Source organism: Apium graveolens, chromosome 8 (genome assembly GCF_009905375.1).
Source record: "Apium graveolens cultivar Ventura chromosome 8, ASM990537v1, whole genome shotgun sequence".
NCBI lineage: Eukaryota > Viridiplantae > Streptophyta > Magnoliopsida > Apiales > Apiaceae > Apium > Apium graveolens.
In genome coordinates this window covers 263,869,319-264,013,497 of record NC_133654.1, presented here as the reverse complement: position 1 = coordinate 264,013,497, position 144,179 = coordinate 263,869,319, and the positions used below count along the sequence as shown (strand labels likewise).

At 33.4% G+C, this 144,179-nt stretch overlaps 8 protein-coding genes, 2 long non-coding RNA genes and 1 pseudogene across 11 annotated transcripts; 4 read left to right on the top strand and 7 right to left on the bottom strand.

Annotated features, from left to right (window-relative positions):
- The first annotated feature begins 5,962 nt into the window (after positions 1 to 5,962).
- Positions 5,963 to 9,853, top strand: LOC141676624 (uncharacterized). The gene is made up of 3 exons (XR_012557096.1): positions 5,963 to 6,098; positions 6,667 to 6,729; positions 9,580 to 9,853. It is a non-coding gene; the product is annotated as an uncharacterized LOC141676624 (long non-coding RNA).
- A 6,858-nt stretch (positions 9,854 to 16,711) lies between these two features.
- On the top strand, positions 16,712 to 21,085 carry LOC141676609 (cyclic nucleotide-gated ion channel 2-like). Its single transcript, XM_074482297.1, has 8 exons — positions 16,712 to 16,841; positions 16,981 to 17,371; positions 18,425 to 18,640; positions 18,798 to 19,099; positions 19,186 to 19,297; positions 19,421 to 19,657; positions 20,339 to 20,425; positions 20,503 to 21,085. The coding sequence occupies exons 1-8, from the start codon at positions 16,783 to 16,785 to the stop codon at positions 21,013 to 21,015; spliced, it is 1,917 nt and encodes a 638-aa protein (XP_074338398.1). The 5' UTR covers positions 16,712 to 16,782; the 3' UTR covers positions 21,016 to 21,085.
- A 1,780-nt stretch (positions 21,086 to 22,865) lies between these two features.
- Positions 22,866 to 26,857, bottom strand: LOC141677500 (selenium-binding protein 1-like). The gene is made up of 7 exons (XM_074483467.1): positions 26,524 to 26,857; positions 25,459 to 25,654; positions 24,671 to 24,898; positions 24,223 to 24,454; positions 23,979 to 24,086; positions 23,618 to 23,890; positions 22,866 to 23,275 (listed from the first exon to the last, which is right to left on the bottom strand). Exons 1-7 carry the CDS (start codon positions 26,633 to 26,635, stop codon positions 22,994 to 22,996), a joined length of 1,431 nt encoding a protein of 476 aa, XP_074339568.1. The 5' UTR covers positions 26,636 to 26,857; the 3' UTR covers positions 22,866 to 22,993.
- Positions 26,858 to 30,095: 3,238 nt separating this feature from the next.
- LOC141677463 (putative acyl-activating enzyme 16, chloroplastic) lies at positions 30,096 to 39,974 on the bottom strand. Of its 2 annotated transcripts, XM_074483408.1 has the most exons (18): positions 39,548 to 39,974; positions 38,419 to 38,607; positions 37,716 to 37,830; positions 37,400 to 37,487; positions 36,587 to 36,798; positions 36,045 to 36,163; positions 35,150 to 35,299; positions 34,706 to 34,773; positions 33,768 to 33,873; positions 33,039 to 33,197; positions 32,704 to 32,757; positions 32,549 to 32,629; positions 31,823 to 31,960; positions 31,480 to 31,639; positions 31,030 to 31,109; positions 30,634 to 30,773; positions 30,428 to 30,485; positions 30,096 to 30,280 (listed from the first exon to the last, which is right to left on the bottom strand). In XM_074483408.1, the coding sequence occupies exons 1-18, from the start codon at positions 39,749 to 39,751 to the stop codon at positions 30,188 to 30,190; spliced, it is 2,214 nt and encodes a 737-aa protein (XP_074339509.1). In that variant the 5' UTR covers positions 39,752 to 39,974; the 3' UTR covers positions 30,096 to 30,187. The 2 variants fall into 2 exon arrangements, with proteins under 2 accessions (XP_074339509.1, XP_074339510.1); XM_074483409.1 differs by lacking the exons at positions 38,419 to 38,607; positions 39,548 to 39,974 and adding an exon at positions 38,052 to 38,351.
- Positions 39,975 to 44,113: 4,139 nt separating this feature from the next.
- Positions 44,114 to 45,580, top strand: LOC141680889 (receptor-like kinase TMK4; annotated as a pseudogene).
- Positions 45,581 to 46,256: 676 nt separating this feature from the next.
- On the bottom strand, positions 46,257 to 48,821 carry LOC141677981 (small ribosomal subunit protein eS8-like). Its single transcript, XM_074484146.1, has 5 exons — positions 48,717 to 48,821; positions 48,565 to 48,637; positions 47,239 to 47,572; positions 46,758 to 46,927; positions 46,257 to 46,550 (listed from the first exon to the last, which is right to left on the bottom strand). Exons 1-5 carry the CDS (start codon positions 48,718 to 48,720, stop codon positions 46,472 to 46,474), a joined length of 660 nt encoding a protein of 219 aa, XP_074340247.1. The 5' UTR covers positions 48,721 to 48,821; the 3' UTR covers positions 46,257 to 46,471.
- Positions 48,822 to 51,529: 2,708 nt separating this feature from the next.
- On the bottom strand, positions 51,530 to 58,647 carry LOC141680991 (protein PUTATIVE RECOMBINATION INITIATION DEFECT 1). The gene is made up of 9 exons (XM_074487058.1): positions 58,126 to 58,647; positions 56,454 to 56,563; positions 56,200 to 56,375; positions 55,328 to 55,636; positions 54,018 to 54,978; positions 53,210 to 53,924; positions 52,849 to 53,129; positions 52,088 to 52,751; positions 51,530 to 51,845 (listed from the first exon to the last, which is right to left on the bottom strand). The coding sequence occupies exons 1-9, from the start codon at positions 58,576 to 58,578 to the stop codon at positions 51,609 to 51,611; spliced, it is 3,906 nt and encodes a 1,301-aa protein (XP_074343159.1). The 5' UTR covers positions 58,579 to 58,647; the 3' UTR covers positions 51,530 to 51,608.
- Positions 58,648 to 65,550: 6,903 nt separating this feature from the next.
- On the bottom strand, positions 65,551 to 68,410 carry LOC141677478 (uncharacterized). Its single transcript, XR_012557427.1, has 2 exons — positions 66,415 to 68,410; positions 65,551 to 66,305 (listed from the first exon to the last, which is right to left on the bottom strand). It is a non-coding gene; the product is annotated as an uncharacterized LOC141677478 (long non-coding RNA).
- Positions 68,411 to 69,361: 951 nt separating this feature from the next.
- LOC141676468 (uncharacterized) lies at positions 69,362 to 71,866 on the top strand. Its single transcript, XM_074482121.1, has 2 exons — positions 69,362 to 69,792; positions 71,516 to 71,866. The coding sequence occupies exons 1-2, from the start codon at positions 69,482 to 69,484 to the stop codon at positions 71,550 to 71,552; spliced, it is 348 nt and encodes a 115-aa protein (XP_074338222.1). The 5' UTR covers positions 69,362 to 69,481; the 3' UTR covers positions 71,553 to 71,866.
- An 11,567-nt stretch (positions 71,867 to 83,433) lies between these two features.
- Positions 83,434 to 92,882, bottom strand: LOC141677089 (protein transport protein SEC23 E-like). Its single transcript, XM_074482822.1, has 12 exons — positions 91,927 to 92,882; positions 91,187 to 91,360; positions 90,467 to 90,628; positions 88,921 to 89,063; positions 87,848 to 87,923; positions 87,561 to 87,733; positions 87,184 to 87,265; positions 86,436 to 86,513; positions 85,484 to 85,645; positions 85,110 to 85,373; positions 84,280 to 84,384; positions 83,434 to 84,149 (listed from the first exon to the last, which is right to left on the bottom strand). The coding sequence occupies exons 1-12, from the start codon at positions 92,710 to 92,712 to the stop codon at positions 84,000 to 84,002; spliced, it is 2,355 nt and encodes a 784-aa protein (XP_074338923.1). The 5' UTR covers positions 92,713 to 92,882; the 3' UTR covers positions 83,434 to 83,999.
- A 7,089-nt stretch (positions 92,883 to 99,971) lies between these two features.
- On the bottom strand, positions 99,972 to 107,481 carry LOC141678029 (nucleolar complex-associated protein 3). The gene is made up of 14 exons (XM_074484215.1): positions 107,329 to 107,481; positions 106,763 to 106,928; positions 106,286 to 106,455; positions 105,909 to 106,111; positions 105,552 to 105,760; positions 105,334 to 105,436; positions 104,040 to 104,203; positions 103,781 to 103,919; positions 102,796 to 102,975; positions 102,587 to 102,714; positions 102,054 to 102,383; positions 101,313 to 101,452; positions 101,127 to 101,224; positions 99,972 to 100,690 (listed from the first exon to the last, which is right to left on the bottom strand). The coding sequence occupies exons 2-14, from the start codon at positions 106,918 to 106,920 to the stop codon at positions 100,223 to 100,225; spliced, it is 2,490 nt and encodes an 829-aa protein (XP_074340316.1). The 5' UTR covers positions 106,921 to 106,928; positions 107,329 to 107,481; the 3' UTR covers positions 99,972 to 100,222.
- Positions 107,482 to 144,179: the final 36,698 nt, after the last annotated feature.

Here is a 144,179-nt window from a genome sequence, read left to right as displayed (position 1 = left end):
ATCGAGAAACATTAGTCGACGATTCTATTGTGGCACAAAATTTTAAATGTATTTCTATAGAATTTCCTTCCCGAAATGTTGGTATCGAGTATTTTTAAGCTCTTCAACTTGATTAGAGATTTATATTTTTTGAAAATATTGATTTTCATTTTCTAATATACCTCTATTTATGAATTTGTTGCAGCAAACAATGAAGAAATTACTCCAAAAAAGATCGAGTTGCACCTTCAATGACTTGCTTTTGTAGGTAATTTATTTTATATTTATAAAATTTAGATAATACTTGTGGACAATTTTTTAAAAGTCGATCATACTCAATCACGTCAATGTATCATGACTCATGAGTAAGTAGCTTTTAATTTGAAAAGAGTACTATGAAATTTTATCAAATATGTTGTAAATAATTTAGCATGTTTTCATAGTATTTAATATATTTTAATGATACTTAACTGAGTTATGTCTTTTTATCTTTAGTAAAATTAGGTTTCGGTTCAATAGTTTTCGTCTTAAATTATTTTAGATCTTTTCTTATTTGATGAGGATTTTGGTAAAATTAATAAAAAAAACTGAGTTTGGGAATCTTATAGTGCCTTAGATTTTATTTTCATCTGTGTTGGACTTGGATTGTATGTTAAACTTGAATGAATTTTGGTAAAACTTATTGAATGGATGTTAAATTTGAACACATTAAAAGTATATGGCAAATTGCAAATATATTTCTTTAGGAGAAAATATCTTCTATTTAAAATGTCTTCTTTTGTTTTTGTTCGGTTGATATCCATTTGTCAAATGCTATATATCGTATTTTCTGTTGGAGTTATAATCTTAAACTTATTTGTTTTTTATTATGAGTGATTTGGTAGAATAAGCAGTAGCAAGAATACAGGGATCATGGAGTCTGTTTAAGGAAAGTCATGGCATGTAGTCCTTGATTTTGTGGTAGCCAGTTGTTTAGCTTTCTATATGTAAAAAATTAGTGCTGCAGAATAAAAAATTATTGCATGGTCTTTTGACAAGCACAAACTTTGTTTCTATGTTCTTACTTCTAAACAGCTTATACATGTATCTATAACTGTTTGATCGTTTATAACATTTTCAGTATACTTTTTTAGGTTTTCTTATAGCTTGTAGTTTTTACATCATCCAAAAACAAATGTTGCAGTCAAAGATTGCAGCTACCTCTAGCGAGGAAATGCATATCCATCAAAAGTTAGTTGGCAGATAAGTATAGATGACTGTGGATGATTAATTGCTTTATCACTATGTACAGCTGTCAAAAAATCATGCATAGCTAGTAGTATATAATGTATTCGCAGAGTACATTGAAGATATATAACATTTGTAATCAAACTTGTAATATAGAAGAAATTAGAGCAAAAATGGTGCACCTGAGTTTTTCTTCCACTGCTAAAAAGTTAGCGATATGGATTGCACTAATTTTGCTCCTACCTTCTCCTGGTAATCAATTTTCATCGCGAGATTTATGTAATTCACACACTTCAGTATAGGCTTTGGTTTTTATCATGCTGCTTCATAATATGTGTACACTATTGTAATGATCTTTTTGGTTTCAGTGTCTGCAATCGGAGTTAATAAGCAATCTGCGGGCTGTTCTATCAAATGCAAAGGGTTGGACATGAACTGCAACGACGAGTGCAAAGACTCAGGATATGCTGCAGGAGTTTGCCTACCACCATTCAGGGACTGTTGTTGTTTGTTGAAGAATAGTTATCAGATGGTGTAGAAGAAACTTGCTAAATATTTGTAAAACGGTGTAGTTACAAGTTTACTGCTTTGTTCATACTATTGTATTCACTTTATATATAAAATTTTCAGAGGGTGTTCTCTATCATTGTACCAATGTACACACACAATGGATATTTATATATAAAATTTTCAGAGGGTGTTCTGATACTCATTTTCTTGTCATTTTGTGCAGTAATTTTTTTTTAACCTCTTTGGAACACTATCGAGGCGGGGAGTGGCAAAGGATGAGACGTTAAATGAAATTGCAGCTACTGAATTTAATAATGGATTTTTGAGGGGAACAGAGTTTTCTATTTTTTTACCGACAACAAATGCCACTTAAAGATATTTAATGTTTATAAATAATTTGTTTGTCGTCTCATGATGGAAAGAGGTGGAGTCAAGATGAAATGGTGGCTATTAAATTTAAAATAGTTTTGTACTGATTTTTAAGGAGAGAAACATAGTTTTCTAAATTCTCACCAACTATAGATGTAATTTAAAGATATTTAGTATTTATGAACAAATTGTTTGTCGTCTCGTGATCTGTGATTATCAGTGCTGCACTTGAAGTACTTGAAATTTTTGTAACCTCAGAGTACATGCATAATGATCAGCGTAATATGTCTATGACTGATAACTGTGTACATGATTTGTTCAAGAATAGTTGTCAGAGAATTAACATAAGTATGCAAAATAAAAAGAAGTTCAATCATAATAGCAAATTGTAGTTCAGCTCTGCATCAAGTATTGTTAAGTGATTATAGATGAATAGCTTCGATATTTACTATTTCTAATTTCATGCTTTCGAACACAAATAATCAGATATATACAATTTATTTAGTTAACTATAACACTAGTGATAGCCTATAATATCACAGGCCCGTCGGTAAGAGCCCAAGACCCAATAAGAAGGGCTCAGGGACCATTCAGCAATAACTCTGGCAGACCCCAGGACACGTGGCAGTATCACCACCGTCCAGGTAGCCCGGACCCAGAACGTTCCTACGGTCCGGATTCAGTAGAACACCAGCTCATCATGAACGTCCACACGTTCTACAGTCCAAAAATCACACCTACAGTCCAGATCAAAAGGTACAGACCCCTAAACCCTAATGGAAAGCCTATAAAAGGCTGAACAAAAGGGGTATAAAAGGGGTATAAGGGGTTACTTCATCTCTCATATACACACACACCACAATATACTCGTATAATTCCCGTTTTACCCCTTTCAAAACCCTTTCTAATTTTCACGCCGGAGGTGCCGCGGTGACGCCACCCCCTCCGGTTCTATTTTGTAGGTTCCCACCCTATAGCTACACCGCACGCCGCCGTCATTTCTGTCCAACCGGAGTTCGGGTCCGGGTTCAACAAGGAAGGGATCCCCGGGTGATTCGGGATTATCAACTAGTTTATATCTCAGTTGTGTATAATTTTATTTCTTTCGGTCGAGCTAAAACATGTGAAACTATTAACTATTCATGTTTGTGACCGGATAGAAACCTCATATTAGCTTCTTTTGTATTAAACATAAATGAGTGAGAAACATCCTGATAGTAATTAAACTCATGAAACCCCAAAATATACTATTTACTTATCATTGCTCACAGAAAGATAAAGTTTTTACGAAGATAATATTTAAGATGTCGGTGAATTCGGTATACCTGAACTATCTTAATGCCTTTTTAATGAAGGAAATATTTAAAAATATTAGTCTTTTTTTGAAAATGAATAATATACCACACAATAATATTATCAATGCGCCACCTTTATACTCAATACGCAAACATGTTGTTATAACTTATTTCGATTATCTGTAGTTGAGTAATTATAATTGAACAAGTAAGCTCACAAGCGGATCAGATAGAGATGAGGGATGGTGGTTTGTCCGTATGTATAGTGGTCAATACCTCATATTTCATTAGTTATCTGTAATTGAGTAATTATAATTCAACAAGTAAGTTCACAAGAGTATTTCTTTCATGGCCAAGGAACTTTTGTGACATGGATTACACTTATTTTGCTAATCGTCTTGCTTGGTATAGTTCATCACTGAGTTTACATGCATACGCTTGTGTGCCTTTTTTTCCGTATGTTGCATGTGCACAGAAGCGCAGACTTGGGGATTAGAGAGAAAGGAACAATTGGAGAATGTTTTGGAAAATGCGCAGACTTGGGGATTGATTGTGATGAGTTATGGAGAGACTCGGGGTTTCGTGGAGGAGGTTGCATTCCTATACAGAAAGATTGTTGCTGTGTTTATTCTTAATTAAACTATCATCCAAGAATATGTATGAAAGTCATTTCTCTGTACAAGTGTTAATGTGCTTTCAATGGCTAATTGAATAAAATTAATGTGTGGATGTTCTGATTTTTCGTCCGTAGTCACTCTGCAGTACTCGTTATGACAATTCACAAATGAAGCATTAAGTTTTACTACTAAAAACCAATTTTCTTTTTAATAATTTGTCATTCCTCTTCCTAATGGACAAAATATTCAAAGGGGATATGTATAGCTGTGAACACAATATACTATTAATACATGTAATATAAGTGTGTGCGAATTACAGAAACCAACTAAAAGGATATGAATGAGAAATTCTCGAGTTCACTCGGATAACTGTCTCCTTAAAACTATTACGGCCCTTATTGTATGTGCGAGTCGTTAGTCTCCCAGGATAAAACGAGAAGACGACGATATTACGCGAACAGCACCTTCGGTTAACTAGAAGAGCAACTGTGTGTTGTATATCAAATAAATCAATAACCCTAAGTCTGATACGATATTATATAAGCTCAAGGAAACGTGTGCGCTACTCCACGCATAATTAATTAAAATGCATTAATTATTCAGTCGGTTAATAAATCAAATATGTAATTGAATCTGATTATTATTACCTCAAATCAATTATAATAATCCGTAGTCAAAAGGAAATTAAAATTTTAAAAGCCCAAAACTAGTGGAAATTAAATTAGCAAAATTAGTCCGTGATTATTCAGGTCAATTTTTTACTACATTTGTGTCCGTACATCGCACACGCGGGAAAGCTCGAACGCTTCGCAAGCCTCAGATTGTTCCTCGAAAGCCCAAGATTTGCACCCCTTGCGCGCGCACAATAAATAAGTGTTTTGCTATATAAAGTTATGGATGCTCCTTTTGCAAAACCAATGGGGGGCTTTCTTTTCTTCCACAAATTTATCATTACTAAGAGACTAACTTTGAATGATCATATTTTATCCATCTCTGAGTCATTTTGAGTGATTCAAAATGTCTCAGAAAGCTCTCTCTGAGGAGAACGTATTCCAAGTGTCACTCGTTGCGCGCATGCAACATTTGTCCACTCAACTTATGACTCAAATTGACTTGATAATGTGGGACTACTACCCACATTTTCCAACAATAGCATCATTGTGTAGTTCAGTCCGTATAACACTTTAAATTTAGACTTTCAGCTTAAGATGTTAACAGAGCTTATGTGGGTTCTTACAATTGCTTCAAGTTAAATATGAAAGTGGTCGCTCAAGTGAACGGATATATGGTTGTGAATAGTATTCTTAATGGTATCATTTGAGTTGTCATAATAAAAATCAAAACATACTCTAATATATGCTCGAGAAGTAAAGTAATCTTTTATCGAGTTTTATACATTTTTCTTGAATGCTAATACAACCAAATTGAAGTTCGTGATTTCTAGTATTTTAGATAATAAATTTGGAATTTTATAATTTTAATAACTAATAATTTTAAACTTTGTAATTATTTAATTTTATATTAAATAAATTTCTTATAATCTAGATATAATATATAAAATACTAAAATTTATAATTTTTTCATTTGGTTGCGCTAGCATTCAAGAAAAATGTGTACAATTCAACAAACAGTTAATTTTACTTGTCGAGCACATATTATTAACTTTTACGTGTCAATATATATAATTAAGGAGTTGGACACCTGTCGCTATATTAAAAAGCCGTGTGTTTTAGCAATGCCACGAACATTAATTCTATGCCGCCACGTTTCTTAGTTCTTTTTTTTCTTTTTCCCCAATTTGCTATTAATTTCTATAAATCTTTTTCTTCTAGCTCATTTCCAAATGTCTTAAGTTTGTACAATTATTATTTCCCGATCTATTTCTCTATCCAAAACTCTCCTTTCACATTTTTTTACAAAATTAGATTTTGATTCACATATAACTTCAACTCTTCAACCACTTATCAATTTTATCGTCCCCAGAAATATCATATCGTGCTATGTTGTTTGCTATTTCTTCCTAAATTCTTAATTTTTTCTTTCGTCTTCGCCTTATTATTCTAATCATTTCAAGATGTGGATATTTTTTCAAGTCAAATCGGTAAGTTATTGCATACAATGGTTTTTAGAATATAAATTCTACAATTTTATTTAAATAGATGGATTCTTACTATTTTCAAGCCAACGAGATAGAATCGAAACCAATTTTTATGCTTTTCTTTTTCAAAACGTAAAATTTTCCCTTAAAATTATATTTATAGAGTGAAGAGAAATCTAATCCCGATCCAAATCATGTATGTATATATTAAAAAATTATGTTTGTTATTTATTTTAACTTCGAGTTTCGGTTTGGTTTAAAGTTTGAACAAAATTTTACTATTTTTTTTTTGCAAATTTCACAAAAGATCGGATCGAACTAAAATTTCATGGTTCATAACAGTTTTTAATTTACACTTCGTAGTAATAGATAGATCAGGTACAAACGATCTATAAACATTAGTCGATAATTCTACTGTGGCACAAAATTTTAAATATATTTCATAAGATTTTCCTTCCCGAAATGTTGGTATCCGGTATTTTTAAGCTCTTCAACTTGATTAAAGATTTATATTTTTTGAAAATATTGATTTTCATTTTCTAATATACCTCTATTTATGAATTTGTTGCAGCAAATAATGAAGAAATTGCTCCAAAAAAGATCGAGTTGCACCTTCAATGACTTGCTTTTGTAGGTAATTTATTTTATATTTATAAAATTTACATAATACTTGTGGACAATTTTTTAAAAGTCAATCATACTCAATCACGTCAATGCATCATGACTCATGAGTAAGTAGATTTTAATTTGAAAAGAGTACTATGAAATTTTATCAAATATGTTGTAAATAATTTATCATGCTTTCCTAGTATTTAATATATTTTAATGATACTTAACTGAGTTATATCTTTTTATCTTTAGTAAAATTAGGTTTCGGTTTAATAGTTTTCATCTTAAATTATTTTAGATCTTTTTTTATTTGATGAGGATTTTGGTAAAATTAATAAAAAAACTGAGTTTGGGAGTCCTATAGTGCCTTAGATTTTATTTTCATCTGTGTTGGACTTGGATTGTTTGTTAAACTTGAATGAATTTTGTGAAACTTATTGAATGGATGTTAAATTTGAACACATTAAAAGTATATGATAAATTGCAAATATATTTCTTTATGAGAAAATGTCTTCTATTTAAAATGGGTCTTTTTTTTTCTCTTTTGATAGTAGGTGGGCAAATTATTTTTCCAATGAACTTGAAAAAAAAGTGGATGGGTGACAAGAACCTGTAAATATGTTTCTCAGGAGAAAATTTCAGCTATTTGAAATGTGACTTTTTTTCTGTTTGGATAAGAGATTTTATATATACATATTAAGGAACTTTTTGATAAAATGGGGATGGGTTACTGGAACTTGATGATCATAAATAATGAAATGATTTCAGGACCTTCAAGCGAAACACTTCCGCAAGTGTGAGACTCAAATTACGCTTCAATCTTTGGGTTTCCGCTTTAACTTTTAATTATTAAATGTTTATTTTATATGAAAAAATTATATTTACTCGCATTTTATCATAATACATTTAATGTCAATAATTTATTATAAAATTACACCATTAATTAAATTAAATCGATTATTATAAGGAATACTGATTGGTAAATCGCTTTTTGATAATGCATATTCCCTAGATGCGTCTCCTCCCAAATAAATTTGTTTTTCTTCAGTTGATATTCATTTGTCAAATGCCAATATATCATATTTTCAGTATACTTTTTTAGGTTTTCTTATAGCTTGTAGTTTTTACATCATCCAAAAACAAATTTTGCAGTCAAAGATTGCAGCTACCTCTAGCGAGGAAATGCATATCCATCAAAAGTTAGTTAGCAGATAAGTATAGATGACTGTGGATGATTAATTGCTTTGTCACTATGTCCAGCTGTCCAAAAATCATGCATAGCTAGTAGTATATAACGTATTCGCAGAGTACATTGTAGATCACACTAGTAATCGAGAAGAAATTAGAGCAAAAATGATGCACCTGATGAGTTTTTCTTCCACAGCTAAAAAGTTAGCGATATGGATTGCACTAATTTTGCTACTAATTAGTGTACACAGCTAATTTCTCCTGGTAATCAATTTTCATCGCCAGATTTATGTAATTCACACACTTCAGTATAGGCTTTGGTTTTTATCATGCTGCTTCATAATATGTGTACACTATTGAAATGATCATTTTGGTTTCAGTGTCTGCAATCGGAGTTAATAAGCAATTTGCGGGCTGTTCTATGAAATGCAAAGAGTTGGACATGAACTGCAACGACGAGTGCAAAGACTCAGGATATGCTGCAGGAGTTTGCCTACCACCATTCAGGGACTGTTGTTGTTTCTTCTAGTAGTTAAAATCAGGGACTGTTTGTTGAAGAATAGTTATCAGAGATGGTGTAGAAGAAACTTGCTAAATATTTGTAAAACAGTGGTTACAAGCTTACTCCTTTGTTCATACTATTGTATTCACTTGACACATACGCTTGAACCTGGATGAAGTAATATTTGATAAAGTAATAACCTCGCTAAAATTATATTTTTCTCTGGTTCCAACATAATGAACACAGTGTATTTTTACTCCCGATAAATTAATAAACTCACTAAATTAATATTTTTCTTGATCACAACCATATTACTCCAAAGAAGTTTTAACTGCACTATGTCTGTGAAAAGAAAAGAAATAACAGGAGTATAGAACTGCAAAAAAAAGGTTCAATAATCATAGCTTTTTAGTTCAGCTGTACATCTAGCAATTTATGGATTTTCAAAAAACTGTGGTTAATTGTTTCTAGACGATGTAGATAGAGTTTGGCAGAATTGAAGCATAGTTTGATTCAGACCCATTATATTTCCTTGGATTTATGCTAGATTTTAAAAGTTATAAAACAGTAAATACACGAGTTTATGAAATCCTTCGAAATCAAATAAGTTTTTAAAATATGACAAAAATTTAGAATAATTATTAAATTTCAGATTATATATCCAACATTTTTGAAGATCTTTTGAAAGCTTGAATATTGTTGAAGTTATTAAAATCTTGATTTAATATTACCGGATTTTGGAGTAAAATCCTGTAATATATTGAGATTTAATGTTACAGGATTTTCTGCAGGATTTTGATTTGTCCATATAGTTGTCCATAGCTCTATATATTGAGATTTTGGAGAGTCTTTTGTTGATCACACTAGTATTTACAAGTAGATAAATAGAACTAAAATGAAGAACATGAGTTTTTCTTTCATTGCTAAGAAACTTGTGATATGGATTTCACTTGTTCTGCTAATCGTCTCGCTTGGTATGTATGTTCATCACGAATCAAATGTCTACAGCACATAAGGATGAACATATCTCAGTATATAAATAACAAACTTAATATCCAAGAATGTTTTTAAAATATCGTTTTGCAGATGATGATTTTAATGAATAATAATAATTGCGTACTAGACTACTAGTAGTATCTGTTAGCTTCTTAATCCTAATATTTGTAATTATCTTTTCGGTTTCAGTGTCTGCAATTAGAGAGAAAGGGCGTGCTGGGCAATGTTTTGGAAGATGCGCGAGCTTGGGGATTGATTGTGGCGAGTTATGCAGAGACTCAGGGTTTAGTGGAGGAGGTTGCATTCCACCATTCAAGGACTGTTGCTGTGTTAATTAAGGCTCAAACAACTTCTCATTTAAGAATGTGTATCGAAATTATGTGTTAATGTAATGGCTTTTAAATTAAATAGTAAGAGTGTGTTCAACCTCTCATTACTTCACTAGAAGTGTAGTTAAATTATTAATTACGACAATAAACTTTCTATGATCATTGCTGATATCAGTTCAGCGGTACATTTAGCAGTTTAAAGTAATTCTGGAAGTAAAGCTTTGGCTCAACATAATCTGCAAACCTTACAGTACAGTGAACTAAAACGTCGAGACGTTTACTATCTTTGCAGATTGTACAACTGATAGTTTTGGATGCTATTGAGAAAGAGTCTTAGCATTGTATGAGATGCTTCAACAGGAGGAATTAAGAATTCGAAAGACAAAAGATCTGTCACTTCATAGATGCTGCATTGATGATCTACACATTTTCCAGCAAATTTGGTGTCGAGATCATGGTGCTCGAATCTCTTTAAGTAATAAGCTACTAATATTGAATCTGAGTGCATAGACATGTTGTAAGGACTAATCAGCAAAGACTGCAATGGAGTATAACAAATATAACGCGATGACAACCAAGCTGTCACTCTCTTCGGATATTGACAGAGTACAACTGATAATATAACAGATCCACACAAGCAGCCAGCTAAGCAGCAACAAGAAGTTAGTTGTAGAAAGTAGTGGTGCTGATAGGTGTTGGATCATTATTTAAGAGTCTCTCTCACCCATTAGTTTGTTAGAGTTGTATATTTTCAGTTAACAAATACAATATCACAGTTTGTATAGTTTACTTACTTATTGAACAAGATTCCATTAATAAATTTCATCTTCTACATTTCAAGCATTCATATATGTGAAATCATGATTTCTCATATGGTATCAGACATCTTTATAGTAGAGAAAGGAAATATGTGTTCACAAAAATGAACATCTCTAGAGACAAAAACTTTTCTAGTTTCAAGGTTCATGACTTTGTATGCCTTTTGACCGAATGGATAACCAATAAACGAGCAGCAAATTTATCCTTATGTGGACTCGTATCAGTAGCATAACAAAGTGTTCCAAACACTCTCAAGTGATCATATGTAGGAGGTGTAGAGAACAGAACATGATAAGGAGACATACCATTCAGTAATTGTATTGGTGTTTTAGCAGTCAAAATGCAATCACCCCAAAAAGAGACAGGTAGTGAAGCTTGAAGTCTGAGAGCTCGAGCTGTGTTTAAAAGAGTTCGATGCTTTCTCTCCACAACACCATTTTGTTGTGGAGTGTAAATGCGGCTCTTTTGATGAATTATACCGAGGGTAGCTAGCTGAGTTTGCAGATTATTACTAAGGAACTCAGTTCCATTATCTGAGCGTATATTTTCACCGAACACTGAAACTGTTTGGACACGTAGGCAATGTAGTTCAACAAAAGTGTAGCTACTTGGCTTTTATCAGAAAAAAGATAAACCCATGTTGCACGAGATTTATCCTCAACAATTGTGAGAAAATAACTACAATTACCATGAGTTTTATATTTATACGGACCCCAAACATCAACATGTATAAGATTGAACAAATCAGCACTAGTTGTTATGCTATGGACAAAAGGCAATCGAGACTGTTTTGACAAATGACAAGTATCACAACTATTGAAAGAAACATTGTTTTGATACATTGTTTTGGGCAACAAAGCCATAGAAGAAGCAGATGGATGCCCTAATCAAGCATGCCATAACAGAGAATCAAGAGTACTGGTAGAATTATTACAAATGGCATTACAGCTAGACACAACTTTAGGAGACTTGGAGACAGATTGATTCAGAAGATAAAGACCGTCTTGAAGTTCACCAATCTCAATGGTCTTCTTCAAGATATGGTCCTGAACAAAACAAACATCTTTGGTGAAAAAGATATCACAGGAAGAGAGTTTAGTGAGTTTGGGAACTGATAACAAATTATAATTAAAACTGGGCACATAGAGTACATCAGTAAGAACTATATTTGAGTGAAGAGATACAGTGCCAGTATGAGTGACAGTTGTGGAGTGACCATTAGGAAGATGCAAGATAGAGTTAACAGATTGCACATTAGTCAATAAGTGCAAGTGTGGAGTGATATGATCAGTGGCTCCTGAATCAAGGATCCACTTATTACAGTCTAACAATTGGGTGTGATTTGTGTGACACACAAAATGTAAAACATTACCAGCTAGATGAGTTTGACCAATAGCAGAACAACCAACAGCAGTGCTCTGTCCTGAATTGCTTGCATTTGATGAGAGGTCCTTGAGGCTAGACTGAATCATGTGCATAAGCTGTTGACATTGAGCATTAGAGAAACCAGTTAGAGCACCGGTAGTTGTAGTAGAGTCATTAACTTCTGATCCTTCATTGACATCTGAGGTCACATTGAAAGCATGAGCATTCTTGATATTAGCAGCAGCCTTATAACCTTGAATCTTTGGCTTAGGTTTAGGTTTTTCATATAACATGTGCCATTCAGGGTATCCATGAACACAAAAGCACTTTTCCTTGTTGTGTCATGTCATATGACACACTTCACACATTTGATAGTTATCAGCACTTATTTTCTGCTTTGAGTTCTTAGAGAATCTGTTACCATAATTACCATTGGCGTGTTTCACAGCTAAAGCCATGGAATCAGCTGAAGAATTACCAGAAATACATTCTCTCTGGTTCTCTTCTTGCATCAAAATACTATAAGCAGCACTCAATGTAGGCACAGGAGTCATTAATAGGAGGTGACCTCTGATAGGAGTATATTGATCACTTAAACCCATCAGAAACTGACATAGCTTTGTACTTTTGCAAAATTTGTCAAGTTTTTCATTCACTGAACATGTACATTTTCCGCAACTACATCTACTCCTCTTCAGACTCCTATCACTCCTATTGTATCACACATACCTGCTAACACTAGACCGTCTCGAGTTAAAACTGTCCCAGCAAAGTTTAAAGACTATGTTGGTGTTCCCCATGTTAACTTGTGTCAGACTATTGATCGTTTTTCTCCTTCATATCAATCTTTTATAGCAAATGTCACTCATGTCCCTGAACCAACATCTTATAAGATTGCTTGTCAACATTCGTTTTGGTGTACAGCCATGGCCACAGAGTTGGCTGCTCTAGAAGCTAACAATACTTGGAAAATAGTACCACTTTCATATGGCAAGAAAGTTGTTAGTTGTAAATGGTTATATAAAGTCAAGTTTAATCAAGATGGAACCGTGGAAAGGTATAAAGCAAGACTTGTGGCTCGTGGGTTTACACAGACAGAAGGATTGGATTATTTTGACACTTTTGCACCGGTGGCAAAGATGACTACTGTGCGTGTTTTACTCTCTTTAGCAGCTGTTAGTAACTGGTCAGTCACTCAACTCAATGTCACTAATGCATTTTTATATGGTGACTTAGAGGAGGAGTTATATATGGCAATACCTCAAGGCTACACTATTCCTGCAAAGTTTGCACATTATCATTCTTCTATTCCTCTGGTATGCAGATTGATAAAATCCCTTTATGGTCTGAAACAATCTCCTCATAAATGGTTTATCAAGTTCAGATCAGTTCTCTTGAACTATGGTTTCAAACAAGCAGACTCTGATCATAGCCTATTTGTTCTTATGAAGTCTCAAAGTTTTCTAGCAATTCTGGTCTACGTGGATGACATATTGGTTGTTGGAAATCATCAACAACATATCAGTCTTATTAAATCTCATTTGGCCAGTCATTTTAAAATTAAAGATCTGGGTCCTATTAAATATTTTTTAGGCATTGAAGCAGCCCGATCTGACAAAGGAATTTATCTTAATCAGCGAAAGTATACATTGGATATTATTAAAGATGTTGGTTATGAAAATGTTCGTATTGCAACACTTCCCATGGAACAGAATCACACTCTTCTCAGTGATGTTACCTCACCATTCTTATTCAATCCTGCTCCTTATAGAAGACTAGTTGGTAGATTAATCTACCTTACTATCACACGACCAGATCTCTCATATTCTGTCCATGTGCTTTCTCAATTTATCGCTTCCCCACGACAGTGTCACATGGATGCTGCTTTGAAAGTTGTTAAATACTTGAAACACACTGTTGGACAAGGTGTTCTTCTGTCAGCAACCAGTCCTTTGCAGCTCAAAGCATATGCACATGCTGACTGGGGAGGCTGCCCTCTTACTCGACAGTCTTTAACAGGCTACTGTGTTACCTTAGGTGATTCTCTGATATCATGGAAATCTAAAAAGCAGCAAACAGTATCAAGATCCTCTGCAGAAGCAGAGTACAGGGCCCTTGCAGATGTCTGTTGTGAAGTAACTTGGTTACTTTCATTATTTTCTGAACTTGGAATCCAAGGCTTAAAGCATGTAGCTCTATATTGTGATAATCGTTCTGCACTTCACATAGCTGTCAATCCAGTCTTTCACGAAAGGACAAAACACATTGAGATAGATTGTCATATAGTTAGAGAAAAATTACAAAAGGGTATGATCGTTACTTCTCATGTGGCTTCCAAGGATCAGCCTGTAGATTTGTTCACTAAGGCAATTCTCTCTTGTTTAATGACATATCATTTGTCCAAGCTAGGAGTACTCAACTTGTTCACACTTCCTCACTTGAGGGGGGATGATAATATAACAGATCCACGCAAGCTGCCAGCTAAGTAACAAGCTTACATCAGTAACAAAAAGTTAGTTATGCCAGCTGTAGAAAGTAGTGGTGCTGATAGGTGTTAGATCATTATTTAAGAGTCTCTCTCACTCATTAGTTTGTTAGAGTTGTACATTTTTCAGTTAACAAATACAATATCACAGTTTGTATAGTTTACTTGCTTATTGAACAAGATTCCATTAATAAACTTCATCTTCTACATTTCAAGCTTTCATATATGTGAAATCATGATTTCTGATAACAACAAATATAACGCAATGACAACCAACCTGTCACTCTCTTCAGATATGTAAAGTAGCAACATGTTTAAAATCTCAATGTGGATTTGTGGTACAGATTATATTATATGAACAAGTGAGTTACGAGAAAATTCATGAATATATTAATAATCCTAACAACAAAAAATCAAACGGGGGACGTGATCTCCTGCATTCAAATGTTAAATCTCGAAAATTTTATGCATATAGACGAGACCAGCACCGATTAAACATACCCGGATAACCTTTTCTAATTATCATGTTAGAAGTTGCAAGTAGTATATCATTGACAAATATGATCTGAATCTAAGAGTTCTCAAATGTGTTTTGTATGTGTCACATTTGATTATGTTTCTCTAAATGAACACACATAAGTGTACAAGTACAATTACTTCCCCTCATTTGCCGGGTCATTTTTATTAATTTTATTTGAAAAATAGGTTAATCTTTTCCTTGACCCTTAAAACTTCCCCTCATTTGCCCGGTCATTTGTGCGAAATTTTGTAACCAGTTTTGTGGTGTACCACCACGTAGGGGTTCCAAAATCAGACATGACCTGAAACCCGACACGAACCCAACCCGCAAAATACGAATTAGGATTGAGGATTTTGACTTTCGGGTCGGGTTCGGGTTGGATAAAAATTTACCCAAAAAAATCGGGTCATTTTCGGGTTGACCCGAAATACCCGAACCCGACCTGTTTATTTAAATAATTAATATATATTATATATGTATATAAATGGTAGGTTATATTTTATAAATTATTTGTAATATTGTGTTTTATTAAATTTTTATTTTTTATATTAATTTGGCATAACATTTTAGTTTTGTAATGATGTAAATTAATTTTTTTAATTTTAATTTTATTAATTTTTTCTAAATTTTGGGTTATTTCGGGTCAAACAGGTCAATTTCGGGTTACTCGGGTACCTACCAGGTCGGGTTCGTGTCACAATTTTTGAACCCGTTTCGGGTCGGGTCGGGTTCGGGTCAGACTAAAAAAAATCAGGTACATCCAACCCGACCCAAAACCCGAAATTGTCACCCCAGCACCATCGATAACAAATTAGCGACTATGCTAGCCTAAAACAAAATTTGTCACTTTAAATTTTCGGCATTATTGGGATTTGTTGGCTTCTTTGTTTGTTTTTCCTGAATTTTTTATTTCAAATTTTCGGCATTATTTTGTCGGAGAAATAATTTTTACTACCTCCGTCTCTCTCATTTCTTTACAGTTTTTTTCACATGCTTTACACGCATTTTAAGACAACTATAAAGTATATCTCCGTAATTTATTTTTAAAATTTTTTTTTTGTATAAAAATTTAAACATTATATTATTATTTAGAAGAAAAAAATTAAAAAATAAAAATTATGCAACTACATGTAATAAGAGCATTAAAGTGTGTGTCGAACCCCCGTCCCCCAATATAAAGAATTGAGGGGGACGGAGGGAGTATATGTTTGTTTGATTTTTAAAAAATATTTTTTTAGAAGTTAAAATTTTCAGATATAAGTTATTTTCTGACGCATAAACGGAGCCTTAGTATTAGTATTTCTATATGATAATTGTTTAGTCTTTTACTCCCTGTCCCTCCCAATTGTCATCGTAGAAGAGTGTTCGACACGTATTTTAAGATGAATATAAAGTATAGTTCTTTAACTTTAAAAAAAAATCTGAATAAAAAATTAAACATTCTATTTTTATTCAAAAAAAGAAAATTTTGAAAAAAAAAATTATAAAACTATACTTTACATTCATCTTAAAATGCGTATCGACACTCTTTCAGAAACGATGCGTGTCGGACATTCTCAGAAACGATAACAATTGGATAGGACTGGGGAAGTATAATTTAAAAACACGACACTTGAAAAAAATCATAATTCGAAAATGTAACAAATTTTGTACCCGAACTCATTTTATGTCTATGTTCATAACTAAATAATGACATAAAAAGAAGATTCATACATCAGATAAATTGACGTGTAAAGTACCAAATTAGATATATACTATCTTAAAAGAATTTGTAAAAAACAAAATATTATGTCAAAATAGCATCTTAATTTATATAAAGCTATCAACCACATTCTCCATTCTACCCCTCATAAAAACATAACCAAATTTCATATATGTGTGTACATTTCTCAAAGCTTCATTTTCCTCTCCCCTTTGCAATGAACATGCACAGGTAAGATTCTCTTCTGTTCGGTTTCGAGTTCGAGTTTCAGTTTAAATTTCAGTAAAATATATTAGTACTCAATAATTTTCGAGATTTTTGAGATTTTCGATGAAATTAATTTAATTCGAGTTGTTACATTTTAATTCAGGTGCATTGCAATACCCGGTGCATCGAACCACGTCTACGATCCCCGAACCCGAAATATAAAATGGTTAAACCGATTTTTCGTGTTGTCTCGTGGCGCATCCTTAGCCATCGACCCTTTATTTTTGTTTGCCATAACATCTAGTCCCGGTCCCAACCCGTGCATATATATTGATGGCACTATGTTACTATTTGCCACCTTGTTGCGCACATGCGTCGATGCGTTTCATGTGATGAATCTCTGGTTAAAGTTCAGGCTTGCTTACGTGTCCAAGGAGTCATTGAATGTTGGTAACGGAGAGTTGGTGTGGGATGCACGCGCCGTCGTGAAGCACTATGTTGGGTCGGTTAAAGGCTTTTGGTTCGACTTGTATGTCATATTTCCGGTCCCGCAAGTAAGTTTTTTTTCGCTAATTGATAACACACGGACACTCTCAAAACTCTCAAAAGAGGTCAACTCTTAACCTCCCGCAAGGATACAAGAGAGACCAATAGTTGGTTGGCTTACATTTGGCATTTACGGTCTTTTTTGGATTTTGTATATCTAATTTCTTGATTTTGTCGCATTAAATTAAATAATTTTTGAAAATTTTTACCCCACTAAATGCTCGATCTATCCCGAATTCATTATATTAGATAGTCAAATTAATTAATTTTTGATCGAAAATTTTAAAATATATGTAATTTTTGAATAATATAAGTTTTTTAATTGATTTAATATATGTGATTTTATCAGAATTTAGTCAATTCGATTACAAGAAAAGTATATTGGCGAATTCGGTGGGACAGAGGAAATATATGATTTTAATAATACTTTTTTACAAAATTAGTTTATATTACTCCCTGCCTCCCTAAAAACGTTTCCTCTTTGTGTTGGACACGTTTGCGAATACACACTTTTGATCGTTAATATCTTTAAATTTGTATTAGTATTAAATATAAAAATTTCACTGTATTAAAGTACTAATAAATACGAATCCAACAAGATCACTCATAACTATGTTTGATATTATAGATTAGACGTAAATTAGTAGTCAATCGTTTACCGTAAACAGTACCGAAAGTTAAAAGAGGAAACATAGATTGGGACGGAGGGAGTAGTAAATAGGAGTAATAGTCAATTTTACAAACTGATTGTGGGGCCGAAGAAAATGGACTAAAATTAGCTAAATTTGGAATTTAGGTGACAAATTGTATTTTTCGAGTTACAAGCAGTGATGCAGATGATCCAAATTTTAAACCTTGATTCTTGCTTTATCTGTAGCATTAAAGACACTTTGCTTCTTATCTCTTAGACGTGTTTACGTGGAACGTTAGAGGAAGGCCCTTTTCAGGATTTAAATTATTTATTTCGGCAATTTTTTTTACGGAATAAAAATGTTTGGTGATACTTTTACAGAAAAGTTGAATTAACAAATGTAGTTACTGATTTTGTTTGTAAACTGCAGGCTCTGTACTGGTTAATGTTGCCAAAACTGCTAAGAGAGCAAAAGGTAGAAGATGTAATGACTGTAACTCAGATAATCTTCTTGCTGCAATTTTTTCCTAAGCTGTATCACAGCTTCTATCTAATGCGAGGAGTGAAGAAGGTTACAGGCTACATTTTCGGCACTGCTTGGTGGGGTTTAATCCTCAATCTCATTGCTTACTTCCTCGCCTCACATGTATGTAAATGCCTGCAGCTTCCTCTTTATGAAATTAATTTCATTTGTACTATTTGTTTAGTGTTTCTGCTAACTGTTGATTAAGTAAGTGTAAGGACTTGGAAGTTGGAACTAGATTCTTAAATGTTGTACAATGTGATGTATCATGAAAAATTAGGTGTCAGGGGGGTTCTGGTATATACTATCGATGCAACGTATAGCAGAGTGCTTAAAGAAACAATGTCATGAAAGCAAAGAATGCAGTGCACTTGCTTGGACTTGTCCAAGTGAGATTTGTTACAGCAGTTATAAAAATCCGTGTGTTGAGAACTCCGCGATGAAGGCCAATTTCACAACCTGCATGGACCAAGGTGGAGATTTTCCCTATGGAAACTATGCCTTTGCTCTGCCTCTCATTGTTAAGAATTCTAACATGGTAAAACTTCTCTATTCCAATCTCTGGGGACTCATGGCTCTCAGGTATATTAGAACATACATTATACATATGGTTTCGGGTAATTAGTTTTGTTTTCCTTCATTAACTCTGTATGGTTTTATGTTTATAGCACTATGGGAAGTAATTTGACACCTACGAGCCAGTCAATTGAAGTAATTTTCACCATAATCATGGTGTTGGCAGGCTTAGCACTTTTTACCTCTCTAATTGGGAATATACAGGTGATCGTATTCAAGATTAAAATAGACTACTCCTTTCTTTGTGTTGACAATGTAAAAGAAATTTATTACAGAATTTAAGTTGACTATATGGGACTGGACTACTAATTAGAGAATATTATCTAGGTGTTTTTTCATTCTGTGACGCCTAGACGGAGACAAATGCAATTCAGATATAGAGACATGGACTGGTGGATGAGACGAAGACAACTACCACCAGAGCTGAAGCGAAGAGTCCGTTATTATGAACACGAAAGATGGAAAACCATGGGAGGCCAAGATGAGATGAAACTCATTCAAGATTTTCCTGATGGATTGAGAAGAGATATCAAGCGTTTTCTCTGCTTGGACTTGGTGAGAAAGGTTAGGCCTGGTCTATGAGCTTTATAAGTAACAAATTCAGTAATCAAAATAACATTAAATTCTTTCTCTTTTTAGAGAATTCAAGGTAGTCTAAGGATGACAGAAATATAATCAGTTTAAGACCTAGAACAGTGATCATGCTAGTATCCTTTAATCATTCAGTATAATATCATCTTACGGAAGTTGAATGTGAAGACATTGTATTGGTCTGTTTTATTACTGACAGAAGACAAGTTCTTAAGAAATCTAACTGTATAAAAGAAGAAATGCTAGATATTACAAGTGCAAGATTGGTTGATCAATGGGCTTGTGCGCTTTTTTTACTTCACATGATTGCAACTGCGCAATGCGCAAGTCTTGTGAATTGAAATGATTCAATCTATCTTATGCATTATGTAACTGTACTATTTCTTTCTCTTTTTGCATAAAACGCATATTCATGACAATAACGTTAAAATGAACATATATGCAAATTTAATATGAGTGGCGCGTCTTAACAATTAGCCTTTCCTACTTAATCACACTTGTGATAGATGTCTCCAGGCCTTACAGTCCCTGATAGTTGGAGTTTGTTCATTTCTTATTTCTAACTATATACTTGTGAACTGTTACCTGGCACAATTCTGAGATGGATTTGTGTACCGTTATATATCAATAAAGGACTCCCTTTTGATATTGCAGGTACCGCTGTTTGACAACTTGGATGACCTGATCCTTGACCACATCTGTGACCGGGTTAAACCCATGGTCTACTCTAAAGATGAAAAGGTGATCCACTAAAAAAATATTTAACCAATATGATCAATCCAGTTTGTAATATCTTTATTAATGTATAACATTCACAGATTCTGAAAGAAGGTGAACCAGTACAGCGTATGGTGTTCATTGTAAGTGGTACTGTTATGAGAAGTCAAAATATCACAAAGGGCATGGTAACGACCACTTCAATTGAACCTGGTGGCTTCATAGGAGATGAACTTGTTCCCTGGTGCCTTCGTATGCCTTTTGTGGATCGTTTCCCGCCTTCATCGGCCACATTTTCTTGTGTGGAGCCTGTTGAGGCGTATGGTCTTGATTCTGATCAGCTTCAATATATAACAAATCATTTTCGTTACACATTCTTAAGAGGCAAACTTAAGTACAAAACAAGGTATTACTCATCTAATTGGAGGTCTTGGGCTGCTGTCAATATCCAATTTGCATGGAGGCGATACTTGCTGAGGACTAGAGGTGATCATGTGAATCGTATCGCAGTAAATGGTGGTGGCAGTGATGGTGCAAGCACCAGCAGTGACCAAAAACTCCGGCATTATGCTGCAATGTTCCTGTCTCTTAGGCCAAAGGACCACCTCGACTAATAATAATTATTGTCATCAGTTGTGTTGGGCCTGGATTATTATGTGAATGTAATAAAGGAATATTGTAGAATTTTTGTTCTTTAAAAAAATTTAAAATTACATAAAAATATTTATCAGTTCATATATACTTTCATTTCTGTTAAAATTCCTGTTGATTATCTCTTTAGCTATCCCAGTTAAGGACATAGAAATGTAGATATTTATGCACTTGTGCAGCTGTTTTAAATATCACAATGTAATATTATGTCATGTGTCTTCAAGTGCAGAACAGTTGATTTTATCATTCTATGGTTGTCAGGTAAACCCGATCCTGTGTATCTTATCGATCAATTCAAGAATATCTATATATGCTAAAACTGTATAACAATGTTTCTTTATTTCAGTGTCTGCAACTATAGAGAAATGGATTGGAACATGTTTCAGAAATTTTGCAGACTCCGAATTGTCTGTGATACGTTCTGCAAAGCCTAAAATGCTCGAGGAATTTGCCTTCCACAGCCAAAAACTATTGCTGCCTCTAGGTTAGTTAAGCTGTCGTCTGAGATTATGTATCAAGCCATTCCTATATATCATTCGTTACTCTAATAAAATGTTATTCCGTATTGACAGCCATTTATCTGCTAAACTCCTTATAATTACTACTAGTCTGCAATTAGTATTCTAGTATTTTAGTTGTAGTAGGTTTTCTTAAACTGAAGTTAATGATGAAAAAATAGAAAAATGAATCTATGGGACGTTATTATGCTTTACAACATTGCAGTTTGGTCGACTGTCACTCTGAATTACAGTTAAAGTGTAGATTCCAGCTGAGGAGAATGACTGGAAAATTAACCAAGATTAACTAAAATCAGAAATTAATGAATTTCTTAATGTTAGCAAAGATGTACTAGTAGAATAGTATGTTAACAGACCAACTCATTGTATAGTTGCCAATGATCTGAAATAGCTACATAGATTGCATTTCGAGTCTATTTGCAGGTCACACCAGTACTTGGAGAAGCACACAGACCAAAAATGGAGAACATGAGTGTTTCTGTCATTGCTAAGAAACAATGCAAGAACAATATTACAACAAAGTCAAGCTTATATATGGTGAAGATAATTGAAATAGGAAATCATGAATCACTACGACAACGATAGTATTTCGAGCAACCTCTGGTATAAGGATGAGACTGTGGAGGAAGACAACCATCACTTTTCGAGTAAGATTCACCTCTGCCACCACCATTGCAAACAGGCTGATCTCTCTTCAAAGCCCCTGGTGATATATATTTCTTTGTTTCAAGAAACCTCCTCAGGCTTATATCTTCCTCTATATTCAAACTCTCCAAGCTTCCGTTGAACTCCCTAGACGATTCGTCTAACGAAGAGTTTGCAGCAAAGATCATGCCTGAAAAAGGTTTGATTGAACACAGCAGAGTTGTAAGGACTAGAAAGAAGCACAGAGCAGTGTTGTTGGTATTTCTTCTCATATTTACTAGTTGATTTGGCTTTTGCAAACATAAAAAAAGAGAGTATTGCAATTTATTAACTTGTGTTTCATTTCAAATGTTACTTAGTGCTGTAGTGGAAGACCCACTAGAAGAGTCTTAACAACTAAAGGAACCGCACTCCACCTAACATTTCATAATGTTCAATAGAGTGAAGAACTTATTTTGTTTTAGTGATTGCATTCAGTAATTTCTCTAATTTCCACACAAATTCAAACATAGTTTCTGCTATAATTGTTGTAACATAGCATGGACCTCGAATTTTCGATGGTCAAACATCTACTGTAAGTATGATCAAGTGTTTACTTGCTATATGCTGAGACGGTGCCCAAGGTTTGGAAGATTATTTGCGAGAAGAAATAAATATGTAAAACAGATGTATTAAATGTAACATTCGAATTACATATTATGATCCACAGCCACTTATCAGTGATACATCAAGGATCAAACCAGAAGTTGAGTCTTATTAATGAAAAGAAACAAGAAACTTAAATCCAAATGTCTGAGGTGCAGTCACCACCAGGATATCTCATCTCATGTGCCAAGGAAGGACCGTCAGGTTCCTTTCCAAAGTCAACGAAAAAATCGGGGTTTATCTTCAGACCACCCTTCTCAGTGTCCACGTCGATCTGTAATATGTGGGATCCTTTTTCTATGACCTCCGGATAGAACTGCTTGTCCCATTGGCTGAAGAGCGAGTTTGTGGCATAAAGCCGCTTCCCATCTAAACTCAGCTGAATCATCTGAGGTCCGCCTCTCAATCGGTTTCCCTACATTATAAAGAGAGGAAAATTACTATTTAGTTTTACAAGGTTAAACAATGGCATGAGCTTCATTATAATGAATTGCCATATAGTTATGGCGGGGCTGGGAATTTTGGTGTTGCAACGCTTATGAGAAACAAAGTAACTAAAGAGCTTGTTACTATAAGATATACTGAAAGAGGACACAATGTGAGTGTCTGCGTCTGTGTGTGTGTGTTGCTCAGAAGCTGGTAATAAACAGCGGCATGAGCTCCATTGTAATGGATTGACATGTACTAATGGAAGCCCGTGTAAGACTTTAGTTAACTTATCTTCTGTTTCAACAAGATGAGACTGGAATGTGCATACCTTGACCTCTGGAACCTCAACTTGGTAAGTGCTACCATCTTCAGCCTCGACAACTACAGGGCTTCCTTTCTGAATAAGACCTCCGACCCAAACTTGGCCGGCCAGTACAGGATTCTTAGGATCCTCAATATTGTATTGCCTAATATCTCCATGAAGCCAATTCACAAAGTAGAGAAATCGATCATCAAGAGAAATCAGGAAGTCAGTTATTAGCCCAGGCATCTCAGGAAGAATCCAGTTCTGTACCTTCAGTGATTTCACTGATATTGCAACCTGAAAGGAGAATAAAATAATTTTAGTAAACTCGTGCATTCTATTTCTCAACGAAGAAGAAAAACGAATCTAAAGGAACTGAGCTTGCCTCATGGCCCCATGAACCATCTGCAGTCTTCGAAAAGCGTATCATGTTGCTTGTTAAAGCACATCCAACATACCCTGTATCCTTAGATGGGTCATGCAGGAACCTTATCTGTTAACCAATTCACAAGCAGTAGTGTTAGTCATTCGAGTAAATATAGGAGTTGGGAGATGGAGAATATGTACCTAATATAAAGGCAGGGTGAGTTATAATATGGGAAAATGAAGACAAAATTTAATACACCCACCTCCAAGGGAAGAAGCCCTTCAGACCCAAGATCAATTGTCTGCTTAATTTCACCCCCAGGCCAGCTATAAACGTGCAAATGGCGACCATATAAACCATCAGAAACATGTTGCAGGTTGAAGCCTTTGGTGAAAGCAGCCGGGGCTCCCCATGATGTGCTAATCATAGTCCCATGTCTCGGTTGGTACCAGAAATCATAACCAAAATTTGGGTTTTGTCCTTCCTTCTCCCACCTGATGAGCAAAATGAAAGTTGATACTTTCAGCATATGACGACATGTTGATTTAATCATACAATATGTGGTTTCTTAATATGAGATTGTTTTTTATGTTATTAAATAACATCACTACCTACATATGTTTAGTCTAAGAATAGCACAATGTACAGTTTAAACTTTACTGGAAGAGCCAAGTCAAAGAGGAAAAAAATTAGTTATTCAGTATGCTTACCTTCCTTTCACATTAAAATCTGAGTCGAGCAAAAGAAATCCAAGTCCATTGGCATTACCATCCTTATCTCCGAGGCATGATACCATTATATCACCATTAGCAAGGCAATGAGCTGTGTGGGGATAAGCTAATCCAGTTTTCACCAAGATGTCCTCTGGCTCAACTGCTTTATGCAAAGTTGGAGCCCGTGGATCTTTTGCTGTGTCAACGGCATATATGCGACCGGACCTGAAGAAATGACAGAAAATGCAATCATTTTCTGAGGCATGATTTACCCAAAAGTAAGTGTATATGTAGTCTAAAGCAAAGAAAAGCAAAAAAAGGGCTCAGACAATACTAAGGACAATCTAACCAGTAACCACTGAGTTCAGATACAGTATGAAAAATTGGGAGTATGCGTTAAATGCAAGACGCCTTAAAATTCTGTAGGAAATCGCAGTTAGTAAGCAATGTGAATAAATCGCAACCACATTTTCTATGAATTCAAAATTCTTCAAAATATTAAGTTTTAGAAAACTAATTCAACCTTCAGAAATACTGCTGCTGGTGGTAACAAAAGGCTCAATCAGTTGCTAGAAGGCTAATAAGTAACAGCAAAAACTAGTAAAAAAGTATAACTTTAAACTTATGGTAGACAAGAATACCTATGACTGACAACTTAATATTCATTCTCTATATCATCTGACACAGTTGATCTTTATTAAACATAACCAGATCATACTAACATCAGTAGCAACTAGGAAGGCTGAAACAGGAATGCAATTAGAGGCAAAAATCTAGTTTCTTACACAAGTGAAGGCAAGACAAGAAACCGTCTGGCAGCAGTCGGATCTCCAAAGCAAGAGCTGCATGAATTCCATCCAGAATGATGTAGTTCATCTCCTATATTAGGCATGGGGAGCCTGTGAATGACTTGGGAATAAGTTTTTGAGCTAGGATCCACATCTACTGTACCAAGGTAATCAGGCTTCTCTTTTCCTGTTCCTATAAAGTGAAACCAGGAAGACTTTTTGAACATGTTCAAATACATAATGCTGCCATAATACATTCACAATAGCACTCGAACTTCTACTTCTCATGTTTAAAGTGTTTAGTTCATGTATTGCTCATAAAGATTCAATTATTTCCCCTTATTTCCACCAAGAGGGAACAATATGCAATGAACTTAAGACTTGCTATGCAGGAATGTTCATAAAAAATTAAATCTCGCATACAAAAATTTCAGATAATCTGGGTATCAAAACCAGAGAAATACTATACATCCACTAGCCTAAGACCAGATACAACTAAGCCTACAAGAATATCATTAACTTTAAAACAGTCCTATTAAAAGTCAATCAGTTAGCATGAATACAAAAGAAATTATATTCCTCCTTAAAATATGAATTCCAAATTGAAATCTGATTTGGGTCAAACTAATACTACTAGTTAATTCATGTACTACTTAACAAGTGCAGTAGTCAAAAGATCAGTACTTGCTGCAAAAAACAAATCATTTTAAACGTTAATTTGTACAATTATACTCAAGCAAGAGATGACAAACATTCTTACCATCAGATCAGTACTCAACAGCACAAAATCAAATCAAAAGACACTTAAAAGTAATATTTTAAAATTTCTTGACACCCGGGAGAGGGGGGGAGAGAGAGGGAGGGAGGGAGGGAGATATATATATAGAGAGAGAGAGAGAGAGGGAGAGAGAGAGAGAGAGAGAGAGAGAGAGAGGGAGGGAGAGGGGGAGAGGGAGGGGACAGAGAGAGAGAGAGAGAGGCACAGAGAGACAGACAGAGAGAGAGAGAGAGAGAGAGATAGGCACACAGAGAGAGAGAGAGAGAGAGAGAGAGATTGTATACCAGTATAAATGCAAGTAACATAGATAAGAGATTCCTTAGGACCAGCCATGGCATCAAGCGGAGTTGCATATCCAGGTCCCTTCTTGCAGCATCCATTAATCTTCTCACTCATCTTTCCTCTTCCTCTCTCTCTCAATCTCTCCCTAATCTCTCTACCAAAGTAACAATCTTTACCTTCTCTTTTCTCCCTAGAATTCCAAATCCTCGTCCAACCCCTGCTTCTTAATACACATGAACAAACTTCTTGTGTACTTGACAAATCACGTGTAGTAAATGGCGTGATTTATATGACCACAAAAAATAGTTATGTTTATGTTCTTGTTTTTTTAATGTACTTGGACGGGTTTCTACACTCTATTCTGGTAATAAACAATTTATTGTGTACAGGTGGAATGAATGTTAAAATCTCATAAAATCTAATTAAAGTAGATATCATTTTTAAGGATTTGCATTAATGTTACTTATTTGATATGATCAAATACTTTTGTCAGAATATTACTAAAAAAATCCATTTTTTCCTTATCAGTTATTAATATTCAGTAATTTTAAATTCTATATATGTACTCCCGTCTCTTTCCCTTTCAATTATCGTTTCTCACTATTTGTCACGTATTTTAAGAGAAATAAAAAGTAAAAATTTATAATAAAAAATATTATAAAACTGTAATTTCAATAAAATAAAATAGAAAGTATAGTTATATAAAAAAATATTTTACAAAAAAGAATATTAAGAAAAATATTATTAAACAATAATTTCATTACCCTTCCGTAAAAAATAAAAATTGCGTAAGATAACGAGGATAATTACGAAGAAAACCTGCATAGGATAAGCATGGAATATTATTACAAAAATTTAAAAAAAAATTGGCTAAGCAAGTTGTGTAATGACAGGTATAAATTGTACATATACGGCTTCATATGTCGTGAAACTTGACTTTTACATTAAAACTATGAATTTTGAAGATATATATTTCAGATAAAATTTATATATCACATAATTCAGTTATTTAAAAAAAAAGAAAAGTTAAGAAAAAAAAATTGAAAAATTGAATTTCAAGTAGTATAGAACTATCTTAATACATGTCCTAAATTTTTTTTATTACATTTATTAGTTTTCTTAACAATAATTTTAAATTGAAAAAACAAGCCAAGGTAGACAGGTGGCAGTGGACTATTGCATGCAGCAATTCCAAGAAAGCTATCTTAATCAATGCCGAAATGTAAAATTCTCCCAGAGATAATATTATAATAATAATGTCTCGATCTCTATCTATAATATAGGGCCTGTTTGGCACGCTACTTATAAGCCACCCCCAACTTATAAGTCCAATTTACAACTTATAAGCTGATAAGTTAAAAGTTGGCAGTGACGTACTTTTTTCCAACTTATTTTCATTTTTTCACTTTTTTCTTAAGTTTTGATTTTAAAATATAAATTTTTAAATATTTTATAATTTAAGATTTATGAACTAAGATAATTATATTTAATAATTATTTGTTTTAATTCATTTAAGTAAAAAAAATTCTGACTTATAAGTAAATTTATCCAAACACTTATAGAACTTATAAGTATTTATCAACTTATCACTTATTTCGCACTTAATCATTTTAAGTTATAAATTACTTATTTTAAGATTTCCCAAACGGGCACGTAATATACAGTATCTTTTTTGAATCTTATCCTCGTGCCACAAATATTTTAAGGAAACTGCACTTTTATTCTTTCACAGGCATGTGGGCAGTAGGTTGTTTAAGGTAGTGCCGAGAATCAGAGTAAAACCGAAATCAAATCGAAATTGGATAAACTCGGATAAAATTGGTTTGAATAAAATCGAAACCGAAACAAAAATTGAATTGATTTAAAAGATTCTGTTTCGGTTATATGTTCCAAACGAAAAGATAAAAACCGAACTGAACCGAACCAGGTTACTAATATCGATAAATAGATCTATACTATATTATAATAGCCGGAATAGAGATAATTTGGTTCAACGGTTTGGTTCAACGATAATTCCCTAATTTTGATTATTACAAAAATAGATAAATAGTGTTATATATCTAATAAACTACTAAATTATTAAATTACTACTAAATATAGTATATTTATCCTACTAAACTACGAATACAACTTATCATATTATTAAAAGATATAAATAATAGTGTTACATATTTGCTAAACTACTAAATTGTTAAACTACTAGAAATAGTCTATTTATTCTACTAAATTACGACCACATGTGATTCTATTATTTTTATTAAAAAATTATAATCATTATATATTTATATAAATATTTTAAAAATATAATATAACTTGATAAATAAAAATTTAAAATATTAATGAAAACCCGTGCATCGCACGGGATTTATGCTAGTATTAATAATATCTATTTATCGATATTAGTAATCTGGTTCGGTTCAATTCGGTTTTTACATGTAAAATTTAAGGGGTCGTGTGCCATTCATGAAGTTATTCATTTGAGGAGGATTTTGCATATTCCGTTAAGACTTGAATCCTCGACCTCTTGTTGAACTTGAATTCTCGACCTTTAGTTGAACTAAGCATTCCAAGAAACTCATTTACCGTTCTTCGTTTATGTGCGTACTTGAAATTTTATAAATCATTTTGACACTCAAGAATATAATAATCGGTTCGGTTAAAATTGACGACTGCAGAAATATCGAAATATGTTTCTGCCTTCGTTTTAATCTCTTGTAACCGAGGGAAGAACGAATATGATACATGTATAGATTACAATAAGGGTTAATTATCAAGTAGGTCACTTATTACGTCCAAATATATCAAGTTAGTCACTGATTACAAAACGGACTCAAATGTGTCACTCATTTAAAATTTTGTATCAAAAATATCACTCTATCGTTAGTCGAAATTCTTAAAAGTATTATATATTGAGTTTCGCACATTTTTTATGAATGATATTACATCCAAATGAAAGGTTCCGAGTTCCACTATTTTAGATAATATTTTTAGATTTTTTAAATTTTATTAACTATTTATTTTTATTTTTTTGATTGTTTTATTTGATTTAAATAAAAATAAATAGTAGATAAATTTTTAAAAATCTAAAAATATTATTTAAAATAATAAAACTCAGAATCTTTTATTTAGATGTAATATCATTTATAAAAAATGTGTGAAACTCAATATATAATACTTTTAAGAATTTTTACTAACGAAAGAGTGATCTTTTTGATATAAAATTTTAAATGAGTGACTCATTTGAGTCCATTTTGTAATGAGTGACTCACTTGATACATTTGGACGGAGTAAGTGACCTAGTTGATAATTACCCCATTACAATAATATCCAATATATTCTTTTTCGAATTAGTCAATATTTATAGAGGCCACAGATTTCTTTGGATTCATGGAAAATAAAATCTGCAAAGACTTTTTTTTGACTAATTTGGCTTATATGCCTTAAATTGAGTATTTGTCCTAACAAATCTTGGGGGTGAACGAGAATCAAACCAGAACCTGGGACGACAAGAGATAAGCCCCTTAATGCAGAGAAGTTCAATTTTTATCAAAGGATGATTGCTATAACTTGCAGCTGACTTAACTTTTTATTTATTTATTTATTACAATTATAACTATTGTAAATTCAGAAGTTGTAAGAATACAAATTACATTGCCCAAAGGGAATTTATTTGTACATGTTTTCTATCTGCTGTTTGTACTGAGCTACTACTCTGTCCCTCCTGATTTTCATGGTTGGAGTCATTAAACCGCTATCAATCTGCAATTCGGAGCATTGTTAATAGATTGATCGAGTTAGATTTAAACACGATAGTTGCATTATATATGATCAAACTGTATAGTTGCATTTGTATACTTGTCGGTTAGTTCATACATGATGTCGAATGTAATGACACTGAAAACTTACTGTAAAAGGTTCGTCGATGACAAGTAATGGCCCTATTTGAAATGAGCACTCCGCAGTCCTGCAACAGAAAATTGAACTTGAACAAAATATACATAATAGCAAGGATGACCAGGAGAACTTAGAAACCATGCTTAATCAGTAGTTGCAAAAAACTACAGGTGCAATTGTAAGTACAAAACCGTAAGCAGAAATCAATCAAGTCTTACCACTTCTTTATCTCTGCATATATAAGACTAGTCATCTTGTCCTTACTAATTTCAGATGTGTCGCTTTCTGACAAAGTTTTTGCCGCGGCTGTAACCTCTTCCTTGTTTGGAACAACTATAGCTCCAAGGCGCCGCTGATCCTGTAAGTATAGTATATCAGCCAACAGATGGATACCGTTTTATATGGCCATGGTGGAGTTACAACAACAACGCATTGCTCGGAGAGCAAAATGGTAGATACGTTAATGGTTCAATTTCAAAATTTTGGAATTGCATGCGAGCACCAAAATAAGTTATTATCAATTAATGGTTTTCCAGATATTTTTTCTCCAGTTCAAATTGTTAAGCAAGGGTTTGGATGCCAAACATTATGCAAGTGACTAAACTATGTCTTACCTGGCCAATTACAACAATTTGTTGGATCAGGCTACTCCTCAGTGAAGCTTCCTCAAGCTCTGCTGGTTCCACATTTTCGCCTATTTCCAGAACACGTTAATTCAAATAGAAAATATTTAAAAAATGAAGGTAATAGCTTAAAGAATCTATTTCATTGAATAGAAAGGAAGCATAATTGTGTGAAAACTTATGAACCCAAGGGAACCGAACTGTGGGGTAAAAGTTTACAAAGAAGTGAAGGAACGGTCCACTCTTCATAAGTTTTCTAGTCAAATCCAAACGTGTAGCTGCGCGCACTCTTTCGAGTCAATCAAGAAGTTCGACAATAAATCATTTAGTTCATATCCAAATATAAATTGCGGATACATGATTGGTTACACGTGTACAGTGTACAATGAGATATTTACCAGAGATTCTTGCCTACTGACATATTATAGCACAGATTGATACCTGTAGAGAGAACTATGGTATCCTTGGCTCGTCCTTCAAGAACAACAATGCCTCCAGAATGACGACTTCGCCCTACTGAGTGGTAGGGCACAATATAACCAATGTCACCAGTATCTATCCAACCATCCTCATCTAGGACTTGTTTAGTTCCTGATGGGTTCTGATTAACAAAGTTAGTCAGCATCTTTTTGTTAGAGAAGCTAAACATCAATTAGAAATTAGCCATTACGAAAATTTTATATAAACTTTATGTGGAACTCTGCTCATATGTTAATATTTGTATCGGTCCTATCAATCTATAATTGATAAGCACGAGTTTATCAAATGAGATGATATAGCTAACCTTAAAGTAGCCCTTCATCACTTGTGGCCCTCTAGATTTTACAATGCCTTTTACTCCATGTGGAAGAACTTCATCCGTCAATGAATCTACAACTTTTATTTCTGTTTGTTTAAGCGGACGTCCAATGGAGCCAAGAACCTTCAAGGAATTTACTACATTATCATATGGACTGGCCAATACAGGTATACACAAGGTTTTTGGTTCGATACAGCAAAATTGAAAGACTAAAATCAACTGTAAACAATGAGACTTGAATGAGATTTGGTTCAATAAAAATAGAAAAATAATTTAGTTGTGTGCTTATACATGCCACATGACTTTGGTCAACATCATGGGATATAAAACATCAATGCCTTGCATCTCTCAACTAAACAAGAAATGCAGTATAAACCAGGGAAGCTGTAAGTACTGTAAGGTTTTTACATAAAAAATACTCACATTTTCCACTACAAACCGTCTCAAAAGTGTTTGAGTTAGAAGGCTAAATTCACCATATATAATTATGAGGATTCTTTATAAACATAGGAATTTGATGAAACAAACTCATGAAACTTAAGTATACTAGAAGGAATATGGACTGTTGATTTTATATGGTCTTAAAAGACAGATGGGGTCAACTTGGGTCTGCTTGTAGAGGGTCTACTGCCGTTTGAAGCCCTATAAAGGAATATGGAACGAGAGCCGTTGCTATCAAAAGAAATTTTAGGAAAAACGTCCATTACTTACATTGCAATTTAGATGTCGACAAGAAACGACTGGAGATGTTTCTGTGAGTCCATATCCATTTTGAATGTTGATTCCAATTGCCTGACATGAAACTAGTTTTAGAGTTGCTGCAGATTCAATATATTAGTTACAAATAATACGCAAAAGTTTGTAACCTCAAAGAAGCTGTCAACATGTGAAGGCAAACTACCGCCACCACTTATGCCAGCCTGCAGAAGAAAGTTAGCACATCATTATAGTCTACATGTTTTTTTTACCTAGATAGTAGACAAATACAGTAACAAATAGTCTGCACTTTGAAAAGAGGTAGGATAAATGACAAGTAAAAAATAAAGTTTAAACAGGGGTCAGAAAAAAAAATAACTTGTTAATGAAAGATTTATCAACATGAAAGGAAAGATATATTATAGAGAACTAATTGTAATATCACTTTACTTGGCAACACACAGGTATTCACAGAGTTAAATGAATATGGTTCTTCAGATCGAACCTTTGAAAGTCCAATAGCAGACAGAATTTTGCTATAGACAATCTTCTTTGCCAACATATGTATCGGCCACAATATAGAAGCAATAATCCTTGCCAGAAAAGTGTCCAAGACGGAAACAAGGTAAGAAGGCTGCTTCTGATTTTTCGTTAGACATTTTCCCTACAAAAAAGAATAAGACATTAAAACAGTATGTTGACATATCAGAATTCAACTTGTTCCACGCCAATTTGGTGCAAAGGACTACAATCAGGATTTTATAAAAGTTTTGACATGGACAAGTTAACTACTAATACTTAAAAAAAGAGTAGAGGCTCGAAATATTAGATTTTTGAGTGATGAAAATAGTAGCTACAGTCAGATGCATATATATGAATCTGATTAAAATTTGTTTTCCCTCAGTGCTCTGCAAGGATTAGTACAGTAGACCGAGATGAATGAGGATAAAAATAAAGCAATTAACACCTACCTAACATGCAATTTAGTTTATCAAAGTTTAACTAGCAACTTGCTTTTGAAGGCCATATATTAAGCACGCCAGAAGATAGTGGAATTTGAAATTATATATAAAGGGAAACCATTCACCAGAGTTACAATGCTATAGTTTATCTTTCATTAAAAGGAACTAAAGTTCCTTTTCATTAGGCTGAGCTTGTGCGTCAGACCTACGGCTACCAAAGTTAACAGATCTCTGAGCAAAATAAGAAGCAAATAACTGTGTTAAGGTTTAACCTCATAAATCCTTTTGAGCGCCATGTAAGCTAAACTGGTTCTTATAAATACGAGGGCTATAAATTTTCTAACAGCAGAGCTTGAAGAAATTTGCTTCTGAATCCCTCTGCAGTGTGTAATACGGAATTAGAGACAGCACACCATTATAAGTAAGAATTAGAGATTGTAAAAACTAATTCTACCAGAAATTATGAATGTCTGGATCATGTAAAACAGTCAGAAATTTATATAAGTTGAGGAGAGAATGGACCCTGATGAGAGGAATGATATCTGTTATGTCAAAAAAGTATGAATGCCATTATGGTCAAAGCAATAATAAACTGAAAAAAGAATAACACGCATAATTTAAAAAAAAATAGGAAATTTAACATCTGAGTATCCAAACATGTGTATTCTATTTTCGAACGAAGGAAAAAGTTATTAGACAAGCAATAGTGTTAATGCTGAAATAAAAGAAAGACAGTCGAGAATAAGTGAACCCCCCCCCCCCCGGTTATTATTTTCTCGCATATAAAGACCTAGATATTGTAATTAGTTTTGGTACGAGAGTTTAAACTTAATATACAGTAAATTTTGGGTACTATTGCTTGAATTCTTTATATGGTTCTGTGCTCATTCTACACATCTAACATGTCAACATGATTGACAATACATGTTCATGCTGCCAAACTAACTAATTAAAAAGATACTTTCGGTTGAATTACAATAGAAGGATGAAGAGATAATTACTCCATCTCATAGCATCACTATGTAGAACAGGACAAATAAAAATCAAATAGGAAAAGGCAGAATAATGGTGGTAGCCACATAGAACAGCCCTCAACCAGATTCTTTGTCTTTGCAAAAGAAAGCACATATCCTTGTAAGTGGTTACATACATGACAATATTTGTACACTACATTAAGCTACAACCAGTAAACTCGTGATGAATGGTTTACCTGTAAAGTGTGTCATATACCAAAGGAACAGATATCATATAATGAGGCTGATGTTGTCGCAAATCTTCCTACATAAGAATAGTATTGAAAGTAAAGAGTTGACGTGGACAAAAACACCAAGAAGCTCAGTAGTATACGTGCTATCAATGAAAAAAAAATTACAAATCTACATTTAGAAAATAGGACACCCTTTTAATATGCATTTTTCCCTCAATAGAAATGTGGATTGGCAAAATACTAGTCAAAACCCATATAAAGGAATCATTAATGTAAGTAACTGTACTAAATCATATGTAATTCCATTCTATACGTAGATTAAAATATTGGAAAAATATAATCATGCATATCAGCATCCACAAAAATCATGGGCTTCCATAGAAAAATGATTTAAACATTTCTTTCACATACAGTACCATTGCCAGAAATTTACGAACAAAACAATACCTTTAGAAATCTAACTGATGTGTATACTTGCTTAATCCCATGGGTGAAAGTGAAATATTCGCAAGAACGCTCATATGCATGCCAAGGTGGAAGCATGCTAAGAAATATATCTCCGGGTACAGCAGGTACGATGTCCCCCAAGTTATTTATCTGAAATTGAAGAGACCGAGTATTAATAAAAAATGTCAAACTTTGCTTTGGCATATTCAATAAATTTGTAAGCACAGAGACACAAAGGAGCAAATAATGATATAAAAGCTAGTCAATGCTTCAATTATAGAGTTCTAAACAATATACAGGTTGCTTTAATCATCAGATCATACGTGGTAGATTACTTAGAGTCTAGAATGTACTTGCACCATAGATATCAATATATCGGGATACATCTCACTCTCAGGGAATATCTGAAGTGGCACCCAAAGCTCTTATGCTATAGGAACCAACTCATCAATGAGACGCGATAACATTTCATTTAATGGTAAACTAAGTGTTAAAAGTCTGATCCTTGAATTGGAGGGGAGAGTCTGTGTGTTTACAGCAGCTGACTTGGAGGCTGGCTCTGCCATGCATGCGTGAGTGCATTGTGTGTGTGCGTGTGTGACAGGAAGAACTAGTTGTAGGCTTTTCAGAATAATGAGAACCTAGTAAAAAAAACTGTGCCCATGATACCGTGACAGAATACTTAATCAGAAACTCGTTCGTTCTTCCTAGTTAAAACCTAACTGAGAAATTCTTTTTGAATTAAAGTTTATTTGGTTTCCCATATTAGAAATTTCTTCTTAAAGGGCTGTTAAAAAGAAGGATAAAATCATATCCATAGATTAAATTTTCAAGTTCTAAATGGGAAAACTATGTGCATTTTTCTTTTTCTGAGCAAGAGACTGGCAAATCTTACCTGATGTAGAATATTTGCATGTGTGAGCATCACACCTTTGGGGTTGCCAGTGGTGCCACTTGTATACATAAATGTAGCAATATCATTGGAGCTTATGGGTTCATATGCATACTGTTTTCCTGAAATAAAGTATATAGTAAAAATGCATAGTAACAATGAGAGGAAACCTTTTTCTTAATAGTAACATTAATGGTGTGTGTGCTTTCTAAACTGAAAAGTCAGTATGAACATATTCAAGATATACAACATGAAAAAATTAGGGATAATGTAACTATAGAAATACAATAAGTGTTATTTTTATCAGTTTGTGATGCTTGCAAATGTGTGAGAGGTCCATGTTGAAACACAATGAATGCCAATATCTCTAAATATGTGTTCAAGTTTTACAAAAGCAACAACTTTTACTGATACAATTGACTATCAAAACTAAAATAAAAGCTAAAGATTAGAACTATCAGGAAAAAAAACTTTGGTGATTAAGAATTTAACAGTGGATCAGGACCTTTTATACCATGTCATGTGTTAAATACAAAGTAACTTACGAGCATCATGAGAGTCAAGCAAAATCATGCGACTTTCATGACCCAACTGTATGATTTCTTTATAATTGTAAACAGGTACTTCGTCAAAATAATTGCTATCCAGGCATGATTTATCCCCCCATAGTAAGATAACGAATCTCAGAGCTGCTTGAGAAGAGAAGGTTTCTGCAATCCGGTTAAATAATTCGGGATTGTCCACGGTCAGTGCAACACTGTCATAAGAGTGAGCAATAGAAAACAAACGCAGCTAAGAAATTTTACAAAGAGAATTCATGGGTCAGGTAGTAAGACTCACCATCGATAGAACTTCAAATAAGAATCCAGCAATTCTAAAGATGCACAGCTCAATTTAATTCATGTAATACAATACTATAATATCTTTGACGCCTGTAGATTCCTAATGAATTGCTTTGAGATTTTAGGAATTTTCTAAATACCTCTGAGGTTAACCACTAGTTAACTTTTTTCCAGAGCGGTCACCATGAAAAATGAAACTGCTAGTTTATCCAATTTTGTGTATGGTCAATGTAAATAATTATCTCTAAACGTAAGGGAAGACTTGTGGCCCACAAGTCAGTTGTGGCATACAGTTTAAAGAATTATGCTTAACAACAAGTTTAAATAAAGAAATTTTAACAAGGAAGCTATAGATGCCATCAAGATATGTTCAACTGTTGCTGTAGAGGAAGGGAAGCTTGAATTAATATTTAGAAAGGGCTTAGGGAAGATATTATTGACCTAGCACATCAACCAAAGATAAGAGCATAATCTGGAGAGGAAAAAGCGGAACCTATAGTCTACATCCCAAATAACCTTTCAGAATGGTTGTATATCTGCAACAACTCGTCGTCTGATGATCGCGACCCCCTCACAACATTAATTGCTCCGGTTGCCATTATACCTAGAGCCAAATATATACAAGAGAACTATTTAAAATTCAGAAATCACTAAAATTGTAAAAATTACAATATCTATCATAAGTAAACTCCTACACCACAAGATCACCAACATTACATTCCTAGTTTTAGATGATTATGACCTGTGATAATCTGAAACCAAGCAACAATATACTCTTATCGATGCATTTGTGATGTCAATTGTCAATGTCCATTTATTTAAAGCTGCATACCTTGATCTGCAACTAGCCACCTGCATGAATTTTCCGCAAAAAGAGCAAGCTTTTCGTAGGGATTTAATCCTATAACTCTGAGGCCTTCAGAAAAATCCAATATTTCCTCCTCCAGCTGCATTTTTCAATATGGAATATGTATTCAGTTAAAATTTGGTGTTTGCTTTTTCTGTAAAGCATTGCAGTAACAATCATGTGTTAGGTCAATTCAATTTCAAACAGGCAAATAGATAATGAAGTTTAAAAAGGAAAATCATTACTGGTTGCTGAAATACATGCAATAGACCTAATATCATTATAGTATTATATATCTAATACAATTCTTAAGACATGTACAAGTTGAAAACTTGGATGTAAATAGTAATCTTCATCATTCTGTATTATCCAGACCAAGTCAATGGCTCCACGAACGTCAACCCAGTCATACTACATAATTCCTCATGTGTGTGCTGCCAAAAACCATCCACAAAGTGATACAATAGGTAAATGATGTAAACATTCGGATACATTTGAAGAAACACCAAGTGAAAGATTTAATATCATGATTATAATTTCCGCCACACAGTAGTTATCAAAATAATTATTAAAAGTGATATGAAGATATACATATACAAATGGGTAACCTTGATAAAATTGAAAGGATAATTTTGGTATAGAAGCAATCAAGTGAATTATCTCTTGATGATTATTATGCAAATATGACCTGTTTATAAGTCATGTTCGTTGGAGGATCGTGATATGGGTCCACCAGTGCAACCCTATCACCATATTTCTGTGCTGAAGATCTCCATATGTCCGGGACGGCTTTCCATTCAGATGAGATTACATTATCTTCTGACAGTAATGCACTTTCTAGAAACGGCGAACACCTTCTAAGTTGAATTTCCTCTGCCTACAAAATAGAAAAATTAACTATTCAATAAATAATGAAAAATCTGTTGGCTGCTCAGAATTAGCATCATATCACTTAAGTATTTTTTCTAAATTGGATAACATGAGACAATATAATGTCTCGCTTTTAATTTATAAGACAACCGGGCATTGTGGGGGATGGGACCAAGAGACTTGCATAAACAAAACTTTACCAAACATTATGCTAAATTAGGAAAGTTGTACTCAAAAATCAGAAAGGCAAATGATAATAAAAGTAATTTAACAAGCCAAACATTCATGTCAATTCCACTCTAAGTACAGGATGAGAAATTACATCCTAATGCAGCCCTCTTTCCAAATTATGGTAATGACTCCGATTTTTCCCCACCCCTGCTCTAGAACAGAGTTACTTCCTTAAAGACTCCAACTTTAGTACTTTAGCTTTGCCATCCCCATCTCTCCTCTGGATGACTATAATCGTTAAAACTCGTCTTCACAAATATCCTTTCTCTACTTATCAGCATGAAAACTCTAGCTACAACCCCCCCCCCCAATTCATGCTCTGCGCTAGTGAGTTGTTTCCGTAAAGACTCCAACTTTATCCCTCCCCTATTTCAGAATTATCGTAAATACTTTAACTTAATATCATTCCGTAAAGACTCCAACTTTATCCCTCCCCTACTTTATAATCATGCTACACAGAACTTTTTCCGCAAAGACACTAACTTTAGCCCTTCCCTACCATTAAACACCTGTTTCTGTAAAAGACCCCGACTTCAATCCCCCCTACTCTACACAATTACACATACTCTATGGACTAAAATCCAAGATTCTAACTTCTAACAATCACTACACTAAAAATTACCAAACACATTGAACATAACAAAATTCTTGAATAAATCACAATTCACAACAACTAAAATACACAAATTCAACAAAAAGGGCAGTCAAGAAACAACCTGAACTTTGCAAGAAACTCTAAATCTTGAACTTAAACCTGCATCAAAACCATCATCACCACTAAACTTACAATTCTCACTCACAAAAAATGGTTTTTTTATTGCCAAGCTCCTAGAAAACAAGAATTGAAATGCATGTCTATCACAAGATTTAGACACAAAACACAAAGGACTTGTAATCAAAGCTCCAGAAACCATTGCCATTTTTCACTCAAAAAACAATGAAATCTTGGTGATTATGTTAGATAAGTATGATTTTTGTATGTATATGCAAGAAAAGAGAGATTTAAGTACATAGGAAAACGTGCAACTGAAATTCCAAGATTGAAATGGTAAGAAATAAGAATAATGTTAACGTGGGATAATCATAAATTAATGCTTCAAGTCATATCTATGTAACTAAGTAAGTATCAAATTCAAGGCTGTCAATTTAGGTGGCAATAATTTAGCTTGGACTTAATTAAGTGTAACTGCTACTTCTACTATTCAACTATCTTTGTTGTTTTGGTGGGCCATGTGATGGACTTATCAAAGCCTATTATACTATCCTTTTTATTATTACTATTTGTTAATTTATTCATTATTATCCTCTGTGTATATAAATATTCCCAATTCGGCTGATTAATCTTGTTTCACCGAGCACGAATAATTGATCGAATTGCGATAATTCGGGTTAAATCCCGAATATTTTTTAAAATCAGGGTCAAATTCTGATTCCGAGTGATGAAATCATCAAGGATTATTATTCTTTTTATTATTACCCGATTAATTTATTCATTATTATTCTATGTGATTGTGAATATTCCCGATTCGGTCGAGTGATGAAATTATCAAGAATTATTATTCTTTTTATTATTACCGGATTAATTTATTCATGCGATTATGAATATTCCTCATTCGGTGATTAATCCTGTTCGACCATAATCTATGAGCACGAATAATGGAGCGAATTGTGACTATCCGGGTCAAATCCCAAACATTTTTTAAAATACGGGTCAAAGTCCCGATTTCGAGTCCGAATAAGTCAAAGTTTATTGGCCCAAATGTAACCAACTTAGAGAAATAACAAGCCTAACACAAATCCAAAATGATCATTGATTTGTTGGTACACATAATAGTGAAACTTTGACAATTTGACTTATAAACTTAACAAAAGTCTCAAATCTTATCGATGTGGGACTGGAGTGTTACAAACTTCCCCAATTAAACTCCTAACTCGTAGGCCGGAACAAATAACCAATATATGTGGATCAATCCTCTCTACCCATTTTGGGATAATATCGGTTATATTCGTGTCCCCACCTCTGAAACTCTATCCATTGTGAGATTACCATGGGTCTTCCTGTCCCCACCTCCGACAATTTGACGCATCAAACATTCGATAGTCGGCTCTAATACCATATATGACAATCCGGGACTAAAATCATGTTTAGCTTGTACTTAACTAAGTGTAACCGCTACTTCTACTATTCAACTATCTTTGTTGTTTTGGTGGGCCATGTGATGGACTTATCAAGGCCTATTATCCTATCCTTTTTATTATTACTGTTTGTTAATTTATTTATTATTATTCTATGTGTATATAAATATTCCCAATTCGGTTGAATAATCCTGTTTCACCCTAATGTATGAGCACGAATAATCGAGCGAATTGTGATAATTCGGGTTAAATCCCGAATATTTTTTAAAATTAGGGTCAAATACTGTTTCTGAGTGATGAAATTATCAAGGCTTATTATTGTTTTTATTATTACCGGGTTAATTTATTCATTATTATTCTATGTGATTATGAATATTCCCGATTCGGTCGAGTGATGAAATCATCAAGGATTATTATTCTTTTTATTATTATCGGATTAATTTATTCATGCGATTATGAATATTCCCGATTCGGTCGATTAATCCTGCTCGACCATAATCTATGAGCACGAATAATGGAGCGAATTATGACTATCCGGGTCAAATCCCGAACATTTTTTAAAATACGGGTCAAGTCCCGATTTCAAGTCCGAATAAGTCAAAGTTTATTGGCCCAAATGTAGCCAACTTGGAGAAATAACAAGCCTATCACAAATCCCAAATGATCATTGATTTGTTGGTACACATAATAGTGAAACTTTGACAATTTGACTTATAAACTTAACAAAAGTCTCAAATCTTATCGATGTGGGACTGGAGTGTTACAAACTCCCCCAATTAAACTCCTAACTCGTAGGCCGGAACAAATAACCAATATATCTGGATCAATCCTCTCTACCCATCGTGGGATAATATCGGTTATATTCGTATCCCCACCTCTGGAACTCTATCCATTGTGAGATTACCATGGGTCTTCATGTCCCCACCTCCGACAATTTGACGCATCAAACATTCGATAGTCGGCTCTAATACCATATATGACAATCCGGGTCAAATTTGAAGCATTTTTCGAAAATTGGGTCAAGTTCCAATTTCAAGTTCGAATAAGTCAAAACCATTGGCCAAATGCAGCCAACTTAGGTCAACAATAAACCCACCACATGATCCCAAAATATCATGATTTGTTGGTACATATACTAATAATATTTTGTCTTTGTAAACTGAATAGAAATCCCAAATTTTATCGATGTGGAACTGGGACGTAACACGAATTCTCAGTTGAATTTTTATAATTCGATTAATTGGTATACATTTTTTTCTTTTAAAGTAAAAAAAAATATTTTAACTCGCTGCAAAAAAATATTGTTCATCATTATCGATGTTGTTCTTATGCAATTATTTTGCTAGTTTTTATATTTTGTTATAGTTAATATAAAGAGAGGGCAAAAAACTGAGAAGAATTCTAAGGAACCTTCAACACTGTATTTTCCACTTACTTTTTTCACAAATTAGAATTAACCACTATAACTGCTATGTTTTCTGGAAATTATTGGTTGGCATTCTGAAATGAGAATCATGGATATCAAAGACATATTGATATGGTGGTATCATACTTCTTACGGAATGTCGAAGATTCGAAACTTGTTAAAGTGAGCGTGTTTAACTAAAGAAAATATCAGAATCATAGATTATCAGACAAAAAAGCCTTCTGTGATGTTGCCATAACATTACATTCAATCAAAAAGGCCTCTTCTGATTCAGACAGACCCTTAACAGAGGATTTGTTCATCGAAACTTCCTTGTTTCCTTCAGCATTTACCCCTGTACATGCTGCAAATGGACATGGTTATTGACTAATTTCACAACTTTAATATAGTTAGCAACCTGAGAGACATTGCAATATTCAAGTCTTTTCTGCGGCACTTTTTTAGTACCTTAACGCTACAACAGCACCACTACCTTCAACGAATAACGATATATTAAGTATCATCGAATTTATTCAACTCCATGATAACGCAGAATAAGGATGTTAACCGTCTCTTGCTCAGCTTCATTTAAATACAATTCATGATATCTTTCTCCTCTTCGACCAGTAACAATGCCATTCAGAAATCGTCTTTCCATTCTCATTATTTCTCTCCTGTTTTCAGTATCATCTGCTGATGACACTGCTGTCATGATCAAACTATCCGCTGCCTTATCGTCTCTGTCTGACTGGACTGGCACATCCTACTGTGAATGGTCCGGTGTTAACTGCGATCACTGTGACAGAGTAACTGCTATTTACCTCTCCTCTAAATCTCTCTCTGGCACTCTACCATCTGAACTTTCTCAACTCTCTCAACTTAAAAAATTAACTCTCCAAAGAAACTCTCTCTCTCGGGTGCTTTACCTTCTTTTCCTAATCTATCCTCACTTCAAGAACTCTTTCTTGATTCTAATGATTTCACTTCAGTACCTCAAGATTTTCTTCTCGGTGCAACTAATCGGTTAACCTGTTTGATCTGCAGCTCAGGAATAATCGGTTAACTGGTGTACTTCCTCCATTGACTAAGCTTCCTAAATTGATCAATATTTCGCTGCAGTACAATAAGTTGCAGGGTCAGTTTCCGGAGTTTAAAAGTGGAGTAAAAGCTAGATTTGAGCAGACTATTAGCTTCTGCAGGAGCTCTCCTGGGCCTTGTGATTCTCAGGTCAATGTGCTTCTTGCTGTAGCGGGGGCTTTTGGGTATCCTATGTCGCTTGCAGAAGCTTGGACAGGAAATAATGTTTGTGCTAAATGGCCATTTGTTACTTGTGATCCTCAACGGAAGAATGTGACAGTGTTGAACTTAACATGCAGAATTTTTCGGGTAGGATTTCACCTGCCTTGGCAAATCTTACTTCACTGCGACATCTGTTGTTGAGTAACAATGATCTTACTGGTTCCATTCCTGAGGGCTTGAAATCATTGGATCAGCTAGTGGTTCTTGATGTGTCGTATAACAATTTGAGTGGTTCAGTACCTAATTTTACACCTACTGTCAAGTTTACTGCGATTGGCAATTTGTTTTTTTGGGCATATATAAATAGTATCGCAACAACCTGCAAACTTTAATCTATGAACCATATTATCACTTGTTGATTTCATAAACATGCTCCCTAATCTCTTTTTATATTCCTTTTGTGTAAAGCATATGCTCTCTCTCCCTTCTTCTGTCAGTAACAATGTCGTCCAGAAACCATCTTTCAGTCCTCATTATTTCTCTCCTCTTCTCTCAATCATTCTCGGATGACAGTGCCATCATGTCCAAAGTCTCCAGCGCCTTCACATCCCCTCCGACTGCCTGGACTGGTACATCTTACTGCAAATGGACTGGCATTAAGTGTGACAGCTCCAATAGAGTAACCGCCATCAACCTTCCTTCCAAATCTCTCTCCGGCACTCTCCCATCTGAGCTCTCCAACTTATCTCAACTCAAAACACTAGCTCTCAACAGAAACTCTCTCTCTGGTAATTTACCTTCTTTTGCTAATCTCACCTCACTTCAAGAAATCTTCCTTGACGATAACAACTTCACTTCACTCCCTCGTGATTTTCTTAAAAGACTCGCTAATTTACAAACTATAATTATTAGTGATAATCCAAATCTTTCCCCATGGCAAATCCCTGACTATTTGTCTGAGAGTACTAATTTGGTTACTTTTGCTGCTAGCAATTCAGGCATTTCCGGGACTATTCCTGATATCTTTGATGCTTTCACAAATTTTCAGAATCCGAGACTTTCATACAGTAATCTTACTGGAGAGTTACCCAAAACATTTAGGGGTTCTAAAATCCAGAATCTTTGGTTGAATAGTCAAGTTCATGGGTTATCTGGTTCTATTGATGTGCTATCTTCAATGGCCCAGTTGTCCCAAGTTTGGCTTTATGCAAATGCTTTTACGGGTTCTGTCCCAGACTTGTCGAGATGCTTAAACCTATTTGATCTGCAGCTCAGGGATAATCAGCTAACTGGGGTACTTCCTCCTTTGATTGAGCTTCCGAAATTGATCAACATTTCTCTGCAGAACAATAAGTTGCAGGGTCAGTTCCAGAGTTTTGAACTGGAGTGTCTTAGTGTCTACTACACTTGGAGACACATACACTAATAGCTTCTGTACGAGAATCCCTAGGCCTTGTGATAATCAGGTGAATGTGCTTCTTGATGTCGCCGGTGCTATGGGTTATCCTATCTTACTTGCAGAATATTGGACAGGGAATGATGCTTGTGCCAAGTGGACATTTGTTACTTGTGATTCTCATGGTAGGAATGTAAGAGTATTGAACTCTCCAGGCAGCATTTTTCGGGTACAAGTTCACCGGCCTTGTCAAATCTTACATCACTGCAAAATCTGTTTCTGAGTGAAAATAATCTCACTGGTTTTATTCCTGAGAGCTTGACAACACTGGTTCACCTAGTAGCTCTTGATGTGTCCAATAATAATTTGACTAGGCAAGTACCACCTAACGTCAAGGTTATCGTGAATGGCAATATGTATCTTGGACAAAATGTAAGCAGCGAGGACGAGGATGGTAAGAAATCCGGTCCGGGATCAGATTCAGGGACACCTACTAATAGTCCTAACATGGCTTCAGAAAGGAGCTCAACTTTGGGTGTGACTGCTACTGTCTCTGTTGCTGTTTATCTTTAACAGGGCTCTCATGTCTGGTATCTTCCCTGTTATTTTCTTCCTCTGTAACCACATATACAAGCTGAGTTTTACACTATCACTATTATCACAGCAAGTCATGATTGGCTGTTTATCAAGTCTAAAATCTAAATTTTTAAGCAATTCTTCTTTTGAAAAACATTATGGTTCCAGAAAAACTACTAATATAGGACTATTAGCAAGAGACTCCGGAGGGTGATGTTGCGTATTCCTAATCATAGATAATCGCTGCTGGAAACCGATATTTATGCTGCAATGAGAACCAAAAACACGTAGCAAAGACACATTGCCATTAAAATGCTGACAAGCTATTACCAAGGTATATGAACTATATGACTGAGGTAGTTTACCAATGCAACTCAATTCTCCTGTTTCCTCTCCCTTGGTTTTTACTATATCATAACAGCTTAACTTCAAGGAAAGAGCATTAGCATACACACCATAATTGAATATTAAAAAGAAATCAGTATAATTTGAACTGCAAAGCAGTTCTTCAATTAAAGAAATGTTACCTTCTCCAGAAATAACCACTAAAACTTGCAAATAACTAATGTTTCTTATTCATAATCAAAGATAATCTGTACTGGGATGTGTTACTAATGCTGCACAGGGAGCCAAAATAACCGAAAGATATATTATCAATGCATGGACGTAAACATGCAGTAAACAATTACCATAGTATTAGTATATCTAATAGATTCGACCATTTAGCTACCAATGCAACTCAATTCTCAAATATAAAACATCATATCACATCAAAAAGTAGTGTTTGCTGAGCAAACTCTGTAGATCCTTCAATTCACTGAGTTCACAAATAAAAGAGAAAGGAAAACAACTTCTTGAAATCAAACTCCATAAATGCAGTTGAATTATTTAAGCGGCAGCAGCCTTTCCTTTCTTCCTCTGGAGTTTCTTCATGTAGAATTCCAGCTCCTTGCCCTCCAAAATGTATCTGTCAAGAAAAGGAAATTAGCCACATGAGACACAACTGCTGTGAGGAACATCACACAGTTATAGTAAAAAGACAATGAAATTTGGTCTTCTTGGCTAGCTGCCACAAACTTGTGCTACTTGTGTACACTTTTTAGTAGGCATATAGTGGATTTGTTATAACATGCTTGAAAGTGAATTATATCATTGAAAAATAGAATTCACATACCCATCAGCACGGCCACACTGGCCAGGTCGTGACGAAATTGAAGCTAGAAGACGCCCACCTCCAAATTGTTCTTCAATATGTGCATCAATTTTACGATCCTCTTGTCGCTTTTCAATTTTTCTCTGGACATGGTTGCTCTTCTTCGCCTCCTCGGTCGCAGCATCACCATCCTATTCAAAAAACAATACTTACAGTTAGATAGTGATTAGTGAATGATATTTAGCCCAAACTGTTACATCAAAACAGTTAGGTGTGGAGCACCTTATGAAAAAAATAGTTCACCACTCACAATGGACAAGAGAGCATAACAAACGAGTTCTATCAAGTAATTCGACCAACTAGATCTTACAGTTGCATTTCACAATCAGAATAACAAGTATTTCTAACAAGTTTTCATTGCATTGTAAAATAAAAACAGGGAAATTGTAACCAAAATAGCCATAAAAAATAGAGGCATTGCGAGATAGAAAAAAACTTATACCTCTCCCTCTTTCTTAGCAGCAGCAGATGTTTTCTTCTTGCGACCAATCTCAACACCATAGTGTTGAAGGTACCACTGCTTAAATGGTGCAGCATCAACCTGAACAATTGCACTCTTCACAAGTGTCTGTGTCCTCACCAACTCATTGTTTGATGCATTATAAACCACATCTAGAATTCTGGTCTTCCGTGTCACAGCCTCACTACCCCACGAGTAGTTACCTGTATCCAACCTCAACGCCCTCCACTTGACATTACCACCTCGAACACGTACTCTTCGAACAGTCTTGTTGCTCGACAACTTTGTGTTTGCAGGCTGTCTTCCGAGCTCGTACCTAACAAACAGATGAGCAGACAAAAGTTGAATGTCAACAACTAATAACCACCACATGTTGGTGATATTACTGACCAACGGAATCTACAGATACCAATACAATTCACCAGGTGATCCATCAACCATTATAACTAGTAGTCCAAACATTAAAAATTTAACAGTATCCTTCCCAAGTATTTGCATAATATTCACTCACACATCTTCGCATATAATGCCAATTTCAAAAACATCAAAAACTTGAAATAACTAAGAAGGTAAAAACGATTTAAAAAAAAACTGCTCTATCAAATCTTAAACACAAACCTATACACATAAAGCACATTCTTCTGTCTTTCTGTTCATATCATTAAAAAAACTATCCCCAGCAAATAAGACTCACATATCAATCAGCACGGTAAGGCAGAAAAAAAAATTGCCATCAACATTTTAACAAAAGAATTAGAAGACTTTTTTCTGCCTGACTTAAAAATAAAATATAACTATCCAACATTTCGGTCTACACATTTCTAGGCACTTCAGTCATTACCCGTTGGTTTCTCAATAAAAAAAATCCACAACTTTCTAAACATTTCCCTAAACAACCATCACATTTCACTATTGTTAATTCACTACATTAACTGTCAACTGTAGTGGATCATATTCAACCACTAATGCTAAATCAATGAAATCTAAATCAAACAGTCATACTAACACCACAAACTAACAGGTAAAACTCTATAGAGCATCAATCAGCTATTCTAATAGATTACAAAGAACCAGCTAAGCAAGCATACAGTATAATCAATCAAATTACATATCATAGTTTACACACACTGAGAGAGGGAGAGGGAGAGAGAGAGAGAGAGAGACTTAGAGGGAGAGAGAGATGGGGGGAAGAGAGGGGGAGAGACAGAGGGAGAGGGGGAGAGAGAGAGGGAGAGGGGGAGAGAGGGAGAGAGGGAGGGAGAGAGAGAGAATTAGATAGAGATAGGGAGAGAGAGAGAGAGAGATTACTTTCGCTTCTTCCTCCAAGCTTTCTTTTTGCCTCCAGTGGCACGCCTCTTGTGCATAGAATCACGAGAAATACCTATACATACACATATACATACAATTCAATTTGGATCTACTATAGACAGATACATACGAAGAAATGTAGAAAACCGTACCCATGGCTGCCGACGACGATTGACCTCTCTCTCTCTCTCTTCTCTCTCCGCCTCCAAAGGGTTTAGGGTTTGTTTCAAATGCCCTAATTTATATTGGCATTACCCCTCCCTACGACGTCGTTTTATGACCTTTTTAGTTTTTATTTTAGAGATCTTATTTTTTAATTTTTTTCGAGAAAATGGTTTTCTTTTTTAAAAAAAAAAAAATAATTTAATAAAAAAAAAATTATGTGACATCTATACTTATAATCGAAATTGAATAAACAAATAATTATATCATTGTTGAATTATTTCTTTTTTACCTAGACAATCAAACGTAGATAATCAAACGATTTTTTAAAGAGACTTGTCCACATAATTCTATAATTTGATTTAAGCAAGTGATCATATAATGATTAGACATGTCTGTAATTCACCAATTATTATTTTGAGCACTTGACTACAGTGAATCATAATCAATATCATGAAATCCCATAAATTTGTAATTTCAAAAATGATGAACATCAAGAAAAATTAAAATCAAAATCAAATTCTTACAATAATAAGAAGAGAATAAATAAAACCCAAATTAATTGAAAATTTATTGAAGAAAAATGAAAACTTAATCAAGAAAAACAAATAAAAATGAGTGGGGCATTTTACCAAAGAAATATTAATGAAAGCCCCCTTACAAAATTTTTGAGACATGCAACTTAGAACATCTTCAATAAAGGGTTGTCAAAATAGTTGTCAACATTACCAAATTATCACAAATATTAATTTTTATATTAATTTTTTATGTTAACACACTCCATGTCAATTTAACAATGTTTCACTTCAATAATTAGTAACCTTCGAAAGTTGTTATGATTTCCTAAATTAAATTTGTAAACTACTCTTAAATTAAAAATAATATTGATGATATATATTTTTTATACTAATATATGTATTTTAACAAGTTGTCAAAATTCGACAACATTGGTCGGCAACCTCAATAATAGGAGTGCTTGCCCCCTTAACTTCGATAACCTTTTGCCAATCAAGTGGGAGATTATTGTCCGCAAGGGCCGACTCAATTGGTTAAATAGGGTATAACTATCCTCTTGGTCACATGATCGAATTCACGGGAGGAGAATTTATAATTATGGCTCTGTTTGTGATTGCTGTTAAAAATTGCTGTGCTGTTAGAAAAAGTGCTGCTGAAAAAAATGTTGTTGTAAAAATCAGATGACTGTTTGGTAATTTTTTTGATACGTATATGTGTTGATGTAAAAAATTAAAAATAATGATGCTTTTGGTAAGGTTTGATGGTGAAATAACATCTGCTTCCCGTAACAGCTGAAAAACAGCTTTTTCTAAAAGCATGGGGGACTTGCTTTCTCTAACAGCAGCTTTTAGGCCAAAAGTACTTTTTCGAAAAGCAGTTTTTAAATTTTACTAAACAGTTTTTAACTGTTTTTCAGCAAAAAGCTGCTGTTGTTGTCTGCAACAACAATACCAAACATACCCTATATTATCCTGAGTCAGAGCTTGTCGCTTAAATACGATTTATCTTGATTGGTTTGCAGGCCGGCTTAGGGTTACCTACGATAAAAAAAAATTAGAGATTGTTGCTTAAATGCGATTTATCTTGATTGGTTTGCAGGTCGGCTGAGGGTTACCTACGATAAAAAAAATCCCGTGGGAGATTCTCGATAATAATGTGATTTTTTCCATAATTTTCTTTGTTAATGCACACATGTGATAGTAATTAAAATAATTGATAAAAAAATATATTTTTTTTCAGATGAGTTTTTATGTATTTTAAAAAATTAAAAATTTTAGTTCAGTTAAAATGTAAAAAAATATAAATAAATCAACAAAAACGAACATAAGTTATTTTTTTAAAAAAATCTCTAATTTCTTTTTTATGAAATCAGTAATAACATTTCAAATAAACTAAGGAAATTGGTATTTTATGAATTAGTTTTCATGTTAAATTAAACTAGATATAAAGACAAAAAAAAAGATTTTTGCATAAATACCCAAGTTGCATAAAATATTTGTAAAAATACGGACCAGCCTCATATGCAATCATATATGCAACCGTTTCAACCTAATATCCGTATTTTTACAAATATTTTTATAAAAGGTGATATTTTTGGTAAATTCTCAAGAAAAAAAGGCTAACTAAGGGTCTGTTTGGGATCCTCTATTTAAGTTACTTATTAACTTATAAGCACGTAAGTACTTATCGACGAGTGTTTGTCGATTCAACTTATAAGTCATATTTACAACTTATAAGCTGACAAGTTAAATGTTAGCAACGATGTACTTTTTCTCAACTTATTTTCATTTTTCGCTTTTGTTAATTTACTTTAGCTTTAAAAATATATGTTTGTAAATATTATTCAAATTTAAAATTCATAAATTAAGATAATTATATTTGAAAAATTATTTATTTTAGTTCATTTAAGTAAAAAAATTCCGACTTTTAAGTAAAATTATCCAAACACTTACCGTAACTTATAAACATCCATTTACTTATCACTTATAAATCACTTATTCATTTTACTTATTTTAAAATTTTCCAAACGGGCACTAAATATTGATAATAGACACATCTCGAAAAATTGTGAAATGTTTTTTTACAAGGTGAAATGGTTTTAAATGTGACTCAATATTATACACTAAAATACACCTTAGGCCTAGCAAAAAATACTCAAAGAAAAATCTCTCAAGAAATGTCAGCCATTATCTCTAAACATTTGTCCGTTATAACTCTTCTGAACCACACAAGAATGATCTCAAGTTTTGACAGGTTATGATATATGACTACTTTCGATATTGATGCCTTGACTATAAATGTTGTAATATTACAGCAGATTTTACTTTAGTACCTGTGTACAAGTAAATTTACTAAACAAAGTGTCACTAGCAAACATCCTCTTCCATAATATCTTTAGAAAACATTTCTATCTCTTCTAACAGAACTTTGTTCCTAACTTGTACTTCTTTTGACCTGATGCTTGTAGGGGAATGAGAGGACATGAGGTTGATAACAAACTCACAAGCATTTCCTAGTCCATCTGAGGTAATATCCAGCTTCTCCGTGTGCTCCTCTTTGCTGTCCTCCTGACCATTCTGCGAGTAGATACGCTTCCTGCATTCCTGAATATATATGAACATGAATAGATTAGTACATAGAACCAGTCTTCCGAAACTGCATAGCCTGTAGAGTTTATTTAGAAAACTACATAGTTGCAGATGCATAATATGAAATTTGGATGAATATAACTCGTCAATTGTGAGTTGTAATATGCTACGGGTTGTAGATAGAATAAACTTGTGAAAATTCCTTTGACTTTGATATAGTAGATGCTTGAACAGAGAGCTAGCTTATAAATAATCACCTGGAACAGACGGTTAAGGGCAGCAACTTGCTCGGCCTTTAAGTAACCTGAGGTTAGAAGCACTCGAAATAAAAGCACCATTTCTGGGCTCAAATTACTTGCTGATAGGTTCTTAACAATACCCAATATGCTAGAATCATCAAATACTGAGGACATCCATTGAGGAACATTATTCAGTTTGAGCAACGCGACTGCTACATGAATTGCAGGCTTATGATGAATCGGCAATGACTTTGATGCTAAACATGGAACTGCCAAAGACATTACCAGTTCTTCTATGACTAACCTGCACCAGTTGTTTCTCCCAAAGACTTGGGCTGATATATCCTGTTTTTGCCAGCCCAGAATAGTTGATAAACATAGAGAGCAGTTCATGGCAACTCTTATATCACTGAAATGTAGCATGCCTTCTAATACAGCAATAACTGATTTTAAGTAGTTTAAATTGCAGTTAAATTTTCCAGGTTCCATCCTCTCCTCTTCAGAAATTCTAGTTAGTAGTTCCAAAAGGCAATATGAAGCAACCAATTTCACTGGAGGAGAACCAAAATGAATCAGTCTGCACAAATCTTGGCAAGGGATGCTTATAAAATATATCTCTTTCACAGTGCCACAATCAAACAAATCAAGCAAACAGAAATTCCCCGGTACCACAGCGTGCATACTGTTGGAAAAATAAATTTCATTTTCAACACAAGTTACTCAAAAAGGGTATTGGGATTAAGCACTGACCTATTTAGCAAAAAAAAGTAAGTACTGACCTTTTGAAAGCGAAGTAGTTGAGTAAAAGAAGAAATATCAAGCTCGCTCCTACGTTTGTTCCTTCATCAAGATCAGATAAAGCAGGTCCTTTTGAACAGGCTTCACGGATTGTTTTGTTAATTGTTTGCACCAAAGAAGAACTCAGAAGAATGGATTTTGATACTCCTACCAATGCTTGATTTGTAGAATGGTGCAAAATTAAACAAAGAATGCCAATAATCATGAGACCTTCATGATTCCACCCATCTGCAGTTGCTGTCGCAATCAGGTAGTCCACCATCTGAGATGTAAGACTAGAGGTTCAGTAAATCTTCAGGAGAAAAAGAAAGGGGGAAGGGCTATAATAGCAGAAATGCTTACCTTCATTGTAACTGCAAGCCATGACTCGTCTTCTGAGATCGACTTAGAGTGCACTGAACTAAAAATTCTAAAAATTAATTTCAACAAGTTCATGTAAGTATTTGGGTAAGAGGCATTCCTTGAATGATAATAAAGATTTTCGATTGCGATCCCTATTCCATGCAGGCATAATTGGTCTGAAGCACCTGGACGTGTGTCGATTATTGTTGCAATGAGATTCAACACAGAAACGGTGTCATCCTCTTGTCCGCCTTCTTCTACCAGTTCTCTCAGTAAATATACCAAGAGTGTCGCACCAAAGTTGTCTTCTGAAGCTACCAACTCAGCAAGGGTAAATACATCCAGCCTTTGACTTTTGTTGACATGCAGAATGATATGATTAGCAGCAGAACTGTTACATCTGCATAACTTGAGAATTTGGTTGGAAAGTAACTTGCACATCTTTTCTTGTTGAAATAACCATTTCAGTGATTTGAAGTGAATTTTTGTAGAAAGCAAATCCCAATCTTTTTCACCGGCAAGATGAAACAAGATCCTTTCAGCTTCTGGACTGTAAGGGATTTGGTAGCTCATCTTGGCAAGACTTCTATAGAGGCCATACAAGTTTACCAGAATTTCTATTGTTGCAGACTTAGCAGCTCCATATAAGAGCTCACCATTGTTAAGTAGGATATATTGCTCAACAGAAGCCAACACCAGCTTATCATCTGCAAGCCTACAAGAAGAAGAAACCAAAAGGAATGACATACAGGATGCATTACTTAAAGTTGATAGAGAAAGAAAATCTGGCATTAAAAAATTTGATTACCTATCATCATACAAAGAGCTGGTATAAAGTATCAGCAGAATCGCAGATTGACAAGATATAGATTCTAGATTATGGGAGCTCTTCTGCCCTAGTAAGTATAGCATCTCTATAGGATCAGATGGTAGATGAGAAGCAGCATCTCTGATGGGTTTCCCAGAATCATTTCCCAGAAGCACATCCACCAGTGAACTGGACATGAGATGAACTCTCCATTTCATTCTTTCTGCAGGGAATAAGCCGAGACACCCAAATGAAAAGCTGAACCAGGAGGAAGAAAGCAAAATGTATGCAAAGTCTTTGGGTTTAGTATCAATATCCTGTAGCAATATCGTATGGAAGCTTTCTAGCACTCCCAAGACCATATCTTCTTCCATGTCACTGATGGCTGTAACAAACCAAGGTAAAAGGTGTGTTTTGCACACCTCTAGAATGCAATTTCTTAGTTCCATGTAGCTGGTGTTGGTATTCCTCTCACAACCATATGCATATGCCTCTTTAAGTAGATATAGGGAGTGCAGAAATTGGCTGGGGTGCCTTCCGTACATTCTTAAACAATTTAAAATCGCATGCTTAGATGCATCTTGAAGTGTTAATGCGAAACTTGAAGCCTCATGACAAGATGGAGACTTTATAAGAGCTACCAAGAGCGAGCAAGCTAAAGTAAACGTTTCAGGAAGCATTCCTGTGTCGCCATCTATATGCTTTTTTAGCATTCCTGCCAAAACAAGGCTAATTTCTTCAATGTGGGAGTTGGACAATATTCCAGGACAATTTGAAACACAGTTCATTATGAGCTTTATCGTTTGAGGTTGCACAGGATGAAATGGAACATCTGCCACATAATGCAGAACAGGAAGCAGACTTGTAAAACCAATAGCAAGTCTTGGTTTAAACACTAGCTCAGCAGATGATAATAAATCAAGAACCTGCAGGCAAGTATTGACAAGTGTATCTTTGCATCCTACAATAGTAGAAGGTTGTCAGAAGGATTAGTAGATCATACATTGTAAAGTACAAATTTATCTAAATTACTAGGCAATTAATTTTGAGAATGTCAAATTTATGCATGAAGATACAAGCTCTCAGCAGCTACTTAGATCTAGCAAGAGATAAGAGTAATTGACCATATGACCAGATAAACAGAAACCTTGTTTACTGTTTCAACCAGGCTAAAATACATTTACAATTGGAAAAAGGTTTGGATTCAATATGCAAAAATTTAGGAATATTTGCAGAAACTCTTAATTATTAGTAAATGTTGTAGTTCTCATTAGAAGCCGTTTAAATATCTACTGTTTCCTGAATGATACCTGATAATCTCAGAATTTCAAACACGTAATCTGCTATATTCTCTTCCACCAACACATGGACTATTTTCTCTGAACTGTGTTCCCTTGACAAATACAGAAATGTTAGGTGTAAAGTAGCTGTTTGCACTTGGTCATCAGATGAAAGCAGTGGTGCTTTGATGGCTTCAGCAAATAAGCGAGTCATCACAGACCCATCTGCTAATTGATTTGTTTCCATAAAGTTGTCATCTTCATATATATCCCCACTACTGATATCAGTTCCATATGCACTCTCAAAGAAACCTCTCTGAGCCAGCACCGACAGAAGTGCTACAATGACACATTAAATTATTATTGAATGTGCAAGGTGACTACAAAAAAAATATTACAATGGTCAAAGATCTAGATCAGTAGATTCAGTATGAAGTAACTACTGCTAATTAATCAAGCAACAAAGCAATCAGGTACATCGTAATTATGCATATTAATTTTAAGTCACATATATCATCACAAAGGAAGCAATGAACAGTCATCTCCACAGTTTAAACTTTGATACCCTTGCACTGCCTTCTGGAAGATACATTTGATCCATCTACCTTGGAGGCTTGGACCATCACGTCCCAATATCAGGTTATGTGATAAAAGTTCAAACCATGCCACACAGATCACCAATATGTAACCTCACAAAATTAACAATATAATATTGGAAGCATAACTAAAATAGGAACTTGCCATTTGCAAACATGTAACAGTGTTACATGCTGGATTACTATCATTATGCAGTTTTAATTGTTTAATCATGCTTCCGCTTCATGAGGGGAAGAAAGAAGAAATGAAGAATAATCATAAATTTGTGAAAGATATATGCTATAGAGAAAGAGAAATTGACAGACCTATGCAATTCAAGCGAACGTCATCAGACTCAGTTTTCATGAGAGCTTCCAGAGATAAACGCAAGAGTTTGGGACCACAGGTAATGAAAGCATCAGTGCTATTATCATCCTTAAACGTGTTCTGAAGGATTAAGATCTTGTAGAGAACAAAGAGAATCTCCCCTCGAATCTCTTCACTGTATTGAAAAGGAAACTAAATCTTCGATATGATGAGAAATATTAAAAATAAAGGACTTGTGCAGCTAGATTGTTACCTAGGCAACTGAAGACCGGACACAAGATTTAAAGCAAGGGATTCTTTGTCTTTAATGTTGTTGCAGGGATTGCTCTTCTGATGATCCAAGAGCACACCTAAGCAATGAAGCTGGGGAAGAAAAATATCTAAGGTGAGAAAACACAATCATCTCTTCTTTTTTCCCACAAAAACCAACTAGATGAAACACCGAGATAGGAGCTAAAAGATACAGTAGGCCTTTTCTGCTTCAAACACAAGTAACATGCTACGTACATGTCAATGCATATGTGGTTAAACTATATCTAAATCCATATGTCATGCTGTGATGCACGCAAATGGCGCTAATTCGGTTGCTGTTGCTTATGGAAATTTATCACTATAAGCACATAACTGTATGTTTGTGCTCTAACCTCAGTTCTTTTTCGTAGCATTTCATTTAATTAATTCAAGTCATCAATAATTATAGCCTCACTGCTAATCCAAATCATAGTTTCAGGTGATTAAGGATGTACACTTAATCATTTGTTGCAATACAGCACTGATTTGAACACCTTATGAATTCGTCTTTTACACTTATTCATATAGGACTTTGATGCTTGTCCAGTAATTTCTCACAGTTTTAAAGCGAAAAATAGATATACAAAACTGCAACAAAGAACATCTCTATGTATACTAATCAATCAATGAAGCAATTTAATAACCAGTAAACACATTTAATCTCCAGACTTCTCTGTGATACATCATAGAAAGTCACCTAAAACACGTATCATTTGAAACCTCAAATATACACAATTAATCCAGAAACATTTCCACAAAGGCATAAACTAACATGTTCAACTAACCGTACCAGGACACTTATCCAGTAAGTTCCCGTGCTTTATAACCTGACAATAGCTACAAATGTACACCTCTACATATACTAATACTAACCAGTCAATCATAGACTTTTACTACCAGTAGAAACATATAACAAACTCGAAACATCTCCAAAATCCATAATACAATTTCACTTTAAAATACTCAACTAGCCTTTCAAACTGCACAATCAATCCATATCATTACTCTAAACACCTCACATCTACTCCAAGCTACAGCATCCGAAATCAATTACATTATGTCACCACAAACCACCGGTAAAAGCATATAACATTCTCGAAACTTATTTGAATAAAATGAATTATAACATATCACTAAGAAAAACACATAAATATAACTTCAAACAGTCTGAATCACGCAGTTGTTATAATAATCTCACCATAAAATTCACATAATAATCTCGAAACTTCTTCAAAACAAATTACTCAACATAACTTGAAAAAAACGATAACAGAATTTTCTATTTCAAAAGAGTAGATTTCGCAATTATTCCATAACAATGTACATAAACACCTTCTGTCTACTCCAAGCTAGATTCTCCGAAATCAATTACACAACGTCACCATAAAATTCACACAATAATCTCAAAACTTCTTCAAAACAAATTATTCAACATCACTTCAATTAAAACATATATAAAATTCTCCACTTCAAGTAGAGTAAATAACGCAATTAATCCATAACAATAAACACAAACACCTCGTGTCTACTCCAAGCTAGATCATCCGAAATCAATTACACAATCTCACCGTAAAATTCACACAATAATCTCGAAACAAATTATTTAAATTACGCAATTGATCCGAAAACATTACCATAAACACCTGGCGTCTACTCCAAGCCAAAGCTCCATCCGAAACCCTACCCGAAACTCTATTAACAAACTCTCCGTACACCGACTCATCTCCCACTCTACACATCTCCACAACAATCTCCACCACTTGTTTCGCGATCGCCTCATCATCAAACGACGCCAAACACGCCACAAGCGGAGAAACCAAAAAATGCGGATGATAAGTAAGCAAACACTTGAGAAATTGAGGTTGCGAGAGCGCGAGAGAGAGCTGAGAGAGAGCGTAAGAGACATGAAGTGTAGGAGAATTAGGCGCGGATATGAGATTCGAGAGGCATAAGAGGCAAATTGAGCCGCCTTCGAGAGTGGAGAGATTGAGAGAGGCGGTGTGGCCTTGGGAACAGTGTGGGGAGGGTGTGGAGAGGGCGGAGAAGTGGCGGTGGTGGTGATCGGAGACGACGAAAGAGGCGTGCATTTGAATTTGAATTTCGAAAAAAGAGGGGAGGGATCTTTTTGAATTTTTGAAATTGAGCGGTAATGTGCGGGAAAGACCGAAAAGGCTATGTGCATAAGGAAAAACGCAAGTCTGATAAATTTTAGGGCATTTTAAAAAATACGATTTTTTGTATTTTTTTAAGTTTTTATTTTAAAAAGTGATATTTTAATTTTTTTTTAGAAAACTACGATTTTACAACTCAATCCTGTTTTGAATGAAAATAAATGCGACCAAAAAGACTTAAAGTATATTTCAGAAATTGTAAAAAACATTGCATATCTAGTTTGATTTTGACTGCTGCCTGTAATTTTACAAATATTTGCGAAATATAGTAAAATCTCAAAAAAAAAAAAATAGTGATTTTGATAAAACCCAAAATCCAAATCATGTCTTTAAAGATCCAGAATTTCCAGATTTTGTCTATCAACTACTCAAGGCTCTCTAGTCTCTATGGATTAAAGTAAGCACCTAGAGTTAGGAATGACACATTGTCATAATTTTTGCTTAAACATGAACTCAAGAGGAACAATTGACAAGACTCTATTCTAGAAGCAACATGGAGGTGATATGATCCTAATTCAGATTTATGTGGATGATATCATTTTTTGTTTTACTAATAAAAAATTATGTCAAAGATTCTCAAAACTCATGCAGAGTGAATATGAAATGCACATAATGGGAGAATTAAGTTACTTTTTCGGATTTCAAGTCAGTCAAATAAGTGATGTAATCTTCTTCAGCCAAACCAAGTTTATTAAAGATTTATTGAAGAAATTTGGAATGTTTGATTGTTCACCTGCATCAACACCTATTTGCACACTGATACCCCTCAGCACTCACCAGCCTCTCTCCTTTTTCCAAATTATGTACAGTAGAAACTCGATAAATGAATAATTTCGACAAATAAATATTTATCTAGTACCAGCATAATAAAAATAATATATCTTTGACTTCAATAAATGAATAATTTCGATTAATGAATAAAATATTTTGATCCCGATGATATTTATTTATTGAGGTTTGTCTGTATTCGATTTAGAGCCTATTATCAGTGTTTTTGGTTGGGATAAGCCCCACTTTATTATTTTTCGCTTGATTTTTATTCTATTTAGTAAATCTCTCTCCTTGTTGAGAATATTTTTAGTCATTTATTAAATTTTACTTACCCCTTTATGGGTTTGCCGGTCTCTTCTTGTCGAAGTTTAATTATACTTTGTTTGTCTCTCTTTGTGAGAGTTTGCTCGTGTTTTAATGTCCGAGATCTTAAATCTGCAAGACGTTAATAATAATGATTCCTTAAGAAGAGTTTGTATGATATCGTGGTTATGGTCAATTTATGGGACATGTTTTGACAAATCAGGTATATACGGTTCTCACATATACACAAAATCATTAGATTGTCTTTTTAGGAAAGTGTAAATTTAAGCAATAACAGCGAGAGAGGTGCCACAATGAAAATTTTATCCGACGATGATAGTTTTAGGGAAGAAAATTTTAATTTGATCTTTGTAATATATTCTTTAAATATAGATTATTACTATATATGTGCTTATATTTAATGAATTATGTTACCCTTAAAAAGAGTTTAAAAAAAATCAAAGTTGATCGAATAAACTGATGTGGAGAGGAGGTAAAACCTTTCTAATAAAAAATATGGCTTAGTCAATCCTTTCGTACCGTATGTCATATTTTTTTTATTCCCAAGTCCTTGTGCCAAGAAATTGCAAGGATGATGAATGGTTAATTCTGGAAGTCTAACAACACCTACAATAAAGGTATAAGTTGGTTAGCTTGGGACTGTATGTGTATACCAGAAAGTAATGGAGGCCTGGGCTTCAGATGTCTGCATGGGTTTAAATTAGTTTGTTGGGGGAAGCAGATATGGAAAATCTTAATTTGATCTTTGTATAATATTCTTTAAATATAGATTATTACTATATATGTGCTTATAATTAATGAATTATTTTACCCTTAAAAACAGAGTTTTGAAAAAAAAAATCAAGGCTGATCAAATAAACTGATGTGGAGAGGAGGTAAAACTTTTCAAATAAAAAATGTGGCTTAGTCAATCCTTTCGTACTGTACGTCGTATTTTTTTTATTCCCAAGTCCTAGTGCCAAGAAATTGCAAGGATGATGAATGGTTAATTCTGGAAGTCTAACAACACCTACAATAAAGGTATAAGTTGGTTAGCTTGGGACTGTATGTGTATACCAAAAAGTAATGGAGGCCTGGGCTTCGGATGTCTGCATGGGTTTAAATTAGTTCTGTTGGGGGAAGCAGATATGAAACTTTGTTAAGAACCCAAGCTCTTCAGTTGCTTGTGTGTTTTTAAGGCCCGTTATTTTATTAAGAGTAACATTTTTCAAGCATCTAAGGGAACTGACTCGAGTTTTGTCTAGAAGGGTGTGTGGGAGGTGTGAAAGATCAACTACATGAAGGTGTCTGTTGGGTGTTGGGAGATGACAAAAATGTTCGGCTTTCTCATATCCTAGGCTAAAAGTGAAGAGAGATTATTTTGTTGTGCATCACCATTTGAATGATGTATATAATGAGTAAGTGTGCAGCTTCTTCTATCCAAACACGAAATAGTGGGACGTGCATAAGGTGCAGCAAAATTTTCATGAAGATGATGTTCAGTTAGTGCTTTAAACTCGCATACCTCAAAGTGAAGAAAGAGATAGGTTGGCGTGGTCGCAAACCAGTAATGATCGGTTGAATCTGGCTATCACTATTAGTTCTTAAGGATGAATATGTGTTACTTTCATCAAATCGGCTCAGATCAATGTTGCAGTGAAAACACATCCATGGAGATTACAGAAGAAGCTAAAACTTCATTATTAACAAAAGAGTATTTACATCTGTATCTATATTATATTCTTGTTAGTTTACATTACAATGCCTCATCTCTACTTATAGATCTACAATTAGTGTGTTTTCCGTAACAGAATTGATACTACTGGATACGTACATATCCTGCCTACGTGGCATAGTTAGTTAAATACTAATATCGAGCTGGAAATGAGCTGGGCAGCGGAGACTTTAAGATGTATTAGCCAATACCCCCCTCAAGGTGGGCAATGTTGAAGTAGGAGGTGATGGCTGAGACATTCCCAGCTTGGACAAAAGTTCTTTGAACTGAGGAGAAGGTAAATTTTTTGTAAGAATTTGAGCCAATTGATATTGAGTAGGCAAATAGGACAACTGTAAAAGGCCCTCTAAGACTTTATCCCGGGTAAAGTGGCAGTCTAGTTCTATGTGTTTGGTTCACTCGTGGAACACCGGGTTTTTGGCAATTTATAAGGCTGATTGATTATCACGGCGAAGAGCGATAGGTTTCAGATTCGAAACACCAAGTTCTTCAAGTAAACGGATTAACCAGGCCACTTCAGACGCGGCATAGGCCATAGCCTAGCCCTATATTCGGCCTCTGCAGAAGATCGGGAAATGGTGGATTGTTTCTTGGATTTCCAAGAAACTGGTGAATTCCCAAAAAGCATGATATAGCCAGTAATAGATTTCCGGGAATCAATACAAGACGCCCAATCGGAATCAGAGAAGGCCTGAAGGGTAAGAGAGTCTACAGCTCGTAAAAGAATGCCCTGGCCAATGGTGTGAGCCACATATCGTAAAGTATGATATAAAGCATCAAAATGAGGTACTCGTGGGTTCTGCATATACTGACTCAGCGTTTGAACAACATAAAACAAGTCAGGGTGGGTGTTTGTAAGATAATTCAGTTTACCAACGAGAGAACGATAATGATCAGGATGAGCATAAAGTGGACCACAAGCAGCTAATAATTTGAGGTGTAATGGAAGAGGGGTGACATCGGGACAGGAGAGATCAAAATCACAGACACCCAAAAGTTCTTTAGTAAACTTTCTTTGACCAATGAAAATGCCATCAGTGACATACCCGACCTCAATCCCCAGAAAATAGTGAAGAATGCCCAAGTCCTTTACGATAAATACTCGATGTAAATGAGACTTAAGATCCTCAATCTCTGCAAGATTATCACCGGTGATGATAATATCGTCGATATAGACGGCAACAACAGTGATGGTGGTGTGTGATTTCTAGATAAACATGCTATAGTCATGTTTGGATTGAGTATAACCAAGAAGTATTAATTCACTGACCAATTTCTCAAACCACTTGCGAGATGCTTGTTTTAGACCGTATAAAGATTTCGTAATCGACACACTTGATTAGGCTTGTGGGAAACACCGGGAGGTACCTTCATATAAACTTTCTCGCTGAGATCGTCATGAAGAAAGGCATTGTTAACGTCCAATTGAAAAAGAGGCCATTTTCTGCTAGCTGCTAATGCAAGAAGACAATGAACGGAACTCATTTTGATCACAGGGCAAAAGGTTTCTTCGTAATTAATACCAATTTTAGGAAATGAATAACACACAGGGGGTGAATGTGTTTTAGGTGTTTTTGTGCTTTTCTTGAATTCTTTATGGTTGAACAAAGTAAATTAAATCTTGTAGAGAAATGTGTTAATGCAGAATATAAACATGCAATAATAAAGAACACAAATCTTTCAAAACTCACTTAATTTTTTATTTAAATTAAGAATGTTTTGCTACAAAATTTCTAGGCTCTTTGTTGATAAAGAGCTTAGCTTCTTCTTGAGAATGTTACAAGATTTTTCTATCAAATTGTTACCATTAACAAAGGACCAGTGTTAACTTTATAATTCAGTTAACTACTAGTTTACACAGTGTACAATAAGACATGCTATTAACCTTTAGTAAACTGTCACTTTTCATTTCTATTTTAGGAAAAGTGAATCTTCTATTTTTGGATTAACATATCTTTAGCATCCATGTGATTACTTTGATCTTCCTTTATCAGTTAATCTTCACCATTGATCTTGCACATCCTTCAAGCTGCTTTTTGTAGACTTGTCAGTCCAGCTGGTTGGATTGTTTGTTGATTGTGGATCTTGGATATTGAACTGGTCTGTATTTTGTACTTTGAGAATTTACCTCGAGATCTCCAGTAATGCATATAGAGATCTTAACATCTCGATAAGTATAATGACTTATCGAGATCTCTAACACTCCATAGTGAATTTGACTTGTAGAGGTCTCTGAGTTCTCTATAAGAGACTTTGGCTTGTCGAGGTCTCTCAGCTTCGTGTCTTCACTTTGACTTGTCGATAACTTAGAGTCCTCTAGTGAATTTTGACTTATCGATATCTCTGAGTTCTCTAATGGACTTTGACTTATCGATAAGTCAGAGTTCTCTAATGAATGTTGACTTGTCGATAACTCTTAGCTCTCTAGTGAAGAAATAACTTGTCGATATCTCCAAACTTCATGTTTCCAATTGGCTTGTCGATATCTCTCTGAGTTCTCTAGTAGCTTTCCTGACTTCTCGATAAGTCATTTAGAGTTCTCGAATGACTTCTCCATAACACTAAATCTGTGACTTATAGAGATCTTGACTTAGGGTATTTTTATCCAAACAAATTTATTTAACTCCAAGCTTCTTCAAAATTTTTCTGAGGCATGATCTTCTTGATCTTCTTCCAGATAGAATCCTTATGCTTGATACTGTTTAAGGAAAAAGACTCTAGTCTGCTCCTTTGCATTTTTACAGACTTTAAAATGTTACAAGTACAAATACAAACTAAGATAACAATACAACTTACTTAGGGTTGTCAATTTGACTTAGTCTTGTTGAGGTACATGCATGTCTTGCACAACAACCATATTATTGAGTAAACCCTTTTGCTACAAGACGGGCTTTGCAGCGTTTAAGAGACTCATTTGCATGAAGTTTAGTTTTATAAATCCATTTACAGCCGATGGATTTTTTTTCCAGAAGGTAGGTCGATTAAATCCCACGTTTGATTATCATTTAAAGCCTTAATTTCCTTTTCCATGGCTTCAACCCATAGGGGTTGAACAACAGCCTCATTATAAGTTGTAGGTTCAGTCAAATATTCATGTTTGACAAGAAAAGCTTTATGATATGTAGGCATATCAGTATAACTCACTAGATTGCACCAATGAGGAGTGTGATTTAATGGAGCTAAATGACATTGATAGGAATTAAGATACGAAGGTGGTTTTCTTACACGTGTGGACAAGCGAGGAGCATTGTTATCAGAAGATAACGATTGAGGTATGGAAACATGTAATTGTGGAGTAGCAGAAGAAGTGGTGGGGTGATTTTTACGATCAGTTAAAGATGAAGTGTTATTGTCAGAACTAGAAGGAGAGTGTAAAATAAAGTCATCTGTGTTAGTAACTACAGACTGTTAAGTTATTGGAAGTACAAAATTTTCATAATGAGAGGGATGAATGATATTAGTAACAACAAGAAGAAAGGTGGATGATAGATATTATTGTTTAGAGAGTGAATTCTGAGAAATCATGTGAAATAGGAAGTGATGCTCGTGAAAAGTAATATCGTGGGATACCATGATTTCAGAAGTAGCTTAGTTTAAGACCTTATACGCTTTTTGGTTAGGTGGATAGCCCAGAAAAATGCATGGTGTGGCTCGAAGAGAAAATTTGGTTCGATGAGGCTTAATGGTGGAAACAAAGCATAAACATCCATAAACTCGTAAATTATCCAAAGAAGGTGCAGTGTTATAAAGACGAAAATATGATGTATCATCATGAATACTCTTAAGTGGCATCCTATTTATCAAATAAGTGGCACACAAAATAGACTCACCCTAATAATGATTAGGCAGATTGGACTGAAAGTGAAGAGCACGGGCAGTCTTTAGAAGGTGACTGTGTTTCCTCTCTACAACCCCGTTTTGTTGAGGGGTGTAACTGCAACTCATTTGATGTACTATCCCTTTGGAATGGAAAAAGGATTTAAGAAACCCCTCAGTAAATTCCTTGGCGTTATCAGAACGAACAGTTAAAACTTTACTAGAAAAATGTTTTTCAGCATAATTGATGAGTGAGGAAAGAATAGAAGCAACATCAGATTTGTACTTTATCAAATTCACCCTAGTGTAACGACTGTAATCATCAACTACTATAACAAACTGGTTACAGTTATTATGATTTTTGACCTTGTAAGGCCCCCATACATCCATATATAAAAGTTCAAAAATTGAAGTAGTTTTTATGCTACTTGTTGGAAAAGATCTTCTAGTTTGCTTGGCCTTAGGACATATCTGACAGATTGAATCTTCAACTTCACTTTTAACAGTACATGAGGGCTTGAGAATTTGCAGTTGAGGAAAAGAGACATGACCAAGACGAAGATGCCAGAGCTTTGAGTCTTCTGAAACACTAAGATGAGCAGCAGTTGTCTGGAAAAATTGATTAGTAAAAATATATTGTTGAGGCTTGATAGTATAGAGCCCAGTTTGAAGTTCACCGAGAAGAAAAGGTGGTTGATTCTGAGAAAGGTCCTACAGATGGCATTATTTAGTAGAAAAGATTATATTATATTGCATATATTCACAAAGTTTATGCACTGACAACAACCTATAGTGAAAATCAGGAACAAGAAGAACATTTGTCAATGTTATTTTGTCATTTAAAATCACTTTGCCAATATGAGTAACACGAACTTGACTGTCATCTGGTATGGTGATAAAATTGGCTCCAGTAACAGATGTAAGATCAAAAAAATCATCACTATAGGGACTGATATGTCAGTTGCCCCAATATCCAAGAACCAATTTGTGGATGTATGAGACATCATGCACATCTTACCTGCAAGCAAGGCATGACCAGTTGTGTTATCCAGATCTTTGCCAAAACTCTTATGTTTGTCAAGTAATTCAATTAGATGATTGTACTATTCAGCTGTGATTGGTGAGACCATTGCAGAAGCTGTATCATCGGTCTGAGAATCAGTTTGATCAGCTCCAATAGCTTGAGAAAATGCTGCAACTTTTCTATCTTGTGTATTCTCTTGTCTGTTCTTGAAACCAGGTGGAAACCCGTGGATTCGAAAACACCTTTCAATACTATGTCCATTCATCTTGTAATGAGTACAATAATAGGTATTGCCTGGATTTCTAGTGAAACTATTCTGAGTCTGGGATCTTTTAAAATTGTTGGAGACCTGAGTTTGATTCTGAAAATTTTTGGAGGCATGAGTTTGATTCTGCTGATACTTAGCTCCAGAATAAACATCATTAAATCTTCTTCTATCAGCAAGAAAAGCATGAGAAGTATCAGCCTGATTCACATGATTAGAAATTTCCTTATGATTTTCTTCTTGAGCAGCTAATCTGTAGGTCTGAGTAACATTCAAAAGTGGTGTCATCATCAATATATTGCTTCTCACAACAGAAAAGTTGTCATTCAATTTCATTAAAAATTGAAGCACTCTTTGATCTTGTTGCATTTTCTGAATGCGTCCAGTCAAATTACAACTACATTTCTCACAGCTACAAACTGGCAGTGGGTAAGCATCATCAAGACTATCCCAAATAGTCTTAAGTTTTGTGTAAAACTCAGAAACACTAAGTTGTCCCTGATGAAGGTCAGCTAATTGTTGTTCCAGAGAAGATATTTGTGGCATAAAGGCATATCCAAATCTATCCTCCAAATCTTTTCATATTACCCTAGCCGCTTTCAAGAACAAAACACTTCTTGCAATAGTTTCATCCAAATTGTACCTTATCCAAGAAATTACCAAATCATTACACCTCTGCCATGTCGTATACTCAACAGAATCAGAATCAGGAGGAGTTATAAGTCCATTAACAAATCCTAACTTGTTTTGACGGAAAATGTTAACATCATGCTTCTTTTCCAATTATTGAACCCTTCACCGTTAAATTTGACAGAGACAAGTTGATTTGTGCAAGAATCTGATGGATGAATATAGTATATACTAGCTGGATCTTGATTAGTTTAAATGACATGATTATTCTCAAGTGTTTGATTAGAGGTACTATCCATGACTCAATCACAAGTTGATTCAGAAACAAAACAGATGACAAATGATCTAGCGGAATGATTTATAGATCAATGACAAAATATTGAGAAATCAAGTCATTTGAATAAAGTACCATAAAAAATCAGTAGAATGATCAATAGAACGACAAGTATCAATCTCGAGGAAAAATCAGACTAATCACGCTCATAGATTGAGCAAGAATCATACATATTCTCATGAATACGAAACAATTTATACTGAGATTTTAGAGATCAGTAAACAAAATCAGGCAAAAAAATCAATTAACAATCACAAAATTAGCACATATTAGATCGTATGGCATCTATATGCAGAATATCAAAATCAGATCGAGATACACCTGTTTTGAAGATGAAACGGAGAATCGAAGTTGTGATCAACAATTAATCAACGAAGAAGACGATTAATCAATGAATAAGAGATGATCGGTTATGCTCTGATACCATGTTACTTTCATCAAATCAGCTCAGATCAATGTTGCAGTGAAAACACATCCATGGAGATTACAGAAGAAGCTAAAACTTCATTATTAACAAAAGAGTATTTACATCTGTATCTATATTATATTCTTGTTAGTTTACATTACAATGCCTCATCTCTACTTATAGATCTACAATTAGTGTGTTTTCCGTAACAGAATTGATACTACTGGATACGTACATATCCTGCCATGTGGCATAGTTAGTTAAATACTAATGTCGAGCTGGAAATGAGCTGGGCAGCGAAGACTTTAAGATGTATTAGCCAATAATATGGCATACATTGATGCTAGTTGAAAAGGATGGAATTGACTGTGAAATCAAAATCTTCCCCATAAAATTAAAAAATTTCTTTAAAAATATTGTAAGAATGACATTACTGCCAGGAAACTTTTGCGAATTAAGGGAGTCCCTAATCCGATCATATATCTAATATGTGATCTGAATATTGAGAACTTATTGCGCATTTTATACTGTGTTTTTGCACGATAATGTTACTCTTGAGTAAGTTTGGCCTTTGACATAAGGGAGGTGGAATCAGCCCCTAACTGGCTTCTTAGTTAAATCAGTGAGGAAATCAATTATAATATTATCAATAAAGCTATTGTACTATGAGTTATTTGGTTTGTGATGGTAAAAGTATTACACATGTTGTTACATTGGACCTAAGCTCGCCACATGTGGTGGATTGTCAGTTAGCAATGCAAAAGAAATGGGCTAGTAATGTTGTAATGACTAGAACACAGCTCGAGGAGAACTCATCGCGACAATTGACAGAAAAGGGATGGTTGAAAAAGAAGATCAATGCATTAATAGTTGAGATTAAAGGGTAAATTTAGAGACAGATTAGAATATGAGATGTGTAGTGACAATGAGCATTATGGAAGTAGAAGCTATCAGTATACATGTGGCTTTGTATTGGCTTGAAGAAACTAAAGTTCGGAGTATAAATATTGAAAGTGATTAGATTTTAGTGATCAGTGCACTGCAGAAGGAGTCAGGGTCTCAACTGGTGGTTGTAGCTATTTTGGAGTTCTGTCAAACAAAGCTAAGGTTGAGGTCTGATTTGATTATCTGTCATGTTAACAAGCAAGCAAAGAAAGTTGATCAATTTTTGGCTAATTGTCCTTACTTGTTACTCCCTCTGTCCCGTCCATTTCTTTACACTTTTCTTTTTGGTCCGTCCCACCAATTCTTTACACTTCCTAAAATAGAAACATTTATAATACTAAAAAAAGAAAATAATGTTATTATATTACAAGTGGATCGTGAGTGTCAGCGTGTTAGTAAAAGTAATCAAATGCTTAACACCATTTTTAATCATATTAACATAAAACCACACCCACCCACTTGTCCTTTCTCTCTCTGTCTTAATGTCCTGTAGGCTGTAGCCCTAAAACCCATTTTCATCCCCTGTATTCACTCCTCGACATCAATTAAACCACCATTAAACCACCGCAAATCGTGTTCTTCTTCTTAAAATGGAGTCCCAAAATTTTAATGATTCAGGCCCAAATATGTATGCGGATTCCAAAATTCCCCCATCTTTTCCTTCGCCGCTTCTTCCAAAAAATCTCACAAAATTAAATTGCGAGGATGATGTCGAGCTGTTTCAAATCAGTGAAGAGAAGTCAGATGATCTTACAGAGCAATTTCTGAACGAAATCGTTGAGGATACGCCCTTAAAGATTATTGAGCAATATGTGAAACATAAGAAGAGAGCTTTAAAACCCAAAAAACTGCAGTTCGAAGACCCAACTGGAATGTTGCAAAGTTATCTTCCCCAAATTGTGTAAGATTTCTGATCTGTATATAATTTCCTTGTGTTTTGAGGAAAAATAATTCTTTTTTCGATTTGCAATTTGTGTTTGATTTGTTGCACTTGAATGATTTGTTTAAAGTTTATGAACCCTATATTGTATCTGATATGTTTAAATTTGTTGAAAGATTTTATGATGACCAAAATGGGTGGGACTGAATCCTCTGTAATCTGTTTGTGATTTTGTAATCCTACGATGAATTACATTTTGAGCTTTTCGTAAATTAATTACAAGATCATAGATAATATATCTGCTACTAGGACCATTTGTTTACACCAGAAAACAACATAAATTACAGATTAGTGTCAAAACAACATAGATTAAACAGAAAAACATTGTGTCCAGTCAAAAGATTGAGGTTGTCCAGTCAAAAGATTGATGTTTTCTGCAAGTATTAGGCAGTCCTGTCCTCCACATTGTTTCTTTTGTTTAAAACACCTTGCACCAGTTCTCCAGGAATGGTAAGTTGATTTGGTAGCTGTCCCAAATTTGAAAGCTTTTTCTTGCCTATATGAGGCAGTCTGTAGTTGTTATTCCCATCATTTTTCAATATCTCTGTCATGTAACTCATCAAGGACAGCCACACATAGTTTGTTGTTGTGTCAGTAACCTCTTCATAGGCCCTAACCACTGCATCTACTAGTTGACATATAGTTTTTGGAGCTTTCTCATGCTGCAAACCTTGTATAATACGAAAAAACCCAAGATCATTAATGTTTAGGTCTGGACTATTAGGAGGTTGATTGGCAAAGGTTATAAAAAGCCCATTTGATTGTGCGGCGTTAACAAAATCCTCATCATTAGCTTTAATATGCGGCCTTGCATTGTCTTGTTGAATGACAATATTTTTGTCAAAATCAGCGGGCCATTTATCTTTAATAGCCGGGATAATTTTGTTGATCAAACATTGTTTAATCACCGCCTTGTTTATACTTTCGATAGGTTTAACTTCAATAACCCCTTTTGCTCTATTCTTACTTGACCTCAAAGCCGGTTCTTCAAAGGTAAAAGGAAATATACCTATTTTTCCATCAAATATGCAAACCACATCATTGTTATATCGAGGCCTAGCTATTGCACTCATGAACATAATTTTAGTAATAAATCTCTTTGACTTGCATGTGCGATGTGGTTCGGGTTCGTTAGGTAGAAGGTAATATTTTTTACTTTGCCTTGTCATATAGAACCACTTCTCGTCTATGTGAACTTCATTATACATATTTACATATGTGGGATTTGTGTAGAGGCTTGAATTTTCAATATGATTTAACACAAAATTAACTCTAGCTTCCATATTCAAAGGAGTTAAAAAAGGTTTCAATGCATTAGAATGTGATCTAATCTTACCTTTTTGAACTAGCATATGGACAGTAGATTTGCTTGCATTTAAGTGACATGCCAATGTCCTAATATTTGTTCTATGATGGAGAGGAATATGTCGTACCTTTTCTAAATCCAAAGCATACCTTTTGTTACCACCCCTGTACTTTCTGTCAACATTAGGAACCAAACCTTCCTTGATTGCTTTGTGCACAACTATCCAGATTTTAGATATTGTCACTCTGCTAACACCATAATGCACTCCAAGTTGTTTGATGACTCCTCTTTTGAGTTTGCTGTTGTTGAAACTTAGTGAGAGATCATGTGCAATCTGCTTTTTTTCTGCAACTTTTAACCTTCTTTTGTTCTTTGCAGGTACAACATGGGAGGCAGGAGTAAATGTGGTCCCTGATTGTGTACAATATGTCATTTTCCTACTAACCTAAAGATGACAAAATTAGTGATGTTCTGGAGTTTTACTGGAGTGGGTGCTGGAGCTTTACTATGATTTTAAAGTGTGCATAGTGACTAGTCTACTTTTGTATAAAGTGAATGTTAACTGGTGTATAATGGAGCCAATATGTAATTTGTGAACTTGTATTAAGGCGGGATAACTTAGGCGGGGTATTATATTAACTTTCCACCATTTGCTAATGTATGTACTCACATTTTTAATCAGCTGACTTCATCCATTTATATCCATTGTTTAATAGGTTTATTGGTCTCCGTGCCCAACCCATTTGATAATAAATGGGTGGGACGGAGGACGGAGGGAGTAGTTAACTAGTGTTTAACTATTTATGGCACAACTGGTGTTATAGTATTTGTATTCAAAAAATTGTTTTCTTTTATAAAATTTCTCAATCTAAAAAATATTCTTTCTTTGTATAATATATCAATATTCTTGATACACACACCAATAATATTGGTTTATTAATATTTTTATAATAGAAATGAATGAATATATTGTTTAATCATAGACAAATAACATAGTGTGTGACATTTCCTATCAAGCATATGTCATGACTTATAAATTTTTAATCGCACTTTATCATTTTAGAGTGTATTTTACATACAATAATACAACTTGTATGTATTTGCATAGTACAAACTACTTAACATCTTTTATAGAATATATATGTAAGATATTAGAGAAAACTTAATAAGAGCCTCTACGTAAATATGATGTGACAAGTTAGAAAATGAGAACTAATCATGCAAAGAAATAAGCCAGTTGACTCCCTAATTCTAAACAATAAATTTGTGGAGCTTCCAACCAAATTCAGTAATTTTGTTTGTCATAGTCCCAATTCAATAATTTTTCCTTTGTTGTATCATTTTTTATTTACCTAACAATTACTAATATTTTGAACTAGAAACCCTTATTATTATTGGGAATTATTCGATTTTTTAATAATAACAAAATACGGGGAATTCAAAGTAATTTCCGACTCTAAGTTAAAAATTATGTGTTCGTGTAATAAGTCAGAAAATATTTTATATTTAAAATATATATGGAAGTCGGAAATTGGTACGATATACTTTTTTAACAACTATTATTATTTTGTTAACTTAATTTGATAAAAGTAATATTGTTATCGGACAATTTGAAAAATTCATTTTAATTTTTACAATTCTAATAATCTATAAGTTATCGATGATGTAAAATCACCCAAATAAATATTGTCTTAAAGTTTTCTTATTTTAATTATCATTTTTTAAGAAACCTTTAATTATCATATTAAGAAACTACAAATCATACATAATTTTTTTTAATTTGCAATGTGCGTCGTGCAAGCCTTAGTAAATTTGCAATGGAGTGTAATAAATCTAAAATGGGCTAGTATAATAGAACCGGGTTGGATTGGATTAAGATTTTATTTATCTAAATATTGATCCAAACCATTACAAATGGCTCAACTAAAAAATAATCCAATTAACCCACGATCCCGAATGGTTCGGTTTGGTCGGCTAAATTAAGGGTTGGGTTGGTTGGATTTCGGCCGGTTGGAAAGCACATGAGCACCTTAGTGCAAGGGTAGGCTAGTTAAAATTGCAAACTAGTTTCGCAAATCGGCTCATCATCAAACACAGCCAAACATGCCACGAGGAGCCTAAAATTACATATGCAAAGTCAGCAAACATTTTTTTAAAAAATGAGGGTCTGAGGCTGCAAGAGAGCGCTAAGAAAGAGTGTAGGAGACATAAAGTGCCGGAAGATTAGGCGTGTATATGAGATATAAGAAATATAAGAGGCAAAGTGAGATGTGCCTTCAAGGGCGAAGAGATTGAGAGAGGTGGTGTGACCTTGGGAACAATGTGGAGAGGTATAGAGATGTCGTTGTGGTGTGATCGTAGACGATGAATGAGGCGTGTTTTTGAATTATGAAATGAGAGGGAAGTGATGATTATTTTAAGCTTACCCCTTACTCCCCAGTTTTAAAAAGGTACGAAAGCAAGTGAAAGATAAATAAATTAGGTTCACTTCCCTACGTAATCATGTTCCCGAGTTTTTAAAAGGAGCGAAAACAAGTGTTAATGAATGTAAATTTCACAATCTTTCGCTCCAAAACTTTCACTCCAAAAATGGGATGAAAGTACTTTACCTCCTAAACACTTCTTTTCTTCCCATTAAAAAACTCGGGAGCAGGCCCTTAAACTTGAGCTTTAACTGTTGCAAAGAACCAAAAGGGAGAATATAAAATAACTCGTTTAAATTATCGATCTTAACCTATATATGTTGTAAAAATCGGTAATTGAGAGTTTATGATAGTAATTTAATAGTTACTGGAATAAAATTAGTGGAGGTACCACAGGAATGATATCTACCTGATTTATTTTTTATAATATATTTAGTTGTTATTTGAATAAAATTTTACTTTTTTGCGAATGGTCTTTTTGAAATGATATTTGCTTAATATTAATATTTCAAGTGAATGTCAATATTTTTTTTATTATAATTAAAATACTCATTTTATAAGTGCCGAAGAAATTTAGCACTAAAATGTAAATATTTTTAATCTTTTGTTCTCATTAATTTATTTGCAATAAAATCCAAATTTTAAGGCGTTTGTGGGTCTCTCTTGTTGAGTGTGTGTTTTGTCTCCCTCTTTGGAGTGTTTTATTATGTTTTTATTCATTTATGGTTGGGTTTATATGGTGTGGATCTGTTGAGAACGATTTTGTTAATATTTTTGGTGAGCTGGAAAGCCTCAGTTGAATCTGTGGCGGTGGTGATTATTGCAAGAGTTTACCTTTCACAACCAAAAATTGTTCATTCTTCAAAGGTTTACACTTTCGGGATGTCTATAGCTGGTATCCGGCATGTAGATAGTTGAGGTACATTCGGCATGTTTATAGCTGGTATTCGGCATGTAGATAGTCGGAGTGCCGCTTCTCCAATTTTAGTTTATACTATTGGTATTTTCTGAAACATTGGGCTAACGACGATTTTTACGTGATATGGTCAAATTGTGATGTTGCTTTAGAGATGTTGGTGCAGTTTGGATCACTTGTAATATCTTTGATTTCGTTTTTAGCTTCAAGAATTTTTAAATTCAGTGTGTTAAATGATCAGGAAACGTATCATCTAATTGTTTTTAATATGTTATTTATTTTTCAACTTGGTTGTATCGGCGGTTGGGAATTTGTTCCGACTATATTATGTTTAAATTAATGAAAACGGTTTTTTATTTTATTTGTCAAAAAACCGTAAATCCGAGTGAGGATTCACGCGTTCAATCCTGAGTTTTAAGATTTTTGGTTTTTTCTTTTATTTATATTCACGTATAAAATGTATTTCTTTTTTGTTTAGATTTTAAAATTAGTCTTTAACATTAATCTTGAGCTACATAATTTTTTTGTTAATGGAAAAGAAGCAAAACGTACAGTAAAGAGAATAGAAGAGAAAGACAAAAAATTTCTTTCACATGTACATGTACATGAGTTTTTGTTGAGAGGATGTGAGAAAATTTTGAAAAAATAACATGAAAGGAAATATTTTAAAAATATACCTGAGAGCTTCCCTCTCAATCAACCAATTTTTTGAAAAAAATATTTGTAGAGAAATTTTCTCTTTCAATTTTTTCTCTTATTTTTTCCAAAAACCTCGGAGCACAATTTTAGAAAAAATAAATTAAAATTTTTCTTCAGTTCTCTTCTCTTCTCTCCAAATTTTTTATTCTGAGCACATAATTAAGAAATATCTAATCTAAATGAAATACTTCATTAATAAATATGTCCCCAGTCGTTTAAACCAATTTCTGCACCTGAAAATTATTATTTTCCTAATTTTGACGTTAGTCCCAGTAGGAAGAATCTGTTTTTGCTATAAGAAAAAAATGTTGTTTTCATCTTGGCAAAAAAACATGTGATATGTACAATTCACGGGTATTAACACATATATTTTCACGTACATTACTATTACTACCTTACAATAAAATATGTAGATATCTAAGTCTAAAAAGTATAGTAGAAATTATCTAAAATATTTTAACATGAAAGGTTGAAATATCAAGGTATTAGAGTAAACTAAGTGTTATCTTTGAAGAAAATATTCGACGAAACTCATCTCGTAAATCCAATGGTGCGGTCATGAAATATGCCTCGGTCACACAAGTGTAAGGGATATAGCAAAATAATATACTTGAAACCAAGATTATAGGAACGAAATTATTGGAACATATTCGAGATACGTGACAATCACGTTATCCTTAAAACAGATAAACCCCTCATCGTGATCATCGTGATGCTTGAAGGTGTTGTGGCTTCCGCTTTACAGGATATAACGAATTGAGGTGATTTTAAGCACTTGAGACCCACCTTCTACGAACCAAACAAATACGAATTCTATCTCCAAGAAATAGATTATACAACTCTACAATTAGTCAAAAACAAACTATTCCCAAATTCTTGTGAGATTCTTCTCTCTCACTCCCTTTTCTTTTATCAAGAAGACAAGGTTTCCTTATATAGGAGTAAGATAAAATGTAACTTACATTTGTCATAATTTTGTAACCTCCACCATTATGATCAAATAAATCTTATCTCATTAGTATAGGAGTTGCAAAATTAAACACATAAGTTACAAAGCTAATAAAATAAAATGCAATTTAATTTTTATTCAAATAATAGTCCAACAATCTCCCACATGAATTAAAATTGACATTGCAAAATAACTCTTTGACATGGAGATAGATAGCCTTGGTAGAAACCAATATAGGATAAATAGGCGTTACTCCTTGAACCTCCCTTGGAAGATTGTATTTACATTTCTAGAATTTCAGTAGTCGCGTTGACCTTGAACTGCCGTTTTATATTGTGAAATGATGATATATTCCCCACTGGAGTCTTTCCTACATTTGTTCAGTTCTCACTCTTAAGCTCATTTTGGTCATGAGCTTTAGCCTGGTTCTGTGAGTTTTTAGGCCCCCGCAATTCTTCTTAAAATGACCCCACTTCACTCACATGGGTGATCTCTTAAATAATACCAGTGTATTATTTGGTCGACATATCGATACTTAAGGATCATTAAAAGCATAGCTAAGCCTTTTTCGTATTTTATCACTGTTTTCATCATAGGAATGGACCCGAAAGTAAAACCTCCACAGTCATCTCACTAAGTCTTTATAGTTAGTTTATCCTATTAAACCAAGATATGGGATCTCCAGTCAACTAACGACTTTTATTATGGGCTTTAGTCCATTCCTCTCGATGATTTCGCAACTAGCTCCCTTGTAAACCCTTCGGATAACGGATCTGCATTGTTATGTATTGACATGATGTAGTCAATAGTGATAACTCTAATTGAGAGTAATTTTCTTACGGAATTAAGTCAACGACAAATATGCCTTGACATCCATAGAAGTCTTTTTAAATGATCAACTTTCGATCTTTGCCATTCGTTTCTGATTTTGTACGAATTCAAAAGAACTACATAATCTTTCAAACATTAATATTCCAATTCATAATTGACATTACCAATTTTTAGCGTCCCGAAAATTAGAAATATCAATTCACCAAGTTACCAAATATCTATTGCCGAGCCCAAACCTGTACTTATCGAGTACCAAGTTTATTATATTTTTTTCTTTTCCTGAATATTCATATAAAATTTAAAATTAAATATTCATTTGCTTGCAATTTTGAAATTGTATCAACCACACGATTACAACACATATATCACGTAGTATATAACAAGTCACACTTATAAATACATGATTAAGGAAAATACCCGATTAACCGGTCCGTGACATGAATTAGAATATATTAATATTCTTAAGACTGATCAGTGAAAGTAATAACTAAATCCAAGACGTTACAATAACAAAATCTCGTATTAATGTTAGGAAAATAGATACATATAATAGATAAAAACTCTCAGCTTATTATTCTCTTACAAAATAATTAAACTTATCATTTAATATCAATAGTGACTAGATATATAAGTAACTACACAAGTACATTCATACAAAATTGATTATAAAACTCTTAAGAAAAATTATCAAGAGCTTTACACATTTTTTTTAAATGCAACAACCTCTACATCCTTATTATAAAATGAGATTTATTTACAAAGCTTAGACAAGACTCTATACAAATTCACCAAATTAAAGTTTCTTCATAAAATGATACTACCAAGTACCAAGCACTTAACTAAAGAGGCATTATTACATTATTTAAAATCAATAAAAAAAATCAAATTATGAAGCTTTAAATTTGTAACATGAACCAGTTATATAGACATGTAAATAAATTAAAATCAATAACATAGAAACCAATTATATAATATATTATTTTTCACTAAACCGACAAATTAAGAATACACAATACGGACTAAAATTTCATTTAATTCTCCAAGAGGAGAAGCATTGTTGGATTAAACTATTAGTCAGAAAAATAAATCTAGCATGGCAAGTTTGCATCTAAACAAGTTATGTTATGTCCAAGCAATTAGAAAAAAAAATATGTCACTAGTTTCATGTGCATGACAAAAAGTTTAAAAACCAATCCAGCAAAAGAAAATTAAGATTATTTAATCTAGAACAAATATAACATAAAAGGTGCAGATCAAGAAACAAACACATTTTAAAACTTCTATACTCCCAAATAAGTATCAAATTAAACTAATTTACTGATTAAACTAATCCATATGATTTTTTTCTTATCTGATTTAAGTTTGTAAGGAGTATAGTAAAAGAATATACCCGAAATCAAGATTATAAAAACGAAATTACCGGAACATATTCGAGTCACGTGAAAACCACGTTATCCTTAAAACAGATAAATCTCTTCTCGTGGTGCTTGAAGGCGTTGGAGCTTCCTTTTTTAGGATACAACGAATTGAGATGATTTTAGACATTTGAGACCCGCCTCCTATGAATCAAACAAATACGGCTTCTATTTCCAAGAAACAGATTCTAAAACTTTACAAATAGTCGAAAAACAAATTATTCTCAAATTCTTGTGAGATTATTCTCTCTCACTCCCTCCTCTTTAGTCAAGAAGATAAGGTCTTCTTATATAGGAGTAACATAAAATGTAACTTATATATGTCATAATTTTGTAACCTCCACCATTACGATCAAATAAATTTTATCTCATTATTATATGAGTTACAAAATTAAACACATAAGTTACGAAACTGTTAAAATAAAATACAATTTATTTTTTATTCAAATAATAGTTCAACAAATTCGTGAGAGGGTGGATTCCAGACATCTATTCGAGGGCTAGAAAATTAAGTACAAAAAAATATGGATAAATTAGTTATTTCGCATTTATTTTCCTCCTATTTTCTTCCCCAAACCCACACTTAGTCATCTATAATTTTGTTGAGAATTAAAATCTTTAGCATCTCTCTCTATTTTTTTAATAAAATTAAGTAATTCAAGTTAAAATGGAATCAACTTTTTTCTTATTTATAAATTAGTAGTAATTTTACTCCAAAAAATTTCCTTCAAAATTTTATATATTTAGAATATCAAAATAAATCACATGCATATATATATATATTTACATACATACAAATATTCATATGTTGTACATTCATACGTATATATTTGGGTGGAGTGTCCCCTTCCCCAACCATTGTTGGTTCTGGATCAATTTAGAGTCCACCTAATCAGGACCACTAGTTTGAAATTTGAACGATTAGGAATAAACCCTTCCGTCATAAATTAATGCAGAAGCAGACCCTTTCACAATAAATCATTGCGGAAACGGTGAAATTACATATTTGACCTTATAAATTAATGCAGAAGCAGACTCTTTCAAAATAAATCATTGCGGAAACGGTGAAATTACATATTTGACCTTAAATCCTTCTATAATGAATCATTACAGAAGCGGATGACTCTATTACCCGATCGAACACCAAAAATAACCTTTTATGCAAACACAAACACAATCTAATAGAAAGACAAATCAAATTAGCGCGATTTTAGGTGATTTGTCGACGAAATATCTTCTCAATTACTCTTCTTCTTAATCCTCTTCGTTATATAGGTACTTTATCTCATATATTTTAACTTATATACATGCACACACATACACACAACTCGATTTTGTTAATTTTTGTGGATAATTTCGAATATGCATTGATAATTATGAGAAGGTTGTTGTTAACTTTTTGTGAATTCTTATGATAATTCTTACATTTACAAACAAATCGATTTTCTTGCATTTTGGTGAATTTTTGCGATAATTAGAATTTTAGTTGTATTTAGGTCGAATTTTAAAATTTTCAATTCAAATAAATTAGTTGAAAATAAATTTAGGTTTAATTTTGAGTTCTAGATTTACTTGAAGAACTAAGTTTATTATTTAATTTAATATTAATTATAATTATTAAGTTAATTACCATGTTTAATTCAAATTTTGAATTATTAGCACTTTAAACATCGTAAGTGTAGAATCTTTTAATTTTAATCCGCAACTTATTTTAGATTTTTAAAGTTCTTGGCAAATTAAGGCTATGTAATCGGTTATCCATCATGTCCAGCTGTTCTTTAGTTATTTGTAATATGCGGATGAAACTTGGTACGAAATAACAAGTATGAAATGGAAATGATGCAATGTTTGTGAAAATTGATGTGTGTTGTACTATTAGTCTTATATGTTGAGTCATACATGTAACTGAAACTTCTATGTAGTAGGTATAAAAGGCATAAAATACATATCAGTCTTATTTGTTGAGTCAAATAAAATAACATCTCCAAAAATTCGAGTACGCATACAATGATCGATCATCAACCCAAACCAAACCTCTAGTGTTATGTTCTTCATCCAAATCAACTTGGTAGGAAAAAAATTCAAAGCTTATTTCTTGCAATTGTCGTAGCAAGGGCATCCCACTATTCGCATCAGCCAAATCAAACACCCGTCTTCTTATATCACGAATGACATTACGAACATCTTGATTTTTATAGTTGGACGGTCCAAATTTGTTAGTTCCACAGCAACGTGGAGCCAATGGTGACTATTTAACTTTTTTCTTGGGTTGAACTCTAATTATGAAAACAAAAAAATATATTTTATTAACTTTTTTAATAATAAAGTGCATTTTGCGTACTTTATTGAAGACATTCCTTGTAGTTTACAGTATTTGAAATTTATTTGTAGAGATATGCATCTGGTCAATTCGGGTTCGGGAAGTACTATCTCGCCCCACACCTTGAATCCTAAACAAGGATTCTTTTCATTACCGATCACTGTAAAAGCATCTTCAATGGGTAAGAATCCTTAGCTAAAAATATGTCATACATATCAAAAATAATTATTATAAATATTATGTAAAAAAATGTCTTATCCCCTTTTCCATTAGCTATAATTTTAGTCAACCAATCTATGTTGGCTATATTTGTCGAACTTAGAATATCTCCAATGATATTAGCTATAATTAGTTGGCTAAATTGTACATGTAGGATAATATGTAAAATTTGTTGAACATGTAAGGCATTGTACTTCGATGGTATTGGTTATATTGGTTAGTTATATTTTAAAAATAGTATGTTATTAAAATTTTGTGTTGTTATAAATAGAATATATAAGTTTAATATGATAATAAATGATTAAATTATTTTTTTACAGATTTCTTACAGTTCTGTAGTGGTTCAACAAATATAGTTAATATCAAGATGTTGGCTATATTTATAAATAAGGGGAATGTACCATTGGAGATGAATTTTTTTTTACATAATCTCTATATTTTTTATTTATAGTATGTATTAATGATTTTTAGCTAAGAGTTCTATGTGGTTGGAGATGCTCTTATATAGACCTGTAGCAAAATTACACATCATATGTTATCATAATAAAATAAGATATTTTATTTATAATAACTTGAAAGAATAACATACTAATTTTAAAAAATAACCAATCATTATAGCCAACTCCATCGGAGTAAATCTGTTTACATGTTCAGAAAATTTTACATAACCATCATTTTATTTATTTTAGCCAGCTATTTAAGCTAATACCCGTTGGAGGTGCTCTAACACTATAATAATGTAAGTTTTGGTGTAAAATCAACTCCACCTGTGCTATAATAGCATCAAAGTTACACCAAATAGTGTGACACCAAATTTATATCAAAGGTATATTTGGTGTAATATTTACATCAAATTTGATGTAATTCATAATTCCTACTATGCCCTTACCTTCATTAAAAAAAACAATTTTATTTCCATCATATCCTATTTATATCCTATTATATTCAAATAAGGTATTTGTTTTTGGAAAAGTATCAATATCCTATCCTTATTTAGATATTTAGTGTAAAATATAGTATAAATTAATTGAATTTGATTTTATAAATAATGTAATTTGATATTAAAATAATGTCAAAATTACGCTATTTTAATGTTATGGTGTCGGAAATTGGCCCAGGCTGTTACATAATGGATCAAAAAAATTGCAACTAAAGAACTTATCAACTTTAACAACTTGAGACTAGCCCACTTAAACAAATCAAACAAAATATCCCCACTTCATCAACCGGCCCAAATTAAATCCCATGTAAAATACTGAACTACTAATGGGCTTGATACCTCTCTAATACGTACTTATAAAAGATTTTTAACGAAAATGTGCCCCGATATTTTTTATATAATTACAAATTTATTTAAAATCTTTTACCACTAAAATACACTACATTTCCTCATACTAAATATACGGTATAACATACCATCAGGTAGTGACATTTACAATTCATGCCTAAAAGTCCATAACACTTTTATTTAAACCCTTCACACTTTTATCGTTCCATTGACATATTTATTTCGAGGAATTGTATGTAAACTGTTTTTGCATAGAGTATAGTAGCGATTATTTAAGATATTTCTAAAATAAATAAATAAATTAGGATATCAGAGTAAACTAAGGGCCCATTTTCCTCACGGAGGAAGCATGGATTAGTTGATTTAAGTTGGATAATTATTTAGATAAAGAAACTTAAATATTGGCTAAGGCCCCATTTTTCTCACAGAGGAAGCATGGATTAGTTAATTTAACTTAGATAATTATTTGGATAAAGAAATTTAAATATTGGCTAAGTTATATAATGTGGTTGGTAGACGGGTATTGAAAAAATTGGAGTCAGCATTAAACTTGTAATAGGTGGTGATATCATCTTCATATTTTATTTTTATATTTCCGTTTTTAACAATTCTGTTATTAACTTACTCCCTCTGTCCCATTGAATTCTATACGTTACTTTTCGGCACGCTTTTCAATGCTCATTTAAAACATAATTCCACAATATATTTTTTAAAAAAAAAAATCTGAAAAAAAGTTTCATGTTTAAACTTTTATTCAAAAAAAAAAAGTTTAAAAAAAACATTACGGAACTATATATTTTATAGAGGTCTCAAAATACGTGCAAACAGTGCATGTATAGAACTCCACGGGACGGAGGGAGTAATAATCACTATACATTTGTCCTGTAATTTCAAATGTTCCATTTTGTCTTTTTAAATCTTGGACTGCCCGGTTTACACCCGATTTCTTAGATTTTTAATACAAGCCCTTTATTAAAACATTAGTGAGCTCAATATAGAAAAGATATCAAAACATATTAACAACCTGACCTCAAAAACTGAATCTAAAAAGAAATAATTTTCTTGAAAATACTTCTTCCGACTCTGAAGTTGTGTGTTAAATATTTGGCAACCACACCTTTATCAGTTACCAACACTCTGCATTTAAAATGGTTACACTTGAACAAATCTTACATGTGAATTGGCATTCCGCAATCTATATAAGAACCAAAGTAAATTATATAACTTACCAAAACAGAAGTTAAATTATGTAATTTTAACTTTCAGCAAAGTCATCACATATAAATTAGGTGTATATTACAAGTCAGAGAACAAGAGTAACTAAAAACAACATAAATTTCTAAACTTCTCGGATCAGGAGACTTGGCTCCATGTATACAAACCAAAATTAATATAATTAAAAAAAAAGGAACGGCAAACCTTTGACCTGATGGTATGACTTTTGCAGAAAAGGAGTAGATCAGAATCCTGACTTCTACATTGCTACAAATAACCCTCGGGAACTGCTGCTTAGATATATCCGCTAGTAACTTACATTCACAATCTCATTCCATATAAAAAACTCGAAAAGAAAAGAAAACCTAGACCCACTATTTCAAACACCTCTCTTCAGCCCTTAAAGAATAATATGTGCTTTCCTTATTGTTCTTGGGATGTACATTCTGACTTCTTGTCAAGGACACAAAGAAAGCTAGGAATCAAATAATGGAACACGAGGATACCAGAGAGGGGATCGAAGTTGTACTTGACAATTGGTTACATAACCAACACCCTTAATTCTTTCAAAATCTGCCTTTAAAAACTCAAGAAGATTGCACTGCCAACCTCTGCAGATGTTCAATGAACACCTGGAGATTCACATCATCGGTAAAAATTACGTCCATACCAGCTGCCATTTCAGAAGCATTATTATACGTTGCTGATGGATTTAACTTTGCCAACAGAAATCTTGCCTGCTCAACATAATTCAAAACAAATCAGGAAGAGGTTATACTTGTCCAGAGTCCACAGGTACAGTGTGCGTATTACCAAGTGCTAGAGGCTTATCAAATAGAATCGTGATATTATGATTAAAAAAATTACCTGGGATCCATGCTGATCGCATACCACCAATCTTGGTACGGGGAAACGTTCACCAATGATTAATTTTGAATCGTTATGAGGTGCTTGCAACAATTGCGCAAATGCCTACAAAATGGAAATTGAGTTCATTTTAAGAGAAAACACCATACAAATCCGTGGATGCATATTATTGTTCTCTCAAAAGCATTGTATGTGTATCCTCCCAAAACATGATTTTGGAGTTAACCTAGCAAGTCCCTCTTACAAAAATTACAGGGGTGCAATTTCATAGCCACTCACTACAGAAATACTTGTCACCCTATTCATCTTCTCAAATTCCAACTACAGAGAGCCAACACCCTCATCATCAGAATTCAGGACATTTCTCTTTCTTATATTCCCTCCATTCTCTCAAATCACGGATATTAGTTTTCGCCAAGCTTACAACACATTTCTCTTTTCTTTATTTAAAAGTATTCACAAACCTGCCATATTTTCCTTTGCACTAAAAACATATTCAAATGTGACATAAATATGCTATACTTTTCTTGTGTTATTCACAATATTGTGGCTTCAAGTCTCATTTTATACTGCATTTGCAATAGCAATGTAGGAAGCGGGTAGCCGGGTATCAATAGGGTGTAAGAGTGTGTGTGTGTGTGTGTGCGTGCATGTATTTGCAAGTGCAATGCAGAAAGCACTTACTAATAGTTTGTGTACGTGTGCCACCACAGTAAACAATTAAAAGCAATACTCATACATATCAATTTGTTGCAAGGTCAACTGAATTGGCACGAATTTTTTCTTGCTTTCAAATACTAAAACCAACAGCATTGAAACTAAGAAAGCACCTGGTGTTCTGGCTGATTCTGGTAACCCATGTTTCTCCACTGAGCTATTGTCATTCCATGAAATATAACTATACTAAAATATGAGTCCAACAAAAGAATACGGTCTGCACCAATTGATGCCACATCTAATAATACTGCTTCAGGAAGTGCATTAAACGCATATGATATAAGTGATGGTTGTATCATGACAAGAGAGTTAGGTACATTCTCCCGGTTTAACAACATCCGAAAATAGGCTGTCTCATCTGGACTATTGTTAAATACCTGCAAAGCAGCAGGTAGAGGACAAAGAAGTTAAATGCATGCCAATCAACATACACACACCCACACAAAGAAAGTTGTAAGAATTCTGAAAGCTTGACAAGCATGTTCACCTGCACGAATTGCGATCTTCGCAAATTAAACATGAATTGTGGAAACAACGAAAATAAAGGGTTCAACGTGAACGAAGTTGGATCATCTTTGCGGTAGTCACCAAATTTGGAGCAAAGACGGATAAGGTTCCGATCTAACCACCGGGTGGCATCAAACCCTTCCTGACAATAGAAAATCATTGCATATGAAGTCAACTGGCCACAATTACGTTATAAACAAAATATATAACAATCTAATAATTTTAAAAAATAAAAGCATATTTCGGTAAATGAATGCAGAGACTAGTATAAAAGGAGGGAAAAAATGTGATTATATCGATTAATAAGATATAAATATTAGCTTCCCAATAGAAGGTCCCAACATCATTCCTCACAGAAGACCACTAACCACAAGAAATCCAATTCCTCTTCCATTTAACAAAGTAAAATCAATATGTGCCAAGTTCTGATTTTTTCGAGGATATGATATTATTACAAGTGATCCAAGAGAGGACACGAGTTCTCCCTCATTCCTATTTTTCTTGGCAGTTTTCTACTTTGGTATGCTCCAGAAAGATGTAAGTTATAAGTAACAGGTTTTGTTGATATACTAGATTTAAAGATAAATCGAAGACTAAGCCAAAATTGCTGATGGTAACAAATATTAGCTACAAGTTTTCAAATGAACAATAATTGGAAGAAACTGAACAAGTCACTACTATGATACTATCAGATGCCAATTTGCAAAGTCATATGAATGCCATTGCCTAATATTTGGAAACTTCGAGAGTATGAGAGACAACTTCCATTTTGGTCTCTATGCCCAACAACACTCTAAAAAAAGAAGCTACTAGCTAATATCCAGGTTTTCCTTGCCCAACTAATTGGCTTTTTAATCAACCTTCTAAAGAACTACACCAAAAAACCTACTAAGACAACCACCATTGATGTACAGAAATAGAGATAAAATTACCTCCATTTCCATTTTATGAGAGGTTAATCTTGCAATTACCACTGCAGCTGTTTCTTGATCAAATCCTTGTACCAAGTCCTGCAAAACAATATAGTTCAACAGCATAAACATCTCAATTTGTACACATACCTCCAGTCAACAGTTGGCAATGTTATTGGCTAAAGGCCCAAGGAGGCCATTTCAAAAAAATAAACAAGGCTTTGGAAGCACAATTGTTCAGGATATTATTTGCAACATTTTAATTAGGAAATTTGATCATTATATATAGGAAGTCTTTATTTGTAATTCAGCAGTCTTATATGTTCATGATTCTAGTATTGAGTTGATAGTAAGATCCTCACTCCTTTGCGAGAGATTTCTAGACTTATCCCTAAACCACTAAATCATACAAAGTTCCCACCAAGTCAGAGCATAAGAGGTGCGTATAAAGACACAATATACAAAATTATACTATAAATTTTATATCCTCTCTAGTCGACCTGATTTTCTCAAGGAAACAAAGAAGAATTCTGACTAAAATGGACCAAGGAAGTCTCATAAAACTCTATAAAGACAGGGCTTTAAATTCCCGTTCCTTAAAATTTCTCTAAACGTCAGACGTATATGTATGAAAATCAGACTTGTAAGTGTTACAACTTATTCCAGTGAGTCAAAACGCTTCAAGATCAAACCTCAACTTAATTGCATAAAATAAAAATAGATCAGATCCAATTCGAAAGTGAAATTAGAGACATAATGCAATACATACCTCCGACCCAATAACACCATCTGTCCATCGTTTAGTTATGGTTGTAACACGCAGCCTTTGTTGACAATCAGGGGTCTGATAACTTCATTTTGATAAAAACAAACACTTTCAAACAACGAAAGCAACACTTTTCTCCACGATAAGCTAAATGTAAGCAAGTTATGTATAAAGCTAAAGTTAATCTACAAGGAGTACATCTTTTAAAAAATGTGATGAGAAGTTAACTTGAAGGACAAGACAACGTACATATTGACACCCCTTAAAATCAGCAAAATATGAAACTCACACCAAAGGTACTCAAGTTGAAGACTCGACTAAAAATACATTATAGTCTTCAATACAATATAGAGGCAGATGATAAGAGATTTCCAGCTTACCTTGTAAGGAACTGTATGTACAACTGCGGATTGATATTTCCCGAGGGATCTGGTTTTTCACTAGATGATATGTCAAAGAAAACGGTCAAGCATGTAGTTTTATCTAGGCCACACAACTTCCACGCAGTCGTATTACCCTGTCCAATAACTGTGCTTGCAACTGCAGGTCCTTTCTGCAAGTCATACATTACTTAATGTAAAATGGTACCTTTTAGGGACATGAACGTGTTCAGTTTCAAAAAATTGCATCATAAGAAATGAGTTTGTAGAGATTTGCAAAAAGTAACCTTTTCTTGCGACGTACAAGGTCCTAGGATCCCCTGAATCTTTATATCTTTTGAACAATTAATCTCAAGTGTGCCACTGAAACATCAAATCAAATATGAGTTTTACATCCAAAATAAACTGCACACAAAATTAATGTATAAAGGTCAGACTATTAATATTTTGAAGCAAAAAAAAACGGAGGGATTACTTTCCTTGAAGAAAAACCAACACTTGAGTGTAAATTTTCAACAAACTACTTTTACATTAAGCTATATTATTTAACTGCGTCTGCTGCTCAAAACTTAAACAGCATCCTCCAAGCATCACATATTCATTGTAAGTAGATAATAGAAGCAATCTACAATTTTGGGAGATTATCAAAATTTTACACGCAAAAGTATTTCTAGGGATAATGGTAAAAAATATATAAGAGTAATGGAGTCCCATATATGTAGAATATGCTAAAGATCAATGAGTCTGGAAGGTACAAATGCAAAATCGACTAGTGCAGTTCTTTAATATCTAATGCAAGAATAGATAAAGTAGTGCAACTTGTTAACACTTAACACTCAACTTGCAAGTGGTACTGATGTGTGGGTGTGCGAATATAGAACATCACAAACCACTATTAAAAAAATGAAAAAGAACTGAATAAAACAATTATCTTAATTAACCTTCATCTTAACCAGGTCCAACATAGATGTACGCGTTAGACTCAAGTTGTTAATAAGTTATGCCACAATCTATATGAAAATGTAGAATTTACTCATATTAGAACAAGACAGTTTGTAGGGATAGCTGCAAATAACACAGCTCTGACATGAAGTTTTAAGTAGACTATCTAATTCTACAACATAATTTTAAGACATAGACATTTATATGCATATACGTGTTTTAGTGTATCTATTTAATTTGTGTACTGCAAACATTTACACCATTGCAAGCTACAACAAAGTTAGGCAGTTGGCAGTAGAGATATACAAAAAAGTTTCACATAGATCATATCACAAAAAGAATGTAAGAAACGAAATGATGTAAAAGCAAATTAAAGCTATAAAGCAGGAATTGACATGTTTAATTATGATAAACTCACTTGAAGCAGAGCCCAAGTGACTGTTCCCCATCTTCAAAAACACGCCTAAAGGAGTCTTTAAAAACAGAGTGTCCAAAACTTTCAGAGAGAACAACGAGCCCACCTGTTCTTTCAATGACAACTTTCATCTCTGCAACACCGACCTAAATATATAGAGGGTTTAAGATTACAAATGCTAATACTGTCCAAGGAAGCATTAATTTAAGGTTTGATGAAATAATTTTGTTTTACAAAATAAACTCATTTCTAAAGGAAGATGGCTAGCAAAAACATGGATTCAATTTTATGATAAGCCATGAGAATCGCAAAATTTGTAATCATATAGCATATACAAAGAAAAAGAATTATCTGCAAGTGATCTAGAGAGATGCTTTTCACGAAACAACATGCAAAATTTATAGATATTCTCAATGGTACCATCGTACTACTAACTTGTTCCAGAGGTTCCACCGCCTTTTTGCTTCTTACAGGTAGTACCTTTCTATAGTCTTTCATGACACAAACATAAGGGAAACGTTAAAAATGTTACAGAAGGCAGCGGAACCACTGGCAGAAGTCAATAGTACCATAGTACTATGAGAATATCCCAAAAATTAATTACTGGCAGTCATGTAATAATTAGTACCATTTATGCGGAAATATACATTTTAGTACGTAAAAAGGCCGCAAATATTAGTTTAAAAGAGGTGAGAAGTCCATTTACCCTTACTTTAATATTTTATCAATTAAGGCATACATTTCAGTAAGTAAAAAGGCCGCAAATATTAGTTTAAAAGGGTTGAGGAGGCCGTTTATGCATATATTAATATTTTATCAACGTTTGAATGATGAAAGGGTACTATCAATACAAAACCAGGAGTACAACCACAAGTAGGAAGCAAAAAGGTAGTGGTACCTTTAATATAGATAACAATAACATTCCTTAATTTCATCATACATATGATAACAATTAACAAGGAGTGCACAAGAATGCATTCAGTAGACGTGGCAAAATTTTAGCAAAAAAGAGAGTAATTTGCCTAATACATTATGTAAGCCAGTTGTAACAACTACCAAGACCAAATACAGGTGAAGATTATTCACTCTAACTGACTAGTAGGCATACACTTCCTGTGACCAAAACATCATATATTTATGAAATCAGAAACAAAACACGAGTTGCTTTTCATATGCCATAGTATCAGTTTTATAACAAAACATAAATAATAAAATTGCAGTGATTACATTGGTAACCTTCAAATACAGCACACAAATTGTTGTACACGTAACTACCCAGTACAGTACAAACGTTGTTTTATGCATATCTACACCGCCCCCATTTGTAGTCTTATTCATAATTTTGAACTCAACAAATCTAGACTAACACCATTCATTATAAGCTCTAGTCAGCTATTATATACAGAACTTAAACAATTACACGTGCACATATAACTTGTTATGCTTTTTTCTCAAGGATCAAAAACTGTAACGCCGCACCAAACATGTACATATTTACATTTCAGCCACACATCATTTAAAAGTCGCAACAGAGTATTATGATACAAACCTGATCAAGTGCAGAAGCAAAAAGGTCCAAAACATGCCCCTGACTAACAAGCTGCTTTGCAAGTTCTTCATAAAATTGGACAGCTTTCCTAAAATAAGGTGCTGCATCCTTATCTAAATCTTTATGGGAACGAACTGGTTCTGACAGATCCTTTGATACAATCTGCAGAAAAAATGACAAGTCAGAATTTTGTAATGTGAAAACTATAAGCTCTATGCAGAAGAATCCAGGTCCTAAATGTTTGGACTACTTGCATACAATCATGTTAGTAGGATAGATATGTAGATTGTTTTAGGGGAAAACTAAAGGCAAAAGAAGAACAATGCTGGGAGGGGAAGTGTGGGATTTGGTACTCAAAAGACCAGATTATATGAAATTCTCACATTAAATTAAAAAGATGAAGAAAGGCAAGAATTTGCTCAAAATTAAGGATATTAAAGAAGAAAATTATATATAAAGGAAAAGAATTGTTGACGAAAAAAGTTTCTGTAAGCAAACATTCTCTAAATTTGTATTCACTTCTAAATACTGATAATGACAGTAATACCAATAATGACATCAAACAGGAGTCATTAGTTTTTCATTATTTCTCACCGAATTCATAACTCCTCTAAGTTTGTAATAGTTCCAAATACCAATAATGACATAGTATTACACTGTACAGACATATAGCTGGGTCGAGAAACTTAGAACGCCAAACTAGAAGATGGAAAGCCTTACCGAGCCAGGTCCTTCTGTACATGGACCACCCACAAGTGCAATTATCCGCGCACCTGTACCAGGCAAACAAGCTCCAAGCAATCCCGAAGCAACACTAAGCGCCACTCCCGTACACCGTAAAGATCTATTACCAGGTGGAACTGGCCACAAATCTGTACCCAATTCCTCTAACAACTGAATACCACCCAAAAAAGAAGCCCACAATCAACAAATTAGTCCAACATAAAATTATATAAACAATAAAATATGAACAAAGCATTCAATTTCCAAACCGATGAATTATCGACAAACATGAAAATACCAACAATATCCCAACACCAAACCCCATAATTAACTACTTTTAACATACAACTAAATCATAATCAATTAAAAATCGACAAGCATTCAACATCCCAGCCAATTTACTATCAACAAACAAGATATCAATAAAATCCCAACATTAAACCCCATAACTAAATAATTTAAACATGCAACTTAATCATAAATCAATAAATCAAAAACCAACAAATAAAAAATCCCAACATTAAACCCCATAACTAACTAATTTAAACATGCAACTTCATCTCTTAAATCAATAAATCAAAAACCAATAAATAAAAAAAATTCCCAACATCAAACCCCGTAACTAACCACTTTTTAACAAACAACTCAACCACATTTCAACAAAAAACAACCAAAAACACCAATAAATTACATTTAAACAAAAAACAATAAAAAATCAATCCAAGAATGAATTTTACCGAGCTAAAAGTATACTCGCAATCCGACGCAGGCAACAAGAACCGACTAACCCCACTATCAAACACACCACCTTGTCCACCTTTACCATAAACACCACTAGCACTCCTCCTACCTAACCCCAACTGATCCAAAACCTGATCTTTCCCCAAATCCTTCGACCCCCGAAAAACATAAACTTTCGACATTTCCCCAAACCCCAATTCATGAACCTGCACTTGTGTCCCAAAACTCACAAACCCCACCAACGCATTCTCCGGTAACAACCCAATCGCCTGTTGTAACGCCAATTTGGCATACCCTAATTCCTCCTCAATCATACAAGTATCCAAAACAAACACAAACACCGGTGGCCTAATTAGACCCTGACCCATTTGAGCTTGACCCATTTGAGTGGGACCCATTTGGGAATGACCCTTTTCATCTGGAGGTGTAAGAGAGTATTGAATTGTGGTGTATTGATGGTAAAGCTCAGCAGGAACGTTTGTTTCTGAGATAGCAGAGTAATGATGAGGGAAGTGATTGCGTTGAAAACAGAAAGGGCAGATCCAAATGTGAGCGGCGAAATCGACACGAGCGAAGGGGTTTAGTATTGAAGAGCAAGTTTTGCAACGGAGAGGGGAGTAAGGGAGAGTGAGAATGTCAGGGTGAGATCGGATCGGAGAGATTGAAGCGGCGATGGGGATGACGCATTTAGAGGACTCAACTTTGGTGCGAGGCCAGGAATTCCAGGTTAGACGGACGCCGTCGATGCCTTCGCGATCTGGGTCGGCGATTTCGGAAGCCATTGTGGGAGAGATTGGGAGAGATTGAAGAGAGAGGGAGAGAGATGGGAGAGAGATGGGAGAGATTGAGGAGAGAGGACCCCAGAGAGAGAGAGAGAGGGAAGGGAGGGAGAGAGGGGTCAAGGAGGATGTGAGGAATGGAGTCAAAGATGGAGATTTAGAGAGAGAAAGGAAGAGAAATATGTGTACGTATATTTAGGCTGTGTGTATCGTATTTTTGGATTCTACATTTTTTGAGGTTTTTGAAATTTACTATTTTTTATTATATATTTGCCCTGATCGTAAAAATCGAGAATCCAAAAATTGGGAAAATCGAGAATCGAAGCTAACATGATTGTGAAGATAAAAAATCGAAACTAATCAATTTAATCATTTATTCGGAAATTAATTGATTTTTTTTAAAAAAAAAACAGGATAGTTTATAACAGTGTGTATTAAAATTAAAAATTAATTTATCAAGACTTACATGCAACTATATAGTTTGTTATGTTTGGTTACGATATATATTCAAGTACTCAGAAATTATTGGTATTATTCTATATAAATATGATTGAATATCAAAATGGTGAGATTCGACTCGATATTCGTTCGAATTTTAAAAGTAGAATTCGCATATGCTCGCTTGTATACGAATACGAATTATATTCATTATTAACGAGTCAAATCCGGATTCAAACCGGGATTACTCGGATTCAAGTCTTCCACCATCCACTTCTGCCCTGCCCCCGTTAAACTGCCAAGACCAACATCTAGCGCTGTAAATTGATCCGGATTATCCGGTATCTCGATTTATATTCGACTGCGAAATATGATATATGTTTCATATCTGTTAAATGATCCAAATCTGGCGGAAAAATTAATCTCGGTTAAAATATAATCCCGGATATGAGAACTCATATACCCGCTAATCTCATATCATTTTTCCAAATATGATCCACGACTCATATTCGATTCGACGTTAGTGTTGAGCATCGGAATGGTTCAAGGAAAAGAAGACATTCAACATGATTAGTACCAAAATCATCTCGGTACCTAAGTCATCTTGAAATGGTTTTGATTTATACAGGGAAAAGGGAAGAATATATGGTATATATACAGTTGTTGTTCATGTCATATGACTGGAGATTTATCCCTGATCACCAAGTTTGAAGAAAGAGTTGGCTCAAGTATTACCTTTGGAGATGATAACAAAGGTTACACAGTGAGATATGGCTTAATCTCACTTGGAAATATCATCATTGTCACGTGCCAGGTGCAGCATCAAGTGACACTATCACAATAGAATGACAGTTGTGAGTAACGTGGCAATGCCAGCTGTGTGTAACATATTACTTTGTTAGAAAGGCTGATCTATATAGGAAAAACTTATATCCATTTGTAGTTAGTTAAGATCTATCTTTAGTGCTCATTTCTTTTAGAAAGTTACTTTTACTTTGATATTAAAACTGAGTGATCAAAACTGTGATTGATGATATGAAATGATGATAAAAGCTTTACTTGATTGTTGAAAATGAAAGCTGGATTTATTACATGGTATCAGAGCCCCTATACTCGATCGTCTTCGTCATCGTCTTCAATCTTCATCATCATCGTTTTCAATCAGTGATGTTTCCGCCATTAGAGCATTGCAACTGAAACTGTAAGCTCTTCAATTCATCAATTTCTGAATCTATTCAATCCTCTTATCAATCTCTCATCAGATCTGTAAGTGTTCTAAACTACGGTTCATTTGTCGTGATTCGTATATTCTCTGTAATTAGAACTAAATCACTGTTAATTCATCACGGAAATGACTACAAGCGCATCAAACTCATCTGCAACTCTATGATCTACTAGTTCATCATCAACTCTTGATTGTCATCATCCATATTATATACATCCATCAGATAGTCCTGGTATGCAGATTACAACTGTAGTATTGAATGGAAATAACTACAATCAGTGGCACAGATCTTTGGAAATTGCGTAGTCATCTAAACTAAAGCTAGGTTTTGTTGATGGATCGTACACTAAACCAGCTTCCACCTCACCACTGCTTGTTCACTGGCTTCGATGTAACAATATGGTTACGTCATGGATCCTCAATTCAGTTTTCATAGAGATACGTAACAGTATTGTTTACATTCAGTCCGCAAATGAGATTTGGCTCGATTTGAAGGTTCGATATGCACAAAATAATGTGCCAAAATTGTTTCACTTGAGGAAGGAAATTGCACATCTCTCGCAAGGATCATTGTCAATTTCTGCCTATTTCACGAGATTCAGAACAATACATGATGAACTTGAGTGTTTGTCTACTAAACCTAGATGTACGTGCACTGAATGCACTTGTGTTATTAACAATAGGTTGATTGATATGGAACACAGTCTTTAACTAACACAGTTTCTGATGGGACTCAATGACACATTTACTGGTATTCGTTGTCAAATCTTAATGATGACTCATTTGCCAACTCTGAGTCAAAGCTATGTTATACTGCTTCAAAAAAAAGCCAAAGAGATGCGTCTTGTCATGAAAGTGTTATACAATCTCGAAATGTGGTTATGAATGTGAAATCCTCCTTTCAGGGCAAAGTTTATTCAAAACAAGGCTCTACAAGTAAGAAGCAGGTTGATTCCTCTTTGATATGCGATTTTTGTCACGTGATTGGTCATCTGAAAGCAAGTTGTTTCTGTATCCATGGATATCCATCCTGTCATAGGTTATTTGGTAAACCAAAACCAAAGCCAAGGATCAATGCTCAGAAAGGGTCAGTAGTGGCAAATATAACTCAGAGTGCTTCTACTGATGTTATGTTAGATACCGGTACTTTGAGTGCAGGCTTGCATACATCTCAAGTAGATGGTCTTGGTTTATCAGAAGGCCAGTGCAACCAATTGATTCAATTATTGCAGCAGAATCTGGTCACAACTCAATTACGGAGTGCTAACTCTGCCAGTTCAAGTACAGGAAATTTCAACCCTACTAGTACTTGGTTTCCATCTGTTAATCATGTTCAAAGGACATGTATGACAACACATTCTGTTCATCAAGTACATTCTGTTTCTAGGGATCACTCTCAATCCAAATGGATCCTAGATACGGGTGCTACTGATCATATTACTCCATTTTTGCATTTACTACAAGATGTGAGAGATTGTTCCGTTATTCTTTTGTTACCCAATGGAAATGATGCTCCTGTTAGACAATGTGGCAATTTGATTTTAAATGCTTCTATTGTCTTGACGAATGTACTTTATGTACCATCATTTTCTTACAATATATTGTCTATATCCAAGCTACTCCAAGATACTCCGTATCAGGTCTCCTTCTTGGTTGACAAATGTTACCTTCAGGATCATGCCTGGAAGAAAGCTCTCGTGCTTGGTAAAGAAGAAAATGGCTTGTATATGTTAACCGATACATCACTTTAGTCTGGTTCTACCTCTTCATCCTCTGTCAGCTCAGTATCATATGCTAATACTTTTGTGGCTAATGTGGCTAGTATCGATTTGTGGCATGCCAGATTAGGGCATGTACCTGCTACTGTTGTGAGGAAATTACTAGTTCAGTGTAAGTCTAATATTCTGAATGTTTGTGATTGTTGTTGTTTAGCAAAACAACATAGATATTCATTTAATCATAGTGAATATGTTACTGCAGAGTTATTTGATCTGGTACACGCAGATCTTTGGGGGCTATATCGGTTTAAAACCCATGGTAATTATAACATGTTCTTAACTCTGGTTAAAGATAAATCACGTTGTACTTGGATTTATCTCTTATCTGATAAGTTTGTTGTTCCCTCCATACTAAAAGAGTTTATTGCTCTTATTAAGAATCTGTTTTCTTTTACTATTAAGGTTTTTAGGACAGACAATAGAACAAAATTTGTTAACAAAGTTGTTTCATCTCACTTGTCTGAGTTGAGAATTATTCACCAGACCACGTGTGTATACACTCTCCAACAAAATGGGTTGGTCGAACGTAAACACATGCACCTGTTAAATTGTGCACGAGCTCTACGTTTTCATGCTGCACTTCCTATTGTTTTCTGGGGTGACTGCCTGCAAGCTGCAGTCTATCTGATTAATCGAACCCCCTATTCGGTTTTACTTGATAAAAGCCCATATGAAGTGTTGTTTAATGTTGTCCCAAATTATGAGGAACTTAAAGTGATTGGTTCCTTGTGTTATGCTATTGTTGTACCCCACCAAATGATAAGTTTGCTCCTCGAGCAATTAAAGGGGTTTTCTTAGGATACCCATATGCTAAAAAGGGGTACAAAGTTCTCAACCTTCAAACAAGACACATCATTGTATCTAGTGATGTTCATTTCATTGAAACTGTCTTTCCTTTTAAGGACTTGGATGTACAGACTCCTCAACTAATGTTTCCACCTTCTCATCTGTTTGTGGATAATGATCCACTTCAAATGTCAACCCTACTTACTTCTGATATAGAATATGCTTCGGATGTTTTGCCTCGACAATATTCAGATGTGTCTACAGAGTCTACATCAGTTTCCAATCATTCGCCTGCTACAAGTGTGCTCTCCGAGCATATTACTCCTGATTCTGCACCTGATGTGCAGCTGACTTGACCTCCAAGACAAAAGCATTTACCAGTGAAATTTCAAGATTATGTAGGCTTGCCTGCTCATATAGTTCACAATGTTATCAGTATGCCAACTCCTTTGTCTAATTCCTCGTCTCAGTCAGACATTGATTCAGGTATTGCTCCTCAGCATTTTAAACAAGTTGTGCAATCTAATGACTGGTGTGAAGCTATGAATCTTGAACTAGCTATCATGGAATCTAATGGCACATGGGATATTGTCCCTCTACCACCTCATAAGTAAGCAGTTGGTTGTAAATGGCTGTATAAAATAAAATACTTAGCCAATGGAAAAGTCGATCGTTACAAAGCTCGTTTGGTGGCAAAAGGTTTCACACAAACAGCTAATATGGATTATTTTGAAATCTTTGCACCGGTAGCTAAGATGACATCCTTTCGGATATTACTTGCTTTAGCTTCAATGTATAATTGGCATATCACTCAACTCGATGTGACTAATGCCTTTTTACATGGACTCTTAGATGAAAAGGTCTGCATGTCTTGCCCACCAGGCTACTCCATTCCTGATCACATCTTACTTAAGTATCCCAATCAAAAGCTGGTGTGTCGTCTTCTCAAGTCATTGTACGGTCTTAAACAAGCTCCACGACAGTGGTTTATAGCTTTGGCTTTAGTCCTGACAGCTTTTGGATTTATTCAAACTGTTGGAGATCCAAGTCTCTTTATTTATGTTATGGACAATGTTCTTGTCCTACTTCTCATCTATGTTGATGACATGGTTCTCACAGGAAATGATGCCTCTACTATGGCTAAGGTCACTGATTTTATGGGTACTTACTTTAAGATCAAATACCTTGGAGCCTTGCATTATTTTCTTGGCATTCAAATTGAGCGTAATGTCACTGGAATTTTCATGAATCAGCACAAATACACCTATGATCTGCTTCGTGACTTTCAGTCTATATGTGGTACACCCTCTCGTGTGCCTATGGAGAAGCATCACACTTTACTTCAGGTATCTGATAGTCCTTATCTACAGGATGTTACTCGATTTTGTCGTTTAATTGGGCGTTTGATATATCTCACGATCTCTCGCCCCGATTTATCCTATCCTGTTCATGTCTTGGCCCGGATTATGAACAAGCCTCAAACCTCGCATTGGCATGCTGCTCTCAAGCTTGTTCGTTATCTCTCCACTACTGCCACTCAAGGTCTTTTCTATGAAGCGTCTACCAATCCTGTCCTAACTGCTTATTGTGATGCCGACTGGGGTAGTTATCACACTACTCGACAGTCCTTGACTAGGTTTTGTGTCACCTTGAGTGGTTCGCTCATTGCTTGGAAATGCAAAAAGCAGCAGACCGTGTCTCGTTCCTCTGCCGAGGCCGAGTATCGTAGCTTAGCAGATTTTAGTTGTGAGGTTACTTGGCTGGTGTCTCTGTTGACTGAATTGAAAGTGCCGCGTCTTACACCGGTCCCATTATTTTGTGATAATCAGTCTGTTCTCTATATTGCTTCAAACCCTGTCTTTCATGAACGCACCAAGCACATTCAAATTGATTGTCACTTGGTGCGTCAAAAGTACAAGTATGGATTGATTTCTACTCAACATATTTCCACCTCTGATCAACCAGCTGATCTCTTTACAACCAGCTGATCTCTTTACAAATGCACTTGCTTCCTCTCAGTTGTCTTCGTTGTTGTCCAAATTAGGTGTTCGTTCTTGTCTTCCCACACCTAACTTGAGGGGGCTGTTAGTGTTGACAGTTTGAGTCACGTGCCAGGTGCAGCATCAAGTGACACTATCACAATAGAATGACAGCTGTGAGTGACGTGACAATGCCAGCTGTGTGTAACAGATTACTTTGTTAGAAATGGTGCTCTATATAGAAAAAACTTGTATCCATTTGTAGTTAGTTAAGATCTATCTTTAGTGCTCATTTTTCTTAAAAAGTTACTTTTACTTTGATATTAAAACTGAGTGATCAAAACTGTGATTGATGATATGAAATGATGATAAAAGCTTTACTTGATTGTTGAAGATGAAAGCTGGATTTATAACATTTGACCACATATGTAGAATATATTTTCAAACCCATTATATTTGTAAGTAAATAATCATTTTATAATTTTTTATATCTTATATAAATTTTAATTTCTATAAAGTATGACTTTATGGTTATTATTTTTATAATATTATATTATTTTATATCAATAATCATCTAAATAATTGAATTAAAAATGATATTTAATGTTAGTGGATCATATTTAACTTATATCCGATGGATCATAAATTATTCAATTAAAAAATGAAAATACGGCATCGGCTCATATTTGGTTTGGACTCGGCCCTTATATACCCGAAATCAGTTTATATGCAATAATATGATCCCGGACCCAAATCTGGACGCACAAAAAATAAAACAATACGATACTGAGCACGAGGTATCCGGTTTTACCGGGATCATTTTACGACCCTACCAACATCCAAAACCACCAAATTTCCCTCATCCTCACCGTCTCCATCTTCCCGATAATAAAATATTTGTTCTGATTATTTTTGCCCAAAATAGAATATATAAACATGTAAATAAGATACAATTATTTTAAATATTTTAAGTATCAACAAACAGGTTTAAGAGTTACATGTGATCAATTTTAGTTGTTATCCTACCATACCATGCCAGTTTGCTAGTTTCGCAAATTCATCTCAACTTGGTCCACTTTCATAACCACAATATCCATATTGGAACAAGTATACATCACCTTAATTTAAGAAAGTCTCCATTCAACAAAAGAAATCTTCAAAACCTGTAAATAAGTGTTTTCCGATTTCTTAAATAAAACAAGCAGTACGAATTCTTGAACAAGGTCACAACATTCACGTATATCTGAATGAATAATAATTTGTCTCGCGTCCTAAAGGTACAAAATTTTCTGAGCAGGGTTGTTGGGTCACCTTTGCTTCTTCTTTTGCTTCTTGTACCGTTGATACAATTGTAATGACATTGTGGTACGATCTAGCTCGCTCTTTAATCTTCCATTCTCTGATATGTCACGAAGAAGCAAGAAATGCTCTGATAGTTTCTTTCTGACCGCAACTTCATCTGTCCGACTTGCTAGATCAGCATCAGCCACAGAAGGTACAGCCTGCTGCATATTGGCTCTTTTCCTCTTGTTACCAGATTTATTGACATTAATGTTCGTACTAAACGACTCCTTCTCGAGTGATAACTCAGCGAATGCTTGTTGGGGAGAGACATTGGCGTGATAAACCTGATTACTGGTATTGCCTATATTTGCTATGCTTAAGGCCATAGTGGAAACAGATGGATGATAATGTTTTGAAAGGAGGTTCAGTTCCCAAAGTACCGAAGCTAGTGCACCACTGAGGTTTGGGTCTGAAGAATAAGGGTGATACGTCTGCAAAAAATATTAATAAGGCATCAAAAAATGATGTTGATAAGACATCAGCATGATATAAAGACATTTAATTGACAACTTAACCATACTCAAGAAAGCTGCTATATTCTAAATTGTGTCCCAACAGTTGGCCAGTCATTGCAACTAATTTAAGAAACTAAGTTACTCCTATACAAGTGCATACGGCAGGATTATATCTTCCCCAAAATATTACCATAAATATTCATCATCCCCTTTTCATTATCATTATATTCCACCCTCCCTTTCAAGCAGAAAATCCAATCATCCATGAAAGGAATGTTATCTGGAGAAGCATATTTGATTTTTATCACTTTTCCGGAGTAAAACATTAGGTGACTAAGATTAGAAGTCCAGGAATTACAACACAAAAACTAACAGCAAAGACTAGCCTCCTAAGAAGTAAAGTATGTCTTACCGCAACAGGACCTGAGACAGAACCACCTCCAGCGTCATTTTCTAACAAATTTCTGCATTTGACATTCTTTTGAAGAAGATGCTTCAGAGTAACCAGAGCTGCAATATTTTTCCACAATTTTGCATATCATAAAAAAGAATTATTCCTATAACAATGATACAGAGCTGTGAGTTAACTGCAAAATACCAGCCATTGATTCAGCAGCACCGAAGCACAAAGAAAATGTGGCCAAACGTTTAATAAATGCTGCAGCTCTTTGCATGTCATGTTGTCTGTCATCACATAGCATTATCTTCAGAGCTTCAGCAAATACTTCACCTTTGTCCCTGCTCCAATATATCAAGGTGAAAATATTAGTGGACACAATCTTTGGTCTTTCAACCAAACAAAAAAAAGCATATAATTAGAAATGACAAACAGATGATAGGCTGGAAAAGCAGAAAAAACTTATTAAATACAGAACTAATTAAAAAATGTATCAATCTTTTACTGGTTTTCTCCATCTTTTGATTATTACTCCACATTTACACATGGTATGACGACAAAATGTAAGTTTTAAGGTACCTTGAGAAAAAGTTGCTCAAAGGCTTGAGATTTATCTACTACAACAACGAAAGACTTGACAATATTTTCAAATAATTTTGTTTAAAATTAAATAGTTAATTGCTTTTAGACACTAAAAAAAGGGTGATTAACTGATTTAAAATGTCACGGTGCAGAATACTATAACTTTACAAGCGTGCAAAGAGGATCACAAATGCAGTCAGCTATATTGACGACCTAAACAAATTGATTACTCTGCTAAATTTTTCCACCAAATCCTATGATTATGGATCACATTCCATATATCTTAAAGGCAACATACTTGGCATCATATTAGGAAAATTCTATTATTAAATAGCATGATAGTGCAGAAAATGCAGTTACCTCCCAGGCCTGTATTCTAGTATTAGTTGGTAAAGTTGTGCATAGAAGTCCTGCAAATCTATATTTAAGGCATCAAGATTGCTCTTCATCACTTTGAAAGCAACAATGCAACACTGGAGGCGTTCAGACACAGTCAAACATCCTCCTGAAGCATTTTCAGGAGATCCATTTACATCACTGCTACCTCTAGCTAGTTTTCCAAGGTAGCTCATAAGATCGGCCATGAAATCTAAATCAACTAGATGTGAAAATTTCCCAATTCCATTTAAACATGAAACGAGAAGTGGGTGCCCCCCTGACGAAGCAATAGTTCCTGAAGTGGCGTTTGTTCTGTGGAAAAATATAACAAAAGAGGAAATATATGAATACATAGCGTAGTCGTGTGAATATTACATATTGTAGTCGTATGAATAGATTTCACTTGTTAAGGAAACATGTGGATACATACTTAAGTACTATGCACCATTTTCCATTTGAATGTCACAAACAAACTTGACTACTTATCATATTACATAAAAAAATTATGGACAAACCTTGTCTGAAAGGTATGCTTCAATATACGAAAATAAATTTCAAATATGGCAGAAAGAGTCTCTGTTTGCATTCTTCGGCGCTCCGCAATATCTTGAGCAAACGAAGCAGCTTTATAGTCGGCATCAACCTGCATAAAATATACGGTCAAACTGGTGACAATGGTGGCAAATAAAAGAGGCAATGCAGATTTTCATGTAAAGGTGATCACCTCCTCTCGTGTTCTTGATATCATTTCTTTCCTAGATTTCTTTTTATCATTATTGGGCAACTGACTTGACTGCTCCTCTTGGTTCTTTCTTTTTTTAAATTTCTTACTTTTGGTCCTCTTATCAACAGTCGCTCTTTGGGCCCGGCCAAGGTCCTCATCGAATACTAAAGACATAAAAACCTGAAATGGAAACAAAAAAAAATATATAAACACATTTATATATACAGTAAAGCTAGTATTTCACTCGAAGTGCCCTCTAGTGCAGCAAATCAGATGAACTTGCTGATGAATGTTCATCTTTTGTACTTAAACGATAATATCAAGCATCTAAATCGATATAAGATAATTTAGGAACTAAGATTTTCTTGAGGACAAATCAAGGTTGACATTACTTTAACTTGAGAGATAGAAATGAAGCATTATATAAGAGTTCGAAGATCAGCATGCATTTTGGTGATTTTATTGCAATGTTCACAGACCTTGTTTTTCCTTTATGCAGGCATATAGTAACAAAACCGGTATTCATTTTGCCAACATAACCATGACCAAATTTTCTTATTTAGAAATGAAAACCATAAGATATAATACGTTAAATGAACTTGAGATCCAAGTCTTAATTAGGTAAAATTTTAACAACGGGCTCCTGCATTTAGTATACTTCTTAGTATTTGCCACACTATATAGATTTTGAATGATCATATCCTACCAAACTAGTGATGACTTTGGTCCATCACCTTCAACTGAGAATCTAATTAGGAAACAATACAGTATAGAATAGTAAGAAATGCAAATTGGGTTCAAAGTGTGGGATCAGAACAATAGCAAGAACGCCGAATTGGGTTTAAAGTGCGTAATCAGAACAGCACTAAAAGGATACCTAGCAGGATTAACGACTCATAATGATCTACTGAAAAATATAAGCTACGACTTCTAATACTCTGCTGCAAAATATAAGCTAGAAAAGGTTTAACTCTAATTTCCGCACCTCAATTGAATCAGGGTGCAATTGGCAATCATGTGCTTTCATAAGGGCGGCAATTGAACGAACAGCTTCAACAGTAACTTCCCCGCCATGCTTTCCCTCATTCGTAAACAGTGATTTAATAGCAGCACAGCACAGTTTTCTATCCCCAAAAGGTAAAGTATGACAGATATGAGCATATATATGATCTTAGAACTTGAAGTGGGGCAAAAAGCATAGAATAGATGATTACAGAAAAAATGGAATGGAGATAGAGGACAACCTCACAACATCATCAGCAGAGCTTATGTTCTTGACAACAACTGCTAACAACCTTTCACGGAAGTTAAAATGAGGAACTGCCTCCAGCAAATTACAAATGCAACGGATGGCCACACGCTGAAAGGATGGCTTTCCTTCTAGATATATCAGCTTCAGCAGGTATGCCTGTAAATGCAGAAAGTTAAACACTCAATTAGAAGGTGAACTCAAATTTAAGTGTGATATTAGTAACAGTCAGGTATATCCAAGTGTATATACATAGTATTGCTGAAACATAAAGGTAGGCGTGTCCTCGCTCCAAGAAGCAATTAAAACATCCCAGGCAATTCTATAGGCAGACATATCCCTCTAAAGTCACTATAAAGTAGGAATGGCCCAAAGAAACATTTCACTTTGTAACTTGATCCTAAATGCTCCCAGACAAAATCATCGATGTTCTGTACCTTTGGGAGTTACTTACCAAATAACATTTCCTATGTCAAAAAAATCATGCATGGAATTAAGATGCTAATATAGGTGAACATGGTCAACCCTTGTAGTGCAAATATTATATATTGTTTTAGTTTCTCCCTAAGGATTTTTAAATCAAAGGTGTACTACCTATGAAAGCATTAATCATTATAAGGTCATTCTTATAACTTTTAGCAACGAAATACACTCAATGGGCAATGGATACATTTAATGAATGATCATATATTTCAAAACTATTACACATGTAATCAGTATAAATTATGACAAAACTGGAATACAAGCTTTTAGTTTATCCATGATAACATAAAACAATTTTGTTCTTCCAAGAATGAAATTTCTTGTGCTTACATAAAAAAATTAGAGATTGAAGATCAACAGATTGCCGAAATGAGTATGAACCACCATATCTGAAAGCAGCACTTAGAGAGGGCTCGAATACTTTATATTCAGCCACACAACCCACACCAAACACAAGTGCACACACATTCATATGTATAAACTAGGCGCATTACTCATCTCTTTAGCTACAGGTCTTTAATTACAACACATTATTAAGGTTGCATAGTTTTAAGCTTCCAAAATTCTCAAAACAATTAAAATTCAGAGTTTCATCAGCCAAACCTTTAAACACTTGCAAATTGTATGTTTGAAAATGATTAAAAAGACCCTACTTTTTTTCCTAAATCAGTACCAAATGTTAAGTATGAATGATAATAAGTACTTTACAAGACTAAATTAATTTCAAAAGAGACGTGTATCATTACTTTGTTACATAAACTCAAGTACTCAACACTACTGAACATTAAAATAATGCCAAATCAAACCTTGTAAACCGACAAGAGCGTAGACTCATAAAAGCGCATTTTTTTAACAGTCTTTGAAACGACCATTGCTTGCTCCTTTTCAGTAGGCAGCCTGATACGGTAGCTGGTGCACAAAGTCCATAAAAATAGTTTACATACAACAACTTTGCACACATATAACACAAAATTGAATATACTTGACCAAGGAAAAGTACAATAAATTTGATAAACTTTCATACCCAGGAATAATGTCTTTAAATACAGCCAATAGTGATTTTAGACCAAGTGTTACAATAGCACGATCCTCAGATTTAGAAATTTGTAGCATCTCTGAGAGAGATTTGATATTAGCTTCTGGATCTGTAAGCAGTGCGGTTCCTATTTCTGCAAGTCTGTACTTTTTACTCTCACTTACTTCTTCAGCTGTAAGGTCCTTTTTCACCTCTTCCTGCACATATAACAAAAAACTTATTGGTACTAGTAAAAAACAATTATAATTACATAAATTTTTAGTTATTTGTGCATATCAAAAAAATTCAATGTTCTTAAAAAGGAACTATGGTCATTCAAGATAGCTGCCTGCATAGAGGATGTACCAGAATATCAGCTTGGGAGGTTTCGTTCACTTCTTCATCAATCTCAGTCACCTCCTTTCCTTGTTTTTTTGCTTCTTTTCTTAATTTTTTTAACTTGGCACGTTTTTCTGCCTTGGTTAACCTCACCAGGCTTTTATCTGCAACAATATCTTCATTGTCGCTAGTGGCTTCACCTTCATCTGCCACTTTCCGTACTTTTGGTACTACAACAATATAAAAAGAAAAGAGGCTCAGTATACCAAAAATTTCAGTTAAAAGGATATTAGAAAGACCACATGTACTTCACAATTTATCTCCTTCATTTACATAGAGAACAAGACAGACATCCGAATTCGTGATAATATACACAAGAAGATTGAAGGTTGGACAAAAATTACCTGTCCTAAAGACAATCTTTCCATCAGGAGTCTTAACAGGAAGAGCATCTACCGGATCAACTTCAAGCAAATTATCATCTTTTTCTTTAAGTAAAGACTTCTTTCTCAATCGTTGCTCATATAAAGACTCTAGGGCATCTTCTTTCACATCAGCAACACGAGTTACATGCCTTCACATCATAATATAACAAACTTAAAACTTACTAAGCCATAGTCCGTCTAACAAGTTAACAAGTTCACATATATATTACATCCTAACATTAGGCACACCACAATTATACAATATTAATGCTATGCTAATACCATTAAAATTACTACATTAACATGTACAACCCTTGGGACCAAAATATCTTATTCATTAACCGAGATTATTCATTTATCGGAGGTCAAAAATACATTATATCTATTATGTTGGGACCGAAAAAAGTATTCATTTGGCAGGTTATTTGTTTATCGAATATTCATTGTATGATGTACCTGGTAATTGATTGTGTATCTAAAGTGTTGAGAAAGCCAACATGTTGGATATTTTCCGCAACAAAGTCCAAATCCTCATCTGATACCTCAACTTCATCTTCGGGAACATCTGGCGGAAGTTCAGGTGGCAACACTACCTTCTGCTTTTTCTTCCCCATACAGAACTCTGTATATATATATATATATATAATTCTTAGAAACAAAATGCGAATCGAATTAAACTAAATTATACCAATCAAGTAACAACTAAGCTAAAAATTGGAATATTCACAACTACGAAAGCTCAACCACAATGTGATATTCATAGTTAACATAAGAACCTTTAACGATATGCAATCGTTAAAGGTTCAATCTTTATTCAGGAATTATATATGAGAGAGATAGATAGATAGATAGATAGATAGATAGATAGATAGATAGATACAGAGAGAGAGACTGCTGAATTGAGCTTGCGGGAATACTTAAAGGTTCAATTTTTTATTCAAGAATTACATGAGCGTGAGAGAGAGAGAGAGGGAGAGAGAGAGAGAGAGAGAGAGGGAGAGAGAGAGAGAGAGAGAGAGAACCTGCTGAATTGAGCTGGCAGTTGAGAGAGAGAGAGAGAGAGAGAGAGAGAGAGACTGCTGAATTGAGCTTGAGCTTGCGAGAGAAACTTCAAAGCGGAGAGAGATGAATATTTTGGGCCTAAAACAATTAACCCTAATTTCTTGAAGACGAATATCCACACTTAACGGGCCTGGACAAACTCGCTCTGGGCTTATCAAACCCAGAGTATCCTATTTGCAATTGAGTGGCGAGTGCTGAGCCACAACACGGTCCCTCTTCTGAAAATACTGTATCCGATAATCTTTTACAAGGTTGTACTTCATAACGTCCGAACACGGGCAGAATTAATTTATTGAAATAATTTTTAAAAATCATAATAGTATAGGTGTCAAGTCAAAATTTTTAATTTTTATTTAAAAAATTCAAACCAAACTATTGAGTACGATATTTGTGTTATGATTATAATAAAAAATAATTATTAGTATGCGATTTAATTTTTTTTATTATTTCATTAAAATATACTATTGAGTCATATGGGAAACATGATTACTGAGTTAAAATTAATATACGAATTTTAATTAAAAAATTAGTAAAATAATACATATAATATTATAAGTCATATAGAAGTAAAAGAAAAATAAAAAATAAACATTCAAAGTTATAATGAAATTCAAAAAGGGTGAAATTAAAAGTTGATGAAACCAAACATGTATAAAACATTGAATTAGCAATACATATTGATAACCCGTGCAAAGCACGGGCTGAGTTAATTTATTTAAATAATTTTTAAAAATCATAATAATATTAGTGTCATGTCAAAATTTCTAATTTATACTCTGAAAATCCATCCCAAACTATTGAGTACGATATTTGAGTTATGATTATAATAAAAAGATTATAATTATACGACTTCAAAATTTTTAATATTTCATAAAAAATATACTATTAAGTCATATGAGATATAGGATTACTGGGTTGAAATTAGTGTAAAAATTACAATTAAAAAACGAGTAAAATAATACATATAATATTATAAGACATATAAGAGTAAACGAATAATAAAATTTATACATTTAGAGTTATAATGAAATTCAAAAAGGTGAAATCAAAAGTTGATGAAACGTATAATATATATTGAATTAGCAATACATAAGGGAATTAGGAAAGCAAAGGTTAAAGTTAAAAAGGTGAAACAAAAATAAAACCAAACTTAATAGATAGAAATTTAATATAACAAAAACAAAATAAAATTTAATAGAATCAAACGACATGTAGAAATATAAGATAACAAAAAATAAAACAAAACTTAATATAATTATAATACATGTAGAAGTATAACCGGAATAAATGGTATAATCAAAAGTTTAGTAGAATTAAAAGACACGGGTTTCGCTTATTAAGATACAATAACTAGCTTACGGCCCGTGCAATGCACGGGTCTTGGTTAAATATTTATATATTTTTATTTCTATTTTATGTAATTTTATTAAAATTTTATATAAATAAATAAATACTAAATGATGATTATATAATTATACTTTGATTGTGTATAATTTCAAGTTAAGCTCAAATAGTATAAATAGTATATGATTGATGAGATCTATGTAAATGGTTGTTGTTAGTGAGATTTGAACATGAAAACTTATATGTATCTTTATAAATAATAATATAAATGTTTGTTGTTAACGGGATTCGAACATGAGAACTTATATGTATCTTTATAAATAATAATATAAATATTTTTTGTTGTCGAGATTCGAACATGAGAACTTGTATAGTGCATTTTTTTGTATTTGGATCTAACGGTTCTGATTATTTGATGAAGAAGATCCGACGGTCAAGATGGAAAGGGATAACCAAAATGAGGGGTTAACCAAACTACAAATTATACCCTATTCCAGTTATTATAATATAATATAGTATAGATTCAATTTTTAAAATCCAATTAATTATTATAAGTTTTTCTTTATCCGAGTTTATATTTGGAAATAGTAAAGAATTCGAATAGTTTGAATTCAAGATCGGCTCGAAATTACTAAACCGAATTCGAATATTTTACGAGTCGAACTCGACTCAAATATACTGAACCGATTTTGAATATTTTACAAGTTGAGTTCGAGTAATTCACAAACAATTTGAATCATTTACAACATACTTAAACTCTATTTTTATTATGTATTTTATTATTGAAGACATATTATTTCAATTTAAGTATTTACAAAAAAAGATAAAGACGGAGTTTCTCATATTTTATATTTTAAAAATATTAGTTAGGATATCTTAAAACCACAGGGATATTACTTAAAAAATAGGCACTTTCCCATTCCTTAAATTTCGGTGTAAGATTCTAGAACGTTGAACTTCCTTTAATATAACCAAAGTTATATTTGTGTGACCTGATTCAATAAAAAAAGGTTGTTGTTCCACCACCATTGTTGGTTGGAAGAGGTTTGTGAGCCAACAAAACAAAGTCGTTAAACTTTAAAAGGAATGGCTGGGATTATACCCTTCCACAATAAATCATTGCGGAAGTAAAAAATTACCTTTGTGCCCTTACACCATTCCGCAATGATTCATTACGGAAATAAGAAATTACCTTAATGTCCTTATTATTTCTGCAATAAATCATTGCGGAAACTTGTTTCTTCTACACCCGACCCATCAGCAACAAACATAACACAAACACAAATACAAACGGCGATTTCAGCGAATTTCAGGCGATTTTAGCGAATTCAAGGCAGCGACCAAGAAGATACATGTAACATCCCAGTCCCACATCGAGGAGATTTGAGACTTCTGTTCAGTTTATAAGGCAAAGTACTAATACTATGTGCACCAACAAATCATGATCTTTTGGGGGCCTGTGGTGGACTTGTCGTTACCCAAGTTAGCTGCACTCGGGACAATATGCTTCAGCTTATTTCGGACTCGTAACCGGAACTTAATCCGGTTTTTTAAAAAAGCTTGGTATTTGACCCGGGTTGTCACATATGGTATCAAAGCCGGGTTCTTGAAATCTTGATGAGTCAAGTTGCCGGAGGTGGTGACACAAAGGTTGGTGGTATTATCCCACAATGGCAAGAGGTCTTGAGGTGGGGACACGAAGCCGGCCGGTATTATCCCACAATGGCTAGAGAGGTACGATCTTGGTCCTATGGGCTGTCTGTTCTGGCCTGACGAGTATGTCAGGAGTTTAAGTGGGGGAGTTTGTAACACCTCAGTCCCACATCGAGGAGATTTGAGACTTTTGTTCAGTTTATAAGGAAAAATACTACTACTATGTGCACCAACAAATCATGATCTTTTGGGGGCCTGTGGTGGGCTTGTCGTTACCCAAGTTGGCTACACTCGGGACAGTATGCTTTGGCTTATTTCGGACTCGTAATCGGGACTTGACCCGGTTTTCGAAAAAGGCTCGGAATTTGACCCAGGTTGTCACAATACACACACACACACGATTTCTTCTTCTTCTCCCGTAAAAGCTTGATTCGAAGGTTTGTTCTTCTTTCACATAGACACACGCTTATACATACACAAACTCGATCGCATACACACGCGATTTTAATCTTATATACACACGGATACGTTTATGTTTGATTCAAAATTTTGTATTTATTTTACAGTTTGTTTAATTCTAAGCTATTTTTTTGTTAAAACCCATGAATTATTTGATGAAAGTCTCTGAGAATTAGTTTATTTGTAGATTCAAAATCATGATTGCGGTTGATTACACCACTGTATCTTTATGATCTAGATTCTTAGAAGACGTTTGTGCATAGGACTCATACTTCAATTTGTTCGGCACTGATATTAATACATCCACTTTAATTATAACAGTGAAAAACTTTCATTTAGCATGAATCGCAAGTATTAGACCAGAAATATAAGTGCTCTGTTCAGTTGCTCACTCAAAATTATGTTAGGTTACTATCATACATGAATGCACTATACTGATCAAGAGTTAAATATTATAGTTGTATTTTACCTGACTTCCTTAAATCATATCTTAAGAGCGATTTAACACCAAAAATTAATGTCAAACTAAATCGCCTTCTATGCTAATGTAGTAGTCATATGTAGGTTTTTGCTATGTTATCACCAAATTTAAAGTGTGTGAGTGTGAATCTCATATTTTCGGAATTAATGTGAAGATACACAAATCATGATAGGTGTGTGTATTGGTATTGTTGAGATTGAGAGAATAAGAGATGCTTATGATTATATTTATGCTCGGGTTCTTGATATGACATTGAATATGAGATTCGGTAACATTTGTGCGTTTTAAGAAATTTTGTGTGGGAAGAAAATTTGAAACAGAAAAATTATAAATATAAAAAAGAATAGGTTGCATTGCTTTGCCAAGATTATATGTGAATTGAACTAAAGATGATAACCAGGTTTTTTGTAATTGGTAGGAAGTTCTGTATGTGATTTGGTTTGTTTTTTCTTGGTTAGATATTGATGAAAAAAAGGATAAATTGCATAATTATTTCTTATTTAGGACTAATAAATTCATTTCTTACATTTTAGTCCTTGAAATAATTTAATATTGATGAAAAATGGATAATTTACTTAATCATTCCATATTTAGGACAAATAAAACCATTTTTTGCATTTTAGCTCTTTAATTGATTCAATATTGATGATAAAATGATAAATTGCATAATTATGCAAAATTTAGGACTAATAAATTAATTTATTGCATTTTAGCCCGTGAATCATTTCTTGTATTTTAGCCCTTGAATTGATTAAATATTGATGAAAAAAGGATCAATTGCATAATTATTCCTTCTTCATGACTAATAAATACATTTCTTATATTTTAGTCCTTGAAATGATTTAATACCGATGAAAAAGGATACTTTACTTAATTATTCCATATTTAGGATCAATAAAATCATTTCTTACATTGTAACTCTTTAAATGATTTAATATTGATGATAAAAAAAGTCCCGTCAAGTTTAAAATAGATATAAATACATATGGGATCGTTTTAGTCGTAAGATTTCATCTCAATTAAAAAATGGGAAAATCTATTACTATCTATTGTTATTATATAAAAGACGAAATATTAAAAGTTTTGGTATGATACCTATTTTTTGGTATACGTTAAATTTACTTAATTATCCTTACTTATAAATTATATTTTACATATTTATCTAAATTTTATCTAATTACTCTTAGAATTAATAACCAGTCGATCAAACAACTACTGAGAAATTTCCGCAACAAAGTCCAAATCCTCATCTGATACCTCAACTTCATCTTCGGGAACATCTGGCGGAAGTTCAGGTGGCAACACTACCTTCTGCTTTTTCTTCCCCATACAGAACTCTGTATATATATATATATATATATATATATATATATATATATATATATATATATATATATATATATATAATTCTTAGAAACAAAATGCGAATCGAATTAAACTAAATTATACCAATCAAGTAACAACTAAGCTAAAAATTGGAATATTCACAACTACGAAAGCTCAACCACAATGTGATATTCATAGTTAACATAAGAACCTTTAACGATATGCAATCGTTAAAGGTTCAATCTTTATTCAGGAATTATATATGAGAGAGATAGATAGATAGATAGATAGATAGATAGATAGATAGATAGATACAGAGAGAGAGACTGCTGAATTGAGCTTGCGGGAATACTTAAAGGTTCAATTTTTTATTCAAGAATTACATGAGCGTGAGAGAGAGAGAGAGGGAGAGAGAGAGAGAGAGAGAGAGAGAGAGAGAGAGCCTGATGAATTGAGCTTGCAGTTGCAGGAGAGAGAGAGAGAGAGAGAGAGAGAGAGAGAGAGAGAGAGAGAGAGAGAGAGACTGCTGAATTGAGCTTGAGCTTGCGAGAGAGACTTCAAAGCGGAGAGAGATGAATATTTTGGGCCTAAAAAAATTAACCCTAATTTCTTGAAGACGAATATCCACACTTAACGGGCCTGGACAAACTCGCTCTGGGCTTACCAAACCCAGAGTATCCTATTTTCAATTGAGTGGCGAGTGCTGAGCCACAACACGGTCCCTCTTCTGAAAATATCCGATAATCTTTTACAAGGTACTACTTCATAACGTCCGAACACGGGCCGAATTAATTTATTGAAATAATTTTTAAAAATCATAATAGTATAGGTGTCAAGTCAAAATTTTTAATTTTTATTTAAAAAATTCAAACCAAACTATTGAGTACGATATTTGTGTTATGATTATAATAAAAAATAATTATTAATATGCGATTTATTTTTTTTTATTATTTCATTAAAATATACTATTTGGTCATATGGGAAACATGATTACTGAGTTTAAATTAATATACGAATTTTAATTAAAAAATTAGTAAAATAATACATATAATATTATAAGTCATATAGAAGTAAAATAAAAGTAAAAACTATACATTCAGATTTATAATGAAATTCAAAAAGGGTATAATTAAAAGTTGATGAAACCAAACACGTATAAAACATTGAATTAGCAATACATATTGATAACCCGTGCAAAGCACGGGCCGAGTTAATTTATTTAAATAATTTTTAAAAATCATAATAGTATTAGTGTCATGTCAAAATTTCTAATTTATACTCTGAAAATTCATCCCAAACTATTGAGTACGATATTTGAGTTATGATTATAATAAAAAGATTATAATTATACGACTTCAAAATTTTTAATATTTCATAAAAAATATACTATTAAGTCATATGAGATATAGGATTACTGGGTTGAAATTAGTGTAAAAATTACAATTAAAAAATGAGTAAAATAATACATATAATATTATAAGACATATAAGAGTAAAATAATAATAAAAATTATACATTTAGAGTTATAATGAAATTCAAAAAGGTGAAATCAAAAGTTGATGAAACGTATAATATATATTGAATTAGCAATACATAAGGGAATTAGGAAAGCAAAGGTTAAAGTTAAAAAGGTGAAACAAAAATAAAACCAAACTTAATAGATAGAAATTTAATATAACAAAAACAAAAATAAAATTTAATAGAATCAAACGACATGTAGAAATATAAGATAACAAAAAATAAAACAAAACTTAATATAATTATAATACATGTAGAAGTATAACCGGAATAAATGGTATAATCAAAAGTTTAGTAGAATTAAAAGACACGGGTTTCGCTTATTAAGATACAATAACTAGCTTACGGCCCGTGCGATGCACGGGTCTTGGTTAAATATTTATATATTTTTATTTCTATTTTATGTAATTTTATTAAAATTTTATATAAATAAATAAATACTAAATGATGATTATATAATTATACTTTGATTGTGTATAATTTCAAGTTAAGCTCAAATAGTATAAATAGTATATGATTGATGAGATCTAAGTAAATGGTTGTTGTTAGTGAGATTTGAACATGAAAACTTATATGTATCTTTATAAATAATAATATAAATGTTTGTTGTTAACGGGATTCGAACATGAGAACTTATATGTATCTTTATAAATAATAATATAAATATTTTTTGTTGTCGAGATTCGAACATGAGAACTTGTATAGTGCATTTTTTTGTATTTGGATCTAACGGTTCTGATTATTTGATGAAGAAGATCCGACGGTCAAGATGGAAAGGGATAACCAAAATGAGGGGTTAACCAAACTACAAATTATACCCTATTCCAGTTATTATAATATAATATAGTATAGATTCAATTTTTAAAATCCAATTAATTATTATAAGTTTTTCTTTATCCGAGTTTATATTTGGAAATAGTAAAAAATTTGAATAGTTTGAATTCAAGATCGGCTCGAAATTACTGAACCGAATTCGAATATTTTACGAGTCGAACTCGACTCAAATATACTGAACCGATTTTGAATATTTTACAAGTTGAGTTCGAGTAATTCACAAACAATTTGACTCATTTACAACATACTTAAACTCTATTTTTATTATGTATTTTATTATTGAAGACATATTATTTCAATTTAAGTATTTACAAAAAAAGATAAAGACGGAGTTTCTCATATTTTATATTTTAAAAATATTAGTTAGGATATCTTAAAACCACAGGGATATTACTTAAAAAATAGGCACTTTCCCATTCCTTAAATTTCGGTGTAAGATTCTAGAACGTTGAACTTCCTTTAATATAACCAAAGTTATATTTGTGTGACCTGATTCTATAAAAAAAGGGTGTTGTTCCACCACCATTGTTGGTTGGAAGAGGTTTGTGAGCCAACAAAACAAAGTCGTTAAACTTTAAAAGGAATGGCTGGGATTATACCCTTCCACAATAAATCATTGCGGAAGTAAAAAATTACCTTTGTGCCCTTACACCATTCCGCAATGATTCATTACGGAAATAAGAAATTACCTTAATGTCCTTATTATTTCTGCAATAAATCATTGCGGAAACTTGTTTCTTCTACACCCAACCCATCAGCAACAAACATAACACAAACACAAAATACAAACGGCGATTTCAGCGAATTTCAGGCGATTTTAGCGAATTCAAGGCAGCGACCAAGAAGATACATGTAACACCCCAGTCCCACATCGAGGAGATTTGAGACTTCTGTTCAGTTTATAAGGCAAAGTACTAATACTATGTGTACCAACAAATCATGATCTTTTGGGGGCCTGTGGTGAGCTTGTCGTTACCCAAGTTAGCTGCACTCGGGACAATATGCTTCAGCTTATTTCGGACTCGTAACCGGAACTTGATCCGGTTTTTTAAAAAAGCTTGGTATTTGACCCGGGTTGTCACATATGGTATCAAAGCCGGGTTCTTGAAATCTTGATACGTCAAGTTGACGAAGGTGGTGACACAAAGGCCCCCAAAAGATCATGATTTGTTGGTGCACATAGTATTAGTACTTTGCCTTATAAACTGAACAGAAGTCTCAAATCTTCTCGATGTGGGACTGGAGTGTTACATGTATCTTCTTGGTCGCTGCCTTGAATTCGCCATTTTAGCCCGTGAATCATTTCTTGTATTTTAGCCCTTGAATTGATTAAATATTGATGAAAAAAGGATCAATTGCATAATTATTCCTTCTTCATGACTAATAAATACATTTCTTATATTTTAGTCCTTGAAATGATTTAATACCGATGAAAAAAGGATAATTTACTTAATTATTCCATATTTAGGATCAATAAAATCATTTCTTACATTGTAACTCTTTAAATGATTTAATATTGATGATAAAAAAGGTCCCGTCAAGTTTAAAATAGATATAAATACATATGGGACCGTTTTAGTCGTAAGATTTCATCTCAATTAAAAAATGGGAAAATCTATTACTATCTATTGTTATTATATAAAAGACGAAATATTAAAAGTTTTGGTATGATACCTATTTTTTGGTATACGTTAAATTTACTTAATTATCCTTACTTATAAATTATATTTTACATATTTATCTAAATTTTATCTAATTACCCTTAGAATTAATAACCAGTCGATCAAACAACTACTGAGAAATTTGTATACGAATTGAATTGAGGTTTTATTTTCAAGATCCTGATTTTGTTCCTAATTATATATAAACTTTTTTAATATATCATGTTTTCAAGTCTAATCGTATAATCTTAACAAAAAAATAGAGCCTGGTCGTGTAATTACATGATAGCCATATAATTTTTATACATGTAATCGTGTATTACAAGATAGCCATATAATTTTTTATATGTATGCAGTTGTTAACGTTAACTAGCTCTACAGCCCGTGCAATGCACGGACATGTTCTCTAATGCGTGAATTGATGTTATTTTGATTGTAATTATCGACGATATATTCATGTTATTTCATGATGGATCGATTAACTAAATATCTCTTTTTATGCAATTGAGATCGATGTCGTACTTAACGTGTTTTTTCTCAAAATGAATTGAATATGCGGCAATGAAATGGAAATATACGATCAAAATATTATACAAATTACAGCACACATATCTCATGAAAATAATTACAATGAATGAAATATTGTGAAGTTAATTAAAGAGTTAATAGATTTGTTTACACGGTACAATTAGTGATACAAAATACAATTAATATGAGGTAATTCTTACTTTCCATATTAGAAAATGTAATGATTGGATATGAAAGCCGGCATATTAAATATAATATTGTACAATTGATAATATAAATACATTTTTCAATATACATCATTTTTTATGATAAATATATTAATAGATAGGTCAGTAATCAATGGTTATGAAAATTAAAAAATGGACTACATCGGTTGAACTACCGTAAAAAATCGAGAATTTATCGAAATGCTAATTCGAAATAATGTCGAACATATTTTTATATTCTTTTTAAAATATTTAAATAAATTACTACATATGAGATGTGTAAAATTGCATTTGTACATCCATACTAAGTTATAACATTATTTTGTGTGCATTATTTATTAAAATAATAAGAGTGTTCATCATCTTTACGCATCTCTCTTCTTCTTCCCTTATCTTTTCAGTTTCTATTCGGCAGCCGTCTGATTTCTTCATTTAAAATCGTCATTCTTCACCAACTCGATGCTAAGTATATTTCTTCTTCATTTTCTTCTCTTCATAGCCTCAAATCGTGTGTTTGATTCGTCAAATTTTGACCGGAAAAATGCCGATTTTGATCGAAAATGGCAAAATGTTGTATATTCCGATTTTGCTCTATAATATTGTTTGGTTGCCTTCTAGCAATTTATCGGCGAAATTGTCGATTTCTATAACACTGCAGTAATCTTATAACTCTTTTACTTATACCTCTAAAAAAACTTTAAATTGGTTAATATAAGAAAAATGATTCACCTTACCATTGTAAAATATTAATGTAACCGTAATGAACTTGATATTTTAATATTTTATTATATATATTCAAAATCTTCAAACCAGTCTTAGTTTATATTCGATTTGGCCATATAATAAGAATCTCATATTTATTATAAACCCCCTCATAACCCACTATTTTATTCATATATAAAGAGAATATCTATTATATTTCTTGGGTTCAATACTTGATACACTAACATTGTCATTTTCAGATTAGCTAACATATTAAATTTATTTACTCTAAAAAATTAATTTTATATAAAGTCTTCAAAAAAAATAAGAATTTAGTATATATAAATGCAAATATTATTAAATTTTAGATATCTAATTATAGGTTGTTAATATTCAATTATAAATGGTAACATATATAAAATTATTAATAGTAATGAGTTAGGTATAATTAATATATGTTATTAAATATGGAAATTATTTATATTTATTAATAAGGAGTAATAATGACCTAAGTGTAATTAATATATGGTATTAAATTTGACAATTACTTGTATTTATTATTGAGGGATAAATTAGTAATTTGAAATAAATTGTCTTACCTAACCCCCTATTTGCTCTATTATATATATAATAGATGCATTAGAGACTTTAATTCAAACTGATACACATGTTATAAGATCTCAAACACAAACCACAATAATTCGTATTCATCGTCAAACTCCCCCTCCTACCGCACGGGTGTACTGTTTGTACTGTTACCTTTCAAATATCTAATTTTCTTTTTTAGTTGTTTTAATTAAATTGCATGTATTATATTATTTTAAGTTACATAATTATATTTATTTTGATATTGATATCCTAATTTATCTATACTAATATATAATCTATAGTTCTATACTAGCCTGTAATATGTCCGATACACGGTTATTTTTATCATTATATATTGTAATTTATAATTTAAATATGTTGTTGATTGGATTCGAACATTTTACCTCTTTAATAATAATTTTAAGACTATATCTAACGGTTAACATTAATTTGATCTAACGGCTCTGAATTGAGTGATTAATGACCAACAACCAGACTTTTAATGTTACGTCTTTAATATGATAGTATAGAAGTATAGATATCTATACCATTACTATATTATAATAGACGAAATATTAAATTTTTGTTACGCTATATATTTTTTGCATTTATTTAGCTACCTTATTTAGTTACCCTTTTATTTTATTTTTATTTATTTACTCTTATTTAATTATTCTTTCTATGTAATACTTTATTAAATCCAATCTAAAATTAATTCGTTGGTCGAATTCGGTACAATGATCTAGGTAAAAAAAACAAATATAAACCTCTTTAGTAGTTTTATCTTCCTATTTGTTTAATATTTATTTGTAACAGGCGTAACTATTTTACAAAATTATTCTAATTAAATTAAATATGACCTAACTATTTAAAAAAAATATTCTAATAAAAAAGTATAAATATATTATGATTTTATTAGTATTTTTTATTTTTAGCCAAAATACTATATAAACACAAATTTAGGGCCAAAATATTTTAAATATATTTTTAAGGAAATAACCGGTCACTCGATATGGTACTCAAGCTTTATTACTTAATTTTAAAAAATTTAAACCAACAAATTTCACGTTTTTAATATCTTTTAAAAGGAAATAGTCGGTTGGTCGGTCAGTACAATACTTTGGCTTTATTAATTAATTTTAGATTTTAATACAACATAATATTCCTCCGGGACTAAAATAAAATTAAAAATAAATTAAATATAATTAGGTGATTAATATAAGTATAACGAGCACTGAGATTAAAATAAAATCATGTCTACGCTTAAATCAAGAATAAAATTCAAGTTATATAAAATTTTTATATTGTTGACCTGGCCAAGAATAAAATTAAAGTATATTTAATTCGTTGGTAGATAGAATGTAGGATTAAAAGTGAGTCGAATTACGGGGATACCCCCTAGTAGCAAAAATATTAAAATTTTAATAGGCGGTCATAATGTTGAGGTTCATATAATGACATACTTTTTCAATTTTTATAATATTCAATTTATTTTACTAAAACCAAACAAAAGATAATTCTAATAGTATTAATATGATTTAAAATTACCTTTTAATTAAAACATAAATTATCTTTTATGAAGAGACATATAAATATCAATAAAAATTTTAATTTTCAATTATTAATTTTATTTTTTAAACTAGGATACCACTTATTTAAAAAATATTACTAATTTATACACATGTGTACATTTATAATTATTATCAAATCATTACCAAAATTTTATATAAAATAATTTATATCTTAAAATTTTCATTTCAAAATTAGTTCAAAACATTATATAATATTTAAAAAAAATCGTGCATCGCACGGGTTTTATGCTATAGTCTATATTTATATATAATAAACGAAACATTAAAATTTTGCTTGGTACGGTCCTTCCTTCAATTACATAATTGTCATTTTTTAAGAAAAAATCAATAATTTACTCAATTACCCTTACTTAATTAATATATAACCAATTACCTTTGTAAGTAAATTTCGTTGCCTTTTCTATTTCACCAACTAAAACAACTCTTTCTCTACATGTATTTTAGACAATTCATTTTAATTTATACCCCTTTTTAAGAAAACATGTTGTCGTTTTTTTTTCTCCAACTAAAATAAATTTTTCTCTAAAAATATGAAGAACAATTCTTTTTAATATATACTGATTACCTATCTATCAATGTATCTATACTATAATATAATAGACAAAACATTAAAAATTTGGTAGTCAGTCGGTACTCGCTGAAATTACATAATTGCTCAACTTAATTAATTTATTAATTTAACATAATTATCTTCTATAATAGAATGAGAAAAAAGAGAGTTTTATCGTGATTCGTGAATTATAAAAGAATCACGTTCACGACTCTGAAACTAATGTTGCTAAACCAAATCAACATCGAAGTTTGAACTAAACATATTTTGCCTGAAAATAATTCTCCAACATTGATAGTAAATTGTTACAGATGGGAATTGAACCTATATTTTTAGCGAGTTTATTAAGTTATCTTATTCTAAAACCTAATTATTATAAAATAGGTATTATGATATAATAAAAGATATATTTTGCTTTACTTATTCAGACATACTTATAGTTTTAACAAAAAAATAATAAAACATTAACAATTAAAGTAACAATTATAAAACAACCGTGCGTCGCACGAGTTTACACTAAACATTAAAATTTTGATAGTCGGTCGGTACTTGCTGAAATTACTTAATTGCCTCACTTAATTAATTTATTATATTGATATAATTATCTTATATAATATTATCTTTAAAATTTATGAAACCCCAGGTAAAATTAGAAAGAGAGAGCGGGGGGGGGGGGGTTTGGAGCGAGAGAGAGAGACCAGAATATTATTCTGGTTCGTTTTTGGAAAAATGGCTAGGGCGAAAAGATAGATCGGGGATTGAAGGTAGTATTTCGAGGAATAAATTGAGTTTTGGGAGGTTACCGGAATATGGCTGGCGATAGCCAGACGGTTGCATGTGGCAGAAGGTTGAAGAAGATGATAATGTTTAAAGGTCAAATATGTTTAGTATATGAGTGTATTTTGATATTTAAAATGGGGAGTATTTCGGGTTGAATTTAGAAAAACGGGGTGGGTAGATTGATAGATCGGGCTATGGTGAGTAGAACTCCGGAAGAAAATTTATGTTTCGAGCTTGCCAAAATTTGACCAGTAGGAGGCCGGACGGTGATGTCACCGGAAATAGCCATGATTGTTGGTGGTGGAAGGTTGGATAAGATGATGGGTATTTGGGGTGTATTTGGGGTGCATTAATGTAACGTATTTTGCTCATTTAATTTAATTGTTGATGTCATAATTGTCGGAGCATTTTTGGTATTCACTTAAAAAGGGAGTTACAAATATATAATCCAGCCTTTTAGAGGGAATCTCTTGATAAATATTGGGCTTGTTTTGTGCCAATTTATCGGGCTTGTTTTGTGCCAGTTAGTGGGCTTTTTTCGTGCCAGTTTAGTGGGTTTGTTTGTGTCTAACTAATATTTTGGTTAGATTTTATGTTATTATTATGTATTATATATTTGTATTTGTTTAATAATTTTACTAATTGTTTTTTAATATTTTTCTTTGTCTCATTGGTTTTATTTTCAGGATGGTAAGAGATTTAATGGGGGTTCTCATATCAGATTTAAAGCTCAATTATCAATCAAGTTCTTGGATAACAGGATAATGTTGAAGATATGCGAGATTGCTCGCGCAACAATCATACACTAGTTTATTCTTAGTTTTGTATTATATATTCGTAGGTAATTTTAACCATCTTACTTGCCCTATATAATCACGATAGATAACTTGCGCATTAAACCTTTATGTTGTCAAATTCTATAGACATATAGGTTCGCAACATAATTGGTGTCTATTCTGCTTCCATCTCTTTTGTGGATGTCTGGTAGTAGGGTATTCGTATAACGACAGTTGGCGTTTACTAGTTTCGTGTTATCTGATTAGTTGTCATCACCATCACATGCTAGGGTTAAGAACAATGACTTTGAATGAAGTATTTAATGAAGTTAGAATCCCATGTTTGTCTCATATAGTTAATTAAATCACTTTTAACCTCTTAGTTAATTACATGTTAGTTTAATCTTAGTTATAAACATCACAACTTGTTATTGTCTTAGCATTGAGCGATAACCATACCATTGTTGCATAGGTGCATAATCTTAAGTTAACTAAAAGAGTCTATGTGGGAACAAATCTGATTTGTATCTTATACTACTTGCGAACGCGTATACTTGCGTGTAATTTTAGCGCATGTTTTCGTCCTAACATTATGAAACCCCTAAAACAAAGCTATATATAACCAAATACAATATCTGAGTATAAGACAGTATTTGGGTAGATATAGACGGTGTTCGTGTTAAAGTAAAATAATAGATACTACTAACGTGTCAAAACAATTGTACTATTGAACTGAGATAAAAAAAATAAATTAAAAAATAATTCATTGGTCGATATAGTAATATCGAGCTAAAAAATAACATATCACTTACTCTTTTAACAACTATAATTAATACAATATTAAAATAAAAAAAACAAAATTTTAAAACAACCGTGCATCGCACGGTTTTAGGCTAGTATTATAAATGAAGCAAAATATTTTATTTATTTTTACGCCTCATTTTCTTGTTAACTGATTTCAAATCTCATTATCCGAGCATTGTTTACATACAAGACAATTGAACTTTCTAAAATTTACAAAATTATTACCTGTACTTGATCTTCAAAATTGACTAGTGTACCACAAATTCTAACTGTGTATTCACGATGAGTAGTATATTAATACTAGGGTTAATAATTGAGCGATTCACTAAATTGCGCTCAATATATCAAGTAGGCCACCAACCTCTAACGCTATCTTGAATTTAAATATAAGAGTTTAAGAATAAATTGAGTGTAAATAGTAAAGGCTCTAAGTGAAATATAATTAATACAATTTGTAAATATGTTGGATAAGTGCTTTATTTATATAACACAAAGACATGGCTTAACATAACAAGACTAAGTCACATTTACAGTTCTAGGATTAAGTTGACTTCTAATTATTATATAATGTGTAATTATATTTTTTTGAGTCTATAAAAATGATTAGAGGACTAAACTGAGATATTTTTCAGTGAACAACCAACAAGCTAAGGAATAAATCTCTGGAAGAAGTTCAAGTCTGATCATTTTTCAAAATGAAAATACATAGCTTGGAGAAGAATAATGTTGTAGATTGAGAAATGTTCCAAGTCAAACATCAAGAATTTACATATCAAAGAATATCGAGAAGTCATTTTGTCTATAGAGAAGCCATTTCACTTGTAAAGAAGTCATCTAACTTATAGATAAGTCACTTTGGTTATAGAGAAGTCAAATACATGTAGAGAGGTGGAGATATCGACAAGTAAAATATATGTAGAGAAGTGAATATATTGAGAAGTCAAATACATTTAGAGAAATGGAGATATCAACAAGTCAAATACATGTAGAGACAGGGAGATATCGACAAGTCAAATAAATGTAGAAATATGGAGATCTCAACAAGTCATTTTGCATCAGACATAAACATCTTTATACACTTAAAAGATCTCGATAAAAGCTTCATTTACAGAATGCATCCATCATAAAGATTTCAGATTGTCAGTCAACAAACCATTTTATCATTAAACTGGAAAGACTATAAATGCAACTTGAAGAGTGCAAGATCAAGGGTCAAGATGAACTGGACAAAAATGTATAGCAGACCTGGAAGATTGTATGTAAATATGCAACACTTGAAATATAAATACATAAACGAGTTTTAAAAAATATGTTAGTCTATTTTAGTGCAATCTTTGTAAACTGTGCACGCTGATCTAGAAAACATGTTTCGAGTCCTTTGTTCAATAAGTAACAAAATAGTATAGATTTTCTTGTATTTAATCAAGAAGAAGCTAGGTTCTTCAATATTCAAGAACTTAGATTTCTAGCACAACCCAATTGATTTTTTATAAAGATCAAGTGAGTTTTTTTAATTGGTTTTCTGTGTTTTACAATTAATAGATTATCACTACAAAGTACTTTAACTGTTAAGTTCAAGCAATCCTAAACACTAACTTGATTTCTTGAAAATAATTTATAAAGTTTTTAAGTAAAAATCATGAAACACACATCCCCCCCCTTTGGTGTGCATTTCATACTTAACAAGTGCTATCTGAGCAAAATTTGAAAGCAAACAAATTATATCTTGGAATTATGAGTGTACAAAAGCTTAGCAGTATCGAGATACCTATCTTTGACAAAGGAAACTACACTTTAAGGAAGAAGAAGATGATGTTGTTCCTCGGGATGGCTCATCCACTGTACCTTGAGATTATAAAGCATGGGCCCTTCATTTTTTTAGGAGGGAACCTGAAGCACCTCAAGATGATGTTGTTATTCCAGCTCATTATACTTTAAAATATCCATCCACATACACTGAGCCAAAGAAAGAGAATGTCTCACTTGAAAATGGCTTGCAACTCATTTTGATTGAATCTCTTGATAATGTTATGTACAACAACATTATTAACTTTGAGTGAGCAAAGTAAATCTGAAAAAAGATAGAGATCTTATGTGAGAGTACTGAGGAGGTAAGATCAAACCAAAGAAAAAACTTGATCTCACAATATGAGGGCTTTATAAATAAACTAAAAGAGTTACCTCATCATTGTTGTTTATAATCCCAAGCTCGTTACTCTTTAATACTTCTTTTCCAAGAGATTATCCAGTAAGGTAAATTTCATTATTCTATCATATTTTCTTTTTGTCAAGTCTTATATTTTTTTTGTTTACAGAAGGTTCAATAGACATATGTATGTGTATGTACAACTATGCCTGTGTTGATTTTTACACTATGCACTGAAACTGTTTGATAAAATGTTCAAGTGAGTATTTAACTTTTTTGTTTGAGTTGAATCATAGTAGTTGTGTCGTACGGAATCACTTACCTTTCCCATGGGAAGTTATTAGTGTTGGACCAGTAAGGTCGTGTGACTCCTTGTGTACTAGTACTTCTCGAATTCCATTGTAGACTGGCATTTTAAATTGTTTTTAGCGTCAAACAACGTATATAAGTCTACACTTCTTTCTACACATTTTTACTGACATACATAGGAGTTTTATGTAGGTGTCGTGTGAGCAGTATGAACTTTGCGTTCCGGGGCATCACAATTGGGACAACAATGATCATTTTTTATGTTATTTTTTAAGATCTCTTTAGATATTAAGCAATGTGCAGAGGTAACTATTAAATTTTTCTTCTTCCAGAATTTATCTTTTCTCATCATTTCTCAATTTTTCATCATTTCTCAATTTTTTTAACTTTCAAGAGTATGTTTTGACAAGTCATTTGCATGAATATTATTTATTTATCAAATTATTCTATTTATGCATGATGTGTCTGTCATTTTACTTACACAATTATCTTGAGATAATGTTATACTCACTTTATATTGTCAATATCTCGCTATATCTTTTCTACTTATTTATATTAACTAATTCTATTTCATTCTTATTTTTTCTAATTCTCTTTGATCTGCATTTCTCACTCACTATATTCTATTATTTTCTCTACTTATTTTTTATTTCTTACCTATTCGCAATAGTGCACAATATACATCAATTAATTTTAAATTTGCTTAATTATTTTAAAAAATTATTTTAACTTTTAGATATTTGTGTAAGATTAATTTATCTATATAAGTAATTATAATTAAATTTTGTAAAATGAAGATATTTAAATTACATATATATTATTATTAATTTAATTATATATTATAAGTATATGACTTTGTTTTGATAAATATTTCGATAAATTTATTATCAAACTAATAGTGTGATACTCCTAAGTACGTACTCATATAACATATGTGAGGACACAAACTTTTTAATGTACACTATATACGTAAAATGAAGATATTTAAATGACACATGTACAATAATTAATTTAATTATATATTGTAAGTATATGACTTTATTTTGATAAATATTTGGAGCAATTTATTGTTTAACTAAGAGTCGATATGAAACTTAGGTAAGTACAAAAACTTATGTAATTCCCACTTCATGTAACTCATACTGAGTACATGCAGATATATTTTTTCACTTAAAATAACATATTACTTTTAAACAAAACAAATACTTAATAATCGGGCATCAGCTCAGAACTAATCTAGTAAAATGACATAGGACATAAGAGAGAGATGGAGGGAGGGGAAGAGAGAGTGTTGTCCAAAACATGCATGTACCTTAACAAGACTAAGATAATTTGTCAACCCTAAGTAAGTTGTATTGTTATCTTGATTTGTATTTTGTACTTGTAACACTTAAAGTCTGTAAAAATGTCAAAGGAGCAGGCTGGAGTCTTTTTCCTTAAACAGTATCGAGCCTAAGGATTCTATATGGAAGAAGATCAAGATGATCATGCCTCAGAAGAATTTTGAAGAAGCTTGGAGTTGAATAAATATGTTTGGATAAAAATACTCTAAGTCAAGATCTCTACAAGTCACATATTTAGTGTTATAGAGAAGCTATTTGAGAACTTCAAATGACTTATCGAGAAGTCAGGAAAGCTACTAGAGAACTCAGAGAGATATCGACAAGTCAGTCGAAGATATGAAGTTTAGAGATATCGACAAGTCAATTGAAGACATGGAGTTTGGAGATATCGACAAGTCATTTCTTCACTAGAGAACTCAGAGTTATCGACAAGTCTACATTCATTAGAGAACTTTGAGTTGTCGACAAGTCAAAATTCACTAGAGAACTCTAAGTTGTCGACAAGTCAAAGTGAAGACATGAAGCTGAGAGATCTCGACAAACCAAAGTCTCATTCGAGAACTCAGAAACCCCTATAAGTCAAATTCACTTTGGAGTATTAGAGATCTCGATAAGGTAATATACTTATCGAGATGTCAAGTTCTCTATAGAGCAAATGGAGATCTCGAGGTAAAATCTCAAAGTACAAAATTACAGATCAGTTCAATATCCAAGATTAACAATCAATAAACAATTCAAAGAGCTCGATTGACAAGTCTACAAAAAATAGCTTGAAGGATGTGCAAGACCAATGGTGAAGATTAACTGACAAAGGAAGATCAAAGTAAACACAGGATGCTAAGATATGCTAAGCCAAAAATGGAAGATACAACTTTCCTTAAATGGAAATGACAAGTGACAGTTTACTAAAGTTAATAGCATGTCTTATTGTACACTGTGACGCCCTCCAAATCCGAGTTAGAAGTTTGGGGTCCACAACACATACACAATATATAAACCTGTGAAAGAGATATGTCCTAAGTCCAATCACGTATGAGGATTTAGGAATAACTTTTATGTAATCTGTTTTGATTTCATTGATATTAATAAAAGACTTGTTTTATTTTTATTACGGGCCCTATCTATTTAAGTGTTTAAATAAGATATACCATAGTTTACAGTAAAGCTTTTTATGGATTATGATGAGATCATAATAGTGAGACCTAAAAGATGATAACTCTAAACTTAAATAGTTCCTGGTCATAGGATTACTAACTGGTAATTAATAATCCGCAAAGATTGGTACATACTATGCTTGCTCCCTTCAGGAGGATGTCTGTTCTCATAGGCATTTGTGTGGTGACACTATAGCTAGTATGTAGATGCTTATTAGGGAATAAGTTCACTGAACATGACTCGATAAGTTGAACAACTAATGGAGATTACTCACGTGTCAATAGTTATTCACTGAGTGATAGTTGTACAAGTGTCCTTAGACTTGAGATCGTTAAAGGTATCTTATATATAATGAATTGTGCTTTGGTTTAGTCCTTAGTCTCAAGGACATCCATTAGGTCTATTCTGGGCATAGGGATTTGTGTATAGAGATAGTTAACATCAATAGAGGATCTACCCCTTCCAGTATAGGAAGAGAATATCCTATGTTATTCTTAGTATGCGAGTTCTGGAATCTCTGGCCAGAGTGTATGAAATTAGAAAGGAGTTTCTAATTTGCATTAATATGAACTTTGCATTATGAATAAGAAATCATATGATTAAATTTGATAGGCTTGACACGAGATCCATGCCTTGTATTTATTCGGGATATTATAAGGGTAAAAGGAATTCATTGTACGGTAACTAGTCACTGACATGTTCTTGATATTCTAAGCAGTGAATTCATATTATCCGGATAGTCGCGATATGTTGAGAAGCATCACTCACGATGTTGAATAAATATAATTAATCAGTTAATTATATTTAGTGAATTTTAGTATTCATGTAAATAATTAATAAAAGTTTATTATTATTTATTTCTACTACCGGCATAATATTGAACCTACAGGGTCACACCATAAAAGAATATTTTCTTTGATGAAATAATGAGAGAGAGAATTATTTTCTAAATAGTTAAGAAAAAGAAATAATGATTAAAATAGTTTTAATTATTATTAAAGCATTTTATGAAGATAAAATGTGGGGGTTAATATATATAAAGATATATTATAAAACCCTAGGAGAGCCCTATAAATAGAATGAGATGGATGGCTCATTCAATTGACACACAATTTTGGTTTTGTGAAAAACCCTAGCCTCCATCTTCTTCTTCTATTTCTCTCTCCCAAAAACTCCATTTTTATAAAAGCTCAATTTTATAAAAAGGTTCATCGAAGAGGATCGTTCTTGGTGGATACCGATAGAGTGCTTCACACACTGAGGAGCAACTGCTATCACTCCAATCTTATAAAGCTTCGATTCACGAGGTATGGTTTCGATTCCTCAGTTTTTCCCTTTTATACGTTTTTCTATATGTGTGGTATATGGTTTTTATGAAATAAATTGTTATTTCACGCTTCCGCTCATCCATAAATTCCTTCATTGGCATCAGAGCTAGGTTCTGCATATAGAGATTCATATAAAAAATTTCAGATTTTTTTATGCATGTATGGATTTATTATGATTTTTGCAAGTTTATTTAGATTTAATTATGAATTAATTCGAAGTAATTTTTGCATGAGATTTTGACTACTGATCTGGGTTCTACAAGTGTTGTAGATTGTCTAGGTATTTTTTTCATAATTTTGTGATATGTAGATTATTTGTTATGAATTTTTTAAAATTATTTTAATTAAAATTCATGGAATAATTATGCATGTGAATAATTATGATTAAAATTTGCACAAGGACCCATGGCTGATCTGGTAATTTTCTGCTACTGCCTGATTTAAGAAATCATATTATTTTGATTTTTATTAATTTATTAATTAACTGTTAATTAATTTATTAATAATAAAATTAAAATAATAACATATTAATAAAGAGTTATTAATAAGGGAGTAAAAGAAAAAGGGGGTTACCTTTTTGTTTGTAACAACAGCAAAAGTAACGGTCGGAAGCAGACACGTCGCAGGAGAAGGAACAAAAAATAAAAAATAAAAATTCCGCAGAGTCGGCTGTGCCAGGCGCGTGGAGCGCACGCGCGGGGAAAAGGGTCACGCATTTACGGGATGCGTTACACACTTAAAGGCTCAAAAGTGTTGTAACGCATTACCAGAATGCGTTACGGCCCTTATAACGTGTTCCTGTAATGCGTTACAGCGCATCTGTTTTTTTAAAATTTGATTTTTGGGAGTTTCGTAACTCCGTTTTGGGCGTGCAATATATCGTTGGATTCGTTTTTCCGAGACGGATCTAATGGAGTTGTCAAATATTTTTTATATAAAAGTTTTGAACTGTTTATATTCCCGAAAGTGTTTTAAAGCATGTTTTAATTGTTTTAATTGCTTTTAAATGCTATAATAAATCCATACATCATTATATCAATGTGTGACATGATATTACTTGCATGCTTACTTGTTTATTTATTTTTATATATGAGATATATGCATGTGTTTACCATGTGATGATAGATTTAGGTGAACTTAAATCAATATAAGGCGTGCTCTAGAAAATCTAGAATAAGAATTGTTTCTTGCCTTGACAATAATATTATGAATACAATCATGAGATTCTTGTGTTTATGAAACACGTAATTAAATATGAATTTTCAATTTTGAGAGAAAGGATGATTCTGTCAACAACAGATTTCTATCTGTAAGAAAGGGTTATTAAGTGACGCCTCTTGACAATGTTCCACCCGATCTGGGAATCATCTGATTATCAATTATTGATTTGAAATATTTAATTTAAAAGGAAGAATCTCTTTATAATATAATTATGATTGTAACGTAATATAATCCCTCTAAAATTAAATAATATCAACTAGTAATTGGCCAATGACACAACGGGCTTGTGTCGGTCATAGCCTTCCAACATGATAGAAAGTTGTTCTTATTTTTAAATCATTGTCGTTTCGTGCTACAGCCGAGGGCTTTGATTTCGAAATAAGAAATACTTGTCTATTACATAGAGATGTGTACATTGAATTAGAATCTAAAGGTCGTTACGTGCTATAGCCGTGGGCCGTTGGAGACTGATTCAATTGTACGAAATGTTGGGTTAGACTTGACTTAGAATATTGAGTTTGTCGTGCTACAGCCGTGACTCAATTATTCAAGAGGCTAAAATTATATTAGGGAATAACATAAGATGTAATTGACAAGAGTTGTCTGCCTATTGAACATCACATGACGTTTCGTGCTACAGCCGAGGTTGTGTAATGGAATGTAGGATCCCTATTCCCACTAGCATTATGAATGCCTAATTTTCACTTAGGGGGTGTATAAATTAGATAAACTTGTGGGAGCCACTTATGAATAAAGACCCGATTCATATAGTGTTTTGAAATAAAATTGAATATTTGCTAAGTGTTGTTATGTGTTTATCATTTACAGATTTACTATATTTGTTATGTCTTCTGCACTATCACTCCGGAGTATACTAGATGCTCACAAGTTGACTGGTCCTAATTTTGCTGACTGGCTTCGAAACTTGAGAATTGTTCTCAGGGTGGAGAAGCTAGAATATGTGTTTGACTCACTTAAGCCTACTGAACCTGCTAAGGATGCACATAATGATGAACATGTTGTGTATTGTAAGTGGATAGATGATGCAAATGTTGCTTAATGCATCATGCTGGCTTTCATGAACATTGAGCTACAGAAGCAGCATGAGCATATGGATGCTCACACTATCCTTATGCATCTACAAGAGTTGTATGATGTGGCAGGGAGGACAGCTCGATATGAGATATCGAAGGAGCTGTTTGGTTGTAGGATGTCTGAGGGATCATCCGTGAATGACCATGTACTTAAGATGATCGATTTGATTGAATGTCTTGGATAACTTGGTTTTGCCATGGATGGGGAGCTGAGCCAAGACTTGGTCTTGCAATCACTTCCGGGTTCGTTTTCGCAGTTTGTTGTGAACTTTCACATGAATAAGCTAGATGTCAGCCTGGCTGAACTCCACAACATGTTGAAGACTGCGGAATCGAATTTCCCCCCTAAGAAGAGCTCTGTTCTTCTAATTGGTGAAGGTTCCAATCCTAAGAAAAGGAAGAGGAACCCTTACAAGAAGAAGAAAGTAGGTGAAGAAAAGCCGGTTCCACCAAAAGCTGAAGACCCCAAGAGCAAAGTTGTTTGCTTTCACTGTAACAAGGTGGGGCACTGGAAGAGGAACTGCAAGGTTTACCTTGCAGAGTTGAAGTAGAAGAAGGGGAGTGAGACTACCGCTTCTGATTCAGGCATGTTCATGATAGAAATGAATATGTCATTAAGTCAAATTTCTACTTGGGTATTAGATACCGCCTGTGGTTCTTACATCTGCAATTCGTTGCAGGGACTAAGGAGAAGTAGGACTCTTGAGGAAGAGGAGGTGATTCTACTGATGGGAAATGGAGCAAGAGTTGCTGCTAAAGATGTAGGATCATTTCATTTACATATGCCTACGGGCAAGACTATTGTTTGAAATAATTGTTATTTTGTTTCCTCGATTGTAAGGAATATTGTTTCTATTCCTATGTTGGATTTGGATGGTTTTTCATTTTATTATTAAGAATAATGAATGTTCTATCCTTAGAGATAATATTCTTTATTGACGTGGTATTTTAAATAATGGTATGTATGTATGTGACATAATTTACTTCAGATTGAACAAACTAATAAAAGAAAAGGGATGATGAAAATCTCACTTTCTTTTGGCACTGCAGATTTGGTCATATTAGTGAAAATAGACTGCGGATATTGCATAAGGAAGGGTTACTTGACCCCTTTTGATTTTGAATTATATCCTACATGCGAGTCTTGTCTATTGGGTAAAATGACCAAATCTCCAATTAGTGGACATGGAGAGAGGGCTGCAGATTTGTTAGGATTGGTACACACAGATGTATGTGGACCAATGTTCTACGCAAGCCATTGGTGGATTTTCATACTTCATTACTTTCATAGATGATAGATCTAGATTCGGATATGTGTTTGATGAAACACAAGTCTGATGCCTTTGAAAAGTTCAAAGAGTATAAGTATGAAGTGGAGAAATAAACCAAAAATGGTATTATAACTCTTCGATCAGATCGAGGTGGTGAATACTTGAATGGAGAGTTTCTGGATTATCTCAAAGAAAAGGGTATAGTCTCCCAGTGGACTCCTCCAGATTGGTATCTGAAAGGAGAAATCGAATTTTATTAGACATGGTTCGGTCCATGATGAGCTATGCGAATCTTCCAGTATTCTTATGGGGTTATGCATTGGAAACCTCAGCATATTTACTGAATAAGGTGTCTTCCAAATCTGTTTCTCAAACTCTATATGAGATATGGAAAGAAAGGAAACCGAGTCTTAAACACGTTAAGATTTGGGGATGTCCAGCTTATGTCAAGAAAGTTGACCCAGATAAGCTGGAATCTTGATCCATAAAATGTAATTTTGTGGGATATCCTAAAGAGATTTTGGGGTATTACTTTTGCACCGATCATCAGGTGTTTGTCTTCAGACATGCTACCTTATTGGAAAAGGAGTTTATCCTTGAAGGAAACAGTGGGAGCAAAATTGAACTTGATGAAGTGCAAGAAGCACAAACTACTACGGATCAAGTGGAAACACCTGTTCAGACTGAATAACCTTCTGTGGAACAGCCCGTTTGTAGGTCAGAGAGAGTCTCGCCAACCTGAGAGGTATTATGGCCTTGTCATTGAGAATGACAATGAGTTGTCAATCATTGATGATGACAACCCTGTGACCTATAATGAGGCTATGAGTAGTGTTGACTCAGAGAAATGGCAAAGTGCCATGAAATCCGAAATAGAATCTATGTATACGGTATACAAAAGAAAGATTAGAGCAGATGGCCAGGTGGAGACCTTTAAAGTCAGGCTTGTGGCAAAAGGATTCAAACAAAGGCAATGGATTGACTTTGATGAAACCTTTTACCTGTAGCCCTGTTAAAATCAGTTCGGATTTTGCTTGCGATTGCTGCTTACTACGACTATGAGATCTGGCAAATAGCCAAATGGTTTTCTTTCCAAGGGAAATGAAAACCTAGTGTGTAAGCTGTTGCGAACCATATGCGGTTTAAAGCAAGCTTCTCATAGATGGAACATCCGTTTTGATGAGACAATCAAAGAGTTTGGTTTTATCAAAAACGTAGATGAACCATGTGTCTACAAAAGGGTTAGTGGGAGCGCGGTAACATTTCTTGTATTGTATTGAAAGAGAGTTGACACACATAACAACATAGCAGACCCACTCACAAAGCCACTTTCTGAAAGTCACTTTGATCGTCATAAAGACAAGATGGGTATTAGATACCAGAGTGATTGGCTTTAGTACAAGTGGGAGATTGAAAGAGATATGTCCTAAGTCCAATCACGTATGAGGATTTAGGAATAACTTTTATGTAATCTGTTTTGATTTCATTGATATTAGTAAAAAACTTGTTTTATTTTTATCACGGGCTCAATCTATTTAAGTGTTTAAATAAGATATACCATAGTTTAGAGTAAAGCTTTTTATGGATTATGATGAGATCATAATAGTGAGACCTAAAAGATGATAACTCTAAACTTAAATAGTTCCTGGTCATAGGATTACTAACTGGTAATTAATAATCCGCAAAGATTGGTACATACTATGCTTGCTCCCTTCAGGAGGATGTTTGTTCTCATAGGCATTTGTGTGGTGACACTATAGCTAGTATGTAGGTGCTTATTAGGGAATAAGTTCACTGAACATGACTCAATAAGTTGAACAACTAATGGAGATTACTCACGTGTCAATAGTTATTCACTGAGTGATAGTTGTACAAGTGTCCTTAGACTTGCGATCGTTAAAGGTATCTTATATATAATGAACTGTGCTTTGGTTTAGTCCTTAGTCTCAAGGACATCCATTAGGTCTATTCTGGGCATAGGGATTTGTGTATAGAGATAGTTAACGTCAATAGAGGATCTACCCCTTCCAGTATAGGAAGAGAATATCCTATGTTATTCTTAGTATGCGAGTTCTGGAATCTCTGGCCAGAGTGTATGAAATTAGAAAGGAGTTTCTAATTTGCATTAATATGAACTTTGCATTATGAATACGAAATCATATGATTAAATTTGATAGGCTTGACACGAGATCCATGCCTTGTATTTATTCGGGATATTATAAGGGTAGAAGGAATTCATTGTACGGTAACTAGTCACTGACAGGTTCTTGATATTCTAAGCAGTGAATTCATATTATCCGGATAGTCGCGATATGTTGAGAAGCATCACTCACGATATAGAATAAATATAATTAATCAGTTAATTATATTTAGTGAATTTTAGTATTCATGTAAATAATTAATAAAAGTTTATTATTATTTATTTCTACTACCGGCATAATATTGAACCTACAGGGTCACACCATAAAAGAATATTTTCTTTGATGAAATAATGAGAGAGAGAATTATTTTCTAAATAGTTAAGAAAAAGAAATAATGATTAAAATAGTTTTAATTATTATTAAAGCATTTTATGAAGATAAAATGTGGGGGTTAATATATATAAAGATATATTATAAAACCCTAGGAGAGCCCTATAAATAGAATGAGATGGATGGCTCATTCAATTGACACACAATTTTGGTTTTGTGAAAAACCCTAGCCTCCATCTTCTTCTTCTATTTCTCTCTCCCAAAAACTCCATTTTTATAAAAGCTCAATTTTATAAAAAGGTTCATCGAAGAGGATCGTTCTTGGTGGATACCGGTAGAGTGCTTTACACACTGAGGAGCAACTGCTAGCACTCCAATCTTATAAAGCTTCGATTCACGAGGTATGGTTTCGATTCCTCAGTTTTTCCCTTTTATACGTTTTTCTATATGTGCGGTATATGGTTTTTACGGAATAAATTGTTATTTAACGCTTCCGCTCATCCGTAAATTCCTTCAACCTGTATATGAAATATTATTGGCAATGACCCATGCTTTACATAACCATGGATCGCAACAGGTTAAAGTATGAAAATAAGCCACAACCTTAACTTTTATTACAACGTACCAAATCCCAACTAATTTAACTTACAACTGATAATGAAATTATTCATACAATCTTACTATCCCACTACCATAAAAAGCTCCTACTAGCCCGATCCAACTCAATCCGGAATCCTAGCTCGTACATTGAACTGGGAAAACCTCGCTATCAACTGTATCCTTTTTAATTGTAGAATACATGAAAATATACGCAAGAGTGAGCTAATTAGCTCAGCAAGTCGCAATAACAATAACTGAAGTTAAACAATGATCAAACGAGATGATTCAGAGGAATCAAGTTTCTTGTTAACTAATCATTAGAATTGGATATTCATTTTAAATTTTAAAACCAAGGTTAGGTTGCTGATCACTCACGCACTAACCCCGAGAAAGGCACACGGCTCTGCTCTACGAATTGGATCCAAGGCACATATTGGCCTAATTCGACCACGAATCTGGTCTGACCACGAATCTGGTCCACATAAAGAAAACTATCCAATTCTAAATCAGTTCAATATGATAAACAATATAACTCAATAAAATAAGATCATAATTAACAACAATAAAACATTTGTATAAGAGCGTGGTGAAAATTCATGGGTACCACGAGGGTATGTCAAAATATATAAAAGAAATGGCCTTCAGCCTGTAGAAGAATCGGGTATTTAGAGGAACAATGATTTTATAAGGGTTAGTTCTTTGATGCCACAAGGTATGGTTGAGTATAAAAGTTTATATAAGTTCAAACAATTTTGTTCCAGTGTTTGGTATATGATGGGTATATATTTGTGGAGTAGTATCGTATTTGTGTGGTTTAGTATCTGGTAAATCAACAAGGAATGGTTCACAAAGAATAAGGCTTACGGCTCAAAGATTAAATGATGTGGCTCGGGTTCAAGGCTGAAGGATTCAAAGTACTTACAATATAAAACATAGCTATTTTGAATACTTAACAATATGTCACGAGAGAATTTAGAAATATTTGCATTATATTTCGAAAAAGGTTTAGAAGTACTTGCCTTACAGGGCTTTACTACTATTACTGATCAACTCTGAGTCGACTCTGCCGCTCAGGCTTTAACGTCCAATCACTAGATCACATTAGATTTGACTTCGACACTTAGGTTTTCCTGTTGAAACTCTACTGAGCTCGTCGACTAACTACTAGGTCATCTTTAGTCCAATGTCCACTTTCGGTTTCCCAACTAGAACCTACAGGGTCAAAATACTATATGTTAGACACCCAGTTATGCTTGACATATCCTCTCTAGAGAGTTTACCTAGACGATAATGATCCCCGACTCGTAATTATATATATTATTATAATGCATACGGAAATCAGGGTTCACATACTCAAAACTCGACTCGGTTACCAATTTCGGAAAACACATATACTTGTCGCTTTAGAAAACAGGGTTGTCGGCTATAATTTTTAAAATATATTCTTACGACACGCAGGTACATTTCGTAAAATAGGGTTATTAACCATATATCACAATATGCAGGTAGGCTCGCACAACATTTATTTATAAGTATATAACTATGTACACTCGACTGATATTCCCGATAATTTTACAGGGTACGCTTCCGGAATTTAGGCAACGTCTCCTTTGTTTATCGAACTACCCTTCAAACAAAATCGACGTCAATAACAACAAATCACAATTCCCATTTTCACAATTCCACAACCATTCACATACGAAACTAATTACATGACTCATTTTATTTATTTTATAAAATTAGGACTCAGAATAAATTCATCACCGTCCACCATTGACTCACCGAAGTTCATCGTCAACAGCGGTAAAATTTACGAGTACCCGATAAATTTCGGATTTCTAACGTAATTTCACCGATTACGAAATAAATTCCCGTACGAATTATAATATCACGAATGTTTATTGAAATAATTCCTGCAAATAAAAGAATCAAATCAGAATTAAATAATCAGCCCAACTGCACACAACCGACCTCACTGTTAGAGGCCCAACATCAACAGCAAGGCCCAATTTAACAGGACCAACAATTGCAAACAGGACAAGCCCAACTAGCAACCAGGAAGCACAACCGGCAACCACACGGCCACCGCCGTACACATACACACAACACAGGTAACACACACACAAGCATAAATATATGCATATACACAGATTATCAACACAATTAGAACCAGCCAAGCTAAGGATCCAAGCGGCGGCTCACCGGGAATGACCGGAAAAATGAAACGGCGGCGAACAGGCCGAGAGGAGGAAACGAGGAAGGGAGGAGAAAAAGAGAAACAGAAGAGATGAACAGAGAGAGAACAAAGAATAAAGAGATTGATGTAAAAGAAATAAAGAAAATGACTTTCTACTTATTTGGTTTGCACAAGACACATATCAATAATTCAGATACGTGTCAAATTCTTTAATAAGGATTTGACACGTGTCCCTGAATATCTGGGGATCGAAATTTTACCCCAACGTCGCAATTTATCAGACAGAGTCACGCTTAAACAATTTAAAAAAAAATACCAAAACATTCTTGAAATATTATAAATACCCCAAAGTTAGTAAAAACATAACTTTCGAAATTTTAAAACAAATTTTGGAGCGCAATAAAAACCCGGTTTTAGCGATTGGACGAAACAAGGTGTGGTTAAAAATACATCGAAATAAATCTAAATCAGTCTTAAAATGTCAGAAATATCCCGGAGTAAATAAAAATGTAATTTTCATAATTTTAAAATAATTTCTGAAATGCAATTTATACCCGCTTTTATCAATTAAACGAATCAACATGCGGGTGAAATTAATCCCAAAAATTTCCAAAATAATTTTAAAATTCCCGGAATAACCCAAACTTAATAAAATACGAGTTTCCGATTTTTGAAATATTTCTGAATTTAATATGGAATTTACACTTAAACATAATCAGAAAATCATACAAAGCTAAATAATTGATGAAATATTGATTTCTAAATTTTATAAAATTCCAAAAATAATTATTGAAATTATAAAATCATAAAAACAATTTTACAGACAATCCAAGTATTTATAAAAATAAATTTTCATTAAATCCATTTTTAAAGGTGAAAACAATTCAATACAATTCCATAATTAATTACGCGAACAACCCGGTACACCATAAATCACACATAGATAATAATAAAACGACACCAAGCTGACAGAAGATATACACATATTTTATTTATTTAATACTTTCACAATTACATATTTAAATAATTCAAAAATACACGAGTCGTTATATACACTGTGTAAACTAGCAGTTAACTGAGTTATAAAGTTAACACTGGTCCTTTATTTATGTGGAACAATTTAGATACAAAAAATCTTGTAACATCCTCAAGGAGAAGTTAAGCTCTTTATCAACAAAGAGCCTAGAAATTTTGTAGCAAAATATTCTTAATTTTAATATAAAATTAAGTGAGTTTTGAAGATATTTGTTCTTTATTCTTGCAAGTTTAATTTCTGCATGAACACACTTTCACTACAAGATTTAATTTACTTTGTTCAACCATAAAAGATTCAAGAAAAACTCAAAATAATTAAAACACATTCACCCCCCGTGTGTTATTCATTTCCTAACAGAGAGAGTTCAATAAACTTCTACAATCATGGATAACCAACCCAAATAGAGAAAATATGATCATAGTTCTATGAAATTTGAACTTGTTACAATATAACGAACACGAATGAATTGTATTCAATCTCGCAAAAAAATACTAACAGTAGCACTAAATCACTCGGAACAATCATAACACCAGTAATGTATCACTACACAACTTATACTTACTGAACTAACATCAACACTTATCTACTTTGTAAAGATGAACAACATAAAAATCTGGATAGATAGAATCGAGAAAGTAAACATAAAGAACGAGATATGATATTAAGGAGATAATGAGATAGATATATGAATTATAAATTTGGAAGTTAGAATCGTACTTATGGGATAACACTAATTTGGGACAAAAAAGGTTGCAATATTTAACTAATTATTTGTATTAGTTTCATCTGATTAAAAGATAATTCTTAAAAAAGTAGTAATTTAAATTCTGATAATAAACCAATAAAAGAACACAAAGAATTAAGAATAAAGAAATACTTACCCCCGTTATAAACAATCTTCTATCAACCCCCTTTTTTGTATAAATGAAACTAATTCATTGTCGAAGTTATAACTTTTGTGTTTCTTCTCTAATGTTTTAGTAACATCATCACTGGTTTGTTCAGACACAATGGGACCATTCTCTCTGATGTATGCGTCTCGTCAATAACATTATCTGTGAACGAACAACAATATCTAAATGATCTACTAGAGTAGACAGACGAATAACAGAATCAGATTCTGTTGCGAACCACAACCTAACTTGCACGAGATTCAATAACCGAAGCTACTGACTGGTAGTCACGAGGGGACGACATCTCCCTATAATAGTTAGCAGTACTGAACAAGCGAGTCATCTGTCCGGGGAAAGAAAAGGGCCGCCTTTAAAAAAGAAGAAGAAAGAACTCGCTTAACTCGCTAGGCCTTCGGAACATCTGGATCTGGTGTGACATCAATGGGTGGCGTTTGGCGGTATTCTCACATAGTCAGTTAATAGAGATTTGGGTGGAATATTCCATATAAGAGTGAAGGAAAACCGATATATTGTTTTGGTTGCTGCTATGGGACCGATCGTACTTTCACTGATGCATTAAGTTCCGCATGCTGGATTCTCTACTATTCTATGTTTTTCTTGAAAATGTGCCAATCCCGATGTTGTGCTTTACTAGTCAATCTGAACCTGAACCAACGTCGACTATGTCGCTTGCTCGATTTGACCCCATAAGCGGGATCACTACCCAATAGCATGTTGCCGCCAGAAGCAGAACCCCGGTCCTTGATCAGATAAAGTTGTCCGCCCTATGACCCACAACTACAAATGAGCCTGGCGACGAGACGCGAACATTCCCCATATTACGGTTCCCTCCGGTCCGTTCCCGAGTTGGGTTAGGGGAACATCCGAGCGATTGCCTTAGCGGATCCAAGCGCGCTCACAAGGCGCACAATAAGAATAAGACTAATAGAGACTTCATAAGGGACTATTTGAGCTGCAAATCGTAATGCTCCTAGAAAGGCATATTTCGAATATATAGGAGTGAAAGTTCCCTCGAGGGGTAGCCTTTGTAAAAGAAGCACTAAGAACTTACTTGTTGCATTGCCTGCGTTAGGTAATAAGCATATCTACAAGGGCAAAAATATGCTTCCAATATGTGAAGTCCTTCAGTGTAATTATATGAACCTTAATTTGATGGATAATTAACTGATTAAGTAATGTCTTGATCACTCATGTTTTCAGCACTTTTTGGGACAACATAATCCACAAGTTGGTTCTTCTTTGTTGCTTGAATTGTAAAGAAAGATAAGGGATGAGAGTAGTAAATTCAGTTCATATTCAGTATCATTTTGAAGAAACATCAGGGAGACGTGTAAATATGACAATGGTGTGGATGAAGTTAAGATATACGACGCCAACTGTGGTGATTACATAAAAGCCCTTGCACTTACGAACTTATTACAATCTCTATTAATTCACTTAATCGTACCCTAATAGTATTACACAAAATGCATTGTTTATGTACTCGGATCATACAGAATGCATAAGTTGAAACTATGGTACACACCTTGCAGAGAAGGCAAAGCTTAGGTTTGCACATCGTATTTTACTCTTTATTAAACGAATCTTTTTGGGAAAGATGTATACTTAAATGACAATTTACATATATTTTTCATATTTATCGTTTAAGTATAAATGTGAAATTTAAATTCTTATTATACTATATCCCAAATAATTCGTTTATATTTTTAAGTTTTTTGTACTTTTTTAATAAAACTCACATCTTTGTAATCATGATTTTAAAGGCTGTTGAGTCGATGGTCTATTTTATTTTCAGTTTTCATGATATATACGAGTGTACAAATTTATCACATCTTGTAATCACCTAATAATGAATCACAACGGTTATAAATTATATAATGAAAATAATATTTTTGCTGTAAACTTTTTTAAGTATTCATTTTGATATCTAAAGGGAATTTTTAAATAAACTCCAAATATTGTTATTTAATCTTCAATTTGATATGTAAATTATATAATTATACATGATATGCTGGAGTTTGAATAGTAAAATTACGGGTTATATAAGTAATATAGATATTTAAATGGAGTTTAAATAATAACAATTGGACCTTATTTTACAATTCCCTGTAGAGAAATCATATCGAGATGGAAGCTACAGTGAAGTCTCTACAAACTACCGATATCTATATCGACAAGTCTTTCGATATCGCGATGTGAATATATCTACAAGTCTTTTTATATCGTAATGTGAAGATATTGACAAGTCTTTCTATATCGTGATGTGAAGATATAAACAAGTCTTTTTATATCACGATGTGGAGATATCGACAAGTCTTTATATACCGCGATATGGATATATCGATAAGTCTTTCTATACCGCAATGTGAAGATATCGATAATAATTTCATTTACAAAATGCAACTATCATAAAGATTCCAAATTATCAATCAACAAATCATTTTATCATTAAAATGGAAAGTTTACAAATGTAGCTTGAAGAGTGCAAAAATCAAGGGGTAAGATGAACTGGACAAAGAAGTGTAGCAGCTCTGATAGATTATCTGTCAGATTTTAACCCTTAGAATAGAAATATATAAAAGAACTTTAAAAATTGTGTTAGTATATTTTAGTGTTGTTCCTGTAAACTGTATATGCTATTCTATAAGCACGACACATGTCATTTATCCCGGGGGTTACCAAAACAGTCCAGAACTCTTTGTATTTACAAAGTAAAAGCTAAATTCATATTATTTAAGACACAACCCAGTTGCTTTCGAATAAGATCAAGTGAGTTTTGATATTTGTCTTTTATAGTTGAATAATTATCACAACAAACATACCCAAGCTGTTAAGTTCAACCAAGCCCAAAACACTAAACTTGATTTACTGAAAATAATTAAAAAATGTTTTTTCAAGAAAAATCAAGAAACACACATACACCCCTTTTGTGTGCATTTCATACCTAACAATGGATATTGGTGGTATATATATATATATATCATAAAACGATGTATTTTTTTAATTTGTAAGATGAAATCTTGAAGATTGATTGACATAAAGCAAGTAAATGCAAATACAGATCTATTTTTAGGCAAAGATAGCAGAGCTTTTGTATTTCATTCTTATCCCAAAAACATAGAGCCCTTACAACTATATAGCAGGACATGAGTCTGCTTTCAACGGAAGAATCCAAAATAAGATAAACTAACAATAATAAAAAGAAAACAATAACAAATATGCAGGTGGTCCATGCAGCAGGTGGCAGATAGAGGGAAGGTGGTCCAAGTAGAATGGCACAAAGGCAGGATGATGTGGACAAAAGAGATGGCATGAATCAGTTGGACAAGCTAGCGTTATTACTCCCCTGCAAGCTGAGCAGAGGATGGAGTCACTGCTCCAAGCTTGTGTAACAGGTAGTGATGTTGTTTGACCGAGAGAGGCTTTGTGAGTAGATCAGCAATTTGTTCAGTTGACGGAACACGAGATGTAGTCATGACACCAGTCTTGAGCTTTTCTCGGATGAAATGGCAATCGACCTCCACATGTTTGGTCCTTTCATGTAGGACGGGATTCGCTGCAATTGATATGGCAGCTAAGTTATCACAGTTGAGAATTGTAGGAGGCAAATTGTTCAATCCCATGTCCTTGAGCAAAGCATGGAGCCAAGATACTTCACACACAGTCAAGGCCATTGCACGGTATTCAGCTTCAGCCGTGGATCGAGCAACAACACTCTGTTTTTTAGCTTTCCAGCTTATTGGAGAATTACCAAGCAAGATGCAGAATCCAGATGTCGATCTCCTTGTAACTGGGCAGTTGGCCCAGTCACTATCACTATATGCTTGAAGAGATGCAGCAGAAGTAGTGGCAAGAAGTATACCTTGACGTGGGTTGGCAACTAGATACCTCAACAGGCGTTTGGCTGCCTGCATATGGATAGAG

Coding starts and splice junctions, on each gene's coding strand:
- LOC141676609 (XM_074482297.1), top strand. CDS start 16,783: ATGTGTGTACATTTCTCAAAGCTTCATTTTCCTCTCCCCTTTGCAATG. Junction 16,842..16,980: donor TTTGCAATGAACATGCACAG/GTAAGATTCTCT, acceptor ATTTTAATTCAG/GTGCATTGCAATACCCGGTG. Junction 19,100..19,185: donor TGGGGACTCATGGCTCTCAG/GTATATTAGAAC, acceptor TTATGTTTATAG/CACTATGGGAAGTAATTTGA.
- LOC141677500 (XM_074483467.1), bottom strand. CDS start 26,635: ATGAGTGAGAAGATTAATGGATGCTGCAAGAAGGGACCTGGATATGCA. Junction 24,087..24,222: donor AAGGGCTTCTTCCCTTGGAG/GTGGGTGTATTA, acceptor ATTGGTTAACAG/ATAAGGTTCCTGCATGACCC. Junction 23,891..23,978: donor ATGGTTCATGGGGCCATGAG/GCAAGCTCAGTT, acceptor TTCTCCTTTCAG/GTTGCAATATCAGTGAAATC.
- LOC141677463 (XM_074483408.1), bottom strand. CDS start 39,751: ATGGCAATGGTTTCTGGAGCTTTGATTACAAGTCCTTTGTGTTTTGTG. Junction 36,799..37,399: donor ATATACAACCATTCTGAAAG/GTTATTTGGGAT, acceptor CTCTTATGACAG/TGTTGCACTGACCGTGGACA. Junction 31,110..31,479: donor TACCATAGTTCTCTCTACAG/GTATCAATCTGT, acceptor TTCTGGAAATAG/GCGAAAATGTGGAACCAGCA.
- LOC141677981 (XM_074484146.1), bottom strand. Junction 47,573..48,564: donor GCTTGGAGGAAGAAGCGAAA/GTAATCTCTCTC, acceptor TCTGTTTGTTAG/GTACGAGCTCGGAAGACAGC. Junction 46,928..47,238: donor CTGCTAAGAAAGAGGGAGAG/GTATAAGTTTTT, acceptor TTTTTTGAATAG/GATGGTGATGCTGCGACCGA.
- LOC141680991 (XM_074487058.1), bottom strand. CDS start 58,578: ATGCACGCCTCTTTCGTCGTCTCCGATCACCACCACCGCCACTTCTCC. Junction 56,564..58,125: donor GTAGACGCCAGGTGTTTATG/GTAATGTTTTCG, acceptor TTTCTTCCCCAG/CTTCATTGCTTAGGTGTGCT. Junction 55,637..56,199: donor CGTTCGCTTGAATTGCATAG/GTCTGTCAATTT, acceptor GTGTCATTGTAG/CACTTCTGTCGGTGCTGGCT.
- LOC141676468 (XM_074482121.1), top strand. CDS start 69,482: ATGGAGTCCCAAAATTTTAATGATTCAGGCCCAAATATGTATGCGGAT. Junction 69,793..71,515: donor AGTTATCTTCCCCAAATTGT/GTAAGATTTCTG, acceptor TGTTCTTTGCAG/GTACAACATGGGAGGCAGGA.
- LOC141677089 (XM_074482822.1), bottom strand. CDS start 92,712: ATGGCTTCCGAAATCGCCGACCCAGATCGCGAAGGCATCGACGGCGTC. Junction 91,361..91,926: donor GCGAGTATACTTTTAGCTCG/GTAAAATTCATT, acceptor GGTGGTATTCAG/TTGTTAGAGGAATTGGGTAC. Junction 85,646..86,435: donor CTCATAAAATGGAAATGGAG/GTAATTTTATCT, acceptor TTCTATTGTCAG/GAAGGGTTTGATGCCACCCG.
- LOC141678029 (XM_074484215.1), bottom strand. CDS start 106,920: ATGGGGAAGAAAAAGCAGAAGGTAGTGTTGCCACCTGAACTTCCGCCA. Junction 103,920..104,039: donor TCTGCTGATGATGTTGTGAG/GTTGTCCTCTAT, acceptor TTTTGGGGATAG/AAAACTGTGCTGTGCTGCTA. Junction 102,384..102,586: donor AAGCATACCTTTCAGACAAG/GTTTGTCCATAA, acceptor ATTTTTCCACAG/AACAAACGCCACTTCAGGAA.